The 136,593-nt window shown below is 38.9% G+C and overlaps 1 protein-coding gene across 1 annotated transcript; it reads left to right on the top strand.

Moving 5' to 3' along the window:
• Positions 1–28,736: 28,736 nt before the first annotated feature.
• On the top strand, positions 28,737–128,107 carry SYT1 (synaptotagmin 1; the record flags this gene model as incomplete). Its single annotated transcript, XM_080364241.1, has 8 exons — positions 28,737–28,839; positions 34,642–34,868; positions 48,572–48,694; positions 51,799–51,966; positions 55,306–55,473; positions 77,119–77,236; positions 123,240–123,373; positions 127,901–128,107. 8 exons carry the CDS (start codon positions 28,737–28,739, stop codon positions 128,105–128,107), a joined length of 1,248 nt encoding a protein of 415 aa, XP_080220367.1.
• Positions 128,108–136,593: the final 8,486 nt, after the last annotated feature.

Raw genomic sequence — 136,593 nt, 5'->3', positions numbered from 1 at the left:
GGTCAAAACTCATAAAAATGGAGAAGTGAGGAAACTGTGTTTCTTTGGGGATTAGAAAATGTTGAAAAAGTGGAAAATGACTTTTTAACAAGAAAATAGCTCTAATACTTCAATAATGTATGAGGACAGCTTTGCTTTTCCACTGAGTAATTCTGTTAGCTGAGCCATTTAAGGTTTTTTGCATGAGTTCCTGTACCTACACAGAATACTTTAAAAGTATCAATGTAGATTTCTGTGAATTCAGTAGGGTTAAAGTTAGCAGGGTTCTTTTGGTCTGTGCTAGAAAGTATTGATTCAAACTTGAGGCCACAATTGTTCAGAATTTGTAAAAAAAAAATACAAGCACTAGCTTTTTGCTAGTTCTTGAACATGTTTGGTATGTTTTATTATGCATACACTGGCATTAAATATACAACTAATTAAACATTGTCAATGTAGTTTCACATAATGAAGAAAAAACCCTTTTTATTACTGACAGAAAAATTACCTAATGTTACATGCAGATAATTTTGGCACTTTTGTAGGTATGAGGGTGAAGCCTATGTATATATATATTTTTTAATAACAGGTATTAGAAAGACATTCAATCTTTATTAATTTTTACTTCAGAAGAATCAGTAAAATATTTTCAGGGAAGTATTTTAGCATATGTAAGAGCTCATTTCAGAAGGTTATCATTTGGATAAAGAAATGTGTGACTGATAAAGATAGATAACAAATTAGAATATTAATCGATTTTTTATCATTGAAGTAGATCTTGGCAGTCTGGCAGATGTGGTTTCTGCAAAATTGATAGCAAACAACTTTGGTCTGTCACTCAGAATTCTCACTTGCAAGAACAGAGTTGTTACAGTGGTAAGAAGTCTCTGTGTCATTAGTTTGCAAATCTGCACAGTCCATTGCAGACCATACTGAAATGACATTGCCTGATGATACCATGGGAAAAACAAAACTACGAGAAGAAAAAGAAGAAAAAAGAAAATACAAGACATTGAGGCAGAAATGGTCAGCTCTTGAAACATTTTCTCTTTTAATTTTTAGCTCACCATGCTATGAAATGAGGTAGAGGACACTTTTATGTGGATATTTCTTTGTTTTTAAACTTTGATGGTAACATTGAGAAGGCATGAATAGGTTTCTAGTGTATGGACTCTGTAATTGGCAGGTCTGGGAAAAGGTCTGTAGATGGACGAGAACTTTGAATGCATTGCTGCATACTTATTTTCAAACAGCAGTGAAAGCAAAAGGAAATTCCAATTTGGAGAATCTTTCCGAATACTTTTTTTCCCTTTTTTTATTAGGTGATTAAAGTGCTTGCTGAAAGAAGTGTACTAGGTGATAACACAACCCTTATTTATTATGAGATACATTTTAGTTACTATAAAATATGGTACCTTATGCTGATACTGAGACCAGAACATATTACACACATTTTGGAAATCCAGACTCTTATCCAGGATCATGCAGGTATTCTGTGGTGAGTGGAGAAATGAACCTGGGGTAGTCACAGATCCCACACCTACTGTCTGCTCTCCTCCTAGAGGCTGCAGATATGATTGGATCTTCTCAGCATCTCCACCAAATACCGGGACTGTTTAACATGACGTTCTGCTCTGTATATGTATTTTTTTAAATTTTGCCTTTTCAGAAAGAAAGTCAAATATTAATTGTAGCACAAAGGGGCAAAGGGCTTGGACATGGAGGTTTTTTTGAAATATTTAAATATGAAATAGTGCCATTGACATGTTGAGGCATTTAATATCCCAAATAACTTATGTTTTCCCCATTAAGAACAATATCAAATCGTAACAAGTAGATGATAATTAACAAGTCTAAATGTGTTTGTCATTTATACAAAATCACCAAATAAGTTCAAGTAGGCTGTCTCCAAAATATTGAGGGTGGAAGGGGAGAGGAGAACCCATTTCTCTACCAGAAGGTTGGAGCATTTCCTTGCTATTTGTTTGTGTATGTCAGTAGTGCGTGTTAACCTGTTACAAAGCTGAGGATTTAATTGTGGTAGAAAAGTTGTCAGACCTTACCTCGTACAGATGGCTGCAAATTTGGGGGGGAATCTCTCTTAAAACGAGCAGAATGTGGATTTATTTCAACCAAATTGTTTTTATAGCACCCTTCTGGAAATTTCTTGCCATGTTAGAGAGAATGAAGATGGTGAATGGGCCTCACTGAGGCAGCACAGGCACTTGGGTCTAAGAACACTCCCAAGACCATGGACCAGGTTTTCCCTCTGGTAGATTCAAGCTGAAGACCTGACCCCAAATCTTATGGCAGAGGAATGCCATAGTCAGCAAGTTGTCTAATTTTTGCAGATCAGTGACAAACCTGTTTTCTAGTTACTTTCTCATTTAAAACTCCTAAAGGCCTTGTCTTCATCCCCATGTGACAGGGAAGGGTTTGACAGGTTACTGAGAGAGGATTTTCTTTTCAGTGCTGTTTTCTGTGTGCTAGAGAGAAATAAGTAAATGTTTTACTTGCCTCTGCCTAAGATGTCTGCAGATGGAAAATAAGCCATCATGATTTAGTGAATATATAATACCACAGAATGTACCCATATTGTGAAAAAGCTCACTTGCAATCAACCCGGCTTGAGTGATAAAAAAGCTCAGCCATAGGAAGGGCTAATTTATAGTCTCCTCTTTCTGACTTTTCATAGAAATTACATAATACCAAGTTATGCTTATTTAAAAAACCCCCACATTAAAATAGTGCAATACATTATGAGAAAAGTAAAGGCACAGTAAATTACACTGAGCTCAATAAATATGGTTCCTTCCATATGACTTGTAGTAGAACAGTCATCTTTTTAAAATAATGTATTTTGTAGAACACATAGAAGTCACAAGATAAATAGTCTAGACATACTTAGCTGACTAAAAATACCAGGATTCCAATGAAGATTTAACTTTGCAAAGCTCTAAGATAGGGCCTGTGCAATTTAAATTACACTGATGTTTCCTCCCGTAATGTATGTACCAGAGAATTCTTATTTTATTGAAAACAGATGAATTTAATAGAATGAGGAAATAAAAGTTCCAAGAAGAAAAGAGGTCCCATTTATTTTAGTATATATTTATTACAAGAGCAGTGATGCAATATGTAAACACAGTTAAAATTTTGATTGATGCAAGCAGAAATCCTGGTTTTTCATAGATTTGTATCTCTTTAAAGTAGAACATACCCACCTTTTGTGGCAGGAGTTTGTAGGCTGCCAAAAACGCACAAATCATTCAGAATGGTGATATCCTAACATGTCTTTCACTCTGGATAAAGCAAGTGGAATCACTTTATTACAGTGAGTCGTACAATAAAAGTGCAAAAAACCTGTGAGGTTACTGAGGCATAACTCTGAAGAATTTTTTTCTCTGTTACATAAATCCCTGCATTTTGGTTGTGAGTACTTGGTTTGCATAATCACAGAACAGTTGTTTTTCCATAACTGCACTGTGTATAAAAGTCACTCTATCTTAATTGGTTCTTATGCTTTCTATCCCAATTTATCTTTAATCGGAAGAATTTTTAAGCTGTTTACCAGAAGGAGAAAAAAGGCACCATCTCTGCTTTTGCACTTTGCATTTTAAACATAGTAATTACAACACCTGAAAAAGTGGGTAAAAAAACCCCAGATAAAACGGCACTTCCATGTGTGAAAAGAAAATTGCATTAAAAGACTTTGTAAGATACATTGATTCTTTCCTTCCTCCTTCTCACTGCTCTTCCATCTGTGCCTTTGTCTACAGGCTAGGAAAATATCTGCCATACATTTACAGTAAGTGAGTTCTAGCAAGACTATGGAAATGCAAGAAAGCAACAGCTTTTGGGCACAGGCTTTCAATGTCGAGATGCTGATACTAACCATACAAAAATAAAACTTAACATCAATCAGCATTAGTTTACTTAACAAACACCTTTGTAAAAACAAAGTGATCTTTATGTGTTTCCTGAGAACACATTCCTGTATGAACAGAAGACCTCATTCTGCCAGTACGGTAAATAAACCAGAAAAAATCCCATAAAATTCCAGCATACATCCGACTGAATAATGATAATCTTTTAAAGCTTCTCATATAATCTTGAATAGCTGTAATACTGAATGCATTGAGTCCAGGATACTATCATTACTTCTTTAATAGGAAGTGATTGCATATTTCTAATAGTCTTTGCTCTCTTGCATTGTAATTGGATAAAAAATTACATTTCCATACCAACCTTATTCTGAAATGTTTGGCTGGCTTGCAACTCCATTTGGCTTCAGTAGCTGGAGCTTAAAACCCCTGCAATTTGATTCATTGGGTACAACTGACTGATAATCCCCCAAACCAGGAGCTCAGACCTGTGAGATGATTCAGGCTAAAACCCAGTGTTCTGTGCAGGCTTGTTTCACATTCTGTTTGCCCATACTCAGAGAAAGGTTTGTTTACCTCTGCTTGGCTTAGTGAATAACTGTCAAAACAAAATGGGACTGGAGGCTATAAAGGAAACCGTAATAAAAAATGTAAAAAGAACTGGAAGACTGAGGTCTGGGTTAATACTAAATAATATCTTAGTAATCTGAAGTACAAACTTGTAGGTATCTGTGGGTAAATTGGCAAGTAAAATAATTCTGGAATTATATGTTCAGCTTTCAGCAGTCATCTTGGACAGACTGCATCATTTCTTTTCCCCTGCTGGTGTCTGCTTTTTTGCCCTTCTGCCTTTCTTGGTTGACTAACTGAGGGTGTATTAAGAGTTCTTATTGCCCTCTGTAAGTGGCAATAAAGTTCATTTTTTAATTATTCTTTCTTATTTAGCATTAAGATTAGCAAGGACATATTATAGAATTTTGGCTATTATTAGAAAATTGATGATTTTATGCATGGGGTATTTCTGAAACTTAATTTTTATGGAGCTCCCAGCTTGATCATTTGCAGAAAATAAATTTAGGCAGTTCATTTCACTGCTTCTTCTAATGGTTCCTGGAGTACAAGTGTCACTGGCACGGGGATGTGAGGGCATATTCTTTTCTAAGTTCATAAAAAAGAAGCAAAATGCTGGTAATAGAGTGCTTTCAGATTTCAAAACTGGATGAATAGAGGGTGACAAATACCATAAAATCACAGTAAAGTTCTCAGCAATACCTATTCTTTATATTTCCGTGACACGTACCAGTGTTTGTCCTTGCCTAAGATCTTAGGTTAGCTGGAAAAAAATCAGTCTTTGTTTCAGAGACCTTCCTGTCTAAATATAAGGCAAGGAATAGCTGCCTGCCTACAGAAAATAAGGACTATGTAAACGTATGTTCATGTAGATACAGATGGATAGATATGTACACATGTATATTTGTCAGTACAATAAGCAGTGATCTCAACTGAGGAGCAGTCTGACATTGGCAAACTGTTTAGATATCTGGGCAAAGAGGACTTGTAAAGAGAGATTTAGAAGAGAATAAAGAAAGAAGTTTCTTGATGTTTAGGAAAGAGCGAAGAACAGCACTGGAGGAAGAGGAAAGGCATAAATCCAAGTCTTCTTGTTTCCCTTCCAATCATCAAACCATAAGCAATTTCTCATGCCAAGCAAATACATGCAGCTTTACACTAGGAAAGAAACAGGGGAAATCAGAAATAAAGATTTATTTTGGAACACAGAACAAGCACAAGAAAGAGCTATGACAGTACAATAGTAGAGGGGGGGAATAATTTCTAAATACAGCAATTTAAATGCAAATCTCTAATTAACTTTTTTTCTCCCTGAACCCCCAGTCCCAAAGTACAGTAATTACATGAGAACTTCAGAATTTTTTTTTTTCATTGAAGAAAAGTTTCTAGATCACCTGCTGGTGGGGAAAAGCTTGGAAATACTGCCCACACACCCCCAGAAGACACAAAAATAGTGAGACAAAGAAAAACAATACAACTCTGTTATTGTATAAACTCATAGTATGAAAATACCTTGATTATTTTTAGGGTTCCAGTATATTTTGAATGCTTGAAATTAGGAGTCCTGAAAATACAGCTTTTAAATCCAAAGTATCCAAATAGATACTGAAGAGTGGAAGAATGGAAGTGAAAAACTCATGAGGTAGAACATGGATGAGAATCCTTGTCTGGAAGAAAGAGCTCATGGTCTGAGATCCTGCTGAATTACACTCTGTTGATATTTTAATATTTGAGTCTGTCACAAAGAAAATTTTCAAAATCTGGGAGTTATTTTCATATGCCTTCTGATAGGATCCCCTTAACATGTCCTGTAATTAAATTTTCGGATCTGTGAAAGCTACCAGCTTGATCCTCATACAGGACTGAGCTAGGAACCTTAAGCTGTTAGAGGTATGAGCTGCTCTAACATGACCCGAAAGTGCTGCTGGAGGCTACAGCTGGATCCAGCACCATCAAGCACACATGCTTGCCATGAGGTTACACATTCCCTCTGATCAAAGCAACCTCAACTTACACATCTGATGCACTTAGGTCTGAGGAATGGCCCTGTTCCTATGCTGGCCCTTATCTTGGCTCCTTGGACAAGCAAAGGAGAGAGATCAGAATCATAGAATCATTTTGGTTGGAAAAGACCCTCAAGATCATTGAGTCCAACTGTTAACCTAGCACTGTCACTAAACCATGTCCCTAAGAACCACATCTACATGTCTTTTAAACACCTCCAGGGACGGTGACTCATCCACCTCCCTGGGCAGCCTGTTCCAATGCCTGACAACCCTTTCGATAAAGGAATTTTTCCTAATATCCAATCTAAACCTCCTTTGGTGCAACTTGAGGCCATTTCTTCTTGTCCTATCACTTGTTACTTGGGAGAAGAGACCAACCCCCTCCATGCTACAACCTCCTTTCAGGTAGTTGTAGACAGCGATAAGGTCTCCCTTCAGCCTCCTTTTCTCCAGGCTAAACAGCCCCAGTTCCCTCAGCTGCTCCTCATCAGACTTGTGCTCCAGACCCCTCACCAGGTTCATGGCCCTTCTTTCAATTCGCTCCATCACCTCAATGTCTTTCTTGTAGTGAGGGGCCCAAAACTGAACACTGGATTCAAGGTGAGGCCTCACCAGTGCTGATTGTGGGGGCACAATCACTTCCCTAGTCCTGCTGGCCACACTATTCCTGATACAAGCCAGGATGCTGTTGGCCTTTTTGCCCACCTGGGCACACTGCTGGCTCATGTTCAGCTGGCTGTTGACCAACACCCCCAGATTCTTTTCCTCCAGGCAGCTTTCCAGCCACTCTTCCCTGAGCCTGTAGCACTGCCTGGGGTTGTTGTGACCCAAGTGCAGGACCCGGCACTTGGCCTTGTTGAAACTCATGCCCTTGGCCTCAGCCCATTGATCCAGCCAGTCCAGTTCCCTCTCTATGGCCATCCTACCCTCCAGCAGATCAACACTACCATACAACTTGGTGTCATCTGTAGACGCCTACAACTTGGAGCACCAGCTGCAGCACCCTCCATTCCCAGCACAGTTGTCGCACATTTAACCCATGTTCTAGTCTGCAGCACCTCGAGGGTGCACCGTCCTGTCTGGAAGGAGATACTGACTCTTAACCAGAAGCATACTGGGAGCATAACCTCAGTGTCAAACAAAATTATACATTATTGATTACGTGTGTCTGAAAGATTGTTTTCAGAAACAGCAGTTGGTTTTGAGTTGTATAATCTGAAAGAAGAAGGAGAAGCAAGTTCTCCTTCTCCTGTAAAATAAATGATCCTGAGAACATTTCAGCAAAATATAAGAAAACAAAAAATCGCCATTCAAATTAACTTTTACAGCCATGGGGTGAAATCCATCTATGGAGAAACAGGGGTGAGCACCTACCTTTGGTTTGGTGACAGGGTTTTAACAAGAGGTGCCAGCATATCCTCTTGGGTCTCCTCTAGCACATCACTGTGATTATTATTTTATATGTTACAACGACCCTGGTAGGTATTTTATTACACTATAGATATGTCAAGTTGTGCCGGTGCCTTATAAATTGACTAGAGAATTCAATTTACAAGCAGAAAACTGAACATGGTTGCTGGATTATTTTTAGTACTAGGAATGTATCTTAAAATTTCATTACTTTGTGTGAGGGAAAGTGCACTAAAATTATGTTTACATGTGTAAAATAAACACAGTCTTTGCTAGTCTTTCTCAAACTTACCTGCAGATGCAGTATCTACAGAAATTACCCATTATCTCTTATAATTCAGTTTGTAATCTTGCTCTGAAAATGCTCTATAAAGAGAGTTCATGGAACGATTGTTCTGAACTTAAAACTGAGAATACATTTAAAGATTGATTCTCAGCAGCATACTGCATAAAAGGAAAAAAAAAAGCACTTGGGACTATGGTTAATAGATTTGCTTTTTAAAAACATGGTGTAAATGGGCAATGAAAATACAGGAATTGCTGTTAAGATTGATATTCCATACTCTACCTCAGATACTTGTGCCTAGGCACTGTGGCAAGCTAGAAGATATTTTTATAAGAACCGAGAGCAGATAATGAAGGCTGTGTAATTCTGAGGCATTGTTGTAAACTAGAACAGATGAAGAATAGAATGTCATTTTCTGTTGTTATTGTTAGCAGTTCTACTTAGAACTGAGTTTGCAGCTGAGAATTATCCAAAGTCTTCCCTGAGGGATTATAAATATATAATACCTCCTTATTTTGGTTGATATATGATTTTTAAAGTATTCAAACTTTTTTAAATAGACAAAAATTCCTTTATTGATATAGAAAGTGTTTAAGATATCATCAGTGCCAGATCACCAAGGTGGGTGAAATACTAAACAACTGACCACCAACAGAAGTTCTCAGGAATGCTGTAGGTCCATAGCATCTTTTCTTGTGTTACTGTTATCTCTTTAGTCTTGGCTTGTATTTCAAGTGAGATCTTGAACGGGTCTAGATCTGAAAACCTCTGCTTCTTCCAGAACATGCAGCCAGTTTGCAAGAGCTGTGGAGGTGGCCTCAGATCTTTAGAAGGATCTTGGTATGGGTAGGCTTTGCTCTGACTCTGCGGAAGGAAGCTGTGCTGTTGAACTTGAATGACTGCCTCATGAAGGCTGAGTTCCAGCTGGCAGCTGAGCAAACCATCTGCCTACTCCTGTGCAGTTTTCTGAGTCTGAATCTAATCTTAATTATCAACTTCAGCAAGAGCTCCCTAATTTGCTCACAGGCCCCAGTATCATCTGGGGGCATGTTTCAGTACTGTAGCTGGCACTGTTTCCCTATTGCAGCAAGAGCCGCCAAAGTGAAAGATGAGGTTTGTCCTTTCAGATGGGAAAGGCATCTCAACCCAAATCGAAAAATGAGTTCCGGAAATGTTCAAGGTTTCTACACTTGGCGTTTAGGAACCAGGCTTTGGGACTCAAATACACAAATCTGAATTAAGAGCCTTGGTTCTCTTCAGAATAACACAGAAACAGGATGCCCAGGTTTATCCAGGAGGGAAAAATGGACTCCGAAATCGTAGTGGTCTCACAGACTTAATTGTCTAGGAAGAGCTCTAGGTTAAGCCATTATAAGACAGATTCACAGCCCAAAATCACTTCCCCTGGACTTAAAGAACTGCTTTCTCTTGTTTTGAGAGTGATTGGTTCACTCTCTTTTGTCAGTGTACAGTGGGTTGAAGAGCAAGAGAACTCACCAGAGCGGAGACCTGTCTGAAGGACAGAATATGCATTTAGCTGTGAAATGCTGCTGAACAAAATAAGCAAATAACACTGGGTATTTAATGCTCCTTACTCTTAAACAAATGTGCCACAGTGGGCTGCAGATTCTGACCCCACATATCCTGCATTTCTTTCCCAGCTGTTCCTGCAGGAAAGGTAGATCCAAGTTAGCTTTCCAGCTTGATCCCTTGATTTCCTTTAGTCTCAGGAAAAGCAGGAACTTTTGTATTTTAAGATGCAGCCTGAAATTATATTCCTCGACCTTTGATGGCAGCTCCCAGGTCAGTTTGAAGCAGCCACACGAACCATTTGTTTGACTCAGTGGAGTAGAGGTGGCAGTTCCTTGAAGAAGAAGAGAGAAGGAGTATCCTAAAGCTGATGAGCTGCCAATAGGATTGGAAGTCATTTCCATATGAGAAGCTTTCTCCTCCTGGAGCTGTGTCAGGACCATCCCCCATATGGCTGTACCCTAGTGGGCAGGAAACCTTCAGGACTAGGGCAGGCATCAGACTTTTTTACTATTGGAAACAGTTTACAGAGAGGCAGTACATTCTTCACGTAGTCAACAGTGTTGATAATAATTTTTATACCTTTCTTATAGATATTTTTATGGTCCCTCTCTACTAGAGTTCATTGAATTTTCTATCTTCCTTCTGTGTTATTTCATTTAGGTATTTATTAATGCTTTTCTCCTACCCGGAACTTGTATTAAAAGATTGGCACAAGCAATATATTTGTTAGCCCAACATTCAGACTTGTTTCTTTTTAAGTTCAAACCTCACTTCTCCTCCAAAGCCAGCTATTTTACCATGTTGCTCCTAAGACCTCAGTAGCAAATTTTCAGCAAACGTTCTCTAAGCTGGAATATAGCATTTCAGGTCTCAGCCCTGGAGTCAGTTATTTGTAATACGCCATAAATGCAGATTTACTCACAGTTTGGTTAAGAGAAGGAGAACGGGGGAAGATAAGGGAAGTTTACTATTAATAAATTTCAGTCTAGCATAGCATTTTAGATTACAACTGGGTGATAGTAATCACTTTATAGGAAATTGTTCCAGAATACCAATTTCTAATCTCTTTTGCCTCATGGGATATTTATTGATGGGTTTTAAGTCCTAGGACAGCAAGGTGGCCAAGATGGCAGAAAGTAGTATGGGGGGTGGAGAGGACCAGTGGGCAAACAAGAAAGCTTACTGTTACCTAAACTCGGGGCGTAACATTAATGATGATAAAATTGACTATTCTGAAATAGCCATGCATTTTTTTTTACAAAATACTTAATGCACACATAGGAAGAGGTAAAATGGAAGAGAGGAACTATTTACAAAAATAATTTTCCCATTTAGTTAATGCACTGACTGACGTGTTTGAGCTGTGGAACATCATTGATTTGCAGTAGCTCATTTTTGTTGGGAACCCACGGACAGCTGGGCTTTGATCATGCGAAGTGCATGGATCTATCCAAAATCACTACTGCTTCTCACTGCCACCTAGAATAAGAAAACTAGCTATAATTTTATAATGATAATGACAAGAAGCATTTTTGTTCTGTTGAACTCAATATTTGTCCCGGTATTTTCTGGTAGAAAAAGAACAGAAAATGATGCATCCTCTTGAAAAACAACCAACAAATCGCCTAAATTGTGTCCCCATTTGGTAAAATAATTTGTGATACCAAAGCCCTGATGTCATAGCAACACCAGCTGAACCCTGCAGTGCAGGATGAGTGCAAATTGGTGAACAAGATTTTTCTTGTTTTCAAGTCTTTTTCTTGACTGGCCTACACCGCTCCTGTAAATAACCTAAAAGGCTTGTTATAGCCGTGCAAGTATAGCATGGATATGCAGGCTGAGTTCAGGTACTGAAATGGCACACAGCAGAATTTAGAGTTTCAAAAGGTTTAATCCAGTAAAGTATTTAAATAGGTACTAACCTTTAAGCTCCTGAATAGTTCATTGAATTAAATTTGTTACACACAAGTGGTTTGGAGGATCAAGACTGTAAACACATTTCTAATATATGCTGCAATTTACGGGATGAACTGCTACATTAATTCATATTTTAACATAAATTAATTTTGCTTTAGCTATGGTTATTTTAAAAGTTTGTAACTCTACCAGAGATGTAAATTTAGAGACGCACCACACACACGTATAGTGGTAGTAGCAAATTTCTTTTCAGACCTTTTTCAGTGTAATTTTTTTTACCCTTCATTTCATTTTAGTAGGCTGCTTGCTGAGATTTATACCCTTTTTGTCACATGGCTTATTACCACAACACAGATTTTCATGATTGTTGTCAAAAAGAAGACAGCATTTAGGGCAGTTGTTTAGTTTAAATGATCAGTAGAGTGCTACTTTGAGATCGTTTGGGACGGGGATGACTGCAATTTTCCAATGGAAACCATTGGAAGAATGCAATTACCTCACTCGGGATTTGGGCCAACCCTGCAAACATCCAATTTCCACAGAAGTGATTTGAGGTTCTTTCCATTTAGTTTAATGAGAGTTGCATGGGGCTGTAAGACATTACAATCCTTTTGGGGAAATCCCAGGGGATCTTTCATCACCACAAAAGCTGAGGACATTGGTTTTATGCTTCCTCCAAAGCACAGCAGCCCTTGCATCAGCATGTCTCCACTGCTGCTCCTCAGCATCACTGGCTCCGGGGGAAGCAGGCGACCACGGTGCCACTTTCTCTGCCTGAGAGGGATCCAGGATACTGGCAGATGATGTTGTTTAGCTTTCTTCTGGGTTTCGATCATCCATGAGCTTTTGGTTCAGCTGTTTGGTGGGTGTACTGGAGTGCTGTGGCAATGAGCAAGGAGCAGATGTGATGCCTCACTGATTCCTCCCTCCTTCCAGATTCAGCTCTGAGAAGCATCTGAAAGTCAGCATCAAGCTAACAGAGAGTTCAAGACTCTTTCAGTGGCTGGATTCCAGCAGTACTTTAATTGTTGCAGACAGAATTATAGGATTGCCTCCAAAGCTACTGATAGTTCTCTGGGCAGACTTCTTTAATCTTTCCCCTGATATCAGGAGTATTTATAAAGTGCTAGGAGTGTACATTGTGTCAGTCATATATGCTAAGATGGATCACTTTGAATAGATAAACAAGTGCTATAGTGCCTCTCTCTTTCAAAGTTGAGTTTGCTTTGTTTTTTTTTTTCTAAGAGGTTGTAATACACCTATGTCAACACAGGACTAAAGTAAATTATGTCCATGCTTACAGTTGTAGGTGAGTGTACTTACAGTCCAGTTTCCGAAGTTAATGAGGCTATACCCAAGTTCTGTGGCTGTTGAATTACAGCAGTTTGTTACTCATACAGCATTGTCAGAATAAGGGTTGGGAGCCATTAGGAGCCTGAAGTGTCAGTGAGGATTCTTGATGTAGCAAAGCAACACTGATATTCCCTGCTTTCCCACAATATTTTATGGTGCGAAGAAAATAAAGGGTTTTTCCATCAGTACTTTGTTTGTACTGACATTTGCGGAGTAGAGAATTGAGAGCTGTAAAATATCTATGTTCTTGTTCTGATGCTAGTTAAAGTTAAAATTGCCCTTTCTAAGGTAAAAAAACAAAACAAAACAAAACAGAAATCAGTGTCTTTTTCTCCAAGAAGGTGCAACATTTGCTTCCACTGGACAAATAAACATTAATGACAGTATATGTCTTTACAAACTCCATGTCAATAGGTTTGATGTTCTGAAAATTACTATTACAGTGTATGTTGATGAGATGTATGGCTTCTAAGCATTAGAGGTCACCTCTGTGATCTGAAAGTAAACGATAACCAATTTGTGACTTACAACTCCAGTTCTTCTTACCATCTTTCATCTGCTGCCTCTTGTCCTTATTTCTTCCTAGCTCCCTCATCACACAGCACCTTCTCCTGTCATTTATGGTTCCTGTCTCTTCAGAAAAAAAGTTGGCTGTTCTGAGACTTCCATGGATAATACAGCTACAGGAGGCAAAGGAAAAGTTAAGGCCTCTGAAGTTTTTTTTTGACATATGGTTGAGAGAGGCACAAGGCTCCCTGCCAGTGCTAGGCTCTGCTCCATTCTCCAGGCTGGCTGGCTGCCATAGGATGCTTCTGATGAAAAAGAATAAACATAAAACAATATTTCTCTAATTTTCTCTTTACTTCACACAAAGCTTGCTAAGAAGGAGTGAAAAGCTTTCAGCTAACATTTTAGCAAAGCAGACTGAATTCTGATGTTTATTTTTTAGTCACTTCAAGAGTAATGTACTGTAAAATACACAAATTTTTCTCTCAGTGGCAGAAGTCATGAGGGTAGGACTAGCTGTTTTTTCGCTCAAGACTAGCAGGGCTTCTGTCAGTGGTTGTTCTTTACCCCATTAATATGTTAAATGTTCCTTCACTGAACCATGAACCTTATATCCCCACTCAATTGTTTTCTAACAGCCACTAACTATACTAATAGCTGGACAATTTTTGGAAGGAGAGGCAGTAGAGAAACGTGTGTTGCATATGACCCTGCCATGTCAATGGCAGTCAGCAAAATTGTGTGTGACCTCAGATAGGGATCAACAGCTGAGACAAGCCAGGATAAATCACAGCATTGCCAAGTTTAGAGAGAAGCCAAAGTAAAACTGGTTACGGCGCTGGCTTCCACAAGGTTGTTTCCTGGCATGAGCTGGCTCAGGTTGAAGGCATGTGAGGCCAATTAAGTATGTACCAGCCACTCGCGAGGGTTATGCCTGTGAGAAACAGCTTTCATAAAGGAATAAAAGGGCTATCAATCAAAATATAGTCTACATGTTGGCCATAATTAAAACGCTTTGACTAGAGAGCTGTCTAATAGGGTTTAATTTGGGGTGGTATTTTTAACTCTTCAGTGTTTGAATCCGTGGAAGCCACTGCAGATCTCTAAGCCATCAGCAGTGAGGTATGTGGCATTTAGTTTTGCTCTAGGGAAGGATTTCTTCTTTCATCAAGTGTCACCTCCACCATGATGTGCCTGAATAAATATAACTAGCTTCACTTACTTTAGTGGAGTCTCCTGGGAGAATACTGCCAACATAAGTTATTTATTATTGGGGATGGTTCGAGTACTAGTCACAGCACAAAAATACTACCTTCCAAGTTTACTGGATATTGCAGGTGACAGAGGCAAAAACTTTGTCCTTATTAAAGGACTATTTCACCATAATAATAAAATTTATTGGCCTGTTTTTACCTCTTTCAGCTGCAATTCTCATATACTATAGTGTTCCTGGATGGAGCCATAACTTTGGTTCTGAAGCTCCATTGAAAAGCAGTATTGATAAGGTCTTCCTGTTCCTGAGCTCAAGGACAGGCTTCTCACCACTTGGAAGATCGAGGAGTTTGTGACAAGTCTGATTAGAAACACTCAAACCATCATCTCAAAATAAGCAGAAGTTATCATCTGCTAGTTTCTGAAACCCTTTTTGAGATCTCACCGAATAAGTCCTAGTTTTGCTGTACTGCAGAGTAATCTGCTAGTATCAGCAATCGGAAAGTGAGGAAAATATTTGCAGCTTTATTTTTGAGATAATTTGAGCAAAAGAGTATTGTTTCGCTGCATTCATTTGTTATTGCAAATATAGCAAAGGCAGCACAGGGTTAAGATTCAAATTTTATTAAGTGTTGTGGTCACCAATATAGTCAACTTTTAAGTCTAGAAGCAGTTAGAAACTTTGCATCAGTTGTCCTATGTTGTTTTTAAAAATAATTTTTGTTTTGCTGTATCTTATCTGTTTTTTACCACATATAAATCAGCATTGTGTATTTATGGTGGCTTAAAATTCTGTGCTGATTTAAAGACAATTTGCAGGTGGCTGAGCCATGATCAGGCCTTCATACATTTTAAAAGCAGTTTGTCTTACGAGTACTATATATTGAGCAAACATGAGATAAAAGTGTGATCAAAGTAATACAAGAGTAATAGTAAATATAATAAATAAAAATACACAAACAGTAAATAAATAATGACTAATTAGTAAAATAAATAAGATATGATATATAATAAAGACTAAAACAAGTAAATACAATGTCCTTAATGCAATGTAGATAGAGGCACATGTTTGTACCATGCTGTAAAAGCGCTAAGTTGTACCGAAATCAAAATATGTTGTAAAAATGACAACATGTTTGACAATCCTCTTTTCATTCCTTAGGAAATACATGATACCATGATAAAATGCATCAAGAAAATCTAGATCTGAAGAAAAATTCCTTCATATAAAGTTAAATGCTTTCCATTTAGAACTTTTCTTTATGCTACATATTTGGGAGAAAGAAAACACTTTTTTTTGGAAGCCTCTGTTGCCCTAAGGCTTTTTAATGTATTGCACAGTACTGTTAATCCTCAGTGCACATATTCACAAAGGGCAGTATTCATTCTGCTACATGGGCTTCTGTGACAACCTGTGCAGCACGTAAACATCACCTTAATATAAGTTTTGAGTTATGAAAGATGCCTTTCGTGAGCTTCTACAATGGAGTAAATTTCACAGCAGCATATAGAAAAATACCATGGAAATGACTATTTGATTAGCAATTTCAGACTGATATTCCGTTTGAAAATTCGTTATGGCTTACCAAAGTATCTCTTTTCTATGAATCACCACACTTATCTTTCCTAGGCTCAAGGAATGCTGTCAAAAACACACAATGCTTTTTTTCCTGTTTATTAGTAAGTTCACCTCAAGACATAATCCTACAAACATTGTTCAGCATAGTTTTCCTGGAATTAATGGAACTGTTTACAACTGAAAAGACTCAAATCGGAGCTCTACTTGTCTAGAAACATCAGGCAGCAAAGAAAATTACTTTAATGGGACAATTTTGAGAATTTTCATCATTTATTATTCCTTTTTTATAATAGAGACCTCTATGTGCAATTTTCAAAGAGCAGACACCATTTTCACTAGGGGATTTATCTGTCATATCTATTATTCTCTTGCTTGGAGGTTCTATTTTCGTTCTTGAAACTAGTGGGACTACAATAGGGCTAAAGCAGGAAAGGGAAATGCTGATAGTGTTGTCGCTAAGGCACTATCACGAGAGGAAGAACATGGCTTGCATCTTACTCAGCCTGAACAAGTTTAAACCCACAAATCTCACCCTATAGAGAAGAGAGCGAGCCTATGGGCTATAGGTTAACTGCATGAAGGATGCCTTACTCATCCTCTGTGGGGCACCCTGTGACTCGGGAATATTGTTCTGTGGGAGAAGTGGCTTAGCTTCTGGTATGTGTGGGGTAAATAGCTCACCAGTTAGGGTACCAACCAAGAAAAGAGAAGTCTCCAGAGCTTTACTCTCAAGCATATTTCAATTTTTCATACAGTGAATATTTCACCTAAAGCGGTAAGAAGAGTCAGTTTGCTGGACTTCTAGGAGAGTGTCATATCTACAGTGTAGTTCTTGCACGCTCTCATTCTATGAATCTGCTCCAACACGAAGTGTTGCTTGATGTGGAGAATTTCCCAGGAATATAGATCGATGCCTAGCCCACAGAGTCAAGGACATATTGGAATTCAACATTTTAGCAATCTGCATGGTACTAAATTCAGAATTCTGGCAATATAGATAGCACTAAATTCAGCATTTTAGCAATCTGGTGGGCCTTGAGAAGGGGAGAAAGAAGAAAAACTATGAGATTTGGACAGTCTCTTTACCCTGTGTGGCTTCAGACTCCTGCCACGCACTATACCTTCGTATCTTGGGCTTTCTACAAACATCATTATTTTAGGTTACAACAGGATCAAGACAGTTCAGACTATTTCTCTAAGGTGGGAATATGCAGAGTATCTTTGTCTACTGTAATACCTTATGAAAGAATGTTGTGATGAACTTTTCATCAAAATTTGTTCTTTGACCATCTTTCATCTGAGAATTGATGATTTAAGCATTTTAAGACAGTTTTCTAACATGAAGTTACATATGCAAATTTTTGAGAGGGAAAGAAAAAAGATAAAACACTGGTATTTATTCCCTTACATTGGTCTCACAGCCTGTAGAATGAGTGCTGGGTAGATGGTTATACACATTATTTTATTACCTCATGGCTATTTTTGTTCTCAGTGCTAGAATCGCTTATGGCAGAATTTCAATTGAAAGCAATAAGTTTTCATACTGAATAAAATGTTTGAGGAATGTTTATTTGCAAGAAAAAAAAATATTCAGAGGATTCTATAATAAGAATATTTTAAAAGAAATCCCTCAACAAGGCTTTGCTCATGCCTGATTTTACTGTGAACAACTCACATCAGCAATATAACACATCTGCAAAAGTGTTTTTTTGTAGTTGACTTCTGCCTTAATAAGTGAGGCTGAAGGATGATTTACAGCTTTAAGATTTTTTCTTTTTTCCAACTCTATCATTTTGCCTAATGAAAGGACATTACCTCCCCCAGTCAATGTGGCCTCCACTGCTGTTGTAATGTATCTGTGGATACATTATCACTGCTTCTGCTTCTGTGAATGAACGATTCCAAAGCAGCTACAGAGAATTTATTTGCTGATTACTCACCTGCTATTAAAGCGATTCCAAATAAAGTGAAATGGCAGACACACCGGGTCTTGGAAGCTCTTTCCAACAATAAAAGGAATTCTGTGTGTTCTCTGAAGCACTCAAGCTGCTTTACAGATGCACAATATTTAATTAGATTAGTTTTAATTAGACTGCAGATGCAAAGTTGCATCTGTGTATCACTATTAGTTTGTTTTGAGACACTTTCAGCCAATAACAAACCACCATCTTATTTGCATTCATTTAAATGTGCTAACCTTTTGCTTGCTGGAATTATCACTATAGAAGAACATATATAACATAGAGATTAATGTGGTGTTATTGTCATGTGGCACCATATGCAGAAAGTGAAGTAGCCTAAGAGACAATCATTCAAGGGAAGAAGAAAAGAAAATTGCACTGAAGAATTAATTCACTATTAAATAAATCTTTCTGAGAATTGCATTTTTACTTATTTGAATTCCTTTAGAGTACTTATTTTCCAAGACAATCTTTGCAAGCTTTGGACTTTATTGATTCCTCTTCTAGCCTTAATGTTTGTTTTCTTTATGATCTTTTCATTTTTATTTCTTCATGCTTCACAGAGTCCATTTTCTTTTGCTGCCTCTCCCTTTCTGTTCTGAGCTTAACTCAGTTCTGAGGAGACAGAGGATTAATCGTTCATTACTGGTGACGCTACAGGTTTGAAAGAATTGTTGATTAGCTATTGCAAAGTTCTTATTAGGTGAAAGCACAGCCCCTCCTTTAGTTAATGGCACAGAACTTGCAAGAGGAATTGAGAATCACAAACAGGATCCTCACTGGACAAAAGTCATCAGGACTGCGGGCATTGATTTCAGCAGAATGAGCCTTTAACACTGACTTCTAATTCTCTTTTCTGGCCAAACTTGGGGTTAATCACTTCAGGTCTGATTGCATTTATATAGGGACAGAAGCAGGACCTCTACTGTGTACTTTTAATTTTAAGATTTTAGCATTTTCTCAGCCTTTTTGATCAGTAGCAATGAAATTAATCCAACAAAAAGAATGGATTTTAATTAAAGTATTTTGATAAGTGGGATGCACTTTTGAGCAACAAAGAGATGCAATGCTTGTTAAATTGCGATGAGAAGATGTGTCCATGTAGAGCAGCTCCTAAGGGTGACTGTAAATACTGGAGCAAAATATTGCTAGAGTAGAAACATGCCACTCTTAGGAGAGAAGCATACACAGAGCATTGCATTAGTTTGACCACTCTCAAGTTTTAGTGACATTCTTTGTGATCCTGAAAGCAAGTCACGGGTCATCCTCTCCTCATTTTCCTTCTTTAAAATGAAATTTATACTTTTCTCTGACTATACAAATTTGCAAATCTTCATTGAGAAAGCAATTCAAAGATAAAAAGCAATGGACATGGCATGGTGACAACTAGAGGACTGTAGATCCAAGTCTAATATAGAACTTTTTAGTCACACCCTGATGACTGTTCGCTGCAGTGAAGTAAAACAAGAAAGTCTTATAATTGATTTTCAGAGCTGACATAAGATTCTGTTTCCTATTCTCTTCCCAATGAATAGAAGAAGCCGCTGACATTTCAGCACTGAGTTTTCAATATGCCCTTACAGGAATGCTTCACTTAGTGGAGAAAGTCTGGCCTGGATGTACCTATAGGGATCAATCTGTGCTGAGCACTCTCAGTGTCAATAGGACTCTGCAGAAGGACATGGAGGAAAAGGATGCTCTTTCTTTGAATTCAGCTCATACAATTAGATCCCATAAGGGATATAAGTGCCTAGAATGTGTCTGGTTTTTGGGCAGTGTAAGGCAAAACTGATACCTACTGCAGATAATCAAAGGTGGACTCTGGTGTTGAGAGAGGGGATTTAGTTCTTTCTGTCATATCCAGGAAAAATGACTGACATAATTTGAGAAGAGCCTTCAGCCTTCATTCATTCATGGCTGAACTTCAGACACAGCACAGGTGGGAATCAAGGGGTCTCAGAATGATGAAAAACCTCCCAGGCTGGCTGGCCAGCAGCAAGCTGGAAACAGGGCTGTAAAATGGACGGTTTTCATCTGAAACCCTTTGCACAGGTTTCAGAGCAGCAGCCTGGTTCACCTGTCCACTTAACACTGGGGACTGAAAATTCTGCTCTGAAGGACAGGTGCCTAGACCCCTTCTTTTTGGGGCATGGGGATAGGAGTAGAATGAGGCTGGGTCTTCTGGTACTACACTGGTGGTAGAGTTCACCACTTTTAATATATTAATCTGAAAGTTAGAGTGCTCCTTCAGGAGGTGGAGTGACTTATTCAATTCCTTCATCAAGCCACAAGCTCTAATGTATGACAGCACTTCTAGCTCATGCTGAAGTCACGGCATTGTGTAGGAAGTAATTCAAACTATAGGTCAAAATGAGAGGAGAGAACAGATTTCTGGTTCCCATTCTCAACATTGTTAAATTTTAGAATAAGCAGCAATCACCAAATAAAATACAGAAGTTGGTGAAAATAGTCTGCCTTTTCATGGCTCCTCTTCCCAAAGCTTGCAAAGTCATACTTCGCCTCTGCTTTATGTCAGGTTTAAAAAAAAGGGTGAGATAAAAGTACTAGATGAGATATTTAGGGAGAGGTGCTGTCTTAAGAAACAAACTGATAGTAGTTGCTTTTGTTGATAGCCAATAAGATTAACAGGACAAAGAAAGCATTGGGACAAACTGCCCATATTAATCCACGCCATACAAGAACATATTGTGCTGTCCTTGAGGTTGATATGTGTGGTTATAAAACAGTCCTTTCCAGGCTTCTTTCAGATTCACATCGTCCCCTAAACTAAAACTATCAGCCTTGGGTTGCAGCTGTATTACACGCTCATGGCTTAGCTGAATATAGGGCCTGACTAGAGCTTGTGTAAATTAATTATTCAGGCTAATTAGCAGAAGACTGAAGAACAACATGAGAGAAAACATATTCCAAGCATGCTAAATTAATAACTTCTAACATTGCTAGGTAGGCAAATTAAGAAGTGTAGCAACAGTGAGGAGTGTGTTATAATTGTACCTTTCAGAAGTAAAGATGAAGGATATAAGAAACAATTTCCAGGTAGTATGCAGGAAATGTGGATTAAGAGATCTAAAGCAGTCTGCAGTGTTCATTTCACAGACCTGAAGAGCTGTATCTATACATCAGCCAAATAATTTTGATGTAGATTTCAACATACTAACCTGAAATTCCAGATGTGTATACACAAAGTTTTTATTCTAGTTTCCTTCAGCAAACCGACCACTTTTCCAAGAAATACAGCTTCCCTGGTCTCGGATGGGTAGCTTTTAGTGCCTCCATGAGCAGTTTTAACTTCTTCCAGACTGAACAAGAAGGAAAACTTGACTGCCCAGCATTTGCACAAATCATTTTAGAGAGAATTGTGACCTTACCTCGATGGAACAAAATTTCAACTTTTGTATTTATGGAGACCAGAACAAAGCCTCAGAATTCCTTTCCTAAAATCAATAGTGTTCTTTCTTAGGGAGCATAACTCCAGATTTGATTAGATCTATTAATGAGGTCAAATGATGCTTTTAGGCTGGTAGCTAATGTAAACCGAATCTATTTATCACATTGGCAGTGGTTCCTGCAACAAAGTGAATGACCATTACAGCACTTCTAAGTTAGCCAATCAAGAATGGTGCTTTTTTGTGCAAAAATGCAGAAGTTAGTAATCAATCATCATCATCCTCATCATAATAGTGCTGCTTGATGAGCTTCTTAAAAGGAAGAGCAACATGGCTATTAACCTTAACCGTACCTTGAAAACAGATTTCTTCCTACTAAGGCCACTACTGATCTGTGGGTTGCAGCCTTGATAGCTTCTTGCAGAATAAAGGAGGCCGAAATACTAGGCAAGGACACAACCCATATTTAGATTCTTTGCTTCAGTCTTTTAAAATCAAACTAAATGCTTAAAATGAGAAAGGTCAAAGCCTGCTATTTTTTTTTTTTTTAAATAGCAGGTGAAAACAACATAAAACAACATTTTGTCGAAGGCACTTGAGTGGTATATAGTCAGTGAACAATCAAATTAAATTTCTTTTTATCTGTATTAGCAGTCTCAGTGTCTAATAACATAGAGATTCCACAAAACTGTATCTTTACAATATCTTTTGATACACATTTTCATAGTGACAGCCATGTGCAGGTGGAACAGAAGAGACAGCTGCAAAAGCTGTTGCGCACATTCATGCCAGTGGTGCTTTCTTGGGAAGTTTCGCTTGGGAAGTTTTGCTTGGTGGGGAAGGAGCGAGGGGAGTTGTCTTTTGTGGTGCTGGTTGAGGCAGAGCTGAGGCGTGCCATGGGAATGGGTCTCCCTTTCCACCCCAGCACTGGGATGAGGCTTGGGATAGCTGGGCTGTTGGTAGCTACTCCCTCAAAATTTCCAAAACTAGTATAAATATTCTGACCAGCACCTCTGCTTAATAGATAGAGGTCATGAAAACATTTTAAGTTGGATGCCTGGGGCAAGCCTGGGATCATTCAGTCCTTCAGCACACACCCAGAACAGCTCGCTAGCTGCCCTGGCCTGCCAGGTGTGCATCATATACCAGTGCAGCAGGACCCACACCATTATGCCCCCAGTCCCATGAACCAGTGTCATCCGTGTAACATTCTCAAAACACCTGCAGCATGGATGGTTTACTCTCTGCCCTTTCCTGAGCTGAGCAGAGTGTCACAGCAAAGACAGGGGCCTACCAGGAATGCTCTCCCACACACTCCTGCACAACCGAATCAATAACTTTGAGGTTCCTTGGAAAAATGCATCCAGCCAGCCTCGCTCAGGGCTGCTGAGGTGCGCAGAGCCAGCCAGGGGTGGAATAGCACTGTTGCACATCCTGCACCCTGCTCTGCGGCACTCCACGATGGACACACAGTGTGAGCCTTTGCCTGTGTGTGATGCACTCAATCAGACGTTGCTGGCCATGGACTGAGACCAGGATTACCTAGCAACCCTAGCATCCACTTGCATCCAAATTTGAGAGGGCACTAGACCAGCGCAGTGTATCTTATTGACAATCTCTGTGAACATGTGTGGGGCACATGCTGGTTGTCATCTGCCGACAACTGCACATAAGTGTTATAGGACCATTCTTGGTGTTACAGGCACCCTAGAAACAAAAATAACTGTATGGGAATATATCGGAAGAATGGCTAGGAGGTTGGTTAAATGTAAATACGCTCAAGTGACTTGCAGCTCTCTGTAGAAAAAGCACATACATCACACTAATGGTTTTACTGACCTCATATGCTTGACGAGTAGAACCTCTGTGCTAGATAACATAGACCTTTGAGAAACTTTAGACAACTTATCACTATGTCTGAGATTCCTGCTTTGTTGTGAGAAAGAGCAGGAGGCTGTGCCTGCCTGAAGCCTTGAAATACAGGTGAGCTCAGCAGGCCCAGTGATCTTCTACTAGGGCTGAATTGCTGCAGCACCTGTGTCCCCACTTGTGTCACCTCTGCCTGGGAGCTTCGGTGCTACTTCAGAGATCCCCCAGCAGAGAGGTAACTAAAATAAAACTTGCTCTTTGCAAATGTATCTGTGGCCTCTGACTCTTCTTGCAACGTGCCTGTACCTGTGCACACAGCGACGAACCATGTGGGATGTTTCAGTCATGGTGACTAGAGATAGGGAATGTCATCTCACACTGAGGGTTCAGCATGAAAGTGCTTGCCATATAACCATTTATGGAAAAAACAGACAAGACTTAGTAGCCTGAAGAATTATTGAATGTACCAATTTTTTATTTGGGGCATTCCTATTAGAAGCTGACACCTAGATCACCAGAATGAGCCATCATTGAAATCTGGTTTGTCTGGGGCTATCTGCTGTTGTCTCAATAACGCAGTCAGCTCAGGCACTCCTTTTGGAGGTTCCAGGCCAAAGAGAGTCTCTTGGTTTTCTGTGTCCTTTGTTTCAGGGTCCAATCTTGGCCATAACCTTGGCCACTGGTGAGCTACAGAGGTGCCAGGCTGGCTGCCTGGGTTCCCTCCAGAAAGAGGGCATTCATATCCTAGGTAGACAGTATCCTAGGAGGTTCTTGTTGGGGTGATAGAAGGTGTATTTAGCAAGGGATGTGCACCAGGGAGTGCTAGAATATGTACTTGGACAGACTGGATCGGTAGTGCACAAGCTTGGTGCATTCTCGTAGGCTGACAGGTGGACCAGGACACAGCTCTTGTGAGCAGTCACTTAGACCAAGATGCGCATGTACCCACCACACAGGCTTGGGACCTTATGATGTAAAGCCTTTCAGGCAAGACTGTCTTTTTATTTCATCTGCGTGCAATGTCTAATGTGGTGAGGCATTTCTTCTGAGTCGGTGCCTTTAGGCACTACCCACACACAAATGAGTGTCTATTAATAATGATAATATTTAATGAAAGAATCTTGTTCAAAGTTGTATCTGTACATTTTAAAGAACAGATCAAGAAATGCAGATATTCTGTTGATTTCACGGGGTATAAACTATTGCCCAGCAAAAGAAATATACTTTTACAGATACATTCCTGTCACAAAAAGAAATATGGCTTCTCATATGAACATTTACTGCCTACATATTGCAATCAGCCTAACAGAGAGTAAAAAATTAAAAACAAAGCTTTAATTCTAGCTGGAAGAGGAGATTGTTTTTTTGTTTGCTCCTTGATTGTTTTTGTAATTGATTTATCATTACTACAGCTATGCAATTAATTTTTAAAAAAAGTCTTTCTGGAAATTGAAGATATGAAAAAGATATGAAATAGCCTTTCTCACTGCTTACCATGCTTATGTATGTGAATGCTTACCTGTTTAAGTCCTTTTAAAAAAAGAAAAACAGCAAAAACAAAGGCTTTTATGTCTAAAAGTATGAATCAATTTTAGAAGTTAGCTGTTCCTGTGATTTTTAACCTCTGTTTCTTTAGTAAGTGAATGTCAGATATAATGCATACACATATATATATAAAACATTTTATGTAGATGAGTCTTTTTAACCTGTCTTTATCTTCCCTATCAGAGGGGGAAAAACAGATTAATCTCAGGTCTTTTCAAGGGCTAGATGAAAACAGGTACATGAACCTGCTTAGTATCTGTTCAAAGTCAATAGTACGGCTCTACCAGGCTGTGTATTGGACAGAGGCAAAAGATCAAGTCCTGAGGGAATGGTGTCATACTTTTTACAAACAGAAAGAGGTGATTATTTACAAGTTAGAAACACTTTACATTTTGACATTTGGTCTTGTTTCACATGGAGAGACAGTAAATTTCACCGAGAATTTCACCAACTTTTTTAATAAGGTGGGAAATGAAAATCTGAACTGGTAACAAGGCTGAGGAATAGGAAGATTGTTTTGGTGAGTTAGTTCATCAGTTCAGCATGTATGCAGACTAAGTTTTACTTACTCTGTGATATCCCATACTTCAGTGTTTTGCCTGAGTGTATGGACTCTGCATACAATATTAGTATAATAAAATGGCAGGAGTCAAGGGAAAAATAAGATTGTTTTTAAAGCTTTAAATAAGAAGTGAAAAATTATTATCAAATTTGTACATCATGAAAAATGAAACTTAATTCTATTTGTTTGTGCTACAGCTCTACAGTGATAAACAAAATTAAGTTTTGAGGTCCCAAACACTCTTCAAACCTGGAACACTGCCAGAGCACAGCATGTCATTACACTCTCCGTGGGACAGTAATTACCCTGCTGACAGTAACTTCCACATCAGGTTGGGAAGTGCAGTGTTTCGGTCCTTCTTTTCAGCAGCATCACTGTTTTGTGTGAGACAGCCATGCAGAAAATCTGGAGGTCGTTCCCTGACTTGCTGCTTGGGAAGCAGCAGAGCGAAGGACGTGCCTGAAGGGCCGTATGAGGCTCCTGGTGCTGCGATAGTTGAGGTGCCACTGAGATGTGATGGAAAGATTGCAGCCTTGAGGAGCCTGGCACTGGGACCTGGGGCACCTCTGCTGTGTGCTTGGCTCTGGTGTCACAGAGGGTGCTTAATGCTAGTGATTTAATGTGCTGGAGACGTTCCTTCTGGGTGTGAGTTTGTGTTGCCTCTGTAAGACTGGGAGCCATGCAGCTTCCACGCACCCCAGGGTGCTGCTTGAGGTGCTTCCTCTGGTGGGACCTGAGGTTGACACTGTACCCAGGCTGCTCTCTGGTACACTCGCTCACAACATGCCCATGGCATCCTCCAGCACGTAGCTCCCTACACTTGCAGGTACATGCCTAGAACCTGCAGCTGATGTGAACTTTGCTGCTGGCAAAGACATAGCAGGGATTTTCAGTCCTGGAAACATGCTCACAGCAAATAAAGCCCCTGCTGTTCCCTGTGCTCCACACCAGCCAGTAATGTAGACCAGTGCTCCCACAGTGTCTTCTATATGATGCTAACCAAGGTCATTTTGTTCTGTATGTATTGATGTCTGCATCTCTGCAGTTTACATATTATTACCTGCCTCCTTTATAAAACACTTTGTGATCTACTGATGAAAAGTGCTATATATGAGCCATTTTTATTTGAGACCTCCTAAATGAATATTAACTCTCAGTAAGGAGTAAAGCTGGTTATTACTTTCAGTGGGAACTTAGTGTATTACTCCAATGGTTGTTAATTCTTTTAATAGTAACTCTTCTCCTTTAAACCCTAAGACATCGTGTAATAGCATCCTGTGTATATGTTAACAGACCATTGGCTTACAGATAGATATTGTTTCTATAAGTTCAGCTTGTCAGAAATCACAAATTAGCTCAGTTTTTAAAGGACTTTGCCCTTGCATAATGTTTTATAACAAAATGTACCGAATTACCTTTTCCTTCCTTGAAACTGGAATTTTTCATCTAGTTTTGAAGCTTATAACATTCAAAATGTACTATGCATAACTGCTTCTTGTATGCAAGAAATGTGACTCTTGTTTTGAAGATTGAAATGCAACCCTGGCCTTCATGTATGCAGGGCAAACCTTGAAAATGTGACACACATAATATTCCCAAATGTTCAAAAACTGGGAAGGAAGATAAAACTAAACCAGCGTTCATTGCATGTAATGAATAAAATCAGCTAAGAAAATCCAGTATACATAGGCAAAATTATTTTTTTCCCATCAATTTCATTACTTTTGAGTTTTATTCTCTTTATTTCTGAGTCCCAGCATTGATCTGACTACAGTAATTTGTACCTTTGAAAATTCCAGTTCCAAGTCAGAGGGAGTTGCATGATTTTTTTTTTACTGTAGTTTTTTGGGGTTTTTTTCTTCAGACTATCAATCGAATTTTGAAGTGCAACATATTGTATATGTCACAGAAAAAGTGAAATGTGTTTTAAGCACAAAATACAGTTGTCCACATGATGGAAAGCAGTCGTCTCAAGCTTCTACAGATTTGTTTGTCAGAGTTGAACATTAGACCCATGAGTTGTTTTATCCCTTCTCAGGAAAGTATTTGGCCTCAGCTGATGTTGGTACATACAGTTTTCAGAAAGCCTTCAGCAAACCTGCTGGCTTCCAGGTCTGGTTGGAAACTTCATCTTCCTTCACCTTCCCCAGCTGCTCGGTGTGCCCAGTGCTTTCTCTGGCAATTATCACAGCCATAATTCATTCATTTTATTTTAAAAGCTTTATGGCAGCAGATAGATGAATGGATAGGAAGCATCAGTCTAAAAATATTATGTACTTGATTAGAAAGCATCTTCCACCAAAGTCTTTCCTTTCCCTGCTCTTTTATGTAAGTGACCTAGAGGTTTCGCTGGACAGGGGAGGCTGTTTTATTTGTCATGCTGGCTGGCATTGTGGTCTGTCACAGGCCACACGCTGTGCAGCAGGGAGCTGGGCGGCTGCTCCTGCCTCTGGGCCGTTGTGTGCCAAGTAGGGGAATACCATTCTTTCATGGGGGGCAATGGAAGAAATGGCTGTGTTTGCTGGAGAAGTTGGGAGGCAGGAGGGCTGGGAGCTGTGAGAAGAGAGCTGGCAGCTCCACAGAAGCACGACACTGCTTGGAAGAATAGCCAGGCACCAGAGACCACAGGAGGGACCTTCACTTGGAGCCATGTGGCCACCAAGGAGGCTGTGCAATGGTGGTGAGCTGAAAAAAGCCCAAGAGAGCAGCCCTGACTGGCGGGGACACGGCTGTCAGAGGGGAGATCTGTGCTAACTCTCTTTGGTTCGTATTCTGTTTCATTTTGATTCAGGGTGGAACGGGCAGGTTAACAGAGGAGCGATTTTCTTTTTAGCATTTATACAGTTGAAACATGACATTCAAGCTTGAAGGCCTTTGATCTCTCTGAGGTACCTCCTTCAAGGAGACATCTCAGCAACTTCTCTTCCTCACTGTGGCTGCATCACTGTCCCTTCTTACCTAGAAACTCCCCTGCCTTGATTTCTGCTCCATGTATCTCAAGAGATGAGGGGTAGAGGAGCTGATGACACTGAGCAGTGATGAGCTGGCGGAGAGAGGAAGCAAAACATGTGGAAAGAAGGATAGAGAGCCAACAAGAGACAGAAATAGTTCTGCTCTGCAGAAAGAAGATGGGCTGTTGAGTAGATGTGGTTTACCATGACAGAGAACCTGTCACGTGCCCCGAAAGGTGAATTAATACCAGCAATAATAAACATAACTGACCTGCAAATTCCAATAGTAGGTGGAGGTTCGCCGTCAGGTAAATATTTTAGTCATTTTATGCATTTTGACTTTCAGCTCTGGGAGCATACAGTAGATACATCAGATTCTCAGGCAGCCCAAGCACCTCGACTAAATTTGTAGCCATATTTAGAATTACTGCTAAAATCAATGTCAGTTTATTTGCAAAGACTGGAATGTTCAGTCATACAAAGTTTGCATAATTTTGCATGATAATGTCTAACAAAGAAGCTATAGGCAGGAGTATATTCAGTGAGTGAAGCCCATCTGATCAGTGTGCTTTCATAGACTTTTGCATGTGAGGAGTTTTCACTGTCAAAACACATATATCTTAGCTCAGCCAAAGCTTTAGTAACTTCCATAAACTATTCATTGACGTAGTCTTATGCAACTGCACACATGCTCAAGAAATAAAGAAGGATGGAAATGTTAGTGTGAGAGTATTTGTTAATATATTTATTAATGGTTCCTTCTTGTGGCAGGTCAAATGTAACATCATTAACTTGAACCACGTAGAAAAACCATGACAAATGTAAGAAAGTGAAAATAATATTTTACAAACATACTATTGAAGCAAGAGATCATATGTGTATTTGAGGTGGAAATACAGCTGTATAAGCCTGAAGGCTATTATTTGAATTATCAGTATTTGTATGTATTTGCAGGTTTTATCTTCTTCTTTTAAAAGCAATTTTACCATGTATTAGCATTTCCTTTTCTTTGTATTGATCACCTTTGTATTCCTTCTACTGTAAACAGTGGTATCTGTTACCTGGCTCCTTGCTTTCAGTACATTTTCTTTAAGTAACTTCTAATGAAAGTCTCATTGATACCCAGAATGTGGCCCCTGGGGAATTTCTATACAAAAAGTCTGTATATGGCTATATATGGGGTTTGCTTCCTGCCTAGAAGCTGTAAGTACAAAAAGCTAAGATAAAACTATGGCTTGGTAAATGAAAACTGCCAGTCCTCTTATGTTTAGGCTACCAGAGCTTTAGATTAATGCAGTGCACTTCACATACAAGTGAAGTTGTATTCAGCAATTGCAGCTTCCTCTTAAGTATCATGCCCCCTCTGAAATGTAGGTTATTAATATTTATCAATTCCGACATGCCATGGGCCTCCTTCACAGAATAATATGGAAGTTGCCATCATCTGATAGTCCTTTGCTGTCACAGTTTAAATGGGGCTGCTTAATTGCTTAATTGGGAGTTGTCAGTAGACAACATTTTTGATATGGAAGTCTTCACTTTTTAATTCATCTCCACTCTTCAGTTCTTCCTTGACCTTCCTTCTCTTTGGCTTCTAAGTTAATAAAGTTTCCTCTGACATTGCATACAGAAAGGGAAGAAAATTATTAGGATGAGGGATTTTATTCTCTTTTACAGACTGTAGCATTTTGATGCTGTTACATGTTTTGTGACATCCCTCTTACTGTCTTTCCTCTGGAGTCAAACATCCTCTGGGGCATTTGATAATTTTAGATCATCTAATGGGAACGTCAGTTTTAGACTCGGGGCCTGTAACTCTCCAAGCATTTTGTGTAAGGCCAAGTAAGGATATCTTTACATAAAGGGCATAATTTGTAGCTCTTAAATTGAATAACTCAGTATCCTTTCCTTTCAAATGTAGTCTATTCATTGGAACAAGATTTAATGACAGGTTGAGACACAAGCTGTATTTAGTGCAGCACTGTAGTAGCAAATCAGTGGAGTAAAGCAGTCCTGAGGACCCAGCCCCATACTGCAAACTTTGTGGAGGTAATGCTTTAATTTAGGTTTGCTGCCATGAGCCAAGTCAAGTGCCTTTTGCAGCTGGAGCTCCGTTAGGTGAGCCGTGGGAGCGTATATTCACATTTGGTCCATTGTGCCCTCCCAGACCGCTGCATAACATGAGTCCAAGCAGGGTATGTGGGTATGGTCTGGAGATATGTGTTATAAATACACTCCTAAGCCCAAACAAAAATCATAAAGTAAGTGCATCACAGCTGCTGTATTTGTGAAATGCTACAAGTGCATCAAATGGCCCACAGTATGCACACAACCCTGGCTGGTGTTCGTGGAAGGAAGCAACAGAGAGGGATGAGAGAGCTCACAACTCCTTTAGCTGCATCCAGGTCTGACTGATGTTCAGCATGAGTGAAGGATGCAAAATCAGTACCCAAAATGCCTCAATTATCAATACCATCTACAGCTTACTCTTTTCAGTGCACTGCTATTGCTCAGGAGTAAGCCATGCATTTAATTTTCTCTACACTCTCTTTTTACAGATAGGCTTCATTCCTGCATTTCTGAGTAAAGTTGTGGAGCATACCCTGTTTAGATTGGATCAATAAGACTAATTCAAGACCTTATTTACTAACTGTGCTAGTCAGCAGATCTCCTCCTGTAGATTTGTCTTTAAGAGCCTTGTAGAATCATCAAATCACATAGCAATTCATGACAGCTTCTTCAAAATAAGTATTCTGTATTTGCCCACAGGAGCAGAACAAAGAAAATAGCACTGAAATACCAGAAAGTTTACACGTATATTAATTATCCTTAAGCCAATAGCTTTTCCTTGAGCGCACGGGTAAGTATTGCTTGTTTCAAAGCACCCCCTTGTGCAGACACTGGGTAAGACAAGTAGTACAAGAAACTTCTGGCTCCCTGACACCTTGGTGACTTGGTCAGGATCTGTGTTTTTCATGTCACCCACTATGCTTTGTCTGCCACAGAGGTCTTTTCTTCAATGGATTGTGTCCAAAGACCTCGTGAGGTTTCAAATTGTGCTACTGAACCTGATCAAATTGGTTTAATATAGATGGAAGTAGTCTTCAAACTGTAGATTTCCTTTGTTGTCCATTAAAACACCAAAAAAAAAAAAAGAAATTATTTGAAAATCTTTCATAAGTGTGGGTAAAATCCAAATGGAATTAACCAATATGAGTCTCCAAAGTGAGCCACTGTGCAAAAACAACCAAGTTCATATACTGCCAGTAAGGTTTTTTCTAGGTATTATTTACAGTTAGCAAAGGCTGAAAAATTAAAGGCCATAGACCCGAATCTTCCAAAGTGATTCGTGACTTCAGTCATTTCAATCTGGTCTGTCCATCTTGAGATGAATTTATAGAGAACTAATTTTTTAAAACTCATCTTTTTCAAGCCCTTCTGGCAGCATCATGAATTGGGGAGCACAGATATGAAAACCCTCAAAGTCTTTAGTATTTGGGAAAACCTCCTGTGTATTATGTAAAATCATTAACATTTAAAGTTATTTAGAGAATGCCTTTGAAAGGAAACAAACATTGTTTCAAAGCCAGTGGTAACTGTATGTTTCACTTGTCTTAAATCTAACATGTACATCCACTGACTGGGCAATCTCTGTCAGTGGCAATGTTCTGATGAGCCATCTCCTTGACAGACATAGAACACTTTTACTGGGAAAAGAAGAAAAAAAAATCCATTCCTTTCTGCTTTTTCAGACTTAAATGTTGAAGTTGTTTTGGAAATGTCCAGATTTTGGTTATCCCAATTTTTTTACTTTATTGCTTATGCTTATTTTAATAAAAAAAGGAATTGTATTTTCTTTGAAAAGATAAATAAGGAATTGTACATAATTCTCGGTGCCCCAGATATTAATTTGATGATCATTTAATTGCATCACAAGAGCTATTGGGTGAAATGAAATTACAAACAGATGAGAGCTGATAATGCATTATAAAAGAGAAGCTGAGGTATCTGGAAGTGTTTCATATGCTCCCCAAGGCACCCTATGTTGTTCATGCTCCAGAGAACCGAGGCAGCAGTGCCAGAATACCACTTTACACAACAGTTGCAGCACAAAGACACCTGACTTCACTTCCTACACATGCTCTTTTATCTGTAGGATGCATATGTTTATATCCTATTAATGCCCACATTCCCTGTCTCCTCAGTTCCTCAAGCTTACCCGTGTTTGATGTGTCCCTCCTCTCTTTCCTCCCACGGTGCCATCCTGCTGGCAGAACTCCATCCCATATTCTTGCTGCTCCCCATACTTGCTGGCATCGTGCTTCAAGCACTGCTGACAAGGCAGCTAAAGAAATAGCTGATAAATTTGGGCACAGCATTCATTTCATATTGACTTAACTCCTGTAGATTAGCTCAGCTATAAAGTATAGTGTTATGTAAATACCATTTCAGATGCTAAGTGTCTGACAGCCTAAGTACACATGTGAAGTTTAGAGTTTGAGAAGAGCACACATTGCCTCTGAAAGGCATTGGTTTTACACTGGCGAGTGTAGGATAAAGAAAAACGTAGGAGAGTCAGTTGTGCTTCAGAGTGTTACCACACCAGATTTGAAGAAAAAACTAAATCATTAATGCATGAAATACAGATTTTAAGTTGTGATAAGTGCAGATCTAATGCAACTTTAACTGCAGGATTGCTGCTGCTGACTCCATAAAATGCATCCCATAAACAGCTGTTAATCTATTCACTGTTTGTCTTTTAACATTCATTTGTTTAGTAATCAGTTCTCATTTGTTCTACATATGGTACAGCTTCCCTTTTATAGCAGCTGCATTTAGTGAACATTTGGAGGCACAAAAGTATTAGAGAAAGTATTGTTTGACTATTCTCCTGCATTATTTTTGTATCTGTCACCAAGGACATTTGAATAGAAGTTAGAAAAAATTGTCATTAGAGAAAGGAAGGTGTAGGTGCTCTGTCCTCTCCCTGAACTGGCAATTTGTAGCCAAAGTTCCTGTGACCACGCTTTGCACTCTGCTTAGCTCCTTTAAGCAATTAATTTTCTCTATTTATGCTGTCCATTCCCTTTTGTGATTCACTGACGTCAACATGTCAAATCTGATTCACTCTTTGGTTTTGGTCTGTATCGTATTAGAGATCTTTAGGTAATGCACTGAGAGAGTATCTTGCAGACCTGATACATACTGAGTGTGTTTCAAGATTTTTAGAAAATGACAGTTTAAAGGATTTAAATTTTTCTCAGGTGTTCTGGTTAAGTATGAGAATCAGTGGTCATTAAAGCTGATTTATATGAAGATAACTCGCTTCTGGAGTATTTGTGTTTAAGTGCCATCTTAATTCCTTTTTTTCCAAAAAAAATCTCATCTTTAACAAGACTATTTTATCATATCACGTGTTCTGTGTTATTTATTCGTGCTTCAGCCATGTCCAGCATCCTGGACTGAATGAATAAATGAAAGATAACTCTTTTCCTTATAGGAAAGCGTAGATGAGAATATAGCTATGTACTGAAACTTTGCTAACATTAGGGCATGATGACAAATAGGACAAATGCCCTTGGATTAGACAGTCCTTTGGTCAGTCTTTACTGGTGACCTTGACCTGCCTCTGTCGCGAGGAGTCTGCGAGTCTGTCAAGTACAGCAGTGGGCAGAGGAGAAGGGCTGTTCATTAGAACTGACTGCTTCGATCGGATGCCCTTCCAGAAAAGGGAGATTCCCTGTCATTTCCACCCGATTCAGCCACAATGCCAGGTGGGTTGGGGAGATGAATAAAGAAAGAAGCAAGTAATTGCCTAAATGTGCTGAGCATTGTACAGATTTGCATGGTGTATATATTTTGGACATATTGTTTTCAGACAGTTGATTAAGCAAAATAGCTTCAAGTGAGTTTGATATATGTCACCAGGCATGTAAATAGATGGATGTGTTAAATTGCTGTTGTGTGTGCAAATGCTCAGTTGGGAAAATATGCAAACGATGACAGGATATTTTAGAAAGGATTTCAGGTATTTCTGTAAGGCATTTTCATTGAAAAAGGCTTAGCTGTGAGAGAAATGTGCTTGTTTCTAAATTTAACCCTACTAACAGTTTTCCACCTTCTTTTTGTGTGTGTTTCTTTTTCTCTTCCAGTGCCACCTTGGGCCTTAATAGCCATAGCCATAGTTGCAGTCCTATTAATCCTTACCTGCTGCTTTTGTCTCTGTAAGAAATGCTTGTTCAAAAAGAAGAACAAGAAGAAGGGAAAGGAGAAGGGAGGGAAGAATGCTATTAACATGAAAGATGTTAAAGATTTAGGGAAAACCATGAAAGACCAGGTAAAGTATCTCTCCTTTTCTTGAACTTTTTCTTGAACAAATGAGTTGCATTTGAAGGTTACTGTTTGATGTTTATACATAAAGTTCTGCTTGTTGCCTCAGTGACTCTGTGAAGAGAAGATGGCAGCATCTTCTCAGTGGTATCACAAAAGATTTATCTGGGTGTGGTGTCACTGATAAAGCAGTCAGCCAGTTTCCCTGCTCTGCTATAAAAAATGAGCAAGCATATGACAACTCATCTGGAAGGGGCAAGTTTCTAGAGAGTATCTTGGTTGTCCCAAAAATGAAGCAAACGTGTGCAGTTTTCACTGTCCTCTTTCAAAACTTTCATCAGGAGCTAGTACGGTGTTTGTATATCTTTCTAGCAGTATTTCTGAGCTTACATGATAAACAAAAGTAGCTCTGAGCTCTAAATCTCTTTTTACACAAAAGAAGAAGTTCAGCACAGAAAGAAACAGCAGGATAGACGAAAAAATGAGAATCGTATAAACAATAAAAAGGAAGAGTACAGAGGCATTCAACACTATGTTGGGAAAATTCGTTTTGTACTAGAGAGGAGGAAACTAAAGATAACAGCCCATACTTCTAGCTATAAGTCAACTGAGTAAATTGGAGGAAAAGATTAGCATAATGCCCTTTGAGTAGCATAATTTTTGTAAGGGCAGAAAAAGTTGTCCTTTGGATCTGCTTCACACAAGAGAAGCAGAAGGTTGCAGGACCTAATCCTCGGGGGCATAGACTTGACTAAGATGTTCCTGAAAGAAAATTAAGCTGTTTTCTTTTATTTTAACAGGGTTTTAGTATTGTCTTTCCTGAAGCAAACTGTTGAGAATAAGCAGAACAATGGGGAAATAAATCTGAAGTATCCATGTGTCCTCACTCCGTTGCCATATTTCCTAGGCTAAGAATAAAAAGGGCTATATTTTTTAAAACAGAAAGTGCTGAAGAGATTTAGAGAATTGCTTTGTGAAACCTCTTCAATAGGAGCCAGTAACTCTTAAGATATTGTGTCGTCAAGTCTGTGCTCCCAAGACCCCGGTAAGGTTGAGCCAGAGTAGTCCAGGAGTGTTTATCCAGACAAAGAGAGAGAGGATAAAAGCATGGTCAGGAATGAGCAGTTCCTTCCACGTGTTGGAATCTAGTATATGAAGAAAGCTGGGCTGAAGGCAGGTTGGTTAGAATTACAAGCCAGAGCTGTGTGCCTGAGGACTATGGCCAGCTGGTTGAGAACACGATCCAAGAAAAAAGCCTAGAGCACAGTAGCTAAGAGGCCCATGGTCAGTCCAGAACAACTGGTGAGATGCCACTGTACAGTGACGGAGAAGCCATCAAAGTGGCTCATCAGCCAGTCTTAAGAGTCCTTGAACAAGTTAGCATGCTTCTCCAGGCACGTAAGACGTGATGGGGGAAGAGCAAAATCAGGAGAGTGGATGAGGAAGCCTTACAAGTCTGATGACTGGGAGCAACTGGATCACCAAGTAGAGTCTGAAAAAAGCTCAGATAAGGAGAGGAAAATAATGGATGTGCTTCAAAGGTACAGAGCTATCAGAGCTGTTTTCAGTTTCCATTATCAGACAAGAGGACAGTTTTTGATGATGTTGCTCGGTAGACAGTATGGCAGGAAAATAACTGAAGATACAGTTGTTTTATTCCCGTTCATGCTACTCAACTGAAGCAGCCACTGCCAAAATCTTGACTTATTAGACAGTAATTAACATTTCTAGTCTATCCATTATGCCAATAAAAGAAGCCTTGGCAAAATTCATTACTTTCAAGCTGTATGTATCAACATTTTATAGTGACCACTGTACAGACTGTCATCATTTGAGTGACGAAGGAAAGAGTGAGGCTTGATCTGACCCCATCTGGTTTGGTTCTCAGACCATAAGTACACATTGCATACTTACAGCTAATGAAGTTCACACCAGTTGCCCATCCTAGGTATACTCAAGTGTCTACTTGCTAGTAGGCAGTACAAAGCAGATTTCTCTATAGCCATCCCAGATTGCCTTACCGCAACTAACAGAGTCCTGCACAGGCACGAAGAGTCAATGTGTGGAGACCCTTGCATCCACATTGCAAGGAAAGCACTTTAGATAGTGCTCTGGTACGCAGCTTCAGCCTTGGTTCTTCATGTGCCACACTGGTGTACTGGAGGGCACGACACCAACACAAGACAAGTTCACACCTGAAAACAACCTCAGCAGTGCACAAAATAACTAATGTAGATGTGACTATTCCAAGGTTAGGAAAATTAAAAACAAAAAAACCCCACAATTAAAAATAATTTAAAAAAAAATAATTAAAAAAAACCACAACCAAAACAGAACAGAAATTTTGAATACTCCCTCAAAAAAGAATTTATGCTGATTTCGTTTTCTCCATATGATGAATGTGAAGCAAACCCCTTTTCTTTAAGCACTTTGATTTGTCATTCTTAGATTCACTTTATTTGATCTATAGACTTTGTTCTGGGCTATTAATATTAAATAATTGTGATATATTTCCCCCTCAGCAATGTATGGAAAATCAGATCATCAATTTTTGGTTTACCCAGGGCTACTGTTAGCCAACTTCCTCCCATTGAACCTATAATAGTTTTGAAGAACTGTTTGATTATGCTTGTGGAAAAATTCCTTGAAATGGTTGTTATGTTCTACCAATGATAACAAAGCTAATACTTTGTTGTAGGACAAAAAATGTGCAATTTGTTGAATGATATTTATGTGGAATTTGTTCCATATCGTGTAAGGCCATTGTTGTATTTACAATTTACATTGTTGTATTTACAATTTATTATTAAGTGTTTTTAATTATATTCATTAGGACCTGGATAAATGACCATGGATTCTTGGAAAATAGATCTATTAAATGCAAAATTGCATTATGTAATTAATATTGAATTTTATTTCTATTTGTGTCATAGGAAAATTTGATAAGGAGCTGAATCATGCGGCTCTTGTCTATAAAGAGAACTCAAACTTTGAAATTTGCACAGATAGGTATTGTAAGATGATTCCAATCTAAATATTCTGTATAGCTATTTAAACATACTTTTTCCCAAGTATTTGGGATTTTAATCAATATATCTTGTTTTGCACAGTTAAATGTAAGGAGGGTAGATTCTTAGTTGAGAAATGTAAATGTTAGACCTTTAGTAAGTGGATGAATCACCAACTCTCCAGTCAAGCTTCCTCTTCACCGGGATTTCAAAAAGAGGCTACTTAAATTAGCCCCTTAAACTTATACCTATCAGTCGGATAATGTACAGTGCATAAGTCCTAGGCATTCTGAAATTCCTAATTTATGAAATCTTAGCTGTCTTTTATTTTTTTTCAGTGTGATTGATTGTTTATTCTGACAGTTTATTCTTGAATTATCAGTGAAAGTTTTAATATAGCAAGCTGAACTCAACACAATGCTAAGTGCAGAGTATTTCAGTTAAGAGAGCTGAATCACTTTAGGGGCTCTGGCATAAAGTACAAAGGTGGAAAAATGCCTTTTAGCTCTTCAAAAGAAGCATATTTTAATGTTTAAAAAAAAAAAAAATATTCAAGATCAAGATGTAAATCTAATGCCATTATAAAGGGCAACACACAATACCAAAGATCTGAAATGTTGTCAAAAAATCCCAAAGAGCTTAGTTCATTCATTGTTAGGCTTGAACCTGCAAGTGCTAATTACCTGCTGCCTTAGTTGAAAGTGCATAATAGCAGTTGATAGGCACTTGGCATCTTGCAAGATCCTAGTTCCCTAGGCACACAAAACTTGAAAGGGAGTAGCATTTGGTAAATTGAAAGTATCAGCTTCTGGAAATATAATTTCCATCTTAGTCTGGTTTTGTTTGTCAAAGAGAATTTCTACATGTACTCACGCTGACCTGCACATCTGTGCCAAATCATTACAGAGACATGTAGCTTGACATAGTTAAAAGATCCTTTTGACAAAGAGATGCGGTCAGATCCATACTCACACATGATAGTTAGATATTACAGAAAGTGGAATGAAATTTTGGTCTCTGTTAGAAGATTTGTGCTTCAAAGTGTCCACTTTCCTGAACACCACTTCTAGTATGATATTTCAAATGAGAAACTTTATGAAATAAGAGCGATGATGAGCAAATATAGTTGAGGTAAAGTGGGAGAGAAGTTGAAAATAAGTTCAGGTTTTTGGTCTTGAAACCCATTTTCGTTGCAGACAATGCTTACTTTTTCAAGTAGAGTATACAACTCCACCAATGGCCACTGGGAGGATTAGATTATTTCTAGGCGAGGCAGACCATTAATGAGCATACTACTGTAAAAGGTCATTTCTCCATGGTTTTTACTAACGTTTGTGTGTGGATGTTTTAATTTTTATTTCTTCCTTCTATGTCCTCCTTGTCTATGTTGTGTCTCATGACTGTTCTGGATTGTCACTTGCGGTAGGTTTATTTTGCTATTTGGACGCACCTAGTCTAAAGCTTTGATACATATGGTTTTCTGACAGCTCTGGCTCCTCAGCTGAGATTTATATGTAGTAGCTTTGATATACACATCAAGAGGCTGAACTAAATTGATTGGGTATTTTTTTGGTTGAGTATATATTTAGGGGGGAGGCTGGAGGAGGGCAAAAGAAAAGCCATTGTCATTCTTTCTGTAGTTAAAGTATTAAGTCAAACTGTACTAGAAAGCTCAAGTTTAAAATTGATAGGCACATCAAAACAACTTGCTAATTTTATTTCCTTTTTGTATAAATGTCACCATATCAAAAGCAGATGAAAGCAGTATGTATTTTTAATGTCTTACTTCCTAAGTGTTGCTAAACTTTTTGGTACCTCATGAAGCTTGCTGTGGGCTCTCATGTCATCTCACTGCAGTGCCTACACTTAAAGTTCTTAATGCTCCATACCAAACTCTTTTAAGTGGTCTTACTCCAGGTTTCTGTTCGTGCAACTGAATGACAACTAGCACCGGTGTTTTTATATGATCTTCCCATTACAGTTTTCATCTTGATAACTTTCCATTCTCTGCCATGCCCTTGGTGGCTCTCACTACTTTCTGGTTTAGGGGGAAAAAAAGCCCCCAAACACCCAGGTCCAGAGACAGTATAATAGCTGCTGATATACTGGGTCTGAATTTAATGCATTGGTACAACAAAATTCTTGCTTAAGCTCAGCCTGTGGGCTGAGGAAAGGTATAGACGTAATCATTCCAGTCATGAGCAGCAGCACTGAAAAATTACAAAAATTTAGCCCTATTGCTTGGAGAAATACTGTTGTGGTGCTCTGAACATTTTATTAGGTCACAAAGCATTTGTGCAGAAAGAGATTTAACAGCTCCGTCTTTTCTCATTGCATCAGGCTGAAACACTGTCACTAGTGAAAGATTTTTGGCTTACAGTGAATGTGTCTCTTAGGTGAAACAGGAGATTTGGGATCAGGTATATGTACTACACCCTGGAGTATGAGGAAAATATTCTTGGCTCTGTAAATGACTTACTGTGGCCTTCAGTCAGCCACCTGACTTCTCTGTATGTTTGTTTTTCCTTTATGTAGGCCTTCCTTTTACATCAGGGTTATCTAGTAACTTAATCAGAATATTCTGATTAATGTTCATGTATTAATAGCAGTAAAAATCAGGGCATTATAAGGTAATATGATACTAAGACTGCAATTGCACCTAACCGAACTTCAACATTATATGGCTTTCTTAGACTATTTCACTTTATGATTTTAACTGTTGAATAATAAACACCCTTGCCTTCATGCAGACAAAATACTGAAGGAACAAGCTTTTTAAGGTTAGGTGCCCCCAAATATTTCAAAGCAGTGTGTATTGACCTGGGACCATGAAATCAATAGCCAAAATGAAGTCAGTAAAATCTACACTGACATCTAGAGAGGCTGGATTTCTTTCAAAGGAACCCAAGCCTTTAGTGCCAAAAATAATCCAAGAAGATCTTTTTGAGGACTTGTTGGCAGTGGTCTTCTGCAATTTTTGCCCATGTGATTGTTTTCTCAGTTGAATATCCAGAGAATAGTGAATGTACTTATTCCACAATGCCACCTTTCTTGGTCTCAACATGCCAATTCCCATTCGTTGGCAACTTCAGCCCACACTGATGTTAGTGGTCACCATACCTTATCCACAATGCCATGAGACATCCCAGTTCACACTCAAAAAGACAGTATGTGCTGCAAAGCTATTACAATGCAGAAAAGTAGTCAGAAACAGTGAGGACAAGCCTTTCTTAGAAAACAAGCCCACTAACTATACTGTGGCAGTCAAAATGGATTGACTGTGTCCCATTTGTACATTAATTCAACCCGAGGCTTGACCAGGTATCCTACTTTTCCACATGCCTCAGAAAGCAACATGCAGGGTACTCAAAACTTCCTGAAAAATGCAAAAAAATGACATGTTTATGAAGGTATGATGTTATAGACTAGTGTTTGTGTTCTGCAGAATTTTCTGCAAAACTCTTTTGTAACTTAGATTTATACTAGGCTTCAGAACCCTGAAAATATGGAAGCAACAGCTGTGAGCCACAAGGCTGGGATTATTTCCATTCTGTCTCCTCCTCTCAGTCACTCCTAAGAAGACATAAGAGCTTTCTCTGCATGTCTCCTGAGTTTCTTTTTCCTCCTTTGTAAATAATATTTTTTCCTGTAAAATAATTAATTTAATTTTTTGGTAACCTATTGTACTGTTAGGATGATATGAATATATCGATCCTACTTATTTTCTTACGTGCCTCATTTTCTACATTGAAGGTCATGCCACTGGAAGCTTCCATAGTCAAGGATGTTTCTTTCTTGCATTCTCTTGATTAACAGACCAAATTTTGAATTCTTTATTCAAGATCAGAGTCTGCAGGTTCCTAATGAGTAGTGTCTAGGAAGTATGCAATTGTTCCCTAAATTAAGTGATCTGAATCACACTCTTGAGACATTTACCTGTATCTACTGATTATATGGAGAGCTATACTCGTGTACTAAGTGCCTGATGTTAGTGGGTATGAATAACATACAACAGGAACACCAGTTCATATCAGTGATATATACATTTCATATCCTGTTGGGAATATTTAATTGTTTACTTCTTAAGCAAAGGCATTTATTCTTTACAAAATTAGAAATAATAAATATAAATAGCAAAATAACCTTCAAGCATGAGAATATCAGGAACCTGATGAAGCCCTATTTAGAGGATGGCCAGAGGGTGATCTTATTTCTTTTTAAGAGCCAAAAGAACAGTTCTTTGCCAACTTTTTTCCTGTATATCCATACGGCACCCAATAAATCATGTCTGCCTGTATTCAGGTTAATTTTCACTGTTAAATAGATGTAGTCCTAATTACATAGTATGACAAATTTCTCAAACAGAAATAAATGTAGTACTCAGAGTGGTCCTCCCATGTTGAGGAGCCAGCTCTGTCCCAAAGCACACTTCCATCTGGCCCGCTGCCATTCATTTGGGGGGGAAAGAACAATTCATTGAGCAGCACATGCTGGCCAAGCGGCCTCAAGCTGCCTCCTACTCACAGCCTGCTGCTTAGCGCAGCCAGGCACAGCCATATGGGAAGTGGGGGCAGAGAGTGCTGGCGGACTTGCAAGAGCTTTTTCTTCTTTTCGTTCATGTGCATGGGCCCTGCGTTCAAAGCAGAGCCCTGACTCACAGGGTGAACTTCCAAAATAGGCCCCCGGACTGAGATTGGCTACATCTTTTTTTCAGCAAATAAACAGTGGCTGCAAGAAAATCAGGGTGATTTGGGGTCTTGACAGCTCCAACTTGAATGTATGTAGTCATATTTTACATTGAACACCTCCAGCTTCTGCTGTGTTCTTCTATTGCACCAGAATAAGTTGGTATTTTAGTAGAATCATAGAATGTCCTGAGTTGGGAGGGGCCCACAAGGATCATTGAGTCCACCTCCTCTCCCTGCATAGGACAACCCCAAAATTCACACCATATGTCTGAGGGTGTTTTCCAATTGCTTCTTGAACACTGTCAGGCTTGGGGCCATGACTGCCTCCCTGAGGAGCCTGTTCCAGTGCTCCACCACCCTCTGGGTGAAGAACATTTTCCTAATGTCCAACCTAAATCTCCGCTAGCACATCTTCCTGCCATTCCCTTGGGTCCTATTGGTGGTTGCTGGAGAGAAGAGATCAGCACCTGCCCCTCCGCCTCCCCTTGTGAGGAAGCTGTAACTGCGATGAGGTCTCCCCTCAGCCTCCTTAAGCTGAACATAATATCATAGAGCTTCTTGAGAAAGAATGCCTTTTGAATAATCCAACAGACCAGTTAAAACCTGGATAACAAGCAAGGCAGTAACGTCAAGGCCTTGCATGCTGGACACAGCAGGGTCTTGCTCATTGTGTACATCGCTGTGGCCCACTGCTGGTGTCTGAGACCAATGCTCTTACAGCAGTAATGGCAAAGCAGATTTCACAATGACCAAAGCCTGGCTCAGCCACTGGAAACCCATGTGCAACATGCTTTTTAAATTAATTCAAGGAGAGAAAGCAGATGCTGAAAGAATGAGGTGTTGCTTATCCTTCTGAGGGACTCTGATAGAGAATGTGCTACAATTGCAAGCTTTTCTGCTTTGTGATAGGGAATCGGCCAGGAATTTTTAAAAGGTTTTCTTTTCACCTGGGATAAAAGTTGGCCAGGTCAGAATTACGGTGTTTTTGAACATAAAAACATTGATAAGAGACACACTAGCATTAGTGGAAAAGCAGCCATTCCTAGGTGTGGAGGAAAAATTGCCTTTCTGATAAATTCATTGTTGGACATGGCACAGGACATTCTTGCTACAAAATAATATTGTTTTATTCCATTCAGCTCAGCAGGCATTGCACAAGCCTGAGGACTGGGCATCATTCACTCGTTAAAAAAATATCCCCTTCACCATGTGAACAAAAGGAATGATTGATGGGGCAGGCAGAGATGGAACTCGGGACGGCAACATGCACTGTGCAGCAAATAAACTTACAGGCTGCAGTCAGGGTTATGTTTTCCTTCCTAACGTCTCTCCTTCTCGCTTACTCATAACTTGCTCCCTCAAAAGGTAGGCCATAGGCCACCCCATGAACGGAAGATACCCTAAAAACTCTGTTAATGAAAGTGCTGCTTTATATCCAGGAGTGAAAGACACTTTCCTTGCATTCTTAAATAGCTTATGACATGAACTAGGCATTAACAATGAGACACGAAGGTAACCGAGACCAGAATCTATGATCAAAATACATGTTCATGGGTCTTTGCATCCTCCTGGGAACTCAGACATGATTGTGGCCTCTGCCTTGCCTTATAGGAGGCAAGGAAGTGCATATGCTCCCCCAGCTGCTTTGTTTCCCAAGTCCCCTATCAGTTTGCCTTCCTGGAACTTCTGCACACGTGGAATCTGGAGGCAACCAGCAGACCAGCTGTGGGAAATCCCTTGCAGACTCTCTAGATTTCTACACATGGTTTTGGGAGGGATTAAATGGAAGTGTACATAAAGCTGCTTTAATCCCCAGAATCTCTCTTGTGGTTTGTGGTAGATAGCAGTGGGGTTAACCCAGCAACAGGGTGAAAGGTTTTTAGTGGAACTGAGCTGGAAGCAAAGGACTTTCATGGTATCAGAGAAGCAGCGTCACTGGAGAGAGGCTTTTGTCATCTGGGGGAATGGGAGGAGGAGGAAGCCCAGGAAATGTAAAAAACCACTGCAAGGTGTGGAGTTTACAGAACTGCAATTACTGGCAGTTCTGGATTTTGTTTCATTTTTATGCAAAAGATGAAACTACCAAAAAAATAAAAAAAAATTAAAAAAAGCATTTTCTCTAATAACCGAGGAGACTGCAAAACCACTGTTAATTACGATAGGGAAGTGAAAAAACAACAGCAGACTGAACTGTGCATCCCAGATTGCTGTAATTTAGCCCTGTTTGTCGATAGGAACCACTGAAGAATAGATGAGCTTGAGAACGATTGACTAAACATGGCACAGAAAAGAAAATCCTAATGCCATATGTAGATTTATGGCTGCACTCTTGGTTAGAACTAGTTACAGAGGTCATTCAAATATGGTTTAAATGAGAAGTTGCTCAAAAAAATCATTTTGTCTTCCAGGTCTAAGAAAATAAATATTTTGTATTATGTGGGTCTGTTGAGTTCCCTGTCACAACATAACTTTTCCCACTTGCTGATTTCATAACGGTTATAATGGTTGAATTGGATTGACACTGTTTTTGTACATTCCTGCACCTGCTTACATGTAAGCCTATGTTTATCAGATATTTACACACATGTAAGAGGATACAGAGTTTTCATGGTTGTGTGTTTCTGCATACGTTATGCAGAAATGAAGAAACCACTTGAGTGAGCTTCACTGTCATCCAAAATCAGAAAAAAATAATGCTGAACTTCAGCAAAATATAATAATGCATTTCTGTGCTGCTTATTTCACAGAAAAGGCATTTGAAATGTCGTGGAATTAAAAGAAATATTAGGAAAGGAAAGGCTTATATTCTTCTACATCTAAATCCAGGCCTTCTGAACACAGTTGTGTCAGTTGAAGAGGTTTGAGGAAAAAGCTGGCTTATAATTAAAAATATTTTATTGTTTCTAAAATCAATAAAATATAGCTGCTTATTTTAACTGATTGTAGCAATACAACAGTAAGATCCAATATAGTGTGATACAGTGGGCTATAAATTGAGGGTTGCAGTACTATTCCATTAAATATTGATCTTTCAGAGAATCTCAATACAAAATGAAAATCCCTACGGGGTGTTTCAAGTACTTTGGAGCAATCCAATTCTTCTTCCTCTTTGGAACTCAGCAGCTGCATCAAACATGAGAAACCTCTGTGCTTCCTTTGACTCGGCATCTTGAAGCATTGGCCTCTAGTTTGAAAGCAAATACCTCTCTTGATGGGAAAAACTGTTACGTACAGACTGCTGCAGAGATAATAATTTGTCGTTTCTTCCCTTCTCTCACGCCATGACCTTGGCCAAATCTGAACACTATCTCATTCTTAGTGTCTCTTAGTGCTTCAGTGTTTCTGAGATTAGGTCAAGAAGAATCATATAGCTCCTCAGCTGATATGAGTAACATGCAGTGTTTTCCAGCTTCCTTGGGAAATAGCTTTCAGCTTCCAATAGACTTCTCATAATGTATGGAGCAGAGTTTCCCAACCGTGCAATGTTTCCTGCCTGCACTTCAAAACTCCCTTGCAAGAGGGACATTAGCTTCGCCTTGTATTTTCTATAGTGATAGTAAAAACTTTTTCACATTGAGTTACCCAGAGCTCTGGCATCTCCTGAATTGATCAGCTATGCAGAAGAGTATATAATTTTTTTAGAGAGAGCATGGATAAGTAACTATTGCCTTAATGCAATAGTTCCAAATCCCTCATACCTGGAAATTACCATTGAAGGTTCTTTTTGCATTTTCCCTTTTATCCCTGAGGAATGGCTGTAGAATACTTCCTCTCAAACAAAATTCAGGTCAAAAGTAGGCAGAACAACAGAAAGTCCAGTACTTATCCCGGAAATGGTGATATACTGGAGCTGTTTATCACTCTTCTATCACAGAGTCCTCTGCTAGGGCAATACTGAGATGATTCAGAGCAGTTGATCCTGGAGTTAACATCCCACTCTGAGTTATTGCATCCTGTTGTCTCCAGGCTTAGATAAATATGGTTGCTTTGGTTGGATTGAGCCACATTTTTTTTCTCTTGATCTCAAAACCTCAAGTTTATTTTTATTACCAAGGCAAGCAAGGTGTTTGGTGTAATTGTATCACCCCATATCCTGAAAGTCCCGCTTATGGGCCTGCAGGGGATGTACCTCAGATTGGCTTTGGTCCAAGGCTATCCTCTTGCCATTGAACCTGTCAGTATTGAAGCGTCATGCTTGGTTTTGTACTGAGAAAAATGTTGTGCTGCAGCTAAGGAACTCACTAGGAGCTCGGCAATTAAAATGTGTCAAAATAATTTTCATTTCAGACAGTACAGCCCTTCCAAATAGAAATGGTTTAGTTCAAAAAGTATTGCTCTTCCAACATCACAGGTGATTCTCATCCATTATCAACCTTTCCCACCAATCTCGTCCAGGTACACTGTAATTTATGTTCCTAGTAAAGAGTCTATCATTCACTAACATTCAGATATTTAACTCTAACCCGGCTCCTCAGCTTGCATAAATCAATGTTGTTGCATTGATTTCAGTGGAGCTATGCCAGCTGAATTTCTAGCTTATTTCAAAAAGTGGAGAAATAATTGCTGTACAGTTTTGAGTCTGACCTTTTGAATTTAGATCTGGCTTCTGAAAAATAACATTTTCTACCTCAGAGATCAATCTTGCCTCTTACCACACCCACGCAAATGTTGCAAAGCCCCTACTGCCTTCATGGCTGAGTTAGAATGTTAATGCTTTCACGCTCTTTCCTTCACCAACCACCGCCGTCCATGGGTGTAGCTACTTTCCACCCTTGCTGTCTCTTTGGATAGCAAGCTCCAGCTGCAACCTGTTGTTGTAGGTTTCTTCACCTCATGTTGTGAAAAAAGAAATTACTGAGCAAATCTTATTCTTATGCTTAATAGTTGGTTTCTGCAAGCAGAAGCTCCATACAGAAGGAACTTCCATACAGATAGAGCTCTTACAGATAAGCATACTGTTTACTGTAACATGCAAACAACAATTATGAATGAATGCACAGTATTGATTCCTTGTTTTCACACTCTCAATTTTATTTTCACATTTTTCACCATTTGTCTCATCACTTTTGCCCATTTTCCAGTTCTTACACAGGTAAGAATCTGCTGGAATAAGATCTACATAGTTAGTTATGGTTCATGTGGTTTAATAATTGTATGAATTCCCTTTCCCACAGTGCAATACTTCCGCTTTCTGGTACAGCAAAAAACCTGATTACATCGTTTAGTATTTTAATTATGTATAAAATGTAAGATAACTGCTGTGTCCTTGAAAAATAGCAGGTTTTATGCAACAGACAAAGCTGTAAGCAGTTCTGTATTTCTTTGTTTTTGTTTCTTTCTAAGCAAACTAAAATCAACTTTCAATCAATTTGGTTCAGCCAAGCTTTATAGCGAGAATGAATATAAATGAAATTGGTCTCGGGAGGGAGGGAAAAGCACAAACATGCATTTGCTAATGGCATGATGAAAACTTTGCTTCCATATTCATTCTAAATAAACATGAAAAATGTTTGGCATATGATTGTAGGAAGAACTCATCCACAGCACATGCTCTTTATCACAGTAATCCTACAGAAACCTGTTGCCAATTGCAAACAATTCACAGCATGCACAACCAGGTTTGACATTGCCAAGATATTCTTAAATTGAATGAATGTGTGACTTTGCTTATTTAATAGCATGTTTGCCTCCTTGTGCCTCTTTAAGAGCCAGTGTGAGCCCAGAAGAATTTGTTGATATCAAGATGGTATTTTGTTTCTACTTTCAGGTTTTATAACAGTTGTTGCTTGAACTAGTCCAAGAAGCTTTCTTCCTACTTCCATTGCTTGCTTGCTGATTTATAACATCTTCTTGAGCAACCTAAATAGTATAAAGATATATGTAAACTGCATATTTGGATTTCTGCTGTCATGCTTGCTTTTAATGGCTTTAAAATAGATTTGAGGACAGTGTCTATTTTAAACTTGTTCTTAAGAGTTTGTCTTATTTATGAATATTACCTTCCTTTTTTCTAGGCTCTTAAGGATGATGATGCTGAGACTGGGCTGACTGATGGGGAAGAGAAAGAAGAACCCAAAGAAGTGGAGAAACTAGGGAAAATCCAATATTCTTTAGATTATGACTTCCAGAACAATCAGGTTTGAAACAATGAAGCCATAACATTTAATTTCTGTGTGTGCAAGTGGAGAATAAACTAATACATTTAGTTACAGTAGATATTTCTGAACTCCTTCCTCCTTGCATGGAGTAAAGGGAGAAAGCAAGACTAAAGATTCATGACAAAGGCACTACTAAACTGATATTCCATGTACGCCGTGTTTATATTACACCTTTAATCAAAATCGAAGGCACAGTTTTATTTAATGATTATTAATAACTTATATTAAGGCATCACCAATCAATGTCAACCCACATTATATTACGGAGCCTGCATGCAGACAGTAAAAGATAGCTTTAGCCTTCAGGTATTTAAAATGTAAGCAGACAAAAGTTGGAAGGAAATGAGAGGGACATAAAAGTAAGTTTATTCATTGCGAATCTTTTAGCAAGTTAAGATTGCCAGGACTAGCTTTCTCTCACTTCATCAGGTGTGCACTTTGACTTATTAACTAGCTGTGTCAGGTTCAGTTGCTCTCCATGAAAGTACATCCACTAGCCAAGAAAATTTTACTTTGGAACAGAAGCCCAAATAAAAAGGCCTGTCCCCAAAAAAAACAGGAAAGTCGGACGAGAAGAATCTCTCCAGTCAAGGACTGATACTTCTTCAGTACTCTATTCTGAAGCTGAGAAGACCAAACTTTGGCATACTTGGCTGAGTTTTCTGTAGGAATAGACACCATAATTTGGGGTGGAACTAGAATCAACCTACTTAACAGATCTGGCCACAACCTGAACTAGCTTATATTTAATTCCCCTCCCTGGCCTCTTGCTGTGTGGTCAGGATCACTTTTGTCAATTATACCAATTCACAGTCTCACTGTGCTTAACTTTGGACCAAAGTACACCAACACATCTGACTTCTTCACTTCTACTGCATGTGCTTCAGTGAACTTGAGAATACATAGCCTGCATTTCATTTTTTGACAACTTCAGTCAAAACCACATCATTCTACTCTATTTAGGGAAAGAAATTACTATTAAATCCCTCTTAATTCTTATTCTTCATCTGAACAGACTTCCACATGTACTTGTGATTTATTTCCACATTCAGATTCTTTATTTGATGCTGTTCATGGTATGAAGTACACTTGTTGCAAGACAAAGAAAATAAGAGAAATTAAGAAAAGTGTCTATGCCAGCAGCAGGCTATTTACACACAGCTATGACCTGGCATAACACATAGTATTTCTCTGTCTTTTTAACTATCTGTCTTCTGACTACCAGTGCTTGTTTTTCAATGCAAGAGCCAAAAAGTTTTCTGAAGCCTTTCAAGAACCTATGGTTAAAGGAGCTTTTGCTCGACTCCCAGAGCAAATTCCCTGGCCTTGTGATGAGTCACACTGATATCCCTTGAAATCTGTATGAAATCAGTATGAAGCGTTAGACCCTTCAGAAGCAGAAGATCTAAAGAGGGGGAAAAGAAAAGCTGCAAATGTGTTCTGACAAATGGATTTCAGTTTCCTTAGAATACAAAAACAAACTTTCTGTGTGAATGTTATGGAAGGAAATGTTGATTTTGTGAACTATGTTTTACAACAAGGAATAGAGTGGAAAGCAACAAGTTTGTAAAAGTGTGTGGTATTTAATTAATGTAATAAATTATTTCAGTTAGGATTCCTGTTTTATTTTGCCGCTTAAAACTATGTTGTAGATTGGAATTTGTCCAATTGCACAGGGTTAAGAATGGAGACATGATGACCAATGCACTCTCTGGAGCATGATGTCTCAGTTTTAGAGGCAAATTTTAAAAGAGAATTTAATTCCTTTTCCACTCTGTTAACTAAAAGTCATAGACTTGTTTTTCATTCTTTGATGTGAAAGACTTGATGTAGATCCTGAGCCTATCCATGTATTTATGAACTGTTATGCATCTAGAATAAGAAAGAGACAGAAAAGGAGAAGTGTTACGGTTAAAGGAAAATATTTCATGGAGCCTGAGAGTCTTATAGGTGGGAAAGCTTGCAGGCCATACTGTGAATTTAAAGCTGGTAAAAACAAGTCCAACTTTGAGGAATCTCTCAGAAGCTTCTTTCCTAGTTTGACTAAATTGTTCTGCATTCCAGTTGTTAGAGCTTCTTTCCAATTTTAAACAACTCATCCATGAGAGAAGCAAATATATTGTGACTGAAGCACTCATTTAGAAGAAAATATTCTCAGACTTCATTCCTAGTTGTTAATATCTTGTCTCCAGATTGATCTTGAAGAGTCACTTGAATGTTTACCTTAGTTCTGTGTCTGAAACAAGATTTAAAGTATTTTGTTTCTCTCAGATCCATTATGTTGATGAGGTCTTATACAGGCTGGGGTGCCTAGATAATGTAACATAACATAAGCCTTCATTTATAACACTTAAAACACGGCCACAGCATTTACAAATTTCAAATGTGCTTCTGTCTTATTTTCAAAAGTGTATAAGAAATTTAAGAAACTATTTTTTCTGATTTGCAATGAGATTACAAATTGTTACTAGGATTTAGTTACCAAAGGTTAGTTTTCATGGGATATTTTTTAAAATGCTGCTCTTAGTTTACTACCTAAACCCATCTATATACATAGCAAGGGAAGTTAAATATAAGGAAGACTGCAAGATCCATTGGTTTTCAATAATGCTCTGTCTGAGGATTCGAATTTGCTATATCACCTTTTTGTGTTTGGCTGAGGGGAAGGTTACATGTTAGGGACTTAGAATACAAATTTTGTAGTCAAAATTAGACATTCTTGATTGTTTAATAATGTGATTTCTATTTGTGGTGCCCAGCATAGAAAAATAATGCACAAGAGGAGAGAGCAATTGAAAGTTATTTGATTGCAGTCTTTAAAAAGATGAAGACTGTATTTAGCTGTAATCAGCTGCCCTTTGAAAACCTCTTTTCTGCTTAAAAACAGCCTTTGTACAGTCTGCATCTGCCATAATTGGTTTTCTAAAGTCTATAGTGTTGCTTCATTTGCCTTCCTTAAAGGGGGCGGAGGGGTAATAGTTTTTTATAGACCAGAAATAGAGTCTGCATGTGTATTTCTCTGTTACAGTTTTTTTATAAATATCTGTTTGATATTTCATTCTGCTGTTTTTCTCTCTTTTCAGCTTCTGGTTGGGATTATTCAAGCAGCTGAGCTGCCTGCATTAGATATGGGTGGTACATCTGATCCCTATGTGAAAGTTTTCCTTCTGCCGGATAAGAAGAAGAAATATGAGACAAAAGTCCACAGAAAGACTCTTAACCCTGTTTTCAATGAGCAATTTACATTCAAGGTATTTTTTTATACTTATTGAAACTTTTTTATTTAGCCACTATGTATCTCATGCTTGCCTACAAAGTTAGATGTCCTAGTTAATTGCTAACAGCAGCACAGGAATTTTTTGTTATAGAAACCTGTGATATTCAATCTTACAATGAAAATAGTTTAACATAGGGTCAGACCTCAGTAAGTGTAAAAGGTACAGTTTGATTTCATTCATTTATTCATTCAGTTATCCTGAGGTATGACAATTTGATCCATATTTTATGGCTGGATAAAACTTACAAGAAAGTCAGAAAACAGTGACAGCTTGACAAATGTCAGGTAAATTTCACTAGACCAGCATTTTCTTTAAATATCTTTGTAGTCTGATTTATGAATTTGAGTATACCATTTCTTTTTCCCTCAAAAAATTAAATCTCAAGGTAAATGGATGAAGGACGATATGGCAGATTAATCTTGCTAGACTTTGTCATAGCAATTCTTTGCTGTGCTACTTTACTTAGGAAAAGAAATTATGTATCAGGTTTAATAACATAAGAATTAAATAAATGTAGCTAAGCCTTACCTTGCAATATTTAAGTCCTTCTAATAGTATCTATCAATAGTGTTTTTCTAAAACTGTAGCTGTACCTAAACCCCAGTTAAGTACAATAAAGGAATACTACACAGCATGTTTCATAGGGCTTCTCCTAATATACATTCCTTTGCTGTTACTTTAGGCCTTTCTATGCCCAATCTTATAATGACAGCTACAGATTGAAAACAGGAACAGTGAAAGACTCAGGCTATGTAATCATTCAATGAGAAAGATATCCCTGGAGGCCAGAGCTACTACTGCATATATAAGCTTATTTTTTCCCTTGAAGATGTTCATAAAAATAATCTTTTGTGGGGAGTTTTTTTTTTTCTTGATCTTTCCTAAGAGAATATTTAAAAGAAAAAAGAGTTATAAATTACAGATTCCCGTGCAGTTCACAAAATAAAAGAGAGGACCAATAATGCTTTCATCTAAGATGATGGCACATATTATAAATCAGATCATCCACTCCTGGACTATAATGTCCACTTGTTTTAAGTCACATTTTTAATATTCAGATTTTATGCTCCAGAAGAAAGTTTGCTTTCCACGTCAGACCTGACAGTGTTTAGGTACATCCCAGTATGGTCCTGATCATCGCTTGGATGCTGTGGTCTGTACTCAAGAGAAAACCAACAGAGCACGCCGAGTACTATCATTATTCTGGGGACTACAGTGAAAAATACAAATGACCATTTAATTAGCATTGCAGCTGTAATAAATAACTTCTGTGACCCACTTCAGGTGGTGCACAGCTTCTGTGGGTATCCTTCCCATCTCTCTCTCTCTGTCAGAGCTGCCCACCAGGCAGCCCAGGCCCATTTTGTTACCCTCTCCCAGGGCACAGCTCTGAGACGCCTGCCTTCCTCACAAAGATGGGTTAGTGGGGACCAGATGGGTTATGTTTCTGCTATATTGCATCTTGAGCCTTGGACCCCATTCCTTCTCTTCTTTGGGTGGTTTCCTGTTTTAGTCCCCATTTCATTTCCATTTCCCAGACATCGAGGGTGCTGTTCCAGGGTGCAGGTGTTCATCAGGCTCCAGCTGTCTGAATTGTGTACCCCAGCTGTGCTGCCAAAAGGAAACGGAGAAATCCTGGCTGGACTACACCAGTCTGGCAGAGGGAGGTGTTCCTCCTCAGGTCCAAAGCAAGAAGAGGGTTCATATCTAGAGGAGTGACATGTCTCTGACAGAAAAACACTCCTATACTTGTCCTTCTACCAAGGTCTCCCCTACATTACCTCAAGAGGCTGAGTATCTCTGAGCAGAGCAAAAGGCAGGGAGAGGGAACAAACCTTCACAAGAGCTGAGGACATCCTTGGTATTCCTGAACAAAGGTGGAGGCTGAGGCTACTTTAGAGATAATGAATAGATGAAGCACTGCCACTAGATCTTTAAAAAGGAAGGTAGCTAGAATAAGCATTACTGAGGTTAAGATACTGCTAAAAATAAAGTAAATAATAGTACATGTAGTCTTTTCATGCATTCTAAATATCCAGGATCCATTAAGTGATACTGTAAACTGATGGAGAAAGAAGGTTTAGAACATTTCTTTTCTGGTTTTGAGACTGCATAAAAATAAAAGTGAAATTATTTACAATTTTTTGTTGTACATACTTTTGCCTTTTTTAGCTTTTTAGAAGCTACAAAGAATTTACAGAATCAAAATAGATTTTACAATAGTATTTACTACAGTACACAACTCTGTGCTCACTGAAACTATTGTACTCAGTAATGGAAGCTGGAGCTGGTTCACAACTTGAAAAGCTTCTTTTAAACATTATAAAACATGTTATGAAAAAGAAAAACTACTCATGTTATTAGTAAGTATTTCTAAAAGCAAGTGGAAGCCAAACAGTAACAAAGGACATCAGTCCCAGGGTTTAAACAGACCAGAACATACTGCAGTTAACTAGGCCAATGACAATGCCACGCTTCCATTTCTCTTTTTATATAGACAATTAATAGATAAATGTTTACTGAAGCCCATGGAAACCATTTATACCTGCAGAATATATTCAAATTGACCAAGTGTTCAGTGTAAATCCAAACAATTCCTAAATCAGGCCTCTCCAGACAGCCACTCAAGTGTAGCTTACCTGAAATGCACATCTTCATCTGAATATTAAAAATGTGGCTCATAAGCATCCTAACTCATAGCATCTGTCTGAAACACATCAGAACAGCTGGAGAATTAGTTAGAACTTGGCCTTCTGCCACCACAATTTCTAGCAGTATACTGTGACTTAGAACGCATCTTAGTGTCTACAGTGTGAACGGTATAATGATGAAAAATACACCTTGATAAGTAATAGGTAGTGGTACTGTGAGAGAACTATTTAGTGTCTAATTACTTTGTGTCAGATACAGTAAGCCAATTCGTGTTTTTTTCATCAGTCTGGGAGCTACCCATTTCTGAGTGATGACAGTTGATTTATTGAGAAAAAGACACTATTGTGTGAAAAGTTCATGTATCTTCAGTGCAAATAATTGGGCTTCCTGTTTCAGTTTCATCACCTTCAAAATGATTTGAAGTAGAAAGAAAAACCCGAGGTGTGATGAGTGAGCTGCCACCTTGTTCTATTGAGTGCCAAAGCCCAGTCTTTAAAAATACTGCATCTGGTGACTCTGAAACAAATACACCTCATAATTTTCTCTGCAGTTCAATTTACCTGAGATGACAGCTGATAAACCAAATAAATAGATTTGCATTGTAGTGGACTGATCTTTATTGTCTTAGATACAGAGTTTGTCATTTTCTCTTCTTTGCAGGTGCCATACTCCGAACTGGGTGGAAAAACTTTAGTGATGGCAGTTTATGACTTTGATCGGTTCTCCAAACATGATATCATTGGGGAATATAAGGTTGCGATGAATACAGTGGACTTCGGTCACGTCACTGAGGAATGGAGAGACTTGCAAAGTGCGGAGAAGGAAGAGGTAAGAAAAATGAGACTCTTTTTTCCCCCAGGACACTTTTATCCTTACCTAGAGAAACAGTCAAACTAGCAACATTTTTTTTTTCCCCCAGACAGCTCCCATCTGTTATCAGCATTTCTCAGACTTACTTCACCTGATAAATTTTTGATAAACATCTTTTCCAATACTCATTGAATGGTACATTCTCCTTTGCTAATCCTATTTTCAATCTTTTAGATATTTTAGGCAACATATTAAGAAAGTTTTTATGAGTTTGACTTTTTCTTGAATTGATACAGTGTGGGTATATAGAATTTGAATTTGAATTATAAGAGCAGTGTGCATTTAGGCTTCTTCTGGCCCTAATCATTCTCAGTGTCTGCATCTCAAGACATCTTATTGTGCATGAAGATAATGGTAGGTTTTCATTGAAATATCTTACCGTTTTATTGAGCTGCTGTGCAATAATATCCATTGATTAGAATTATGCATTTGACAAAGACCTTGGAACAGCATCTGACTCAAATATTAATCACCCTTTTATTTTTGCTCTCTGTGCCAACATCCTGTGCGTTCATTATTTAGTAGGTACAGTGCTACATGTACACAAGTCACTTTTTGGAGATATTTCATCACTTAATTGTGGATCCTGTCAGGTTTTTCATACTGAGACATCCAGCTTTTTGCTTATTATAAGGCCATTTTGTCCTCAGTTTTACATTATTTTTCCTTTTGATTGCTAGATAGTATCTGCCCACTCATCATAGTCAGGGTGCACGGCTTGCTTCAGTTCTCTGGTGGGAGAAGAAGGAATCAGAGTCTGAGTTCCTTGATGTCTAATTTAGCTGATAAGCTGCTTGGGTTTCAAACCTTAGTTTCTGTAATTAAAGGGACAATCTCTGGATGAAATCTTTCCCTAATAAAAGTAGTGAAAACCTGAATATGTGATCTAGACTACAAGTTGTGAAAAATTCAGCAGACGCTGAGCAATGCAGCCATCTCAGAGTTTCAAAAATGGTAGATTTCAGTCTTGCCTTTTTGAGTGTTTGTTTTTAAAGACTGTATTTTCAGATGTCTTTCTTCTACTGTTTATTGATTTGAAAGCCACTGCTACATTGAGACTGTTCTGCATGGCATTGTTTCATAGTGACAGCATTCGCAGCGCTCCCTTATTGCATGTGACATCGCTATACATGCTAAATGGGGCTTTTTTCTTCCACTCTTAGAGCTGAAGATGAAAATGAAAAAAAGAGAAAGAGGAAGTTTGCAGTTCAAGGGCCCTATTCCTTTAAAGCCTCAGCATACCAGAAAGCTAGAAATGTGAAATCAGGGCGTATTAATCCTTCCAAACTTTATTAAGTATCAAACTGGACTTTTATTGCACTATTGTGTGCGATATTGTGTACTTCATGTTTTGCTGTTGCAAAAATAACAGCCAGATAGTACACAAAGAGGAATCAAACCTTCATCTTTTTGGTATAACTTCAAGCTTTTAGAACATGAACAATGATATGCAGGTGACAGAGAACATGGCATAGATTCATGGGGGGGTTCATCTGTCTTGTGGCATAGAATGTTGCCTCTCACATGTTTTAGTTGAAATCCACAGTGAGATCTGACTCAGGCCCTTCGTTGCTTCATAAAGTTCATATTCTACAAATGCAATATGATGTTAAAGTTGTTTGAAATATAGTGTGAGATACTTGCAAAAACGCATTCTAACTTGGAAAGAATTTTTATTGAAATAAAAGAAGATAATTAAAATAAATAATTGTTACAGTATTTGGATATTAGAAGAAAATTACAAGGACTTTTAATAGTTTGCAGTAGGTATGAAACCTAGGTTGTACTTTATTTGTGCTTTCAGAACTCAAGTGAACTGATAGATGTATGTTTTTATATGTATTTGCCATTTGTCCATACAAATATATTTGCATGAGGGTTGTGTTAACTAGAAGAAAATAGCCTTCCTTAGTTCCTCTTCAAGTGTCTGCCCTCACCTTTCTTCAAATTTCAGGTACCGTATGTAAAAAGAAAATCATTTTTGTAAAGTTTTTTGATAGGGCCTTTTTGAAGCTGCTACTAATGTGTGGCTCTTTTCTTTATAAGAAGCTCAGTGATATCATCCCACGAGAACATCCTGAAAAACTGTGCTTGCACCAACTCTCTAAATATTTTTGCATAATGCAGGAGGTCTTAGGTTCCATTTTTGCATCTGTATTCCCATAAGCATGTGAAGTATCCAGTACATATGGAAAAATATAACAGGTTAGTTTGAGACTTTGTTAATCTTAGTTTCCTGTGTATTAGCTGCAGCTTTCCTACAACAGCTCCTGAGTTTACTGTACAAATAAAAAGTGACACCACAGAAGAGAGTTACTTAAGATGTAGGTCAGTCAAGTGTATTTAATCCAAAAGGTCTTCACTTGTTTTTGCTCTTTTATGGAACCTCTACTGTCATATTTGTGTTGAGCCTGATTCAAAGGATTGCTTAGCCCAATTTGCAAAAGAAATCCCTACCAAGAACCAAAAGAGTTACATCTGTCAGTGGTTTGGGAGCTTTGTTTTCCAGGAAATGTCATTCATATTTCCATATTTGACTACTGCCGAGTACCTCACCATCTTCGTTACTCTGGCCTCTGCTCAGCAGCAAAGATGTCCTAGAAATTCTAGTAGATTTTAGGAGAAAATAAGTAGGTGACAAAGAGGGATGGGAGAGGTCTTGTCACCATAAGTCTTTTGTAAACTATTCTACATGTTACAATTGCATAATGAATTTGTCCTTGAAAAGCACATCTGTATGTGGTCTGCAATATTTGAAGAATGACATGTTTTATTTCCTTTTTTGCCCTCACAGTACTTAGGTAGGTTTTTCAGTTCTTAACAACCTAGCACTAATTAGAATTCTAAATTTGTTTGCAATTAAGTATCAGATGCCAAACTGTCCTTAATGTTTTAATTATGAACCCTAAACAAGATGTACAGTAAAGCACATCCATGGCAGTTGTCACCAGGCACTTTGAAAGAACCATCTAGGTGGCATCAGTCAAACTGAGTACAAAAATCTTATTTTTATTTCACTTTATGTCTAATTCAGTTGATGCACATCACAGAATATACAATTTAATTAACACTGCAATCATAGAGGTCAAAATCATTTTACGAGCAGTTACTCTTCTTTTTGCTCATAAAGCTCGACTATACTTTCAATTCTTTTTTCTAAATGGGCTTGAAATTGAAGGCAGAGGATGAAGGTTTAATGAAATATTTGAAGCTCTACCTCTCACAGCCCAGCCATTTGAATGGCATCTCTCTGACACTGCATCCTCATCTGGGAAAGCTCTTATTAATATATTTATGTTGGTGAAGCACTTTGAAGGTACAATGCTTTATGCAAGCATTTGTTATGACTGTGAGAGGGCTTTGGGAATTTACAAGTCTGTACAATGACTTCTAAATATTGGGGAGGCCACTCCTAATGAGCTGCATACCTTGAATCCTCTTTCCCTGGCTGCTTTTAGCTCTGCTGTCCTTGTGAATATATGGAGGTGATTTATCTAGTAGTCCTTCAGTCTCATATGACTGAGAGCATGGGAGGGAAGAGTGGTAGATATTGAAAGATTATTCACTTTTACCAAGTGTGACATATAATGGTTTGGGCACAGAGTGTTAAAAAACAGATGATAGGAGTTTGCTCCTCTGTGTCATCTACCAGATGTCACTGCCATTAACTTTATCTGAGTACACACTGCATTCAATATCTGTTATCACTCCAGTACAGAAGGCCAGACAGACCTCTTTGCTCACAGCGGTGTGAATCATACTGAGAGTCATCTTCTGAATACTTCAGCTGATTTCCCTCCAGACATTTTGTTATATTGGCACTTAAATTGAAAACCTGTTGTAGCAAACATCCCAAGAAATGTTAGGGAATATAAGGAAGAGCAAAAACAGTTCTTTCCCTTGAAAGCAGTAGAGAAGCAGAGCCTTATTCCATGAGGAGAAGGATCTTTGACCTGCCATTATGTAGCACCAAGAGTTCTGCAGACCTCTTCCAACTAATCTGGCATGCACCATGGATAGGTTACATGACGGGTGCACGCTCATATCAAAGTGGGTTGTGATGTGTGTATTTTGTACATGGCTTCTGAGTTGGAAGCCTGTAGGAAAACACCAGCAAGATGCACAACAGCTTCTCTCCTGCATGGTGCACAATCCCAAGCAGGAGAGATGCTACAGCATTGCTTTGCACAGGGCTCAGATACAAGTGATCTGCAGCTGGTAAGTGGGAGACCAAGTCTGTGAAGCTTGACGTGTGCCATTCATGAGGATTGCTCTTTCCTTCCATTAAAAACATTTTAAAAAGTTGAAAGTTGAAGGAAGGAGATGGGAAATGGATATATTTAATACCTTGGTATGCTTCATGGAAGTTGGAGACTGACAAAAGTTAGTAAGCCATCTAGCTTTTTGAATCCTCAGCACTGAAACTTGCAGAGACTTAAGAGGAAAGGACATTTTTACAAATGTCACTGTGAAATCTCAGTAGCAAATCACTGTCATTTTCTGTTGTATCAGAGATGGACAGATGATCTAATAGGCCTTTCCCATCTCTAATAACAACACTTAGTTCTTATACAGCTTTGCAGCTAGCACAGTGCTTTGCAAAAGTAAGTATCATTTTTCCTATGGAGATGCTGTCAGAGTGTCAGACACATTTTAAAATGTGAAGTCTCCTTTATTTAGCTGCATATGATATTGGATCACCATGTTTTCTGCATGATGTTCAAGTTTTCTCAAGTTCACTTCTTCTTATACCCAATTAATACTTTAAAATGTTAAATCTGAGGGGGGTTTAATTTTCAGATTTTGTGTCAGAGTGACATAGAATAAATGCACAATGTTGAATGCATGTTCAGCATTGTAAGTGCAGTATCTGTCCTGCAAAGGAACTGAATTTGATAGTTAGGGAACAAAACATAGGTTTTTAAGTTTGAGAATAATCAAGCCTGATTTGAAATTCTTCAGCAGTTAATTAGTTGGTTTTCATCTTGAAATTGAAGATGTTGAAATGTTGTGATTTTAAAAGTAAAACTATGTGACTCAAGTAGAACAGTTACAGTACTGTTTTAGGCTATTAAAATTAAACATTTCTTTTCTCGCCTTTCATACTCAAAATGCTGACAATTCCACTATACCCCTTTGTTGAGTATTCTCTTTCTTAACTCCATCTCTGGAAGAGACACCTACTTTAGGAGGTCAGAGGCATTCTTGTGTTATAACAAAAAGAATATAATTGGCTTACTTGAAATCAAAGGAGAACTTGTCTTGATTCATCTCAGACTGTCTGGCTTTACAGATATTGAATTCAAATACAGATGAGAGTAGACAAGGAGAAGTTCAGTGGTAGTGTTAAATTCAAGCTCTGCTGGGGTCCTTCTGTTTCTGAACAGTATTCATTCTGAGATGAGAAAAACTTGTGTTGCTTATTTGTCAAAAACATACTTATTACTATTTGACTTTCAAGTGCTGAAGGGCATCTTGAGGTTAAACTGTGCTGAGAGAGTAGATCCTACACTTGGTATTAAGCATCAAAATAATAATATTAATGTTGATTCTACATAAGGCATATACCTGAAGACCATGTAGAAAGTTACAAGGCTGAAGGAAGGAATAGTGGACAATTCCCCATCTCTGCCTCTTCATGTTATTGTGTGGGGTTTTATTGCATAAGGATAGGATATTTTAAAATGCTTAATAGAGGAGAGAGGCCAGACCAGCCAAGGAGTTCAAAAGCACTGGACTTGGCTGTTAAACATAAAGTGGCATTTGGAAAGCAATGTTCTGAATGCTGTTTTTGTAGGCTTTTGAGAAAGATGCTGGGAGGGATCACAATCATCTTTGAGTTCTTCTTAAAAAGGCTTAAGCGGAATTCATATCACATAGATGCTGGAAGTATTCTCCATGTACCTGCGGGTGATTCATTCAGATAGCTGATCTATCAGTCATTTGTGTGGGTTGAAGTATATTCCAAATAGAAGAAGCTGAAGCTACACTATGAAGAGAAGTTTTGGGTGGAAGCTGCAGAAGGAATCCCAGGGAATTCAGCCATAATCATGGAGTATTCCTTGTTATAAAACTCTGTAATCTGGGAGGAATTGCAAATGCATCTTCAGAATCAACTGATTGCTGTCAAAAGGCCACAGAACATGCTATATATTGAATTTTCCTGCATTGTTCTCCACCTGGACTTTTAGGTACTTGTTTTTCTGACTACTAGCACCAGTGAGTGCATCAGAGACAGAAATTGCATTTCCAACTGGGATTCTAGGCAGAAGCTTTGCGATAGTTTACGGTAATACCTTATTTCCTTTCTCCCCTCCCCTTGCAAACCAACAGCGACAAAAATAATTATCTGTTACTGTTATAAACCAGGATCAGGAGCTAAGAGAAGCTGTAAGCTGGCTGTTTCAAAATACTCAATCGTAAGTATCATTAGATGGACCTTCAAAACACAGACCAGCATTTTAATAGTCACAAGGAAAGTGCAACTCTCCCAAAGGAGACAACAGCTTTTTCATTCAAAGGTTGAGCCATACCATGCCACTCTGATCTCCTCATTTTGTTTTGCCCACTCCACATAGATCTAAAAAATCTTGGTTTCCAGAAGTATCAAAGAAAGATATATTTTTGAAAAGCTTAAAGAAAAGGATTTAGGAATAGTGGTCTGAGAAAGAAAGGGATTAGCCATTTTCTACATTTTTTTCTTCTGTCAGGTCTTAAACACCAATTTAAACCATGTCAGGGATTACCATAGTAACCATTTAACCTCTCTTCAGAGCCTGTTGTGTTTCAGTTTAGTTTAACAACGAGCTTAACTGTCATTTCAAGCACTTTGTATTGTAACTGTGACAGGAATTAGCACCAAATGCCCTTATTTTAGAGGAATCACAGTTAGAATCTAGAACATAATACTGTATTTTCAGTTTGGTGGTATTAGGCTTATATTGGTTTTATGCTAATATTTTTCAGAGGTAGAGTGCATTGATTTAGGACATATTACCAGGTCTTATTTCTAGGCTAAACAGAAGACAGACTGTGATAACTCATTCCTAAAGCTACCTGTTTGATTGTATCATAAAGCTCAGCCTTCCAGCAAAGGCCAAAGAAATTCCTCACGTTGGCTGATGTGTTGTTGGTGTATTAGAGGTGATGCAGCTGGGTGGGTTTAGTGCAATCAACCCTGCGCTTCATTCTTCTTTCTTTTCCGTGGCCTTCTGCAGCTTTACTCTGTGATTGTTATCATCATAACCAGAGAAACACTCAGGACATGATGATTTAAATTAGATTCTAAAAACCCTTGGAACAGCATAGCCTTTTTCTCTTGTTCATGTCTAATTCAGTCTGGGCAGGATGCTCTTGTACAAAATAATAACTTGCAGAACAAACTGTTTTCGTAGAATATCTCTGTTTCTGTGTTTTGTGCATTCTTCCCTTGTTGGTTAGTGGAGAACTGACATTTCTAGTTCTTAAGATCTTGCAGTCCATGACATACACACAGTTCTTCTTGAAGGACTGATGATGGCTAGTGTTTCACTTTCAGTCACACAGATCAAAGCAAATACATTATTCTTGTGTGTTCCTAGGTAAATCTACATCTACATAAGATTACAAGATAGATGTAAATGCTTTTGTGAAGCATATTAGAGCACAAACATCCATAATGTTGGTGCTATACAGTTCAAAGCTTTCTTAACCTCTCTGTCATCCAGAATTCTAATAGTGAAGAATTTTACTCCAAGAATGATGCCACTGTCTAAATATCAAACTATTTCTTCTCTCTCTCTTTCTCTCCAGACTTTCATAGTACTGGCCACATGAAGGGAGAAAGTAATAAAAAGCTGACTCATCTCTGAGTTTCTTATTCTTCTAGGTTTTTTCTTTTTTTTTTTTCCAAATTCAACCGTCATTCTATACACCTGAGTGAGTCAGTTCATAATTAAGCTGCACTTTTTAGCCTCCACAGTCCACAGCTGATGTTGCTTTTTCATATCTATGTTGACCAGAGATCAAACTTCTGTGAATCACTCCACCTCCTCACTTCTCAGCATATTCTCACTCTGTGTGTATTTGTGCGTATAGGATGTAGACTCGAGTATGGAGCAGAAATATAACTTCCTTTTATGACACATCTTCTGTGATGGGAGCTTTTGTGCAGACTTTAGTAGTTTTGTGAGTGGCCTTTAATTGCATTAACCAGTAAGTTTTGTTTCAAATGGCTGCCTGGTCGGCTCGCTCACTAGATGGATGGAGCGGTACTGTAGATGTTCTGTCCTTTACACTGATGGAGTTTACAGAGTAGGATTTTTTTCTGTGGAGGGCTTGAGTATGATCACTGACACAGAATTACTACTCCAGCTGTCTCCTTGGAGCAGAATATAACTCACTTTGAGCTACAATCATCAGTGTGCAGATGAAATTGATTTCTGATCTCCTTTTTGAACCCAGATATTGCCTCTATGTGCTTCTTGCTGGCCAAGCACTAGCTGAAGAGAAGTTCCCAAAATGGTACCCAGTGACATGCAAGCCATTTTCTCTGAGCATTATGTCAGCAATTACAGTTATAGAAATAGTGCCAAAGGCAGGAGTTTCCAAATTAGCAGTAAGAGAGTTCAAAGTCATATGTTATTGCTGCTTGATCAGCTGGATGCATTCATCTACAACAGAAAAGAATTAGGAGTTATTGCTACTTGTACTGTCACTGATAGTGGCAACTAAATTTGGGAACCCTTCTGTAGTGCCTTTGTCCACTTGTGACTGACCCTGAGTTCAAATCTCTTCTTCTTAGACAGAGACCTTGCCATAAAATTCTAACCCAAGTTATTCCCTAGACAATTACCATTATGTGGGATTTATAACTTGCTTTTGGTGCCACCAGCACAGAACACAGCACTGCAGCTTCTGGGTGGTATCGATGGCACTGGGAAGACAGCACCTGAGCTTCTCATTAGATCCTTAACCAATTTTAGCTACTACTTTAATTACTTCTAATAATCTTCAGAACTACTGGGTTAGTTATTTTACTTTTGCTTTTCCATATCTTCTTCAGTAACTGAAAATTAACAGGAGGATCTCTGTTGATGAGTGCAGCTCAGGCTTCAAAACCGACAGCATCTTGTTTTCATATGAGTGCCTTGAGGTCTGCAGCTGACATCTCCTGTCTGTTAATGCCCAGCCCAGAATTAGAGAGCAACAGATTATGCTGGAAGTGTTCTTGTTCATTCAGGCTTCCACATTAAACAGTCAGGCCAGACATCAATTTTCTGCGATGTTTTAGAGCAGGCAGGTTTTTCAGGAGATGTGGGTCATTTGAATTAGTTTTGATTACTCTTAACTTTTTTTCTTCTACTTATTGTACAGAAAATAGCTGCAACTATTACAATTCTGTGACACAAAGTAAGAGCTGCAGTTCTTCCACAGCACATCTCCATAAACCATGATTTCTTTGTTGACATAGTAGATTTTAGTCCCTGCATTTGCTTTTTCTATCACTCTTAAACATTAACTTGTATATGACAATACATTAAAGCCCTCAAAAAAAACCCCACCACCTGTAACTCTTGTGCCCTCCAAATACGTGCATGCTTCCTTGACCTCTTTTTTTACAATGAGGACCAATTTGTCTCATTGCAACTTGATATAGCAAATTATGATGTTTCTCAAATATAGAATCATACTTTTCCACATACCCTTTAAATCATGAAATCGTTTTAAATCTCTCAAAGACAAGATTCTTTCTTCAGAATGTCTGTTTGTGATACTTAACTATTAGTTGATTTCTTAATGGAGAAATGTATATTTTTAGTTTTATCCATCGGCCTAAAGGAAAAATATGCACTTTTGATGTATTGAAAGTAAAAACTTTCATGATTAAAAACATATAATAAAAAGTGCAATTTTCCGATAATTGTAAATGAGAACAAATTTTAATTAAGCTCTACTAGACTTGCTGCAGCAATCATATGTTCCAGAATGACTCGAGAATATTGACTTCCTGCTTGAATTTCAGCTGTAGAGTTCTAGAGTTGGCATAATGTCCTGCAAGTACAAACACCCGTCACATTATGTAACAATTTAAGGCTCTGAAACTTCCCCGTTTACATGTTCCCTACCATGAAAACCAGCTGCTAATCAGCTGTGAATATCTTGTGTGTAAACACTGGGACATGCTCCTCTGACTTTTTAGCTCACCTGTTCATTGATTCCTTGGATTACCGCCAGAAGACACCACTATATGAGCTCTTACAACTTGCTGAGGATGAGAGCTTTTTACATCTGATCTGTTTTATTTGCATTTAGCCTAGGCTAGATAACATTAACTTTTTCTTTCTGCAGAAAAAATCTCCCCTTTCAAAAACCTTTGCTTTGTGTAGAAATACTACTATTTCTTATCAAATTGGGTATTTTTCTAAATGAAGTGAGGTTGCCTGCTCTAAATCCCGATGACTCCTAGATCTTCAAGGAATATTTTAAAGAACCTCATATAACCAAACTCAGTCCAGTAAACAGGCAGCATCCAGGAGATAGTAGTGTTGCCCCTATGCCAAGCTGGGATGAAGGTGGTGCAAGGAAACCCCCTTACAACCTTGAAAGTTAGACCTTGCTTAGTTTTGGAGCAAAGATCTAGAAACCCTCTTTTTTTGTCCTGGCTGCATGGCTCTAGACTGCAAACTCTGAAAGCTCAGTTTTCCTTACAGCATACTGATTTCCAGCATTATCCTGCTTTTTTTTTAGTGGAAGTTCACCAAAAGCAAGTTTCTCATGACACATTTTAATATTATCTAATCAGAATTCTGTGGAAATTCCACTAGAAAATTCTGCATGAGACCTTACTGTCAAAGGTTACAAAGAGAACTTTGCGGACAGTATGCCAGCATTTGTTATAGGCAGCTTTGCACCTTTGCTGGAAAACTTTTAGGTGGTCTTCAAACCCGAAGAGGTTACAAGTTACTGATTTTAAGACATCAATAGATGGAGAAAATAACACATCCATCGTAGCTTCAGCAGGTACTCTATCTCTCTGTTAAAATGTGTACTTTGTTATTTGGATGTCGCTGGACTCTACTGCAAGTCACTGATTGTTGTTATGCCCTTCTTCAGTAGATTCAAGCCTTTTAATACGTGATGCTTCCTCTTCTCTACAGTACTTCTGCACTGTAATCAAGTCACAATCCTCTTTTCAGAAAGCTGCAGAAATTCGTCTTTTATGTTTTTCACAATCAGGTGTTTTCTCCATTTTTCCAATAAGAGTTGTGACTTTTTACCTTCTTTGTAGTTTTTAGCACCTTAAAAATATATATATATATATATATATTCTCAAGAGCTCTGTGCAGTGTACTTCATACCCTTGCTAGACAGGCCAATTCACCAGCTGCTTCTGCTCACCTCTGCTATTGAGTGTTTTGCACAGCAATACTCTAGCAGTTCATGGTCTGTAGCTTATGACCCTAAATCTTCAGCAGGAAACACTGCCTGGTAACATACATTTCCTGATTCAGTAGATACTTTAGAAATAGTCTTGAGTTCTTTGGCTTGGGATGTAGAATTTTTGCTTTTGGCTGTATGAAAATGTACTTTGTGTGACTGGTTACAGCTAAGTGATTTAGAGCTTTCTGACCAACCTGTTGCATTACTATTTACCAATGTATTAATTATTGTATCACCTGCTTACTTTATCAACAGAAATATCTTCTGCCTCTGTAAAAACACCAGTAGACCTTGAACAGAACAAAAAAAAAAAATTGTATGTTTCCTTCATCAACCAATTGTACTTTCTTATCAAGGAATGAATCTGGTTTTAGTTGAAAGGACCTATTTTCCATAAAACCATGTGACTTCACATTGATTATATTCTATATCCTTTAAACCGTCACTAATGCAAACTTTTATGAGTTGTTCCTTTGTTTCATCTGGGTTTGATAAAAGACAAATGGGCGATAGATACCACCTTCATCCCATTTGGTCTTTTTTGAGTAAGACGGGCATAACATTAGCACTGCGCCAGGCTTCTGGAATTTCCCTTGTGGTCTAAGATTTATTAAAAATGAACATCAGTGAGCCAGAGATCTCATGATAAGTACAGTCTTCTTTCATAGATTTTTATAGATGACTGCAGTGACCTCTTTCTTTTTACTGAAGAGATTAATGAAATTCAGTGTGTGGTACTGATTGCTATGATGACCTTTGATGAGCTGTCTTGTCTTCCTAAAGAATGTGTTAAGAGAGTTTTTCAAAGTGAAATAGCCAGAGGAAGTGGAGTAATAAAAGAGGGTTTTGCCTATATGTATTTTCAAAAAACTTGAATATATTTCAGTAGTTTCATAAAAATGTGGTTTTGAATGCTTAGTTTGAGAAGTGGATGTGAGCCTGGCAAGGGTAAGTCAATAGATGTGAATACATAGCACTAGTTTAAAGGAACTCGTTATTGAATTAAGCACAAATTTTTAACAAGCTGCACTTAAAATTTATAATGGAAGGAGTTGTAGAAGGAAGCATATACTAGTTTCTTCATTTCAACTGGAACCAAAGACAAAAATATTTAAATTATCTCAGAGAGTATTTTACATATTTGTGACTTCCCAGAAACTAGGAAGCACTAGAACAAGAGTGGCTTTGAGCTTTTCTGAGGGTTTTCAGCTTGCTGCTCTTCCAGCTGCATATCCTCTACCCCATTACATATTTTTAAACAGTTTGGATGATCTGGAAAAATCTCCAGTACAAAAATCAGTAAAAGAGGACAATGGAAGAAAACTTTTGAACAAAGAGCAATGACACAGAAAGGGATTTCAAATCCTGCTTGTGCTTGTAGCACAGAAGCAGTAGATAGAAATAAAAGATGAAATAGACTTGGGTGAAATTATACATGAAGGAAAGTCTTCTTCATATTAATAAATTACAGGTAGAGAACTGTCTCATCATAAGACTTCACCTATCAGCTGTTAATTACATCAGCTGCCTGTGGTTTTTCCATTAGCAAATCTAGTTGTGTTTCAGCTGTGAGTCCCCTGGTCTGCAGTCTTTTCCAGGTCACCACTGTGGCTCAGAGCAGTGAGGATCCTGACCTGTCTGTGTGCCTGAGTTTTTGTTGTGTCAAGATGAAGGCATAAGCTGTTTTTGTCACAGAACTGTGTTGCATGCTGCCCTGGAGGCTGGTGAGCACAGTAGGAAGGCACCTGTAAATTTAATGGAAAGCAAAGCCTTAGGATAGATACTCAGATTCTTGACCTGTTCAGGGAAACCCTTAGGCATGTGTCGGGTCCTCATGTGTCCTGTTTGGCCTCCTGCTAGCTAACCAGCAAGCTTCTAGTTTTAAAACAATGACATCACATACTGTCTCTTGTCTAATTGCCCATTTTGGAGAAGGCTGTTGTGTTGTGTGGAGTTTGTGACTGGGGTCATGGAAGGGAGCTGGATGCAGTGCTGGGGGATATTATGGAGGAACATGAAAGCTGAACTGGTGTTACAGCAAGCAAGAGATGAGAGAAAGAAGGACATATATCCATGGAAGATGAATGAATGAGGCTCTGTTAGTGTCACTAGAAAAAGGGACTATTTATTTATAATGTAGATGGGACTGGTACAAGGTATTTTGGTCTAGAGAGTTTGTTAGAGAGGAAAGGGAAGAAGATTGCTGGCTACAAAGATAGTCCACAAATTCCACTTAATTTCTCTTTGTGGTTCTTGCAGATCAAATAGAAGTATACTGTCTAGCTTCAGTAATGAAGGCACTGATTTCACCTGATAGTTTTTCCCTCGAGCTGTTTAATTTCAGCAGAATTTACCAGCAGCTGTAGGGGATTACTCATTCCATCATGCCAGTCATTCCCACCTACTGGTTTCTTTAATCTATTTGTTCTGTCTTTCATTGATCGATAATGTGTGGTCATTGTTGCAAGGATTCTGCTCATGACAGGTTTTTAATACACCAACTCATCCAGTTATACATCTCACAAGTAAGAAACCAGTAATTAATTTGATTCTTAATTACAGTTTTCTGCTCTTTACTGATCCTGTATATTTTTGGATATATACTGTAATTTCAATCCATAACCTAAAGTTTTGGGTCAGTTGCTTTTGGAAGCTAAGATGCTCTTGGTAGTAGAAGCTACGTTAACTAAGCATTAAGGTGCCATACTTACTACAAGAAATGTTTTCAAATCAAGTAAGGATACTGTGCTGTGGCCTCCTCTGTCACAGGAGAACAAGGATTTTCTGCAAAGTGACTGCAATGCACATACAATATTCTAATAATTATAGAAAAGCTTTGTGATTTGACTTCTCACGGTGTCTGATAAGCCAAAGAAAACCTTTCAAGTGTATTACATTTCCTTTCAATGTTGTACTTAGACTACTCACTAGACAACTAGCCTTGTGACATGCTATAGTTAATAAGTTTTCCATGCTGTCAAAAGTAATAATGTTAATGTGACATTCAGTTAAATTAATTTTGTTTTGTGCACTGGCCTGCATAAACGTGAGTGACATTTAGAAATATGATTAGGCAGGAGCTGAGGAGAAGCCAAGTGGCAAAATAGAGCGAGATTCAATCATTAAAGCAGAGCAGCCGGCTGCAAGCATTTATGGGTAGGCAAAGAGTTACAGAAAACCAAGCTATGATGTTTGGGCGTATGTGTTTCTTTTAATTCATTCCTCCCTTTCTCATTTAGTTAAGAAATTCATTTTCTTCCTGTTTTAATTAAGAACTCTGTATGTTTGGTACCATGGTCCCTTGTTTGGAAATCAAATAGTCTGTTTCTGCTAATCTTTGATTTCAAGTGCCTTCAGCCACAGTGTTTTTCATTTTGCCAGAGGCAGCTGATTGTAATGCTTTTAAACTGATGACTGTGAAGTGTCATTTTATACTAATAATAACAGTGTTTTCTCTTTCCATTTCCTCTGCTTTTTGGAAAGAAATAATAGAAGTGCTTTCTCGAAACAGTTAAAAAGGTAATGAAGAAGACTAAAAGGAGGAAGCTGACAAAACCTGACTTGTTAATCTTTTAATAACATTGAATGGTTCAAATTATTGCCCAACTTGCTTTCAAGTCTGATTTACCATTGCATTGGAGAATATTACATAATTAGGGCAGTTAAAAGAAATGTGATGTACTAACTTTCTATATATATATTGCAATAAGAGGACAGAGATTTGTGAAGAATTTTCTATGTGAAGTAGTGCTGTTCAGAGGAGGGGGGAAAAAAAAGTAGATTTTATTTCCACAGAAAGATCCTGCCAGGTCTGTTCCCTTTAAGCAAAGGTAAAAAGTAGTGCTGGCATACAGAAGTTGTATCACAAAAGAGTCAGAGAGTAGGACTGTAGTAGGAAAATCAGTCAAAAGGAATGTGCAATTAAACGGCTTCTTTTGGCTCTTCCTCACTCCTACTTTATATTGTTACTTTATCCCTACAGATACCACCTCCTGATAACTTTAATAATTCACTTCATTTGAAAGATTGTTCCCTGTCTACCCTAAAACTTCTCCCTTTTAAAACTTACCCCATGGACCTTTGCTTCTATTTCTGTTCACCTAGCATCAGTCTCCTTTCCATCTCTTCTTCAATCTGTTGTCACTGCTATTCCCTTTTTTACAGCATCCAAAACGAGCCCTCTGGATCTTTGCCTCAAGAAGCTTCTGTTTCTTCCGAGATCTCCTGCTGTAACCTATTTCAGTTTGCTATGCTTCTTAATTTACTTGTTATGTAGCTTGCAAAGGAACACTTTACATTAACAGGAGCTTCCTTTTATGGCCAGGTTTGCACATTTGAAGAGGGTGTAACCTATGAAGACGCTTCTGAAATAATGTTAGCAAAAGCAAACACAGGAGAGGCTTTTAATCACAGACGCTTTGTACTTCCATTTTGTAAGACAAGTGGGTTATTTCTTCTAATAAAGACTGATCCCTGAATAAGGAAATACACAGTAGGGTATTGTCTGTTCATATTCTATTGTTTTAAAATATTCTTTTCAAAAGTGCGGTATGTACAGTTATGAAGAAGGTTCTTCCTTCTCTCCAGAGGCATTTAGCACCTATTTACTGCTAGCTTTATAAACGTGTGGCTGCTCCATTCATGGGCATGAAATTATTTTAGACAGCAAAGGAATTACTCTGCTTGTCAGATTAATGGTTTAGCCGTTAAAATCCGTAAGTTTATATTGACTGGGTTTACAGTTAACATTTTGCAAGTCTGAAATAGCTACTTCTGTAATCAGCCTTTTGATTGAAAAGAACTCTGCCTCTCCTGTTCGCTCTCGCTACTTTGTCTCAAAAGTAGTTCATTGACTTTGGGGTACAGTGGTACTTAGTGTGCATATATATTCATGTGATAGTCTCCAAAAGTGTTGTAATAATGAGCTGACACATTAGCTCCAGCTTTTCTTTCTCTTTCCAGTCCTCCTTTTATCTTTCCCTGCTGTACCATCTATTTCTAGCCTATTTATGCAAACTGAGTTTTAAGAGCTTCTTGCTCACTTCCCACTCCTTTGCCTAATTGTGGCAGAATCGTCTGCATATTGTGGGGTCATCTGGTCCCTGATTTGCAACCATAAGAGAAAAATATTGTCGTTGTTTTGTAATTGTACCTTATGCAGGTTTGAAGTGTTCTGCTTTGCTCTTTAACCATGTATTTGTAAAAATTTAGTGTCTTTGAAACCGGTAATGTTAAGGACAGCTGCTGTGGCAATACAATTTCAGGTTTAAATAAAAATAAAAAAAAAGGGGGGAGCCAAACAAACCAGTAGTTTCTTTTCCCAGTATGATCCCTGTTTGTCCTAGGGCTGTGGAGGAACAATATTTTCCCAGTTATAGATCTCAGCTATGTTTATGGATTACTAATTCTGCCCACCTGCTATGGTGGCTTAATTGAAGTTGTGGCCAGTCTCATCTATTTCTGCATCCATGTGATGCTGCTACTAGTGTTACTGTGACAGCTTTGTGGCTTCGTGTATTTTCATAGTTTGCAGGCCAAGAAGAGGAATCTGTTGGATTTGAGATCTCCGTGTGTAGACTGAGTATGATTGCCTCAAAACTGTCTGAAGCCTGTGGATATGGGAACTAGGATTAGAGATTCTGTCATTACAGTTTGCCCAGGTTTCCTGGATTTGAGAGGCTCTGATTTGGCTTATAACCACCTTTGTGCTGTTCCTGTTTTCTCCACAGAGTTTTAAAACATTTTGGGTGGTATGGAAACAACACAATGAACATTTTGAGTCTCAGTTGAAAATCTGATTTGTGGAAACCACATCCTATTGTTTTCCTCTCTGGCTTATGCAAATATCCACAATCAAAACCAGGTATTGAAGTTGGAAACCCACCTCACTGTGTTTACATTTTGGAGATCCAATTAGGAAAAAGCATATGGTGCTATGGCTCATTATTTTGGTATTGTTTTACCAACAGAGCTGCAAGCATCGACTTTCTTGCAATATCTGCCACAAAAATGTGGAGAATGTTTATATTAAGAAGACAGATATTGCTGTTAGAGATTCTGCAGTGCAAATGAGAGTAATCTGCATAAATAGCATTTTTCTATGTAGCTCCTTAGGAGAGTGTGCTGTCAAGGCAGAAATGACTGCAGACAAATACAAGAAGAAACATGAGACAGGCAGGAGCTGCTTGGAGTCATCTCTCAAAAGTCCAGGTTCACAACAAGACTTGGAATAGCCTTTTCTAAGCTGAAGGAGTGTTACCAGCTCTGTCTGTGTCATTTATGTTCTGCTTCATTGCGTCCTCTTTAAATGTAATGAAGTTATGGAGTTGCTTAGATGGAGAGAGTCTTTTGATTGCTGTTTAGGCATTATACAGGAATAGGTTAATGTCTATGAACCTCCCAGTTGGAAGTTTCTAACACTAACTTACGGTTTCCATCAGAGATCAAAGTAATTTACTAACATAAATTATTTATACCTAGGGCTGAAAGAAATTCATAATAACAATAAGGCACCTCCATGAGATAATCACCACACCAGAAGCACTCATCTGTACCTCATAGCCCTGCAGGGGTTTGTAATTATCTCCTGCAAACCACACCTCTAGTGATTGCTTTTTGTTGCTTCATTGCAATGCTGCCACTTGAAGTATTTTGCCTGACAAATATTTTAAAATTAAAAAAAAAAAAAAAATTAAAAAGTTAGGAATAGAAAACTCGTGGCAGTCGTGCAAAGAGAAGATGTTAGAAGTACAAGAAATATTGAAGAAATGCAGTTAATACAGATCTTAATAACAACAAAAAAGTACTAAATGTGATTCTGTAGGCATTTAAGGAGGTACTTATGCTTTTTCTTCAAGTTATTCACTGGAATGAGCCTATCATCTGCTGTCATTTCCCATGGATTGCTGGTGATCTATGGAAAACTGGCTGTTTACATGGTGCTGACTCCTTCTACGTGCTTCCTGCAGCTAAAAACACGTTAAAAGAGGTTGAAAATGCATTAAATGCTCTCATAAAATTACTCTTCTGTATAGACAATTGCAGTATTTGCACAGAGGCATAACATGATTACAGATGGAGAAAGACTGGTGAGAGGTGATGGTCTCCGTGGCAATAACTGTGTTTGTAAAGTACCTCCTCCGGCCTCTGCTGAAGTACTCAGATAAGAAACAGCAGTTCTAACACAATTTTATGCTTACTAAGCACATTCTAGTCTCAACACAAGTACAAACAACCAAAAACTTTAAAAAAAATCCTATCAACAGAACAATTAGAAGCATGGTATTGATTTATAAATACCTTCCAAAATAGAAGTTCAGATAGTCTGTCAATGAGGTACATTTCTGAGGAATACAAATTTCCATGCTGCTACAGCCAAAGCTCTGCCTAGTGAGTCTAGGAGTGAGGGCAGAGCCCCTCAATGTTGGGTGATACGTGAGTACAAAGGTCTCTAAGATGAGGGACTAAAATGAGCTTTCAGTCTTACTCAGAGCCCCATGAATCAACCAAGCTAATTTAAACCAGGTCTACCATATAATAGAACAGCAACTGCAGAGAAGAGCGGGTGACTGGGTGAGCTGTGGTCATGATAATACAAATCAATAAGCAATTGACTTCTTCCATTCTGAACAAGCTGCAAGTGATAGGTCAACTTCACTGCTAGCCTAGTCAATACGGACATCCAAAACTGAACGTCAGGGGAACTGGAGCGTGTTGTGCTGTCACCATGTTGTGCTGTCACCATGCCATTGCAGGCTCAGTTAGAGCTGCGAATTAGATGTGCAGGTCACATGGCTGAAATCCATATTTCCATGGTCAAAATGTATGCTGGGATTCATAACAGTATATGCAGACAGGGAGGAATAGTAATTGTGTCCTTCCACAGCAGTGTGGTCTGGGGTTATTCTAGGTATGAGTTAAAAATGTAAATTTTCTGATAGGATCTCTTCTTTTGAGCAAGGTCGTAACATTATTATAGCCTTCCTGGGTCATATCAAGGTCTCTAAGATACTGCTCCCCATCCAGCCCCTTTTCAGCCTAAAGAGTCCTAATCTACTTAGCTGTTCCTTCCGCAGAAGCTGTGTCATACCTTTGATCATTCCTGATGCTTTTCTTGCAATCTTTCCCAGTTCTACCTTATCCTTTTGGGATGAGGAGGGCACTGTAAGTTTCCAAGATACTGGCATGTTTGCATTCTGACAGAGTTTTTGTATGTGATGCATACATTTAACGTCATAAGCTGTTTTGTTGTGTTCCTTCTGAGCATTCCCTAATTACACATAGCTTTATGTTTGTTCTGCATGTTTTCTGACCGCTGGTGATCCCTCAGCTGATGTTTTGCAGGAAATTATCCATTACAATCCCTGGGCCTCATTCCCAACCTGTAATAATCAATTCAGAGTCTGTCGCTTTCTAGATATTACATTATTATTGCAGTTTCTAAGTGTTCAAAAATCAAAAGGAACATTAACTACGTGATGCCATTCTTAATATATACTGCCTCAGGCTTTTGCTTGGAACAACATAAGCAGAATGCTACATCCCCAAGGAAGTCTTCTGAGACAAGCCCATGCACCTTTCAATAGGAGAGGAAGATGTAAACTCTGAAGTATAGCCGAGTATCTGTCATGCATCCCTCAGATAGATATACTGCAGATGCTTATCCAAACCTGGATAAAAAAGTGATTGTGTGTAAGAGCTATTAAGCGAAGAACTGCCACTGATGCTGGAAATTTAGTTTAAGAGATGAAGTTCAGTTTCTCTTAAATGTCTTGGAAATTTGAGCTCCCAGCTGGAAAGGAACATTTTGATTCCTTTTAAAAGTGCTTAGGGCATGGGCTATCTTTTATCTAGGAAATACCCACTACATCCATGAATATGTGAGCAGTTGCTCTCGGAAGTGTTCCCCCAGCTCTTTAGGTCAGGTTCTGACTTTGCCTTTTCTCCTTAGCAATTTGAACCTGGTAAATTGCCATCTCCCTTTTGCATTTGTGGTGTGGGGAAAAGGTGCACAAGTGTAGCAAAAATTACCTAGTATCTTAATGAAAAGCTTGGATACACCCTCAAAACTTTTCAACAACAAACGTTCCAATTTCTTCTAACAAAACACTGGAACCAAAGCAATATATCTTGATAGAAATGTACTTTATATTCTACTGCCAAAATAAATTGTGGAAACACACGTGCCGTAAGAACTAGTGTCTTTGAAATAATAACACTGCTATCTGAAATGCTTTATTGGACTATTCAGTGTAATCTCATTCTTCTTGCCTCAAAAGCAACGTAGTTACCCCCCCTAGAGATACTATTGTGCCTGAAAGGAAGGAGGAAAGCAGTTCTGGTCAACCTAGTGATCCTTTCTGAGCAGTACTCCACTCTTCTCTTTCTCTCATCTGCAGATTCAAGTCTATTGCTCCTCCTTTTATAACAAAGTTCCTCTAATTCTGAATATAATTCAACCCTTCCCTCTTTGCCAGGACTGTTAGGAAACTACTAAGCAATGAATTGCAAAAAGTTGTGTTTGGCAGGATCCCAGATGATAGGCAAGACTGAATGCAAAACCGAATATCCTTCCAGCCATTCCTGATGTGAGGAGGGATGCACAGTGAGCTTTGCCAGCCTGTATCTTCCTTTTTTTTTTTTCCTTTTTTACCTGTCAGATGAGAGAGAAGTCCTTTTTTATACTGGATGTTTTGTGCTTTGTGAGTTTTATACTGTTTGCTTTTCTGACAAAGTGTGGTGAGAGACATCCATATTACCGTTCCACGGAAAACAGTCTAGTAGTTGTGTATGCACATGATTTCCACTGGAACACAACCTGGAAGAAAAGAAAATACCGTCACGTCTTGGTTTAAAGAGCAAACAGTATTTGTGGCACCCTGATTGTCAGGGGTGAAATGTTGAGCAGTATAATGTACTTTGCAGCCATCACAGATCTTGTCATTTGGCTCCGTACAGGGCAGTTGCTGTGGAATCCAGTTGCTGCAGCAGATTTGAGGCTATCAAGTATTTAAGCTGGGCAACTTGTGGCACATATCTCATACTCTTCATTTAAATGCTTTGTTTAACAGGTGGAGTTTGAGATGTAATCCTGTTGATTTTCTGTGGGGCTTTCAAATTTACATTTTTAAAAGGTACAAAAAAATATTAAAATATAACACCATGTCTTGTTTGCTTTCACAGCAAGAAAAACTGGGTGATATCTGCTTCTCCCTTCGTTATGTGCCTACTGCTGGCAAGCTGACTGTAGTCATTCTGGAGGCAAAGAACCTGAAGAAGATGGATGTCGGTGGACTATCAGGTATGTGCATGAAAATCTGTTTGTAGATATTGCAGGCTTGTAAATGCATAAAATCAACTCATTTTCTCTTGGAGATATCTTGGTTGAGCAGGTAAGGGCTCTTGTTCACTGTCTGAAAAATATGGCTTGTGTTCTAAGAAAGTTAGGGTGTGGCTAAGCGTATCAGAACTCATTCTAGCTTAAAAAAAGGAATTTCATTATATGTTGCATTCTGCTCCAAGACGAGGTCTGAAGAGTTAAACAGTCAGATGACATTGCAAGCTTTCTGTACTTTCCTTCTCTCCTGTTGCCTGGAGATAAATACAGACTATTCAGGCAAGAGAAAAAAAATCTCACTACAATCCCTATTGTCTGTTTAATCTCACGAAACGTGAGCATTTCCCTGCAATGTTACTGATAATACATAATAGAGGAACTCGCCACAGGTCACCGTACTGGCTGCTGGTTGAGGTGCTAGGATAATTGTTTCTACATTTGAAGGTCTCGGGTGTCATTGCTCCCATGTGCAGAGTTGGGAGTGCTCTGCTTTGGTGGGTGCACCAGCAATCAAAATGACAATCTTGTACTTGTGGTAGTCAGTGAGGTTCATATTTCCAACACACTCAGTACCTACAAATAGTCCTCGTGGTCTTTGCTCATAGTGAGGCCGTACACGCTGTGAGTGAGGTGACGTATGCCATCTGTAAGGGAGGGTGCAGCTAGCACACATGGCATCGAAGCCATGTCCCAGGGACCTGGTGGAGTTCCGCGTAGGCTTCTGTTCTCTGCTCTGTCTGTGATTCTTGGACACCAATTACTGTCTAAATAGCCAATTAGCTGAGAGCAAATTAAATAACAAGATGCTTTATAAGGAAAGGTCTTTCCAGGATAATTTTATTTTATATACCCTCTGTTTAAAAGAGGCAGTTTCTACTGACCATTGAGAATGAGGATATTTCCAGCGCAGCTCTAGAACTGAAGGCTTTTACAGCTGTCCTTAACACACAGATGATATTATCGCTAATATTGCTGACAAGAAAAATTGTTTTGGTTTTTATTTTCTTATAAACTTAGCACAAAGTAAGAGTTTTATCCCAAATACACAGAGAAATGGGGACCTGCTAAAAGCAAGCTTGAAGGTTTTGTTTACCACTTTTGATGAACAGTAACAGGAGGAGCTTCACAAAGTTCAAGGGAACAAAGTCTCTTACCAGTAACCAGTTATCTTTTCTTTTAATTGCTTCTAAAGTCTTCCACTGTACAGCAACAGAGACAATAAAATAAAAGGCATCAAAATATTGTTGTAGTCATTACCTGAATCAAGTCTGGGTTTTCCTTGTATAAAATGGACACAAGATTAGGATGCAACACTAATATTTTCCTTAATGCTTGTACCGAAACAATTGCAAATTAATGTTCTTAAGAATATTTACTTCCTAATTGTTTGCTAATGAAAGATTAGGTTCCCATAATGAGGAGACGTGGGGGTGTTTGACTGAAGCATAGCTCTATGAGCTAGAGCATCTATATTCTTTTCCAAGCGTTGCGAGAAATGTGATGGATAATGGGTACTCAGGTCATAAAAAAAGAAAGGGTCAAGGAAAGCACTAATGAACTGAAGACCACCTACAAACTTCAGATGGAAAATATAATGCATTGTGTTGGAAATAACTATAACAAAATGAATGGGCTTACTCTCATTTAAATATTTTTCTAGGGGATGACAGGTTTTGTTCTCCTTTTTTTTAGGGCCATGCCAAACTAGAAACATCATGTTCTCTCAGAGACAAACAAACCCGATGGGATACCATGGTTGTAGCAGGAATTCAAAAGTCACTGACAGTGATAAATAGCAGTTTGTACGGTGTTTCTGAGGCAGTAATTATAGATGAAATAATGTTGGTTTAAAGTGGATCCAGTATCTTCCATTAGGGAATTTATCTTTTGAATAAATTATGCAGAAATAACTTTTTAAATCAAGCTGAGCTTCTGTTGTCATTATTCACACTAAATAATACCTACTCTCAAAGTACAGTATTGCTAAGTGGTAATGAAGGTGGAAGGATTTTATCTCAATTAGCGAATGCTTTCCCCACTAGTTTTATTATTTCCTCTAGATACTAAAATGGCTTTTCATCTTGCAAAACTGAAAGTTTTGCACTGCAGTGGAGGTGGGAAAATGTTAACAATCAAATGTGATCTCCAACTGGATGTTACCTATATACTCAACAGCACTTACTGTCACCAAGGGAAAGCCATTAGCAAGAGGTGAAAATTACATAGTTGTCACAGGAGAAAAAAATATCTTAGAAGTTTGTCAAAAATAGGCAGAAAGGATCTGCTTTTGAGTTTAGATTATGTCTTTTTGTTGTTCTCTCCGATTTTGGAGAAGATGCTGGAAAAGCAGAAGACAGGCATTTGGAAAGGGCTCTGCTTTCTCTTGCACCCAGCCTCTGTGCCTCTCTGGGGAGCTGATGTGCCTTGCAGAAAGGAGGAACAGGGCCCTGGCTCCCACAGTTCTGGCATCGCCAAGTGTTCGCAGCACCGCGACAGGCGACCTTGTGGTTTCCTTCTGGCTGCTTCTCTCCACATCTTGAGTATTACTGCTACTAGCAAATATCTGCTCTACCTTTGTACCTCAGCAATGTGGAAAGCTTTGGTGTTTATGTTATCTTTAGTCCTGGAGTGTATTAGAAGCGGGGTGGTTAGTAGGTTGAGAGAGGTTCTCCTTCCCCTCTGCTCTGCCCTGGTGAGACCCCATCTGGAATATTGTGTCCAGTTCTGGGCCCCTCAGTTCAAGGAGGACAAGGAACTGCTGGAGAGAGTCCAGCGCAGGACAACAAAGATGGTCAAGGGAGTGGAGCATCTCCCTTATGAGGAAACGCTGAGGGAGCTGGGGCTCTTTAGTTTGGAGGAGACTGAGGGGTGACCTCATTAATGTTTATAAATATATAAAGGGTGCATGTCAGGAGGATGGAACCAGGCTCTTCTTGGTGACAACCAATGATAAGACAAGGGGCAGTGGGTACAAACTGGAACACAGGAGGTTCCATTTAATTTTGAGAAGAAACTTCTTCTCAGTGAGGGTGACAGAGCACTGGAACAGGCTGCCCAGGGAGGTTGTGGAGTCTCCTACTCTGGACACATTAAAAACCTGTCTGGACCTCTTCCTGTGTAACCTCATCTGGGTGTTCCTGCTCCGGCAGGGGGATTGGACTAGATGATCTTTCAAGGTCCCTTCTAATCCCTGACATTCTGTGATTCTGTGAATACAAAGAACCAGGCACTGTGGCTCAGTAGTCTTCCAAGCTTCTATTTAAAAATTTATGAGATCCATAATTGTGGTCAATCAGAGTTAAAAACATGGTTGATTTTTATCATGTGTCTTTTTGTTGTGCAGCTAGAGAGCCCAGTTACAAAGGCACCCGTCAAAAGCAAGAGACCAGTCAAAGTAGATTGAGAGTACCACCTTTCCTAGCATTTCTGCAGGGCTTCTACTGGTGAAACCTTAATCCTGCCAGTCAGCACATAAATCCTAATCAATGGTTACTACAGTTGAAAAAAAAAAAAAAAGCAAGCCTCTATCTCCAGCATTTTGAACTTTTCCATAAATTTTATTAACAGTCAAAAGCCAAGCGCAAATTACTTCAGAAACAGGCAATAAAAGACAACAGACTAATCATCAAATTCATTAGACTCTTTGTAACAAAACCAGATCACCCATCTGAGCAATAAACTCCCAGGTCTTAAACTTAATTGTAGCATCAGGCTGGGGCTAAAGCAAACCTTGGCTCACACACTGGAACTGTTCAGCCTGAGCTCATCAATTCGCCACAACCAGTGGAAATTATTACTTCTGGTGAGCAAGGGCCTCTGGCAAACAATTATGCATGTTTTTAAATGGCATTTTAATTATTTAAATTATATTCAAATGCATTTTTAATGAACATGACATCTGGCAGGTGACATGTAGGCATGTAAGCTCTAAAGAGATTATTTTTATTTGTCTGAATTTGGTAAACTCCAGTTATGTGGCTTTATAGGTATCCTTCACTCCAAATGTCTACGAGACTTAGAAGCTTAGGTCTTACAGCAAATCAAGGGAACTTAGACTCCAGGGAATTTAGACTCCCAAGTCACTGTGTAGTTGTCGTTTTGGTTTTGTTGTTTGTTTTCCTTTGGTTTTTCATTTAGGTGATTTGCAAAATTGCAAGATTTCAAAACCAGTTTACAGTTTAATCTCTCCAAACAGGCCATAGAGACATAGTCTGACTAATTCCTTGATAAGGGCATGATACAGTTCATCAATGCCGTTCAGTTCACGAGGGCTGTCTGTGAATTATGATACTTTATTCAAGTTTGCAATCCCTTCTGCTTGAGAAAGAGGGCAGGAATTATCTGCAGTTCCCCTGTGAGATATTCATTTAAATCAAAGTGGTAGTGATTTCCTAGATGGATTTAAATGAGTATGAAACTTTAATCTAAATTAATTTTCATCTTATTTTGTATTTGTTGCTTTTACTTATTTTCTAAAGAAAAAAAAAATGTTGTTTAAACCTCAACATATCTGACTAGCAGCTAAATGTGGTCTGTGCAATAAATATGTTCCTTCTTTTTATTACATAGGAAGATTCCCAATATTAATATGTGTTTATGCAGGCAATTCTATAGATTTCCCTGTATTTAGTTGTGCCCTCCATTTGTATTCATTTTTGTTCATGAAATAAAAGCTTTCATTTCAACTTCCAACAGCTTTCCCTGCTTTGACCAAGCCAGTCATTGAAATAAGTTACCTGAATACATTGAAAAGCCTTTTCCCTCTCAATCTGCAGAGGGAATCTGCAGAAGAGGCTGGTGCTGGCACCTGGACAAACTGTTGTTATGGGTGTTTGGCTACCCAGGCCCTTTGGCATAAATACTGTTTTGTATCAAAAAGTCTTCTCTTAGTAGCTGATAGTAAGTGTCAGGCTTAACATAGCTTATCATCATTTCAGGATTAATTTCCGTATGGTTTATTCCTTCTAAAAATCTTTGAAAGCTAATGTGGCTTTGTTCTCTGTGTATTATTTTAGTATGTTTAGCTTTTAGTGAATCTAATTACCAGGAATCTATCCCAGTAGCAAGCAATGTACCCTCTGCTTATCTCCTCAGCACTGCTGCACCTCACCATACCCCCCAGTCAGAGCCAGAATTTCAGATGCCATAGCTGGCATGGGCTCAGGTATTGCCTTAGGAACTGTTGCCAAGTAGCAAATATTGTAGCAGACCCTAAACTACACCTGTTTATGCCAAATTAATGCTTAGGAAGAACTGCAAGGAGAGGAATGTCATTGGATCTCTGTGTTCTTCCTTCTGCAGAAAGCTGCAGCTTCAGCCGTGAAGAGAAAGCAGCCTATAAGCCTGTCCATTATGTGTGAAAGCTAATCTCAATATTTATGAGTTATAAATAGAAAATACACAGCACCTCTTTGTATCTGCCAAGCAAATACTATAAATCAGAACCATCTCTGGGGACCAAATGGTACTAAAGCAGAAACAAAGCTAGTTTTATACAATTAGACATTTATTTTAAATATTGCATTCAAAATCAAAAGGCTGGTTGGATGTCTTAGAAAATAATTGAAAAATTAAAAGTTGTTTAGAGACCAGCTCTTAGAAGACAGTGAATACTCATGAATTATGCAGGGAATTCAGTTTAATAACTTCATTAAAACATAAGAAACCTTAAAAGCTAGCTAACACAAATGCAATATTATGGGAAGAGAAATATACCATGGTCCTGCTATAAGCTATATTGTAAGCATAACTCAGTGAATATTAAGGGAAGACAATAGTAAAAATGAACAACAAACACCACCACAATAGCTGCATTTACAACTAGCCTAATCCTGAAGAAACCAACAGAGAACAGTACCAACAAAAATTTTAAGATTTCTACTTACTCTGAGGGTTTCTACAACATCCCATATCTCAGTATATCTACTGTAATACACTGGCAGAAGTTCCAACAGTAGGTGGCTGCAGCAATACATTTCTCTAGCACTTGCAAAGCGGTCTTGCAGCATCACAGTAAATTCACCGTGGGCTCCTTACAGTGGTGATGGGATCAGCCACCAAATCCCCATCATGCTATTTTTTTTTTCTCCTACCTGGGAGAATATTCTTGTTGATGACATCTTCCTAAGACTGGGCAGTGGAGAGTGGGGGGGTTGTCTGAAATGGTCCTCTTTCAAGGAATATATATGATCTTAGGGACTTGTTTCTTCTAACCCCAGCTCAAGCCTTCAACATCAAACCACCTTCTTCCTCAAATTAAAAGCTGAAGAAGGCAATTCCAAAATCAAAGTATATTACGAATTACAGTATATTCATCATAGAAGCCTTGTTAAAGGATACATAGACTCTCATACTCCAAGGCTTTTTAGAGAGTCTTAAGAAGAAGCTGTCAGGTGATTGTCCATTTTGGAGTAAGTACACAATTTCCACTGAATAATATGTTACAGGCTATTGCACACAATAATATATTGTATTAAATGAACCATCAAATATGACAATTCCTACAAAGAAACAGAGTCAAATTATTCTGCTCTTTTTCTCCTCCTGTGCTGAAACAGAGGAAAAAAAGAAATTGTGCCTGTTGATTACCAGTGAAATTGTACAAAGCCTGTAGGCATTGCACTGAGAAACCTTAGGACAAACACTGTGCCGAAAAAGCACCTCAGCTCAGGAGGTGTTTGAACAGCTTCTTGATATGAGAAAGGAGAGAAACCTTATAGTATGTGTACATCTCCTTAATCGTGCACACCGACCAAAGGTACAGGAGATCAGCATCCAGCTGTGTGGACTTTGCCAGCCAATAGTCACAATTTTCTGGCATTGCTGTTGATTTTTCCCTCACCATCCCTTCCCCAAAATAGAGAGCAGGAAGACTTCTTATTCTTTTATTTGAATAGCCACTTCTAAATAATGCATTTTGTATGTGTTTGCATGCATGCTTCTTCTTGATTAAATTAAAGTATGTTTTTATTCGGTTATGCAGTCCCAAAGCAAGTGTGAAGATATGTGTGTTAATTACTTATATGAAAATGAGATAGTTAATACTTTAGGTTTTCAAGCTCTCCAAGAATTTCATAGCAATGTGAGTGGCTGTAAAATGTATGTAGAAATACTGTAGATAGATCCTGGAGTCCTTAGGGAAATTAGTCAGTTCTCTTACAAGTAAATTAAATTTATTTTTACTCTCTGAAAATTGCAGCCTATGTCTTTTCATTTAATGGGTTTGAAGAAAAAAATTCAAATATGAACTCAAAAATAAAAAGTCTTTTTTCATCTCTATAAATACAGTTAAATCAGTGATTAAATGTCCACAGAAAGTGAGGAAAATATAGTTGAGGGGATTTCCTTTTCAGGACCATATAAAGTCATACAAGTTTTCAAGACAGCATGATGAGCATTTTATTAGTGCTGTTAATGTGGCTGCGGTTTGATGAAGTTTGTAGGACTTTCTAAAGAAAGAGAAACAACTTTAAATTCGAGATTTTATATTACTTTAAATTTCACATCCATTTTTTGATTAATCCCATGTGGGCAAGGAAGATTATTAATTTCTGCTAGATCTTCATGTGATTACTTCTTGTAGGCCTCCTGAATGTTTCCAATGTGTAACTCCTTTGTGCGCACATCTCAACGAAAAGAAACACATCACAAATTAGACCCTCAATCCTGATTCTCTATCATCCCTGAAGAGAACAGAGGTTGTATAGTGAGGAGGGAACTGCACATCTCCTCTAGTACACTGTGCTGAAAATGAGTCTGTGACAACAGAGAAAATGTATACCTCAGTGTAAGAAGATATAGGAAAATGGGTGTTTCCAGTTCTTCATTGGTATCATTACTTTGCACCTATGCTTTATGGGTAGTTATTCAAATCAGTTCACACGTTTGGCCACTGAAGCTCTCCACTGGCAGCCGTGAGATGCTTATCATTCAACAGAAATGGAAAAGTAGTTTTCCCATTGCCAATTCCAAAATTTATTTTCCAAAACTTTTCTAACTGAAGGTGGAAGTCCTGTCTTATCTTCTATGGACACAGTTCTCCAAAAAGGTTCCATTACCTTTCTTGAGGTAACAGAAAATAAATATAATCTAGTTGCTGATTGAGACTGAGGTGCCAACATTCAGTTATTCCCATTGTGCCTATGAATCTCACTGGAATTGTCTTTCCAAATATTTTATCCTTCACTTTACTTCCATGATGCCATCAATGAGGCAGAGAAGCCAACATTTGGGCCCTATTTCTTCCCCCAGCACAGGGCATGCTGCCTTAGAGCCACCTTGTTCTAGCTAAATCAGTCACAGGTGGGGTAGGTGGTTGATTAGCTGCAAATTACCTGCCGACAAGGTGGAAAAGTTGCAGAAATGCAACTTTTCCCCTGTGTATGTGTCACTTCTGTGAAACTTTCAGATGTGTGGGAAGACCAGGTTGGGTATGAGTGATGTACCTACACAAGCCACACCTTTATTTAGATGTTTATTTAGAACCGCTAAGGTGCTAAGCAATTGTTTCACAAAGCTGAAGAGAGGAATCTGGTCTTTCCTTTTCTCCCTTAACAATATGATTGGTTTTAAACTAATAAGTGTGGGGGGTTTTCCTCCATTATACCAGTCTTATTGATAAGATGGTGCCAGGTGAGTTTCTCTCAATTGATGCATCGATCACTAACCTAATGCAATAGTAAAGCTGGTAATATGAAGGGAACATCTCCTGACATTTTAGGCTTGTTACTGTAGTGACTCTAGTCTATAGGAGAAGATTAAGTTTTTCTTCCTCTTGTGTTCATTAAGCTTTTTTCTGTCTTGATGATGAATATGCTGTTGCTCATTCCCCCCATGAATTCCTTTTGTTTCTGCTGAGCCGTCTTCAAGTTTACAAATAGCAACATTTTTTGCTCTCTTTAAATCAAAGTAATTTATGTGCAGGGGTTTCTTGCTGCATCTCATCACATTAGATATTAATGTAATAATTACTGAATAGTAAAATTCTCTCATTAAGAAAAGATACAAAGCACAGATCACATAGCATCTGTCCAGTATATGTGCCAACAGACAAACTTCTTTATTTGTCTGCAAAATTCAAATGTTATGTAACACAATTGACCAATGTGCAATGGGTAACATTTAGAGCTTTTCTTGCAAAACATGCCTGAAAGGAAATCTGTCATAAAGAATCCCACCCACTGCAAAGCTCAGCTGTTTTCTACTTTTTCTTGTGAAGGCAGAAAGGATTTGTAAACTCTGTGTTGTGAGCTTTGTTACAGCATCATCTCTCTCAGATTTGAGTTTGTAGAAAACCAGTAAAGATGCCTATATGCATTCTAAAACTGTGCATGATCTAATAGTAGGCAGAACCAAATTCTAATTCTTGTCCTGTGAGCAGTGACACATGAGGATTTGGGGATCCAAATGGAATCTCTGCAGCTCAGCAGCCTCTCTGTAGGAATTGCTTCAGGTCAGAGAAGTAAGGGGTTCTGTTTAATCTCAGCTATCAAGCCAAATTCATGGGACCTCTTTCTCATCAGAATCCCAGTGGCATCACAGAACATTTACATATACAGGTCTGCAGGTTAAATCTACCTTTCCAGTGAAGAGACTATGATAATTTCCTGATTGAGCCCTAGTGAGAAAGCATCTTAAATTCTGTTTGAGCCTCTCCAGAAATCTTTGCAGTACAGCTGTCTCCAGGGCCAGTCTCCTTACAACATCATTGTGAGGGGATGCATTCCTGTAGCAAGTTCCAGGAGCTGAGTTGAAATACTCAGCTATATCGGTTGCTTCCCATCAGCAAACCATCACATGCTTGTCAACATCTGAGGGATGCTAAAAGTGGCAATTATGAGAGTATGCAACATAACAGGTTTTTTAAGTTCAGGAGCCCTGGCTATGTGGGATGTGAAGAAATGCTTATGTAAGGACGTGAGAGCATCAGCAAGTCTTGTGCTGCAAATTGTTTCAGCTGGTTGGGAGCTAAGTTAATTCAGGCTGCTCCCTCATGGATAAAAAATAAGGGGGGGCAATGTTTAATTAAAAAGAAGTGCATGGTACGTTACAAATAAGGTATTTGGGATCAGGATCTGGAAAGCTATGGGAACAAAGGTATTTCTGGGAGAGATTTTTCTACTGTTGTCATTCAAAGTCACTTCCAGTGGCATTAAGCAAGCTTAAAGGGTATCTGACCAAAGTCCTTTGTGGATGGTGGAAGTCAGGGCCTGGCTCAGCCATTCCTGGAGACTATCAGTAGTGCCCCATTGCTCAGGAACATCTACTTAAGGAAGTTACTGTCTGGCTTCTGGTTGGAAAACAAGCACTTGACAAGAACAATCTTTCCATCTGCTCCTCTGCTCAGTCAGTGTGTCTCGTAGTCCCTGCAGGAGTGCAAGTGATTTCCTAAATTGATTGAGTTCTTTGACCTGAATTAGTTAAGAAATAGACTCAAGTATGAGAGAGATTTTGCTTTTGTCTAATCTGGGCATGGATTGTGTCTTTTTACTCAGGGTCTGAATTCTTCTCACAACAAAATGGAGTAGTGTAAGAGAATCCACACCAAAGCATAGACAATCATTTGTTTATAAATGAAATTATTCAGACAAGCACATCTTCCACATAGACCAGTGCACACTTTCCTTTGTGTGACTATAATAGTATGTCTGCAGTATGATGAAATACCAATTGCTGAAGTGTCTAGGTATAATGGTCCTCAGCTTCAGGTTCCATGAGGCAGCAGGGGATATGGACATGACAGCTTTTCAGCATTAAGGTGGGTTTTGCACTGATGAAATGTTCCATTGCATTAAGAGTTGGCAAAAGCCCAAGGCCATGAGTAGTCCTCTAGTAAGCTAAAATATAGTTCTGTGAGCCATGAAATTATAAGGCATGATTTCCTTTAAATTTCAGAGTGTGACTGGGTATTCTGATGTCTAAGAAAATATGTGCTTCAATTGAAACTTTTTTTCCACAGTTTGAACATCCATAATATCTCTTTCACACGTGTATTTTCTGGTGTGTAATAAGAGGTGAGACCATGTTGCAGCTTTCACCTCATGTAGGGATACTTAGTAGGCTCTCTCTATCCCAGCTTGTTGCCTACTTTCACAAAGCTTGTAGGGATTTAATATCCTTGAGAGGCCTGCAGTCCTGTCAAGTTTGATTGACACTGGCCAATACAATAAAAAGGTATGGAAAGCGGGCAGTCAGTCACCTGGCTGGTACTTGCACACAAAGAAGACAGAACAATTACCTACAAGGTGTTTCCTTGGAAACCCAAACAAAAAAACAAAAATAAAACCCAAAAAAAAGTACTTTGTTTTATTGAAAATCCAGTGACAAACATGTTTTGATGATTCATATATAAATCTATTCTCATTTTTTCATTGTATGGTTTGATTTTGCCTTCTTTCTGATCTCTGGAAAAAGCAAATTAATACTTTTTTTTTTTTAAATCTAGATAGCCACTTCAATTCATTGCATTAATTCCTCCCTAGTTTTAGTTGCTTTCCATGCACAGGAAACCCTGAATCTGAATAACCTAAGCCATACCCTGATTTTAGAAAACAGAATTTGGTGCTGTTGGCACCATCCTTCAGCAAAGAGTACAGTCCCCAAGCTTTCCATTACTGTGCATTTGCATACAGGTTTGCAGAGCATTCACAGGATGCGCACTTTGGCTTTTCTTGTTTACGTGCTGTTTGTTGTATTTTCTCGTTGTTTACAATTCCAGTGTATTTGAATCCTGACAGGTTAAATGGAAGGGAAGACTAGCATCAGCCAGAGTGCTGCTGCCCAACCTATCCAGCACACACAACTTGCTTTTAGAAAAGCCCCGTCATTTTTCATGAGCACTTTGAGGTACATTCAAATCTGCTTTGGCATCTGTCCAGCCCTGCATAGTACCAAGCAGGGGACATCCTGTCTGAGAGAACAGATTGTTAGTTCAATTATATTCCTGAAACTGAGTTAAATTTCCATGAAATCTGCTTCAAATGTGAAGAACCCCGGGGGAATGGGCGTTTTTTGTTTGTTTGACTTATATTATAGCAATCAGGCATACTAAATGAGGTGCATTATATAAGCGCGTGTTCTGAGTGCTGTTTATGTCACGAGTTTGATAACAGGGTGAAGTAAGTAAATCGATAGTACTGCCATCTGTAGACAAAACAAAGTTATACTCAGCTTCATGAGAAACATGGAGGAGCTTGGATTTCTTGTCTGAAAGTTTGTTAATAATGTTATATTTTAACCAAAGAGAAGAAAGAAGAGCTCTAAGCTGCTTCTGAATATGATTAATGATAGTTCCTCATTAAGGGTGATCAAATTTTATGTCACTGCCCTGGGTTTCTGAAGTATATCACAGAAATTAAACAGTCCTTCAGTATCTTTGGGTCAGACTCAGTTACCAGTGCCATCTTGGGACCATTACTAATCCTACTGGACTGAGAAATGTCTTCCTAGTCTGGATAGCATCTGGGATATTGAAAAGAATGGTAGCCTCCCTGTAACACACAGCACTACAGTCCATTTCCTGGTAAAAGGACAGATGATGCCATTTTTCCAGCAGAGGTCCAAGCATCCATATGGTACAACAGTGTTTGGTATTAATTCTAGTATCGTTTCATTGAAATATAACATTCTGGTCAAATGCAAAACATTCATGTATTTTTTTACCTCTATTTTTCTCTGTTAATTTTTATTTATTCTCAGAAGCATAAAAGCCATCTTCTCCATCTGCCAGTTTTATCTTTCCATGTACACTGAATGTTTATTTTCATTTTTGTCTGCCAAATTGCATACGTATCTTCAGAAGTGAAAACTGCCTGTAACACTCAGAGTTAGATTCTGCCATTCCACAACATACCAATACGACATGTTTTCAGATTGTCCCACTGATTTCCACCAGGTTAAGTTTTTATTTCATCGTGTAAAGCATGATAGAATTGAGATTTTGGAGGTTTTTTTGATGCGGTTTTGTTTAAATATCTACATGGCCACAATTAATAAAGGCTTTGACTGTTGTTGGAGTAATCTGTGTTGTCTGGATGTTTGTTCTGCTTGTGTAGAAATGAATGCCACCTTTTTGCCTCTAGGAAATGAGGAACGTTGTCTGTGGTTTTTTATTTCTTGTCAACAATTTCTATGTGAATTTTATATGAGGATAATAAAATAGTCTAGATAGCACATATTCCTAAATGATATTAAAGAGAAAAAGTGCAGCAATTAAAGCACGTCTCACAAACTAATCAGAATGAAAGAAACAGGGTATATAAGCTATAGTAAATCACTTAATGACTTAATCAGGTTAGCATGATAAATAAAGATACTCAGCAAGGTGGAAAAAAACCCAAACACCTAGTTACAGTGAAAAGTATTTGAAAGAAATTGCATGCAAGCTGCCAAGAAGGCAGAACTTTGTGGTTCATAAAAAAGACACAGGGAATTGCCATATGTGCATCACCAAAGATCGGTGAAGATAACACAGTCACAATCATGGTTTTGCCAATGGTAAGAAAACACAAACCACTGTAGAACAGCACAAGCTTTTGAATAGCCACGCTAAATCCGCATAAAACTTGCCTTTTCCTCTCCGAAGTCCTGGTAAGATGAAGCATTAAAATTGGGTCAAATGCGTATTTTCAAATTTGACATCGACAGATTTGACGGCATATGCTGATATCAGACCTCCAGTTCTACTCTGGAAGCTCAACAGATAACATACAAAAAAATTAAATGCAATGAAGAGCAAGACAAGCCTTACTAAAGTGATCAGGAACTACTTCTGCTAATTTTATTTCAAATAAGGACAACTCATTAATTGGAACTCCAGTGGGTGACAGGAGTTTTTGGTTTCTTCCTCTTCTAACCATAGACCATTGATTTGTCTGTATTTGTCCTCTTGCATATGCAAAATGATGGCATTCAGTTATTCTTATGAGGCAGATGATTTTTAATAGACAATATGAATAACCATATACAAACAACTTTGCACTTAGCAGTGGAAGAAAATTGCCAAGTCAAATGGATAATTTTACAGTGTTTTTTAAGAACAGGAGCATAGTGACCACATTTTTCAATTAATTTGTTTATCTTGAGATACAGAATTAGAAGTCAGATGGGATTTTCAGTAGTTCTCTGAAAGGTGCTTAGCTATCTACTTTTGAAAATCTCATCATACTTAGGGTTTTAAATACATTGTAAACTGTATTTTTATCAACTTTTTCTGATTCAGTCAGTCACAGTGACCAAATTTCCACTGAATCAGCAGTTCAAGGCCAAGCCTTGATACACTGAACAGCAGAAGGTTGGTGTCTCAGTTTTATCAAAAATGTTTTACACAACTCTGACAGCACAGAGAAGCTGTTAATGTGGGTTTTTTTCCAATTAATAAGAGGTCTTAAATTAAAAAAAACTTTCTAATACTTAAGATATTGTAAGGCTTAAGTTAATGTTTACCTGAGTCTCTTAGATGTGCAGTCAACAGGGAGATGACAGAATGCATGTGAATTTAACCATCTATCAGGTGACTTGGACAGCCAAATTTGAAAAAGAGCACTCAGAAGAAAAATGTGCATGTTGCACATTCCCTTGAGGTCTTTTGTCCAAAAACTGATGTCAATGAACCACTTAGGGCTAGGTGATAAAAATATTTAAATGAGAGCCTAGACTAGTAAGTACGCTTAACTTGCCCAGGCATCAAAACAAAACCAAAAGAGAAAAAGTTGGATTGCATTTGTCTGAGAAGTACCTCTAGCATTTCTCAGGGAATCTCTAAACATTAGTATGGCTCTGCAAATGCAGTTGCATGAGGCAGTGGAGATATGGCTTGCATGGGAACCTGACTAATTTATTAGCAGCTTCTGCTCTGAACCTTTGGAGAAATCTTACTTTCTGGTTCCACTTGTGGGTGGGCTTTAACTCTTCACTTCCTGATGTAAAATACTTGTATGATCCCAGCAAAGTAAAATCTCATAAACTAGAGACCTTCTTCATCTGTCCTCATCTGCCTGAGTGTCCTTACCAGTGATTTGCAAAGTCGTTTCCTACCAGACATCCTTCTTGTCCCAGGAGCCTTTCTTTTTCATTTAGTTGTGTTGAGATTTGAGAAAGGGGTTTAATTGCCCAGCCACCAGCTGAGAGTATACCCTGGTGGATGGGAAATGCTCAGACGAGGTTTAGGATTAAATTCCCTCATGTTGTGCAGGAACAGCACCGGGGTTCCCTTATTCCCTGGTGCACATTCTCCTCGCGAAAACTCAGTTTTCAGAATGACCTTCTCTTTTTCCAGAAACAGGTAGATTTTTTTTTTCTCTTTTCCCAAACACACGAAGGCTGTGCTTCATGCAGATCTCAGTCACAAATCCTCAGTCTGTCTCTGTGCTAAGCAAGAGCTGAGCCCAACAGGGTGCAACCCAAAGGGATTGGTAGTATGCAGTTGTCCATGTCCTAAATGTTTAGGAGGGTGAGGGTATCTCTGCATGTTGGGAAACCAAATGAACATGCTCTGTGAAAGGTGCAGTGATGGGATTTTGGACACTTAGGAAAAAATTATTATTTTTCCAGAAAACTGACAGCTATGTCCTCTCTCAGGCATATATAAGGTCTTTTTACATTTACTCTTTTTTGTACCCAAGATGTACCAATGTTTTTCTGGCACACCTAAATGCTACATTGAACCTTAAGGCTAACTGCTGTTCCCAGATTTGCTAGTAACTTCTTGTTTGACCATGTGTAAAGGTATTTTGCTAAATTTGACCTTGGAGAGTGTTTTTTCATGCCTTTGTTTGCACTCATATCATCTTCGGGATGGGACGGGAGTGATTCTTATCATATAGAGCCAATGTCCAACTGAATAGGAGTCTCTGAGTGCTTCTGTGGTAGTAATAATGTAAGTCCCTAAAGCCATGTAGCAGAATTTTAAATATTCTTCTTCCTTGCTATCACTTGAACATGAATCAGGGATATAATGGATGAAGAAATGCTAGGCAGTCCTTATGCAATGCATAGAGTTGGGTATTTTCTCAGGCGGGTTAACTTGTTTACATGGAACACAAGCCTGAGAACTGTTAGCACAACACAGTTTGAAAACTCACAGCTGAAAATGTACTCTGCATTTTTTTTTTGTATTCACAGAAATTGAGGCACACAATTCTCTGGTTCAAATTTGTAACAGATTTTTTTTCAACTTATCTGTGTATTCAGTCAGACTGACTGAATGTAGGAGCATCTGTAGATTTCAAAGCAAATTCTCGTACATCTGTAGCTGAAACTGTCTCCAGTTCCCATTGAATCAGATAATTCTTATCAGATATCCTTGAAGATGATAAGAGGACCAATGCTGTCAGCAAGCGCAAAGCAGCACAAAAATACAGTTTGGTGAAAAGCAGCTTCATTGTAATGCAAAAACCATCTCAGCACCCCAGCCATTCTGGGAGTGTGTGTGCAAGACTTTGAGTGATTTGAATGCAGGATTCTCGATACCATAATTTCAGCCACGCATGAGAACTGAAATGATTACTTATCCCTGTAGGGTAACTGGACATGCTCATCATGCAGGTCTTTGTAGAGATAATGTATACACCTGTTTGGAAGATTTAATAGTTGTGGTTGAAATACCAGGTCTGAAGCTCAAGGGTTAGGAGGGATGGTTAAGCTTTAAAATCACTTGGAGGCAGCAGATTTTAAGTTGCCATGGCAAAGGATTTTCAGACAATGAGAAGCTTTTACATTAATATCTTTGTAAGCCTTGTTGTGATCGAATTGTCTCTGTGAAGAGCAGTCTCTTTTTGCTTCTGCTGACACACACACACTGATAAAATCATAAAGTAATTATATAGTGCTATAATGATTTTTGGGTTTCTTCTCAGAGGGATTTGCCATTGGTTTGGAGATTCTGTCTCTGGTAGGTTTTTATAATAGGCAACTGTATTATTCAACATCTTGTTATTGAAAAAATATCAAGACACCCTTTATGTTTGCAAAAAATGCCTCTGTATGGAAATGGCAGTGATTTTCAATTGTGTTAGTCTATTAACTTTGAACAATAGTTGAATAAAATGAAAAATAATCTTCTCTTTGATTGCCTTTTTTTTTTGCTTTGTGGCTCTCATGGCTAAAGATTTTTGCAGCATATATTTTGCAGTTAGGTTCTATGCTACTCTGTCTTCCTCCTCAGTAGACAAAATACAGGTCTGAAAAAGTGTCTCCCATATAAGACTAGGCTGAGGTAAAAAACTTTATTTATTGGTAAGGGGAAAATTTGTGGAGAATTTTGCAGGGATTTATTCTGTTACCCTTTTGGGGGAAGAGAAAGTGTCATATCCACTCTTTTCAGGACAGGTTGGAGTTGTCCTGGTTGTTGGTGGTTGAGGTGAAGGTTGCTCCTAACTATTTGGGGCAGAACCAGGGCAAATTTCGGTGTTTAGCTGGCTACGGTTGGTCGCTTGTGTGCACATTGAATCCGAACTTGGACAGGACTGAAGGCCAGTTTTATTATTGCTGTTTATCTTTGCCAGCCGCACAGAAGCTGACAGCTGATGCAAGTGGTATGGATAGCACATTCTGTATATCGGGAGCTGGGAATAAGTAATACCTGTGCCTGTTCACTGCCACCTCCCAGAGGCTGCCTGTGGTCCTGGGTGTTTCAGAGAGAAGTTCTCTGAGACGCCACTTTTCCTTCTGGCTGCAGAAACAGGGTGCGAAAGGGGAAATTTTCAGGCCAAGGAAGGGCTTTGGGCTTTGGGGAAAGCAGCACTGAATCTCTTAGCAGCACCGAATCTCTGACATTCATACCCAATGGCACTTTGTCATATTGAAATTTAATGGGCTTCAGGACATAAAGTGAGGTGTATTTGTTCTGACACACTTTTAATTAAGGTTTTTATCAAATTCTTTCTAATTTAATTTTTGCTTGACATTGACCATTCCTTGTTTGGGCTTCTGCAGGTCTGAAAAGCTTTCAGATGGGGTTTTAATTGGAGGTTTTTCAATGTAATTATTAGTTGTGTATTACATGGGAATGAAGCTGATTCTTTTAAGTTAGCATAGTATAAACACTTCATACACTCAGCTGCTATGCTAATGCCACAGGACTGGGATCTGCATTACAATACATCATCTCCACTGTCTGTACTGCAACACAGACGGGCTATTTACTCAGTTTAACGACAGCAGCAGCACACAAGTAATTGGGACCTGACAATTCTCTATGGATGTCATTAATTTAGTGCTAGATTTTAGTCATGGGAGGTACCCAAACGCCATAACAATGTACAAGCATATTTAAGCATAAACAGATTGATTGGATTACATAAATGGATTGATCACATTAATCTCAAATCCATAGATTTTTTGATGTGTGTTATTAGTTATGTGAAGCGTGGAGCAAACTCATGCACATGTATGGAAAAGAATACTTTGTGCAGCAGTACAAGCTGTTAGTTGTTAAGTCTTTGAAATCAGTCAAAACATTTAAGCTGGGTAAAATGGATAATACAAGAAAGCTTTAGAGAGAACTGAAATCACACACAAGATTAATGATGTATTTCAAGTACCCCAAAACAAAATAGTCCAAAGTTACAAAAAATGACACAACTATGTTGAGAGAAGATTTAGTAATAACTGGGGGGGTGGTGGGAAAGATATGAAATTAAGGATCCTGAATAGTGGGTGGGTATAAGTTCATTTTATGTAACAAGATAATTTAGAAAGTGAAATACAAAAATAGATGGGAAACTAAGAAATAACTGCATTGCAGCTTTCGCATATTCTCACCTCTTCCAAAAAGCTTGAAGTCTGTAATTTAAAGCAGCAATGAGGAACTATTCACCTGGTATGGGAACACAGTAGGGCTTAAATTCTCCAATCTTTCTCCCATCATGCAACTGAAAATATGCTCACCACACGACCAAAGAGCGGTATCCCCTTCCTATCTGTTCGCAAACTGTGGATGAAAAACCTTGCGGTCACAGGATGAATGTGGTTGTAGTCAGGCAATAAGAGGAGCTTTGTAAGGCCACAGGAAAACAAATAATAAGAAGGATGGTGGGCAGCTCCTGCAGCACTTGCCCCACTCCCCTCCTGGAGGACACATAGAGAAGACCTTGCAGTCCAGGCTGTTGAGCCATGGATTTCCTGAAGGGTTCGATCCAGACACTCCCCAAACTGCAGAATGACTTTCTAGCTCTCTGTTTTAATTTTATTCTGCAAAGCCGTAGTCCTGTCTAAAGCCCTTAACTGGTTTGAGCTGGAAGGCTATTGATCTGAGTATGCAAGACAGCCATTTATTTGGGGGAGGGAGTCCTTTGCCTTAGGGTAAGTTGAGATTTAAAATAACTATACCCTTTTAAGACTAGATAGTTCCACTACTTTCTGAAATTGTGTAAACTGGGTTAGCATTTTCCAGAGAAATCGGTTGCAGTGCTGTCTCTTTGCTATAGAAAAGCAAGGGCAATTTCCACTGAATTGATTCTCCGAGGTAGGAAGAGATGAATCACCCGGGAGTGGGAAAGGGCATCAGCCAAACAGGCACCTAGCCAAATGACTAGAAAACAATTTCAAAAAGTTTTCAGTTGGCTGAATGTCACTGAATCATGCCAGATATATCTAAGGAAATTTGCACTGCTGGGACAGTGTTTTGGTCTGTCATGGATACCTGAGAATACATACAAGTTCATGTAGGTAATGGGAACAATGTCGTGAAGCTGATCATTTCATTATTTAAATGATTAATCATATAATGTGTTAAGACTATTTGGAAAATGTATATAGATGCATACCTGTTGTTGTTGTAATAATAATGGCAGTAAACATAAAAGAGTATGGTAGAAAAATAATGCTAGAAGAACTGCAGCTGTAATTCATAGTTACAACAAATGAAAACAGGAGCAGAAACGTGGGATCCACTTTGTTATGCTCAGTGCTATGGTCAATAATCTATAGTGTACAGCTATTTATGTAGTAAATAAAAACCTGCAAAAACGCTTTTCTATTACTATGCAAATCCCTTGCGTGGGAGTAATGCAGGAGTGGTGCTGAACAGGTGTCATCCTCCCTCACTCCCACACTGTTTCCAAAGCAGAATAATTTGTAGTTCCTATAACCAAGACATTCTGGAAGAAATGAATAAACATTCCCCCTGTACAATATGGAATTAGCATTCTGCATCATATACAGCCAGTCGTAAGGTTTATGGGATAAATGTATGTATTTATGCATGTTTATGAGAAAACTATATGTATACATTAAGTTAATATACATGGATGCAGAGTTTTGTCAAGGACTGACAGTATTTCAGCATAACAGCTGGAAACATCTGACATAGGATCAAAAAAATGAAGACTATGACTGTATTACCAGGGAACTGTAAGACATATAAGAGATTTGTGTCATGTTTTATGTTCAGAAATCCAAAGTATGTCACTGCTTCATGGATTCTTGGGGCTCATAAGTTGTACCATCATCCAGCATCAAAAAAACCAGTTCCAAATGGTTGCCTCTTGTATGCTAAACAACAGGATGGGGTTGGAGGGAGTGAAAACAAAACTGCTTCATAGCTCAGTGTATTATTAGGTTTATAATGGAAACCTACTGTATTTCTCTGAGCAACGGTAACTTGCACCTGATAGAAACTTGCACTGTGGCTGAGTTTAGGTATTTATAGGTACTAAGAAAACCATTGCTTATTGCCAGTAATTGCAAATGCTTTCTCATCTATTTGGGCTAGGTGGCATGCTTTGTGAAAATTTGTGCAAACCATTTTTGTAATGCTTTTTGCATGTTTTCCTCCTTTTCTTATTTTTATAGCTTCACCAATAATGATGCCAGTTTATACACAAACAGTTGTTTTAGATGAATACTGTTTTTATAACTTTACAAACTACCTTGTGAATGAAAGAACAAAGCAAAATTTTTACATAAAAATACTTTTATTTTGAAGACTTGAAGAACTTTATATCCACCTTTTATAGTGCTAGTTTAATGTACCCTACTATACAGTATCATCACAGAATTGGAAGAGTGACAAATACCTTTATCGTGTTTATTCTGTTTTCATGGCATGTGTGAAAGAAGTGCGTTATTTTTTATCTCATACACTCAAATGACATTCTCCTGACTTATGCAGGCAATGTTTGTATTATTTTGTTTCTATAAAGAGAGTTCAATACCAAAATTCTGAAATATTGTTTGACTGTTCTCTTTTAACAACCTATGCTTATCTTCAAAGAGTGATTTATGGGCAGTTTGAAATATAGATATCACATGCCCAACTTGGATTAAGCTAAGCATAACTCTGAGAGCTGCTAATGAATGCTTTTGCTCAAGAATGCAAAATAAAAACATCTTGTCTTCCTCATACAAAAAAAAATCTGTAATGCAATAGTAGTTGACATTATCCTGACAGTTCAGCCTATAATTCTTTAATACAGCAATCGCGTTGTTACTGTTTATTTGTGCACAGTAGTCTTGGTCATGGATCAGGCTTCAACTCGGTTAGACTGTGTAAAGAGACAGTTTATGATGGTAAACTAGCAGTGTTGTGAATACTAGCCTCCAGCTGTGAGTAAATTCTGACTTTTATGGCATGTAAATATTGCTGTGCTAGTTCAAGTATCAATCACATGAAAAAAGACAGTATTAATTTTCATGTTTGGTTTAAAGGAAGAGGATTGCTTACCTCAAATTTGTTCTTTCTACCTACCTGTTTCACTTGTGGTGGGGTGTTGCTAATTGCTAGATTTTATTTATTCCACCACTGAGGAAGAAATTGCATATTGATGAATGTTTTCCAAGAAATTATCTAAACTGATATTCTGATTGTAGCCTGTGAGATGGAAAAGGTATATACATATACCATTCATAGTTTTAGGCTGTATCCGTATTGCTGGCTGTTTGGGGCCAGGTTATCTCTTACTCTGTACGTGCACAATGAAACTTATTCAAAGATACCTAATGAAAAAGACGTTTCTGTATATGAATGACTAGCGCTAAAATACATGCAATCTCTTTCTAAGATTGTGTTGGTCTCAAAATGAGCCACCAAGCCAATTTCTGAACATCAGTTGAAGCAGAGCATTGTTCCAGCTAATCTTACGCGGCAAAAGAAGAATCTTGAAAACGAAGGAAAAGCATTTTTTCTAGCCTTGTGTAAGGTAAACTTGAGAGCTTGGTGCTAGTAATTTAAAAAGGGAAAAAAATATAAAAAGGCAAGATCCACGGGTCATTAGTTCTAACAAGTATATCAACAAGGTGGCCAGCAGCTAAAATGGGCTCTTTTCATTATTTTCTATACATTGGTAAGATTTCCAAGAGAAGAGAAAGACTTCCTCTTTTAGAATTATTGCAATCTTAACCTCAGAGTATTGAGAATAACTATTTCATATTATTACGTGATTAAGAAAAAAGAGATTAGGAAAGAGATGGAGATTCCTTTTGTTCAGGCTGCTCTGCTTGTTGTGCCAAGCAGACCCTCGACTGCCTGCCTGGGAGTGCAAAATATGTTGGAAAATGCGAGGCAACAACCTGAGCCTGTGTACAGCAGGTACCTGGAGCTCAGAGCAGGGCAGCTGAACAACCGAGATGACAAGAGCCTTTGGACTAATGTGCTCTGACGTTGAGACCCCTCATGAACTAACAAGTGTTTTAAACATTGCAAAAATATTATCATACTCTGCCCCACTTAAGTATTTTAAATGGCCATAGAATCATTGAATACTTTGGACTGGAAGGGACCTTCAAAGGTCATCTGGTCCAACCCACTGCAATGAGCAGGGACATCTTCAACTAGATCAGGTTGCTCAGAGCCATGTCCAGCCTGGCCTGGAATGTTTCCAGGGATGGGGCATCTACCACCTCTATGGGCAACCTGTGCCGGTGTTTCATCACTATGAAAATGCTCATTTTGTTGTAACCAAATACTGTGGAAGTATAGAAAACAACCACTAGTATTTTTTAACTTGTTTCTGCTAAGAGCAAGGGCCATTTTGAACATTATGATAAACTTCCATTTCAACATCCTTAAGTACTGAAATTGAAGAGAGGCAAACAATGTTCGTAGAACATATTCTATTAAGTTAGCATTTTATGATCGTAGTCATATAAGCATTATTTCTGATAGATTATGTGCTAAGAAAATTCGGTTATTATGTAATCCAGTCAGTACTACACTAGCAGATTCCTTTACAGAATTCGAGATGCCATGTATATATCTGTAGTTTGTATCCTTTTGGATTTAGACTTAAGCAGCCTTATTATGGACTTGAAGCTGATGTTGTAAGAGTCTGAAAAGTCTGTGCAGTATCTGTCAAGCTTAATATGACTGAGCAATAGATTGCAAAAAAGAGGTTACAGTCACAACAGTAAATGACTTCCCTGGTGCAAGATCAGGTAGGGGGTTTAGATGCCAGCAGGGGACATGGACTATCTTACCTCAAGAGAGAAAGAAAGAAGGAACAAGTAAAAAGTTATTCACATACAAACGAAGACAGTACATTCCTAACATATGTTTTGGTGATTTTTAGATCTGAACAAGACAAATTCTCATGACGGGGAAAATACAGTTTTCATCTCTCCTTAGTCCTTAAAATGAAGTTCAGATTGCAAGATGGAAAAAATCTTTATTAGGGAATCGGTTGAGAGATGAGCATGAACCTGATTTTCTAGTTCAACAAAAGACTTGTTCAATCATGTAGCTGTGTATGAAAGATGGTGCAGGGTGCTACCAGACTGTAAAGGCATGGTTCTATACTCATTCAGCACAGATGTAAACAATTTAGCAAGATGCAACGCAGTGAGATCAGGCCTAAAAAAAAAGTTAATCCCATTATTTTGAACAACTGAATATGTCATGTTACTTGTTCAAGGGCTGTTACTGATATTTTAAATGTTGGATGGTATGGTTAGGGTCAACTTTTCAAGTTTTGACAAGTACGCCTTTTCGCTTGCTGGTCTTGATATGTCTAGTGGACTTGACTATTGATCTCAATTGAAACAGGCAGACCAATTCAAAAATAAATTAAGATGTCACTATGGAATTTATCAAAGACGAAAATATTATCATTGTTTTTGCTTAGATTAGGAAGCTGAGAGCAGAGAAAATAAACGGAACAAAAAAAATAATGGGAAAAGAACAGATAAAGCATGTCAGAATTATCCTAATGCAGCAGGTAGTTGTTCTAGTCTGGTGGATATACTGTGCTACAATATCTGAAGCAGTGCCCCTGTTGTGATTCATTATCATTATATAGCACTATTGGAATTAATGAAAGACAATCATAAACTGAAGATAGAAATTGTGGTGTTCCTACATGGTTTTATAACTAAGTGGCTAAATAACTGTTTTTGTGGAGATAATTCCATTATAAAGAAAACAAAGGTAACCTTTACAGATAAGTAGTTACATAATTTAGTCTGGTAGGGCATTATTGGCCTAATTCTCTGCTTATCTGAACAGATAAAATTTCACCAATGATGACAGTGATGTGCCCATTTATTCTAGCAGGGAGCTGTGCGCAGTTTTAAATTATCTGATGTCGTCTGACGTGCCTCCTTGTCTCTTTGCTTTGTTAGAATCAGTTTCTCACCATTTTCTCACTGAGGTTGCTTCAAAGGCAGCTTTGGGCAGCACGATTGGTTTTGTGGCACGGGGACCAAGCCTGGGATTGGGACCTAGCAGGGTGCTGGCGAGCATCTAAATATGTAACACAATGTGGTCCTTATTCTTCTTTTGCGGGGGAGCACCACATAATTTTCACCGATCAGCTGCCTTTGTCTATTGAGCACTAGCTGGGGAATTGTGTTTCCATGGCCATAAATGCGATAATTGTGCCTGCCTTTACTTGATGTGTGTCACGCAGAGCTCTTAGTCAAACACAAATCCCACTGACTCACCTCTTGCGCGCTGCCCGTGTACTTGCTCTGTCTGCAGCAGACTTGGCCAATCCTTATTTCTCAGTATATCTAAGTTTTTGGATGCAGCATTTTTAACTGCCAGTAAATCCAATCTGGGATGCCTTGTTTGTGCAACACACAGAGTTATATTATCGTACCATAGGAGGACTGTCAAACACTGCCTGTGAAAAGGAATTTTTTATTTCCATTGTAGGAGAGAACAGCATGAAAATAATGTTTATGGAAGTGTCTAGGAGATCAAGACAACAGTTTAGAAAAAAAAAAAAGGCTAGTTTTAGGCTCCGAGTTCCTCAGAACTCTTTTAAAGTCCTCAAAACTTGAGAGTACCAAGGATTCTCCTCCTGGGAGAAACACAGCCAAGAGGATTTTCAAACTTGGCATTTGGGGAGTGTAAATTCCATTTGGAACAGGGAACCAAATCTCCTCCTTCCCAGGGGAGTCTCCTCGACACTCGGTAATTAGCTACTAGAATGTAACTGTGCCCAAATTATTCCACTCTTATAAATAACTAAATAGGCACTGGAGGAAAGGCTTTAACCCCTTTCACCCACCCTTCAGGTAAACTTCTTAACCATTAGATTCAATGCTCCTTCCTTACCCCTTCTTTCTGTTTCTCTCACTCTGTTTGTTGGGTTTTTTTTTGTAATTAAAGGCTAAACAGGTTGTAGCGCTCAACTCCATGGCCCCTTTAAATGTTAAAAGTTCTAGATGGAATGATGACATGAAGACTAGCTAGCTTGTCTCTTGCACTTCTTAAGAAATGTCACATTTGAAACCAGTCAACTGATTTTATTGACTCTGTGCCTACATATGAATGGGTGCTTCCAATTGTATTTGATTACCTTTCCCAGGACTTAAATCATGTTTTCATTAATCCTTTGGAAGACCTATAGAGCACCACGAAGATAGAGAGAACTTTTCCATTTCCTCTCCTAATTAGTATTTTGAAAAAGTTATGGCAGTCAACAGGTGAAAGACAGATTTTACCTTCTTTAAACAAAGCTGAATATATTCAGGACAGTCATTGTACAAAGCTGAATCTGTGGTGACGTGATTGTAATGGGTTTAAATACTTCTGTAAGGTGTTGCTTTATGTAATGTAGCTCAACTATATAATTGCTCTCAACTACTAAATCAATTTTTTGTATTGTGCAATAGTTGTGTTACTATGCTATTTTCAGATCTTAACATGAAACAGTGAAAACCAAGTCATTAGAAAATGCTACCACATAAACTAAAGCTACCAGAATCAATACATGAAGAAATAAAAGACTATATACATTTCAGAGACACTCATAACTATTAAGAGGTTTTTGAGTTTGCTGGATTTCTTTAAATTCTAACAAAGCACCTCAGAGCAATGGGGATGATTGATAAGTGATAAGAGAGTGATCCCAGGAGATTTCATGTGAAAGCAACTTAAAGACCAAGAATATGAGCTAACAAAGCAGCCTGAAGTCCGTAAGTCTGGTTTGATGTCTTTCTAAATGATCTCCTTTAGCTTGGCCGGAAGATACTACCTTGATGAAGTAACCATTTGGTGAAATAACACGTGTGTGTGCTACAGATCAGATTGGCTGGTTGCAGTGTTCCCGCTTTTCTTTTACATGTGCGAATAAAATCCAATGAAAAGTCAACAACAAGGGAGCTTGTGCACTGAATTCTGGAAGGAAATGCCTGGATTCAGGTTACAGTCACGGGCAACTATCCATGGAAGTCAGCTGTGCTGTGCTATGAATCAAGACAATAAAATGATGATCTGGGTATTTACTGCTCCCTACTTAGAAGTCTCTTTAAGAGATGGATCAAAATTTTTAGGGCACGGCATAAACAGATGTGAAATAGTTACCTTCTACAGTCAGGACATAAAGAGAAAGAGGAATTGTGGTTAAAGCAATCCAAATCTTTAATCTGTGTTAACAAACCTGAGCAAGAAACCTGGCAATTGAGCATGATAAAATGCAGAGTTCCCACGAGCACTGCACGTCAGGATGAGGGATACCAGACAAGTCAGGAATCTTCAGGATAACAGTTAAACTATAGACAAAGCCTTGTTTTTTTGCCCCTTATCTCCGTTTGTAAGCAGCAGAGAAGGACAGATTCTTTCCAAGTGATTCAGAGGAAGAGCGTGACTCAGGTGCTGGTCTCCTCGCGACCATGTGAGACCAAGGAGCCACTGATCACGTACCGACCTGTTGCTCTTCTGTGTCCGTCCCTCTTGTGTGACACCCTTCTTTCATGCTTTCCAGAGCTCAAAGTTTGATTTTTTTGACGAAACCAAAGCAAAATAAACAGGCACCATCTGAGAATGACGTGGCACAGCTATTTTGTTGTGGAAACTGCAGGGAGGGTTTTGTATGTCCAGCACTTCAAAACCCTACGTTTGTCTGATTAGTCTTATAAATTGCTTTATTTTCTTCTCAGGAGGAAACCTAAATAATAATTGAGAAGGGAGCTTTCTATCACACTTAAAGCTGGGAGAGGGCTATAGGAAACATAGCGATAAATCTTCTCCCAACAGTAAAAACACTGCAACAAAGGCTACAGTAGTTAGAAAAATACCTGTATGGATGAGTTCATGCTGAACTGATAGCGAGTCAGTCGGTACAGTTCTGGTGCTTTCCCGTGTCTGTTTTGATGTTTTACCCAGTCCAGTACGTTAGCGATGCCACCATCCTAGTTCCAAGGAGAACACCAACAAGAATTTTCTGAAGACTTTATTTTGACTGATTCCGACTCAGTTCTGAAAATTTCCTGGGAGAAATGTCAGGCAAAACTACTGGTAAAAGGCCTTTCTGACAATGCTTTTAAAGGTTTTATCACCGCATGTCGACAGTGGTTGAAATGGGAACTGAGAGAAAACATAAGGAAAAAGGTCACAAATAGCTCTGTTTTAGAGCATGCTGTTTGAAGGCAGAGGACAGTAGCGATATTGCCAAACCAAAGTTCTCAAAATTGTTGCTCTTGGCTTAAAAATAAATACATTTTAAGTAGCAATAAATAAATTACTCCTGATTGGAAGCTTTGGGTTCTATGCTTTCAGACTTTTATTACTGGCCATGAGGATTAGAGAAATTATTTTTACTTGAAATGCAAGCTGAGAATCTCTCATCATAACATAATGCTGAGAAACTAAGGCTTTGAGAAATATACTCTATCTCATGGACTGTGATAAAAACAGAAGAGTTAGCAGCAGTGAATATTCTTAAAGTTTCCATACAGTAGATTTTGCAGTCTTAATTCTCTAATGAAATAGTACTTAAAGGAGCTGGTTTCTGGCATAAATATCAATGACAGAGTTCCTCGGGGGGTTATTTCTGGTCAGAAAATAGGCTGATGACTTAGAATAAGGCCTGGATTTTGATCCCTAATGAAAGAGAAGACAGATGCAAAAGCAAAGCTTAACCCCAGGAATCATAAGCAAGTAGAAAGATTTTTAAAATACATTTTTATATATGAGTACATATATATATATATATATAAAAGTTACAAATTTGTTTATGAAAGTATAGAATTTTATATTATTATCTTGCAGAGATCTTGGCACCTAGTTTGGGGCATTACTCCAGTGTTTCATATCAGCCTTTACCTGTGACTTTCCAGTTTGTGGATGCCACGATGCACTGACAGTTGCAAGAGGCTGTCAGGAGAAAAGGATTCTCCCTACATTTTGCTATAAACCTGTAATATTAAGATAAGCTGCGTTTTGAATAAAGAGCCTCAGGACAAAGCACTAACTTTCACTCTTTTGAAGCAACTATTTTTTAAATTGGTTTTGCCTTCTGATATATATATATTCTTAAATAAAAGACCTTACCATTTGAGGCAACTAAAACTCTCACAAAGTAACTCATCCTGGTGTACAAAGTGATTTAGAGCATCCAAAAACTTTTGAGCTATTGTAACAATGTAATAGGAAATAGATGATTATTTTAAGTGCCCCAATAATTTTTTTTCTTAAAATGTGTTAGATTTCTGGATAATAATAACGACCTTTTTGAAGTTAGACTGCTTGCTCTCCTTCATTTAGGAGATCAGCCATTTTTCAAAGCAAAGAAGTTTTAGCTGAAAGTTTCTAAGGTACCTAATACTGTATTCTCGCCCAGTCGATAACTGCAAATGATAAAAGGTTTTCTCTCAGCCTTTGTGCTCTCTGGCTGCATTAGAAACTGAACGAAGATATATGAGATGACACAGCAGGCTTTTTAATCCTTTAGAAATGGTTGGCAAAGTCACCTCTTTACTTACAAAAAAGTAAAACATATCAAGTTGGGGTATATGGGTATTTTTTTAAAATAAATGTCAAGTGTTTTTGTATTCTACTGTATTTTCACAGTCTGGGGTTGGGTGAAGGACAATACTTTGACATGTTTATGGCAAGTTCAAAAGTTTATGAAACAAAGGCACTGATAATTCCAGGAGAAGCAGGAAAATACAGAGCCTTTGAAAAGCTTCTGTGGGTTTTGCTTACAGCCCTGTCTGGAATTTGCTATGGCTAGAATGAGACAGATGCTATGAAAAATAAATCTGAAATGCTGCGGTGTCATGCATAACGTGTTGTAGGCAAATTTGTGTAATAGACTTTACTTTAAAGCTTTAAAGGCACTTTAAGCCTTTATTTTGTCAAAATCTAATCGAGATACCAAATGTGTGCCAGCAAGAGCTTATGTTCTACCCGATTTGGGGAAAAGTTAGCTGACAGAAAATTGTAGCAGAATGAAAGTTATATTTTTCATATATTTTTCACTGTTTTTCTTTGCAATCTGCAACTTTTGCTGCAATAATTGTGTGAGATATTAACTCTTAATTGAACACTACTCCTCTGTAGGTGAGCAATATCTGTGACAAAGTATTTAGTAACTGTCTTACGAAGGAAAAACTAGTGAACTTAATATGAAGTTGAGTCTTCTTTACTCTGCCCTGTGTGTCCCTTTTCAATCAGTGGTATAGATACAAGTCCCATAACCTGGAATGGAAGGGAGCAGGGCTTCCAACCTCACAGTTCCGTATTGCCCTTAATTCCCACCCAGCACACCAGCTTATTTTATCAGCCACAAACATAAATGAGAAAACAGAATGCAACTTCCTTCATCACTCCAGCTAAAAAAGAAGAATGAACTCAAATTAGAAGGAAGGTGGTTGTAGGCTGTTTTCTAGTTTGATCCTCTAGGTGCCACCACATCACCTTTTAGGGTGAATCAGCCTGAATTCAGCTTTAAGCAGAGGACTGTCCCACGCCCCAGGGGGGAGCCCAGTTTCCATGCTCCCACTGGCAATGAGTGCCTAATGGTGTTGCACCCTACAAAGGTACGGTTGTCATCTTCCACCACTGCTTGGTGTCATGACCTTTGATTTTTTTAGGGAGTGGATAGGAGTATCTTGATGCAACTTCAGCTGTATTATGCACAGTTTTTAATTGCTAGTGTTCCTGTAGTTTATGGATATTTGCATAGTTAACACTGGATTTCAGGAAATCAACGTGCTTGGAGCTGACAACAGCATGCAACTACAACACCTTAGCAAGACAGGAGAAAACATAACAATTAAATCACTACGCTAGAGGGTGAGCGCTTTATAATTAGGAAACTGCAGCTTTATTCTTGTCTCAAAAGCTATAGAAAGCCATGACTACCATCCTATTTCTGCATTCCTTCATCCATTGCTTATTTTTAAGCAAGACAACATGCTGGTTGACGGGATCCTGCTGATTTTCTTCCCCTGAACAAATACGAGACAAACATACAATCTTCTCTTTTGTTGTTAGTCTACCACCTTTCATAAATCACCTCTCCTCTCAGAAGAGGTGGCAATATTTACATGGGCAAAATATGATTTTTGCCACTATCTTTACAACCCTTTGAATAAAATTCTGTGAGGAAACCACCTCATTAATTTTGGTTGTATGAGACAAGGGATGCCATGGGAGCCTAATGGGTGGATATGACAGTTCCCTACCCATTTCAACCAAAGGCAACCATCGCAAGTGACATGTGAGGTTACTGAGGCTGAAATACTGTTGTTGCTCAACAATGTATCCATCTCCCTATTTTTTCTTACTCTCTACACTGTTTTCTTTCTGTGGAATAACAAATGCTAAAAACAAAGCTCATCAGGATTTCAGCACAGAAACCCAAACCTCACCTATACCTCGATTTTTTTAGGCATGCTGTTGGGTGCGTTCTTATGTGTTTTGGGAGGAGGTGGAATGGTGGTGCTGGGAGCTGCTGAGTAGCAGGAGGGGACATGGCACATCGCCAGATATGTGGGGCTGGTGCATGGGTCAAGACACTAAACCCCAGCAGTCCTTCCTCTCTGTTGGGATGGTGGGTGTCAGGAGAATGGGACCAGACTCCTTTCAGTGGAGTCTATCCAACGATAGGGTGAGGGGCAGCAGGCACAGGCTGAAGCACAGGAGGTTCCATCTGAGCATGAGGAGAAACTTCTTTAGTTTGAGGGTGACAGAGCACTGGAACAGGCTGCCCAGAGCGGTTGTGGAGTCTCCTTCTCTGGAGACATTCAAAACCCACCTGGACACGTTCCTGTGTGATCTATTCTAGTTGAAGCTCCTTTAGCAGGTGGGTTGGACTAGATGGTCTCCAGAGGTCCCTTCCAACCCCAACCATTCTGTGATTCTGTGATCTGAAGCATCTGTATCTTGTGAGCATCCACCACCTCACAGCACTTGCAATGCTGAGAGTAGAGCCAGGACAGTTCATAGCACTGGGTTTGGACTCCCAAATGCCACATAATAGGAGTAAAGACTTACCCATATTTTACAGGCTATGCACTGATGTGCCTTGCAGATCTGGCCCTTATTCATGCACAGCAGATACAAAACCTATAGATTTCAATTACATCTGCATGAAATCGCATCCTTTCACCAATGGCATAATGAATAGTTATCTTACAGACCCTCTTTAATAAAGATCGCCCAAAATACATGCATGTACATATGCAGAGGTGTATTAGCAAGTCCTGCGTTGTGCCTCCATGCACAAAGAGCTGAATCGTTAGCAAAGCTTGTACTTCAGGTGAGATTTCCTTCTACAAGCTGATCACCAGTGAAAGAGTGACTACATCTGTGATTAGTGGAAATTTTGGTGGAAGGGACAGATTGGCTATAAACTGAAATTTGTGTAAATAGAGTGAGAGCAATTTACACTGGCTCCACTGCAGTATAATGATGGCTTTCCAGCCAAAAAGAATGTGTTAAAAACATTTGAAGCTGATCATTGATATGTATCTTGGGATTATTTCACTCCACAGCAAGAAATGTGAGGAACAGGGTTTGCTCATATCTTCAAATCTACTTTCCAGCTACACTTCAGTAGGAAGCACGATAAAAGTAAAAAGAGATAAAGAAGCAGTCAGTCCTACTGCCTGGGATTTGTTTTTTAATTATTATTTATTTTGTTTCCTCAATCACTTTGCTTTGCTCATTTGGCTGGGAGGCAAACGCGTTCCCTGTTGATTTCTCTCTGCTCAGCCAGGGGCTTTTGCTGCTCGCTTTAATTCCTAATATGGTAGCGACAGCAGATTTTGTCTGACTTCCAGAGGGCTCCTCTCTCTCAGCTCCTGGAATGCAGCGGGGAAAGAGTCCTGCAGAGACCAACAAAGGCGATTGTTGCACTAAGACTAATAAAGATGGGAAAATGGGCTTCCCCACAAGCACTAAATTCCTGCTTTCACTGCTTTCTAAATCACTGCTTTTGTCTTACTTTATGGTAAGGCTACAGATTGTTACCCAGCTGAATGTTCTTTCTTGATCACATCAGAAAACGTATTTTTCAATAAGTTTGGAAAACACCTACTCCATCACAATAAATGGTTTATTATACTAGTGCATGGCTTGAAGCATGTTGCTGCAGTATCAGTGGATCAGCACAGAGGGATAATGCATTATGGGAATTAGTATTTCCCCTTTTATTTTGTTTTTCTTACCTGTTTGTTTCAACGCACTCAACTTATCCGTGCTCTGAAATCTCTGCTGTCCATTATGGACAGAAAGTGATTTTCTATTTTTTTTTTCCTTTTAATAAAGTGCTCTTCAGGTTGTCAAACTCACCAAGTCTAGAAATGGCCCTTGCTGGTGAAACACCAAAATCCAAAGGATTAAATTCCTCCACCAAGCAGGGTCCCTAAGAGGTTAATATGGAGTTGGAAATTAATTTCATTCCAAATACAGAACAATACTGTGCAGTGACATGACTTTGTGATAAGCATTTGTTAAAGCTAAATCCTCCCTAAGCCCTGCAGTTGTTTTCCTTTGTGCTAATGGCAAGCTAACTGAAGGCGCTCCCTCTCTTTCTCCCTGACTCTCTCTCTCTCTCTCTCCCATGGAAAGGGAGGTTTATTGTTTGCTAACCTGGCTTTTTTTTAATTAAAACCTCAGTTCTCCTCAGGTCATGCTTTGTAACATTTGTGATCTTCATCTCTGAAAGGGGAATTTTTTGTCTTTCTGAAATCCGCGGATTTAATATTATTGCTTGTTGATTGCCCATACCGGCATGCACATTAAGCAAAAAGAATTTAAATTATTTCTTGTTGCTGATGAGTGGCTGCCTTGACTCTCATTGTTCACAGCCAAATGAAAAAAACCACCAAACAAACCTATTGTCACCTAAGTACCAACTAGTGCAGAAAAATGTTCAGTAGGAATTTCTAGAGGAAAGAAGGAGCCTGGGATTCCAGGGCAATTTCTTCACATTCTTACCAGTGATTTTTAACAGGAGTGATGCATTTGAAAATCGACCTATCTACAGCTTTGAATACTAAATACCTTTGAAAATCTATTCTAAATTTTGCTAACATTACTTGAAAAGAGTATTGCTTTTTGAGCTTGGTTTCACTGAAATTATTTATATTCTCTGAATATAGTTTCTGAAATTTATATGTGCTTTTTGGATTCTTGGGTTATTTGATTTTATTACAGATCATGATCCCTTGACTAGACTACATCAAGGTCTTGTTTCAATGGAGTAGCACACAGAAATATGCTGAGCTGCCCAGATTCAATCTGGTTTGTCAGTGAAGCACAAGATCAGATTGCTCCACTATTTTTGTACCAAATTGGATATCTGCTATAAAAATTTGTAGCAGGCATCCGAGCTGAAAACTATCATGTACCTTTGGGTTTCTGATAGGTTGTATTGCATTTGACTGCCTTTTAAGCTAAAGTGGTGTACAGTAAGTCGTGAACTTGTCAGTCAAATATCAATTTGTGCCATTAAATGACTGGTAGACTTTGAAGAAGAATTTGGGTAGGTTGGGTCATGAGCTATTGGTCGTGTTATCAGAAATACTTCCATCTTTCACCTAATGGCGCCATTTGTCAAGTTGTCTGTTCTCTTGTCTTATAGCAGGAATAATGTTCTCAGCAGCAAAATGTTCTTGCTGAAGATGCCGTTGGCCTTGAACATTTGTTCTTTAGTCTACTTTGGACGTTGGCCCTTACGTACCTCCTGGTCTTGTTGTTTCTTGTAACTTATCTGGAGTAAACAAACAAGGTAGATTGCTTGTTCTGTCAAGGACTTTAGCACTTCTATAGCTCTTCAGTGGCCATAACCTAGATGTTACTGTTGCCCAAGTAAAAATTTGCCTTAAGTTTCAGGTCACTGCTTCTCATTATGTGGAATTGACAGGAATGCGTGCAGGCGTGCAGCCTCCCAGCCATTCTTCTGCAAGTACCCGAGTTAAAAATCTGACCTTCAGGCTTTTCAAAACTATTTTTTTTGTCATACTGCAAAATAGGTTTTCACTCAGCTGTCATTTTTGAAAAACAGACATAACTTAGCCGAACTCAGTTGAAACTGCTGATAAATTTAGCCTACGTTGTAACTTCTCATGCTGAGATTGAGATGATGTTGCCCATCCCAAGAAAATCTGCTTTTGATCTTCTTTTCCTTACTGTGTTTAAATTTAGAGCAAAACAAAAGCAGTCTTTCCAACAAAATTTGGAAACACTATCCAGAATGGCCCCTTTCACTCCCTGAGCAGATGCAGTTCTTGCACAAATATAATAAACTGTATCATGGCTTGCTTTAGGTTTCATATATGGGATCAGTGGTGTATGTGTTGAGGCAGTAAAGACTTTGATCCTCTGAATCACATTAAAATTAGGTGCCACAATTATCGTATATGAATCCCCAAAATAGTTTTCTAAATCCTGCTTACCAGAGACTAGGTGTCTTGGGAAGCAGGAGAAAAGGGGAGAAAGAGAGCTGTTAAGTATTTTCTTCAAGTAATTCTGAATGTATGTTTGTAGGCAAAAAGCAAGACTGCAATCATCTAGCTCCCTCCTTCCGTTTACATGTTTTCCTTAAAGCTCAAATCTAACAGAAAAATAATGAAAACAGAATGAGAACTGATATTTATATAAGTATAAACTTCTCAGGTAGAGAAAGTACGAAGAGTATTATTGCAAATAGAGACTGAAAACTGGGTGCTGATGGACTCCCCTTACGTGCAGCCACTGATGAATGAAATATAGTTTGAATGTCTTAGTATGATCTTAAAATAAATACCAGCCTTGATGAAGCATAACTAAGGTTGCTTTCTCAGCTGTGAAGAGCTCGGATCAGGCTGCCTTACTGGTAGTCACCGATGTTGTGAGATTTTTCTAATTCCTTCTGTACTGCAGCATTCCTGCAGCGTTTGCTCTCAGTGCTATTTCTAGTTTAATCATCTGAATCAAAAAACAGGTCTCTTTCACGTTGTCTAAGACCAAAAGCTTACCTGAATGAGAAAAACAGTTTATAAAGTAGAAGCAATAGGTTTTGATTTAAAGCATCAGAATTATTTTGCAGCGTATTGGTTTGCATTCTTCTGGTGTCTCATTTAAATTGGGTGTTCCCTGCCTTTTCTGTCATATGTAGCTAGAACACTCTGCTGCTTTACTTTTCTGTTTTTGCTATCCTCTGTTTTTCCTTCCAACTCACCTATCCAAAGTAATGTTACTTTGGACTGTGAGGATATGGAATTTACACTCATAACTGCATTCGCTGCATTTGAAAAAACTCTCATGTGTAAACAATATGATAGTTCAGTGGTTTTGATGTGAGGCAGCCTTTGTCACTGCCTTTGTCTTCTTCTGACTGTGTTCCTTCTAACCCTCTGTGGGAGAGGATGCAGATTACCCTTGAGCAGGGTATATTAGCTTTTTTCCACGTGAAGACAATCACGACACAGTAATACTGTGCTGATGTGCAGTCAAGCTATAAAACCTTACTGTGGCAATGCTGACATGAAGAGTCTGTAGCAGTAAATGTATATTCTTACTAGAGTAAATTGCTGATACACTGGTTAGACCAGTTTTGGTTTTAATAGAGTTTATCTGTGTTTCAGGGTTGAGTAATTCCTTTGAATTAATACTGCCACTTACTCCAATGTGGTTTGAGATTAGGACTTGTTTTGCCTCACAGCTACTGGAATTTGGTTTGGGGGTTTTTGTGATGAGTGGATATTTTGAGGGAAGGGAATGGGAGTAACCAAAAGAGGAATATCTTTGTTATCAGTCAGCAGTATATGAAGGGAAAACAAAATGTGTCAACTGTTTCCAGAGAAAGAAAGTGGGCATGGAATGTTGCTCCCTACCACACCACAGTCCCCATAATGTTTGTCCTTAATAGAAGCATCTCGGTGCTTGGTCATGGCAAAATATTCTTTTTGGAATAGGTATCATCTATACTTATTTCTGACCGGCATTACTTCCTTTCAGTCAGTTCTTTCTATGAGTACAGCCTTTCACTACATGAAAGAAATCCCTTTTTTTGCTTTCTTCCAGTTACTTTTGGGTGTGTGTGTCCTCGCCCTTGTCTCTGTGTGGCACAGCAACCTTCCTTGGGATGGTCATCCCTGCTATTAAAGCCTGGAAGCACAGAGAAACATCGCCATGCAAATAGAAATTCTTGACCAACCAATATTTGTAAATGCCCTGGGGTTTCTTTCAGTTAAGTCTGCTAAAATCTTGATAGTTACACTACCACCCAGCAGCATCACCTACTGGGATTCCCCAAGCAATTGCCTTTTCACCGTCATCCAGGAATCCAGGATGCAGGCAAATACCTATATGCAGTAGATATCTGCAAGAACAGAGGCCCAAACAAGGTGGGCAAGGGCACTCCAAGAAAGGAGACCTGGCACCAGCCTTCGCTCCACTGAGTCATTGAAAGGAGCACAAAAAATACAACTTTCTTCTCAGCAAAGCAGACCGAGAACCTGTTTCTCATGTCTTATAACCTTTTCTCACTCTCGAGAGGTGGGAAATGTAGGTTCAGATTCCTTCAACCAACAGAGTGGCCTGAAGAGCATTTCCTAAATCAGCAATTAGCAGTTTAACCTCTTGGCTATCAGCAAAAGAGTGGTGGAGAGAAAAAGCCAGTGTTTAATTGCTTTGTTTTGTAAAACAAAGTAGATAAACCCCAAGTCCCCTAAACTGGCACAGCTGTAGGAAAACAGTAGAGACCAGAAAAGGTGAAGTGTAATTCCTCTCCATCACACTTTTCCGGGTGTGTTGAGGCAACTCTGCACCCATGTGTCTGGCCCAGCCTTTGCCACCTGATGCTCCTCATGTTCTCACTTTTACAGCCTGATTTTTTAATTGTGGCACCATGTGCCTCAGAGTGAGGTAGGGTGGTTCTGACCTCCTCCTCAAACGTTGCTATCCCTCTTTACATGGCCTTATTAGATAGCCAGCTCAGGTCTGGAAGACTTCAAGGTACTTGCCAACAGTCCAGTGTGATACATCATTATGTACCCTGCTCCTGTTGTTTTCTACTAAAACATCCCACATGGTCTGCTCTTTAACCTTGGGTTTTTGGCGTTTTCCTATATTACGCGCTTCTGCTTCTCTCCCTGCTCTTCTGCCTGTCATGATTCCTCAGTCAATCTGTATTCCCTCCTTCCTCCTCCCCAGTTCACTTGAGGACAGTATTTTGAATCTCTCTAAGCCTCTGTGTATTATCTTCTGGTATTTTCAGTACCACCAATTTAATAAATATAAATTTAGGGTTTGTGATTTTTTTCCTATATCATCAAAAGGCATTACATTAATTCAAACTCAGTATTCTGATGGAATTGGCTGCCTGAAGTATTGCCAGTTTGCTTTGGTTTCTGTCTGAATTCCTGTGCTGGAGAATCTGCCTGTATCAGCAGCCCCAATTAATATCTTTCCACCATTTGATGGTAATGCCTCCCCCATCTTAGTTGCTACTGCACTCTTTCTGTTTGTATACAAACATGACATGTTACAATATGCTTTTTTATTTCGTTATTTCTTATGTAAGATTGCAGATGCCCTTCTCCTGTGTGTTAAAATTCTAATATCCCATCCTCTGTCTCCCACTCCTAGCTACGTTCAGGCTTCATGAGCAGTCAGTTCCTCCCTTTTTGGTGCAAATACAGGGGAGCAAGGTTTACTGCTTCGATGCTCATTGTTTCCGTGTAATCACATTTACGAAGTGCTTGGTTGACTTGCTTTGCTTTTCCACAAGCGTATTCTGTGTTTACCCACAGCCAAAACTCAAGGTGCATTTTCCTGTTGGTTCAACCCACATGTGTTGCGCTTTATAAAACACTTTGTTTTACTTTGTGTGTAACTATGCTGAAATGAACTGCTTGGATGCAAGAGGGACAGATCAGCTGCCTTTGCTCTGGCGGTAAACTTAATCATAAGCTCATATGCACTAATTTGCGCTGGTTTTAAATAAGAATTTTAGCTTCTCTTTTTTTTCAGTTTTCTGCTACTTTCCCCATCTGGTGCTGTAACATTTGTTGTTATGTTCCAGTTGGAAGCGCTGTGGGTGGAATTGCAGACTCAAGTGCTGGCTGAATAGCCCTTAGGCCACTGTGAACATTTCTGTTTCCACTGTCAGTTCTACATGTTTAGCAACCTCAGTTTGGATTCGCCAATGAAGAAATCATTGGCTTGCTGTCTGTTTTAACAGCACGTCCTTCATCCCAAGGCTCCGTGGTTCTCTGAATTCAGCATTTCAGTAGCAACTCGAAATTCATCTAACTGCACAACAGTGAAGAGTTGTTATTTTGAGACCACTTTGCTACATTCTCCATGTAACTTTTTTCATTATAGGCAGCCTATTGTTAGTTTTTATAAATACCAACCCTTCTTCCCCTCTATAAATGGATTATTCCTGTTATTGAACATGAAATTACAAATGCTTTAGTTTATAAATTACCCAGCCTCACAGCATCTTCTTTTAAAGATGCTGGTGGAAATATGTAATCCAAAGTTACACTGTGACATAATACGAGCGAGGAAGGGCCCAATGGGCAATGTGTGCATGTGGAGCAGTCCACCTGTGGGACATAGATAGATATTAGCAAGTGTAATGTGAGTCCTTTCAACTATTTGCAGCCATCAGGGCCACTCTGGCAGCCCATTTGGGCTGCCTGGAACTTCTCAACTCCATTCATGGCCAGTATCCTACTGGCTGGTGTTGGGAGAATCTCCCAAGCTCACCATTTAATCCTCAGCCCACTTATTAAAGTGATTTTTAGAAGTGTTTTGCTGGGATCAGAGCTGGTATAGATGCTACACATGAACCTACAGCAAATACTTTTGCCACCCACCTTTCCCTTGTCTATTGATCAAGTACTGACTGCAGCTAAAGATTTGGCCCATGACATCAAGTAATGTACAGCCCAGTGGGGTTATGGAAACTATGATCAGGTCTCAGGTAGCTAAATATGAACATTAGCTGAGGACTGAGCATTATGTAGCAAATTAACTTTAGAAAAAAAAAAGAAAAAAAAGAAGTCAGCAATCCTGTTTTCAAGGAAATGCGATAAGAAAAAAACCACAAACCCTATATTTTATGCCAAGAGAATTGTTTCTAATGAGAATGTTTTCCAATATTTCCCTTGAGACATCAGCTGCTCCTTAAAAATAATGTTCCAACTTCAATTTGCTCATTTGTGGAGGAAGGTAGATGGTCCAACAGCTTGCGTCAATGAATGTAAACTATAATTTCTCTGCAATCTAGACTGTACCATAGCACTTGTTCTCCTTGGTAATTGTATAATACCTTATATTGTTTCTTGCCCAGATAACACATTTTCCCCCCCTCCGGCTTTCCTTCCTGTTCGAAGCTTTCCATTCATCTGAAAAATACTAGTTTAGACAATCCAGGCACAATATCACTTTAAACTCATTATTTCAGAGACTTTAATTATCCCATCTCCATCCATACACGAATAAACAGAAGAAAAAAAGTCAGGGCAAATTACCCATGGCCTGGACGCCACAGGCATCAATGTGAATCATCCCTCTCTTGGGAGAGAAGGGTTTATATGCCCCACGGAGGGAGCATTTCCCGTGATCCTTGGGAAAATTCAGCAGATCTGTGGGAACTCTCAGGAAAGTTCATCCTGTCCTGCCCCGAGAGCAGAGTCCTGCTGCTTTCCATAGCGCAGCCATGGTGGCCGCAAGCACGCAGGCCTTCATCCCCAGCACAGGCTCTATAGAAAATAAAGTTGTTTGCTGGATAAAATTTGCTGTTCTTCCTGCTGCCGCTTCTGAAAGCCAAAAAAACTTCGTCTGAGGGGGGTTTGTGAGGAAGAGGAACAGGTTAAGGGTGCAGTATTGAGTTTAGAGCTGTCCCTGCTCCGGTCCACAGCGCTGGCTTGGCCTTTCCTCAGCTTCCCACCCCACTGTGCTGCTGCAGGATGTGAGTCATCATGGTTCTTTAGCACAGAACTAAGATCCACCCTGCAAGTCACCTTGGTCCTGAGTGTGTTTTCAGAGCCATTTATATGTCTGCATTTCCAAACCTGGTTTTCTTCAGTTATTGAATCAATTGTTGAGCTCTTCAAGAATTCATTCTGCTTCCTGGAATAGAAACTTCACTGTCTGCTGACACTTTTGCTCTAAATGTCACTGATGTGTGCTTTGGCATGGGTTTGGCATAAATTTTCTTCTGATGGGGAAAAAAACGTGTGCTAATTAGCACTCAGTTATCCCGAACATTTTGAAGACAAAAATACAACTAGAGGCAATTCTGGCACTGTATTTCTTCTCGGTTCCTACATTTGAGTTGAGAACATCTTTTTATTACTGTGTTTTGTCATATGAAACTTTATTCAGCTGTATCTGTAACTAATTTGTTCTGGTTCAGTTTTTTTCCTATTAATCATGTTAATGATTACTCAAGGCTTGCAGAGGGTTTTCTCTGATCCCACCGCTCAGAGCTGTGTGGGATACTTTTCTTTAAACCATTAGGTTTCCCCCGCACGCAGGCTCAGGACTCTAATTGCACACCCAGTCAAGTCCAGCATTACCCCTGTATCATTTTTCAGATTCGTCGATTTTTGAGGCACTTGCTTTTCATATTTTGATGAGATTACAGAAGCCTTGCAAATATTTGTCAAAGATCGGCACCATCCTTATGTTTGCATTCTGAATAAACCATTGTAGTAAAACCATTCCAAGTTGAGTACTGTGTTGACGCTTTTCTGGTGAAGATCCATACAGCTGGAAACTTGTGTGCTGAATTTTCTCCTACCAAGGTGGAAAAGGATTTTTCATTAACTACTGATCCCTATAACAAATTTTTCATCTTAAAATCCACTGACAAGTAGTCATTCTCAAGTTCCGCTTTTTCCTCAGATATTGTCATTAGCCACAATTTTCTTGAGCTGTAGTGTTTTCAGCTGTAAATTTGCTTTTCTAAAACCTCTAATAATTAAGTGCATCTTGTCTACGAGATGATGATGATGAACTAGTCATTATTTTACGGGGCTTCTAATTGTACATATGTGCCTCACAGTCCAAAAGACCTGCTATTACATACCATTTCTGTTATCCTTTAAATAATGTATTGGCATCTTACTGCAAGCTTCAGGAAAACAAAATGTGTCAGCTAGTCCCCCAGTGCTTTTAAAGCTGTTCAGCTGGCCTCCCTTGAGATGTTGTTGTAAAATCTACAATGCACAATTAGTTATGAATTTTGCATCTCTTTAGTATTCATGGGTAGACCGTTAATGAGGGAATAAATAGCAGAATTTTATTTAATCCCACACGTTGCTTAACATGAATTCTTAAGCAAGGGACACAGAACTATTCTGTCCCCTTTCGCAGAGGGACATTCATAGTGCTCTGGATGCAACATCCCTTCTTACAGATGGATGGGCGGATGGGCAAGGTCCATCCACAGGTACCTGTGGATGTAATGTGGATCTAAATCCTTGTTTGCTTGAAAAGAATAAAACTGGAGGAAAAAACAGAGCAGTGTTCACCTCTTCTAACTCGAAATTTCTTCCATGTAACTGCTTATGTGAACGCGAATAGGCTGTCTTGTATCAGTGGAGAGAAATAAATATTTGGGGGTGCTATTTATTTGACCAAAGACAGATATTTACTCCGGAATGAGGTAATTATCCAGAATATGTCAAGAGAAATGCTTATTTATTATCATTGGCGTCAGGTATAGACAATTCTGCTTGGTTGAAAGAATTCTGCCCTTTATGCCCAGTAATGCACTTAACAGATAATTTATCATTGCTGGGCTGTAATAACAGTTCTGTCATCCTTATTGGTCTCACTTATTCAGTGAGACTATTTACATATTAAAGTATTACTCAGCATGAGTAATGGTGCCAGCACTGAGGTTATGTTGCAAGTAGAGAGAAGAGATGTTTCCATTAGCACTAAACCTTATCTTGGAAAAATCACTGGAGACTGGCACTTCCCAGAGGTTCTGCTTTCTTTTTATTATCTTCCCTTCTTCTAATAATTGACTCCAAGCAGTTTAGCTTCTCTTATTTGGTGGAACAGAATCTGTCTTTTTCAGAGGTTTATTCATGAAGTCACAAGAAAGTCTGTGCTTGGGAATCGAGTTGTCTGTGTAGATCACAAGCAAACAGATTACAGGAGAACTGAGGGATTTAGGGATAATGTCATGGGATATGGGAGAATGTAACTGAAGATAATGCAGTGGTGGAGCGGGCCATATATGAGGCACAGAAGAATGAAGAGAGGGGAGAACTAGGTAAAACCAGGGTACTTCAAGAAATAGGAAGTGAATGTACAATCTAATGAGAAGAAACTCAAAGTCTGTAATGGCACATCCACTTACTTGAGCTGGACACTCAGTTCTGATTTGCAGTTGTTTTGTGATCAGTAAACTTATTTAATACCTTCCTCTGAAACTAGAAAAGAAGGTACATGATTTCAGTTAGGTGATATTCAATTTGTATTTGTTGTGGCATGACAACTTTACCTTGGATTAAAACAATTAGGATATTATTCCATATGAAATGTCCTCTTCTGTGCTCCGTTTGAGACCTCTGCCACATGATTCTATGATTCTATGACAGTTCTGCACTACTGTGTCAATCTGGTACCGCTGGGATCTTTCCTACTAAAAACCTGGCATTTATCTGAGCCTAACTCAAATCCCCAGACAGACAAACACAACAAGCTGATCTGGACATGAAAAAGAAACCACAGAAACCTAGCTTCTGGGCCTTGTCTCGTGGCCATGAGTTATCCAGGGTCAGATTTTGCTCTAATACCAGCATGAAGATAGAAAACCTAGAAAGTCAATAGAAGGGAATCACTTAAAGTGACTATACACGTGGACCCTGAGCATTCATGTACACTTGAATTCTAGGTTAAAAATATTTTTCTCCAAAATATGGAATGTTTATCAAAATAGGAATATATCTGCATTGCTATATAAATCATTACTATACAGTTCCTTATGGGGGTATAAATAATCAGCAAATCTCTGTATATTGCCTGTGCACAAGCACAGGTCAGCAAAGGATTGACTTACATCAACTGCATTTATTTTAATAATACCTCAGTTCTAATCCTCTTAAAAATAATGTATTACTGCACTGTTTAGCATCCCAGCTCACTCTAGTTACTCAGATTGTATTTTAACAGCACCTTATCTCATTTTCATATCTTAATACACTACCACTGGCTCCTTGACTACTGACCTTTCTTACTATTTATTAGTTATACCTAAAATGTCATTTTGTAACTGTGCATTCATCATAGAGCCTCAGCAAAAGTAATAAGGCAGATTAGCTGCTCTCAAGTATGAGCTAATGTTGAAGGAGTCCAGATGTACCAGGTTTCCACCTTCAAAACCCTGTGTGCAGTGATGCTGAACTGAATATTCCAAAAGAGCTAGAACTCTGTTGCCTTTTCGCTAGCATTTCTGCTCTTCACATGATACTCCTTAATTCATTGTGCAACCAAAAGGAACCCTTGCAATCCTCTGTCTAGCCTTGAGCATAAACCTACCCAGGTTCAATTTCTATTTGAACTTGAGTCTTTTGAGGAAGAAGGAATCTTAATCCCCCGTAACAGAGTTCACCACAAACACTGAGAAGCCACTCCAGCTGTTTCTATAGTCTTACTACTGAAGTACTTGCCTATTTCTAAGTTAGAATTTGTCTAGTTGCTTAGAAATTCTCATAGCCGTTGGGTCTTATTATACCTACCCATGTCTTCTGGCTTGAAGAGTCCACTACCAAAATTCTGCTCCCTTCAGAGGAACTGTAGACTGAGAGTATGTCACTCCAGTAACTTAACTGCCCCAAACTCCTAGATCTTCCACAGTAATGTATATTTTGACTGTAATGGAATGCTGCTCTTCTCAGACACTCCAAGCATGAATTTCATTGCAAAATCATAAAGCATGGCTTGCTCATAGTGATAATATTTAATTTCTGTGTTAATTTGCCATTCTTCTTCTCAGGAGGGAAAGGAGAAGTCCTTCCCTTTGATAGTTTGCATTCAGGCTCCCTTAGTTTATGCCACGGATGACTTGTGGCTGGTGGACTCTTTGTCCTGGAGGGAAGGCTTGCCTTGACCTATGTCACAGTTTGGCTGCCTAAAGCCAAGGGAGGTACCTAGCCAAATTTTGGTGACAGTACCATACAGGTTGTTGAAAAGGATGAGCTTGAAATGCTTCAAATGGTGCTTCACATTAGGCCTAGACAGAAAAACAGCTGAGCTCAGGTGAAGGTACTGCTAAATAACACCAACATGAAAGAAAAACTGCTAGTTCATTCTCTAATAAACTTTTAAAGTACTTTCAGTAATTAAAAGGAGCCTATAAGAAGGATTGGGACAGACTTTTTTAGAAGGGCATGTTATGACAGAACAAGGGGTAAAGTTTTTAAACTACAAGAAGGGAGATTCAGGTTGGACGTGAGGAAGATATTTTTTACAATGGGGTTGGTGAAACACCGGCACAGGTTGCACAGAGAGGGGGTAGATGCCCCATCCCTGGAAACATTCCAGGCCAGGCTGGATGGGGTTCTGAGCAACCTGATCTAGTTGAAGATGTCGCTGCTTATTGCAGGGGGTTGAACTGGGTGAGCTTTGAAGGTCTCTTCCAACCCAAACTGTTCTATGATTCTAGGATTCTAAGTGGAAACATGGCTCTTGAGACAGATTATAGACTGATAATGCTATTCTTTTAAACATGCAAAATTCCCTTTGAAAGTATAACCACTGAGATGCCACTTCATAGTAGTAACGTCCATGAGAGTTTTGCTCGCGCAAGGAATACCCGATTAGATACCAGATCAGTTCTGTCCCTTAGCCATCAGAAGTAACACAAAATAGCAATGAAAATTCAACAGAGTAGCAAAAACAATTCATAATTTATACTGTACCATGGCCTACACCTTATGATAGCTGCATCTAAGGTAGAGGTAAGGTAAGGTAGAAGACTGGTATTTAAAGGTTAAAACCCTCTCCTGCCATGCTGTTGACAGTAAATAAATAATGTTAAAGTAAAAACGTTTCCAGGATGTTTAATGAGCTATGGAACAAAGTTAGGTGTGAATTTACCCCTCCCTTGCATGGTTAAGGAGATAATGCAGTAAGGGTTTTGTACATCTTTCCAGCAGGAGCACTTTGTAATCATACAGGAGTTTCTCTATAATGGAAATTAGGATTTTGTTTAAAAACAAGCTGTTTGTTGCTAAAGGTTTTTCTTCTTTTTTCATTGAGCCTTAAATTTGCAGGATTAAAATCTGTAGCTAACACATTGAACTACCCTTCTTAGCTCTGCTTCTTCTCTTGATTACTTAGATCCCTATGTGAAGATCCATCTGATGCAGAACGGTAAGAGGCTGAAGAAGAAAAAGACTACAATTAAAAAGAACACTCTGAATCCCTACTACAATGAGTCTTTCAGCTTTGAAGTACCATTCGAGCAAATTCAGGTAATGTCAAACAGTGTTTTGGCTTCCTTCTGCATTCCATTTCTCAGTCCTTATAAATATTTAAAAGGAATCTTGTTAATTATCACGTGTGCATGCCTTCATTAGCACCTAGGTGCCAGCCCTGTGCTACATTAGATGAGTGTGACTGCTTCAAGAGGGAAATGATAAAATGCACAGTACTTATGAAGCTTTGATTCATCAGTGAGAAATAGATAACTGACATTTTCTGTTAACAGAAATGGATTCTGAAAAAAAGAAAAATCCACAGGGAGATGGTGAAGGAATGTGCCAGAAAGGAAAAAAAAAAGTATAGGGATAAAAGAAAAGGCATACATAGTAATTTTCCCCAAATTATTTGAAATAATAAATTAGCATCATCAGTCACATTTGTGTTCCCTGTGCATTTATCAGTCCTGTTTGTTGAAAGTACTGCTGCATTCCTCTAAAGTAAGACACATAACTCATGTCATTTTTTCAGGGACTCAGTTACCTACCTTTGGGCTACTGGGAGGCAAATCATCTCCCACTCACGAGAGTGAGATTTAACGTCTTCTGATCTTAACTAACCTTTCCTCACGAGAGGGAAGGTCTTCTTAACCATCCCAGGAGGCATGTGGGAAACCCACATCCAATTCACTCCTCTCCCTAAGTGAATTTGAACCTGTATCTTCAATGTCTTTAGCAAGTGCTCTTGTCGCCTGTTCCTATGGCTTGTGTGGCTTGTGTTGGGAGTGCAACATCATTTCTGCATAAATAATAAGTATATGACTGGCCACAGAGCATAACATCACTTGTTAGTTGGGTGGTTTGCTTGGAAATTGGGAGGCTTTGGTCTCTGGTCTGATCCAGGTAATGCAAACCACATAAAGATTGGTTGGTACAGGCCTTCTCCGTTTCTTTTAAGCTGTTATGTTAAACCATGTCGTTCTTTTTTGCTCACTTGTTGGAGCATTCTCTGAGAGGGCAAGACATATTGGTTTAAATATCCTCAGGAGAGAAAAGAACTGTGTGGTGGCTTCCCACTTGCCCCACGGAGCTCTGTGACCGTGGAGATGTTAAGCAAGATGGTAGCTTTTCTGGGTGGAGATGAGTGTGGAAAGTGTACTTTCAGGGGCCTCCCAGTTGGAATGACCACAAATAAACCAGCCTGGGAACACATCCTTTTGTGGCTTGTAAGAGAGGACTAGGTAGGACTTAAGTGCCTTGCTACTGTGAGGGTTTAAATAGCATGAACCAAATTTAGTGCCAGAAGACATTGCCAGAGAAAACTTCCAGGCAATAGGGACACACAGACACCTCTTGATTAGATGAGAGCATGGTATGGGTTTTTGAGACTCTGTGTCTTGGATTTTGATAGCAGCTGTACTGGAGAGAAGCCCAGGAGTTACAGCATACATTTCAACTGAAGCTGTGTGCTTGGTTTTTATTGACTTGGTGCCGACAAAGATAATGAAACTAGACAAGGTGAGGCACTAGGAATAGTGACTTGGGTGCAAGAGTAGCACATTCAGGAGTTTCTTCATGCCCCATGGCATGTACAGGTGTCTGTGGACAAAAAGCAGGAAACCCAGTGAGGTCTAATTCCCCTTGATTTTAATGAAAGCTGGTCTGCGTGCTTGTGGAGAATCTCATAACAGGCATCAAAGACCCAGAGGGAAAAAAATAAAGGAAACATAAAAAGATCAAACAAATTGAGCCTCTCTGGCAATTTAGGCAACGAATGTCTTGATTTCCAAATAGGGACAGGACTGGGGAACTGGAATGGGCACCTCCAAGCCATCACATCTGAGCTGTTGTACAATGAGGTGTATTCTGTAGGTACTTGGCCATTTTACCTTCTAATCTTGTCAGTTTTATAAGGTGGATATAGACCTTTTGAAAAGTATTGCGGTTTAACAGTTTAATATTTTGCACTTTTTTAATAAGTCTATTAGAATGAGTTTATAGCTGTTTAATTCAGTATATAACCACTATTTAAAATCTGTAATTGTGGTCTTTGACCATATGCCAATGTATTTTGGAGTTATAAAAGGCTTCATTTAGAAGTGATTCCATCATTAGAAAAACACATTTTAAATGTTACTTAGACGTAATATGGTAAGAATCACTGTGACTCTTGGGTAGCTCTTACAAAAAGTCATGAAGCAAACTTTCACGGGCAAATAATGGTTATAAAAATTTCATGATTGTTGGAGAGTGAATAGAGGAGAGCTCATGGAAGGAAAGCACCTCTATAGCAGTATATCTATGTAATTTAAATTGGGCCAAATATCATTAACATTTTCAACAACTTAATAGTGACTATGGATTGTGGCTCTTAAAGGAAAGAAAGTGATGTCTTTAAGGGTAATGGGAGAACACTGCTGGGAAGTCAAATACTATTGCTACAGGCAGATCAAGCACATTTTGCCACTTTAAAGACAGAAGGCCTCTGTAGGCAGCAAGGTCTCCAGGCCTTTTCATCCCAAAGGATGCCTATTTATTAGCAGAGCTGGTGCTTTCTACTAGCACCTGTTGGGTTTTGCAGTTCAGCTGTTCTTTTAATACATGCTATGAAGGCAAAGAGATGCTTACATTGCTCTGTAGATTCAAGCGAGAGACCATGAGGTCAAAATCACCTCAGAGTTAAACATCTGAGCTACTTGTTCTTACATCTTTATAGAGCAAGGGAAACCACCTTTTGTTTACAATGCTCATTGTTGTCTTATGATTAATACAAAAAAACCACATTAATCCAAAGTAACTAGCCCCCAAGCTTCTAGGTACAGCAGGCAACTTTTTTTGTACCATAAAATTATAGTCTCCTGCTTACTTTTTATATCTGTGATTGTACCACGCATCTAAAACATAAATGTTCATTTGGGGCGGTAGCATCAACATTAAAAGTGAGTATATTGCAAACAGCAACACTGAAACATCATTTGGCATCTAGAAATACTTGCTTTAGGATATTGTCTTTTATCATGAGTGCTCGGGGGAGAGAGAGTCTTGAGTTTGATGTACACTCTTGTCATCAGCAACTATATAAATACTTTAGTGCCTGTTGGAATCATCTTTTTCTCTGGCTCAGTGAATTGTACAATCTTGTAAGGGAATGGACTCCGGAAAATAGACCTCATGAGCCTGGTCTTGCAGATATGCTTAAAAGAGTCAGTTACGTGTAAAAGATGATCCTGCTACAAGCACTGAAATTAATCATTGTAGTAAGAAATACAGATTGTACATATATTTAAAACCTTAAATTTAAAAACTTGATACTTGAGAATCAAAGATTTTTCTGGAAGAAATCTGTTTCAGGGTATTTCTTCCTCCGATTCAGGAAACTCACACTGGAATAAGGGGCTGTGTGTATTTACCACGGGATAGAAAGGAATCAGCAAAAGAACTTTATGTTCATCTTTAAAAATCAAGCTCCCTAAAGGAGAAGCATTTACAGTTTAGTAAAATCAGCCCAAGGCTGTTAATGTCTTAGGTGCTGCTGGGGGAGAACACCACTCCGAAGGAATAACATGTTTGTGTTCTTTCAACAAATATTAATGACCCCATGGAGAGGGATGCGGGCATGTGCACGCAAATACATACGCAAATGCCTGGCTTGAGCGTCACCTCCCAGTGTGCCCCAGCCTAAGTGAATGGAAAATTGTCTATGAGCTGTGACAGGTGGGCTCGGGCCGGTTTGGTGGGAGTAGTTTAACCCTGTTTGCCAGAGGTCACTGTTCCCATAGCAGAAGCGGCAGCTCCGACACCGGCTCGGTCCCAGGCGGCACCGCTGTGTCAGAGTCCAAGACGGTGGGCTTTATACTTCTTTGCAGCTCCCCCAAGCCACTTTTCTAGGCTCCTTTATAAATATATAGCATATACACACATACTTACACATGTGCACTGGCACACCCACACACAGATGAGTATGTGTGTGTGTCTATGTATATAGTAACCATAAGGGCTAACTTCTGAATTCATCTGAAAATAACTGATTAGCATGCTGGATGGATGCACAAGAGTTGTTTAGAAGCAGAAAAGCAATTAGTAGAATATAGTATGACATTGCAGATGGTAACTTGGGGTAGAGCCATTTCTGAATTTTACCTGATTTTTACTTATTTACTTAAATACTAATGATGTTTTAAATTGCACTACTTTTTTACTTAGCTTACCTTGAGATCTCGCTTTTAGCCCTACAGACTTCTAGCAGTCTGGGTCTTCAATAAAACAACCAAAAAAAAACATAGGTTGTTAATCTGTTAATGGAAAAAAAAAAATCAACCTCGGTTCTCATATGAAGCTCTTTGATTAAAAGGGGCAAGTTTCAAGTTAACGGGGAGATTACAAACTTTTATTTGGAAGGTTCACAAGAAGCAAAAAGACAAAAGTTTGAATTTGCTTCTCGCTGGGGGAACCTGCTCTGGCTGTCACACACTTACTTACCCCTTTCATGAAGTCTCCGTTGTCATTGTCTGCCCCAAACTTCATCCCTGCCCACCTTCCCCTTACTGTCACGCTCACTGGCCTTTCTCTGTCTCATTGTAGAAAGTGCAAATTGTTGTGACTGTTTTGGACTATGACAAGATTGGCAAGAACGATGCCATCGGGAAAGTCTTTGTGGGCTACAACAGCACCGGAGCGGAGCTGCGGCACTGGTCAGACATGCTGGCCAACCCTCGGCGGCCCATCGCACAGTGGCACACCTTACAGCCCGAGGAGGAGGTAGATGCCATGCTGGCAGTCAAGAAGTAAATTAAATTAAATTAAAAATTATAAAGAAGAAAAAGAAGAAGAAGAAGAAGCCTTTCTGCATTTGCCCACATAGTGCTCTTTAGCCAGTATTTGTAAATACCTCTGTAACATGGGTCCTTTCATTTCCAGCCATGTGTTCCTGACACAGATCAGTTGTACTTTTCAGTTCCCTTTTTAATTTGCACAAATTTAAATGTAGAGAGCCCTCTAAAGGCGCTTCATTTCACCACTGCCCCCCCAGATCTACTCTTCTTTTAAGCAATATGATGTGTAGATAGAGCATGACAGAAATTATTTATTGTATCACACAGTTGTATATATACACCAGTATGCTGAGAATTTATTTCTAGTTTGTGTATTTGTATGTTGTAAGCGTTTCCTAATCTGTGTATATCTAGATGTTTTTAATAAGATGTTCTATTTTAAATTATGTAAATTGACTGAGATATAGGAGAGCTGATAATATATTATAGGGTAACTATTGTATCGTCTGCATTCCAGAAAAAAAAAAAAAACAAACACAAAAATTCCAACTTGTAAGGCACTAGTAGTGTTACACTGACATCTTAAAGGACAACTTAAATCTGAACTTTCAACTGGACCATCCTAATAACACGCTACGCGTCCACAGTGAATCTTGGAGGGGCAAATCCAACGGGGTAGACTTCTTTCACAGGCAACTTAGCATGATCTGATCCTCAAGGAGTTGTAGCCAGAAGACAGGATACAATTTTTGTGTATATATTCCAAAGCAAACACACGACAGACAGAAATGGCTTTAGACTGAAAGTTGAGGAAGCATTTCCGTAGGAGGCAACGATTTCATTGAACATATAAAGTAAGACCATTGCCAAGGTTGTGCAGGGAGGGGCGGGAGGGAAGGGGGGAGATGCAGCAGTAGCAAAACGCTGCCATGAAAACATGAAAAACAAGAGTAGCTCTCCGTTATCACCTTTATACAAAATTTGCATACTGTGAATTCCATCCACGATTTACATTATAATGAGTTTGCACATTAGACTTTGTAACAAAATATTTTATTATACTAACTCAGATTAGAAGGAATGCAGAATATTTTTTAGACACAGCCGTGTGGGTTTATTATACAAAATAGTTTCATGGTAAACAGACAGTATTGTAATCCCATCAGAAGATGACAAAATTTAGCCATAGTTCTAAATGCACTTCAAAGTAAGCCAAAAGAGAACAGCTAGTGACCTTTTATATACTATTTATACTTAAGTTTTAATTTGTCCTTTAAAAAAAAAGTGAAAACAAAGAACAAGTTCTAGAAAACTGAAGCAACCTCTTCTGTATACTAGATGCTCGTTTCAGGAGGAGTTTTTAAATGTTTTCAATGTTATTATGTAGTAAATGGCACTATTATGAAGCTATTAGTCATTCCATAAGAGTCTTGAAAGACTGCTCTGTGTATCACTGTGACTGCCGTGTGTGCTTAGAAATGTAGTTTTCTCAGTGGATAGCAATCAATTTATTCCGTAGTGATATTGTAATAATACTGCCATTCCCTTCTACTGCACTGCCGAAGGAATGCATAGCACAAGCAGTTCTAGTTACAATGGACCAATTTAGAACTGGAGAGCTATGCAGGAGACAAGGATGCTATATTGAATGGGTTGACCACGCAGCATTTTGTCAAGCCCTGTGCAATACTCTACATGTCCAACCTCCCTGGCCCTTACCCCCCTCCCGCCGCTTTACTGTAGATAGTCATCTTATGGCTAGCCAGCACGTCATCTCAGCTTGTACCATCTCATCAAGTCATTTAGGGCATCACTTCTATCTCATGTACCGTCCTTCGAGGCCTCTCACTTATTATTCCAAGCTGTGAATATATTTATAATGCTTTGAAGAGTTCATTCTTTTCAGCAACGCAGACTACCCCAGAAATGTGGAAATGCTATACCTTTTGGAGGGCGGCTTGTACCCAAAAGAAATGACTGAAACCGAAGAACAAAGATGAATGTAATCAGAGAACTGTGTACTGAAAACTAAACTCCACAGCCTCCCTCAAGGCTCCGCTCCTTGGAGAGCTGTGACAGCCTGAGAGGTCAGTGCAGTGATGGCCAAGCACCATTTTCAGTACATTTGGGTTAAAAGAGGCAGCAAAGAATCGGGAAGAGAATAAAAGCCTGGATCTCTCCCCACCTCCAAAAGGGAGAATAGCAAGACCCATTTTCTTTGTTTTTTACATGAAACACGGAAAAAACACAAGTGAGACATTTTCTGATAGAAACAGGCGCATACATGCAAAGCATCAAGCTGGAATACTTTAAAATCTTAACTTTAAGGACCAAACCCCACCAAAGAGCAGAAGTAGACAGTCAGCTTTCCAGCATAAGAGCTTCATGGTCTCCAACTTTCAGTTGTTCATCCAGGATAGCTGCAGGTTCAAACTGCCAGGACTGACTCCTTGTGGTAAGGTTTTCTTAATGCTTTCTCTTCCTACACTGCCAGACTGAACGTCACCCTAGAACTGGTTTGTAAGGTACGATGATTCTCAGAGACTGAACCTGCCATGTGACCGAGATGACATTTTCATCCTCAAAGAAGCCACATGTACCTTTCTGACAAAGCTGTGTGAAGTATTAGAATCTGATGCTGTAGAAAGATCCTAGTTGCCTTTGTGTATATTTACTGCCTGCTTGAGTGTTTCTCTGTGTGGGTTTTCTCTGTATCTTGTAGAAATGTTTGGGGTGTTTTATCCTGCCATATCGCTCGTGGCCCGCGAGCTGACAACTTTAGCCGTATTTTACCTTCATTTTTGATGAGGTGGTTTATATTTTGTTTCACTTTGTGTAGTGACTTCCCACAGTAGAGTTTTCCAATTGTCGTTAAAATAACATACATATTACACAGATATTCAATAAAAATGTTTTATTTCCTGTTGATGTTCTAGCAGTTCTCTTTTGATCTCAGCTTTTGAAAACACATTTCGTTCTAGGACTTCAGCACAATCAGAAACTTCAAAGTATCACAAGTGTAATAGCACAAGCACTTTCTGAGGGGCTATGAAAACCCTGCTTTCAACCATGTGGTCTACTGTAAGAGTCACAGCCAGCACAGCTCCAGTAGATGAATTCTCCCTATCTATTGCAGATGAAGAACTATTACCTTGTTTTCCCAAGAGCCTGATTATTTGCCTCCAAAAACATCATTCTCTATCAAATCGTGGACTTGTTTCTATACCACAACAAAAACTCCAAGTAGTTACCTACGCATCATTACTTTTCAAGCCAATTGCATTAGAGCTGTGATTGAAGTTTTCATTTGGCGAGAGATGGTATATTTTAACCTACAATCAAGAGCCACTTCTAAGCTGGCCATAAAATGAAACCTCGTGTAGACTAAAGATTGTTAAATAAGAGATAGAATTGTAGAGGGTCGAGGGGGAGACAAATGCGTGGGAGGAAGTGAATCCACAAACGAAAAATGGTTGAAAAACATCGTGCTATCAGTTTAAGTTCTTGAGTCTGTGAAGAGAAACAGCTCAACCCTGCCTCCCCCCCAAAAAAAAAATCCCAGGCCTGTAGCCTTGTTTATTTTATGTAACCATTTTCCACAGCAATTCCCTCCCCTGCCTCCCCTTCCCTTGCTTTTTTCCCCAGTCTCAGAAGAAATATTTCTCGTTCCTTTTGGAACTGATATGCACCAGTTTAACTACAGCCATTGCTTACACAAGTCCTTACTCAGAGTCAAAAAGCTCACTGTAAGTCACTCTCCCAAATCTGTGAATGACAGAGCCTGTGTCTGTGGCTTGCCAGCTCTGCTAGGAGGTGACGCCTGCTTGGTCTGTAGGAGCTGCGGTAACGCTGCTGGGGGGCAGCGTAGTTCCCCATGGATACACACTGGAACCACGGTATGGAAGTATGAGATGCTTCTGCTCCCTTCTTCACCACCTAACCTGTCGCATGATCAGACCACGCATGTAATTCCCCAAGAGGGGCAGTTTGCTTAAGAGCAGAACCAAATCTATCAAAGTCAATAAATAAAAACACCTTGATCCAGATTCTATACGCGCCAGCCTTTTCTGCGGACCCTGAGAATGCCAAAATGATATCTTTGTCAATCAAAACCAGTTCTTCCAACAGGGCAAATCAGTTAGAGGCAGTCGTTACAACTAATGTAAGGAAAAAAATGCTTCATATAATAGCTGTTACACTAAGTGGGAAAAGCAGCAAAAATTACCAATTTTATTCAGCTCATTTAACCCCTAATCAACTGTCAAGAAAAACATTCTTCCCAACTGACAGACTGTTACCAAAGCAAAGGATCTACGTCTCTCGATCACTTTTCACATCATGAGTCAATGAAAGTTAATTGCCTGTTAGTTATGCAAAGCAAGAATTAGAACATTATATTTTCTGATTACTCTAACAGTCAATTCCCTTATTTATTTATGCATTAGCATTTTCACTCCAGGCTGCCAGTTCAGTTTCTTACACACATACTGAGCTGTTTTTCAAAACACACATCTACCAAATTCATGTCCTGATTTTCAGTGTCAGTTCAGACACTCTTACTCATCCAAGCATTAAAGCATGGAAAAAGGGGTTTCTATACATACAAGAACTTTCACCCCAGTCTTAGTTACATTTACCTTATATGCAGTAAATTCTTTTATAATCAATACAGAGAATGCTTTGAATATTGCACTAAAAAGTAGCTTCGAAAGTATGCGACGAACTAGTACAGAGAAGAACTTACTTCTATACGGTACTGACTGACACCTGCAGCAATATTTTCAGACACAAGAGCCATACAAAGAGCTTTATTTTAAGATTATGCTGTATTCAACATAGAAAATTTATGAACTAGGGAATGAGCTAGACATCCTCAATGGAGCTTATGGAAAGGCCAAATAGGCTGGGAAGTGGAGACAGTTCTTCCAGGCTTTGGGGGTGAAGGTGGAGGGGTCAGGGAGGATGGACTTTTTGTTCTATGAGATTTTGAACAGCCATTTCCACCAAAAAAAAAAGATTTTCATTTTCTGACAGAACCAGTCTCATCAGTTTGACAGCTCTCATTTAATTCCTGTCAACCATTTCACATCTTTGTACACTCTCTTATTACTTACAGCAAGGAAAGCATGAAGTAGGCGTTGCACTGATGTTTTACACCAAATAGACCAAACATCAGTTTTTCCTCATAAACAAAAGAACAATGCACAAAAGCGGCAAAATATTCTTTGTTCCACTAATCAAGATTATCCCACAATCCTGCACAAACCTTCCTAATTTTGCTCACATTCTCCCAGAACCCGGGGACAGGTCTCTCCTTGTATTTATTGTGTTCACATACTTGTACGTTAGCCTAGAAGACTTCATGACTCTTTCATAAGAAGCAGCGGTGCCTACTGGCACCAAGAGGTTGTTCCAAAACCCTGATGTGGATCTGTCACTGAAGAGTTCCACATTGGGCTGTATTTGTCTTCTCCCTTGGATCATTCATCACAAGGAGAAGGAAATCAGGCTGTAAATCCTGACTGAAAGCCTGACAGGTTGGAACCTGGAATGCAACGCTGAAGTCAATTATTTCACACTTAGAGACATGATCATCCACTTGTTCTGGTGAAAGACAGACTCTGAGGCTTCACTAACTCACATCCTGCTGAATATGTGTTTGATTTTTTTTTTTCCTTCATGAAACTGGCAATATTATTAAACTTTTTTTTTGAGAGAGAGTTTCTGTGACATTCACAGAGTCAAAATGACTTTCATAAATTTTATTTCTTTCAAATACAAGGTTGCCTCTAATGTTTAACCCAGTTAAGAATTTCTAAGCCAACTCTTCGAAGTTAATAATAAGCGGCTAAATTGTTCAATTGGCTTCAACGCCTTGTTTCATCAAACTTTGAGTTTCACTCACTCCTCTCCAACCATACACCATGATCTGACACTGATCGATCCACAACAGCCCTGATGGAAGGCTGTCAAGGAAATGAAGTAATCAGAGTGACTGATAAGAGTCCTTTTCCTGGATTAAATGAAGATGAAATGGTCAAATTTCAACACAGTGTAAGATTAAGGGGTGGAGTGCTAAGTGGTTAATTGTTGCAGATGAATATTTATTAACGATCTAGAAAACAGATGAGTTGACACGATTTATCTATAGCATAAAATCGTTTCAGCTGAACCAGGTCTAAATTGTGAGGCCATCTCTAACTTCATATATTGAGAATCAAGTGCCCAGACAGGCACTTCAACTCAAATGATATTTATCACCCAAGTATTCTGGAGAGATTTGTGAACAGTAGTACAAAAATGTATGTAAAGATGATCTCAAATAAGAAGAGAAGGTAGGAGAGCTGGTCAAGCCACTAAGGAAAATAAAAGCAGAACTTCTTTTGTACAGGAATTGCTGACAGAAAAATAGATTTGGCTTAGTAATCTTCAACAACGCAATGAAAGCTTATGATGAAGCACAAAGGGTGTTCAAATTACTATCCTCATATACATATTTAGACCTTATATATGTTATTTGGTATATGTTAACTTGTAGAAACACTTCACACATCCGCGGAATATGTCCAGGTATCCCAGCACAGCACTGTGTGCCGATGCCAGGACGCTTCCTGACCTCAGTAAAGGCATTTCTCCATTACAGTGACTAACGCCACTGAGATACAGCACGATCCACGCAAATGCCTCAAAGTGCTTTTCAAAGATCAAACTAAGCCTTGAAAATTACCTGTTGGAAAACACTAACCCATTAAAAGCTTTCGGATGATCTGGTATGGAGTAAGAATGTCTTTGTGGCACCTGCATCAGGTAAGTCTGTGTAGCTCGAACACTGGGTATAAAAAGGAATTGAGTGAGTCCTTGGCGGGAAGAAGTTGTGAGAAGTAAATCTAAAATAAGCAAATCTTGAGGGAAACAGAAGACACTTATGGAGATTATATAAATTAGCAGAAAAATAAATGTGGAGCAAATTAACAAAGATATACCCTAGCTACAGACTTCTATCATACCAGGAAAAAAAAGCATCTAGCTACAGATTTGTATCACAGCAAATATGAGTCCTACCGACGCCACATGCTATCTTTGTTTGAGCCTTCCAAGACTCCAGAATAAAAACCCAAGAAGATTCAGGTTATCACTGCTGCTTTTCTGAACGCTCCCAAAAAGAGCCTTTTTCCCCACACACAGACTCACATCTCAGTCATGAGCAGAGCTGGTTCACGCTCTCACTCCTCGGCTTTAACACAAACTAATAGCTGCCTGAAAGGTTTGAGCACCGTGACCATAATTAAATCTGCAGTAATTAGTAATGCAACAACAACAAGCAAGAAAAACAAGCAAGCTTCTCCAGCTGACAGTTTTAAAAGTATAGATAACACAGAGAAATAAATTGGTAAAAAATGCAGGAAGAAAAAGCAATCACTGGCAGATCAGGGGAGCAAATCTTTGTCTCCCACCATACTGCCTATGGTCTTACATGGTTTTGTCTTTCTCTGCGTCACTGTTATGTCAATAGAGCCACAAGATCTCCTCTAACTAAACTTTTGATCCTACGTTTGCTACTGTTTATGTTGTGTTTACTGTGCTCCCTAATCCAGCTGAGCACAAGCTGTTCAGTTGTTGATTCTTCTCATGCTTTCCCTGCTCCACTTCTGCATCTCCAACTTTCTGTCCTTTGTGAAGTTTATTCAACCACTGTGTGACAACTGGTGGCTCACAATCTCTTAGGAGCATGGTGATCAGGGGAAAACACCAAGCTGCAAACCCCTTTGCAACCAGTTAATACCTGTTTGAGTTAAATTACAAAGGTGCTACAATATTTAATCGCTTCCCACAGTATAATACCCTTCTGTACATGTGCAGTGTAAAATACACTTTTTTCATGAAGTTATTCTATACCTTATTAGCAATGCTGAGTCATACCAGCACTTCAAAGCATAGCAGCACTTTTGATGGAGAAGAAATGTGATGGACTGGGTGTCACAGAGGGCTGTTTCCCCCCTCCATCCCGCACCAGAAATTCTAAGTCAGTTCCTACTTTGACTTTCATCATCTCAAGTGCCTTCATCAAATCTCTGGTAGCCCTTTCCTTAAGAGAGAGCGAACACTCTCTCTGCCTAGTGCTGTAGTGCAAGCCCATCTCATTATACCCAAGGTAGTCGAATAATCAATATGAACTGCACATTAGCCTCAGCCAGTCTCCTCCCAGCCTTGTTTGAAGTTGGCAGCACGAATGCCTCTCCTCTGATCACACGCTAAGAGGACTGTCTCTGCTCTTAAGCTGGCTTGGGCCAACTCATGTTCTCTCTTGAAGGCACCTCACAGGGAGCGAACTTTTGGTTGCACCACTATCCCATTCCCACTCGCAGTTATCTTAAAAAGCAAAATTTACCTGCTACAGAGTAGAGAGCAAACATTAAACAGCATGTCAATACAGTTGAAATGAAAACCAACTTCACTGGAATCTAGATTTTAAAATGCATTGAAAGAATAAGCAAGTTAAAA

This window comes from Nesoenas mayeri (genome assembly GCF_963082525.1).
Source record: "Nesoenas mayeri genome assembly, chromosome: 1".
NCBI lineage: Eukaryota > Metazoa > Chordata > Aves > Columbiformes > Columbidae > Nesoenas > Nesoenas mayeri.
This window is presented reverse-complemented; position numbering and strand designations above follow the sequence as displayed.